This window comes from Delphinapterus leucas, chromosome 6 (assembly GCF_059928025.1).
Source record: "Delphinapterus leucas isolate spDelLeu-1000000601 "Yukka" chromosome 6, BTC_Dleu_Yukka2, whole genome shotgun sequence".
NCBI lineage: Eukaryota > Metazoa > Chordata > Mammalia > Artiodactyla > Monodontidae > Delphinapterus > Delphinapterus leucas.
The window spans coordinates 15,034,865-15,152,218 of NC_143134.1; the positions used below are offsets into that span (position 1 = coordinate 15,034,865).

The following is a 117,354-nucleotide window of genomic DNA, read 5'->3' on the forward strand; positions in this document are numbered from 1 at the left end:
GTTGTCTGGGGTCAAGGGTGAAAGTAGGGATGAATTACAAAGGGGCACAAGGAAACTTTGGGGGGATGGAAGTATGTTCCCCGACCAGGGATGGAACCTGTGCCCCCTGCATTGGAAGTGTGGAGTCTTAAGCACTGGACCTCCAGGGAAGTCCCAATGTAGGCATGTGTTGAAACTCGTCAGCCTTATGGGTGATATGGAAAGCGTTTAGTGGTCTGGATAGAAGATCAAACCAGCCACAACATTCCCTTAACCCAAAGCCTAATCCAGAGCGAGGCCCTAACTCTCTTCATTTCTTTGAAGGCTGACAGGTGAGGAGGCTGCCAAAGAAAAGTGAAGCTAGCAGAGATGGGTTCATGAGGTTGAAGGAAAGAAGCCGTCTCCACCACGTAAAAGTGCAGAGTGAAGCAGCAAGTGCTGATGTAGAAGCTGTAGAACTCAAGAGATCCAGCTCAGATAATTCACGAAGGTGGCTGTGTAACAAGGAAGACCCTTTGTATTCTATTACAAGTTAATCCCTAAAAGGATGTTTCCCAGAAGCTTAAATGATACATAATGGCCCATCTCTGGGAACCCTGCCCCCCAGGTAGTGAGCATTCAGCTAAAATACCTGTGTTCAGCTCACAGGAAACATCCTGACCAAGCCCACCTGTGAATGGCTGCAGGAAGGAAGAAATTAACCTATCCCCGCGGAGGCTGACTGAATCAGGACTTTACTCCCACCCCTTTCAGTATAAAAGAAGTCTGAATTCTAACTAGGGGAAGATGGCTCCTTGGGACACGAGTCTACCATCTTCTGAAGCCAGCCAGGAGCCTTGCTGCTGGTGGCCCGCAGGCCCCAGATTGGGGGATATTCTGGTAAGGCCCGGGCAGCTGCTGGGACCGCTTGTCCTGAGACTCTTTCCTTGAAAATTCCCTGAAGCAGCACTGGCTGCCCCTTGGCAAATGGAGCAGGGAATTGACATCTGGGAGCTGACAGGCTCAATACAGTAGGGTAAGTCACTCTGGTGTACAGCCAGAATTTTTATTTCCTCTGTTTTGGGCTTTTTTTTTTCTCCAGAATAAGCCAATTTGCTTTGTATTTGAGTGGGGTACCCTGTTGGAGAGAGGAATTAGTTGCTAGCCTTGTACCTGATCTGTGAACCAGTTCGTTTGTTTCTTTGGATGCTACTAGCATTTGTGTGTGCCATTTGTGATTTGTTTGTCTGGTATTTCTGTCTTTAAAAATTGGGGAATGTTTCAACTAACCCTAAAGAAAGTCCTCTGGGGTGCGTTTTGGTTAAGTGGTCTGATGACAGTTACGAACCCATGACTGACAGGAAGATATTTTATTGCAACAATGTGTGACTACAGTACCTGTTAGGGTCTCCAGGAGTGGCCTAGGCAGGGTTATCTTGGGACCCTGTGCACCATGTACTGTCACCCTTGCTGTGTTAATTACATCGTTTGTGGTCTCCTGTATCATTGGCCTGGCCAAGGAGTCGCATTGCATGGGGGTTGGGTTGATGGTTCTTGTGATATGTAAAACCCCGAGACAAAACTTGAGGGTTTATTTAGGGTTTTCTGTTTGTTCTTTGGGTTTCTCATTTCATTTTGTTTTGGTACCATTTCTCCATTTACAGACTGATGTCAAATTGAGGAAAAGAACCAAAAAAACCTGTCTGCTCTTGTCCAAAAGTGGGACATTCCCAGGGAAAAGAGAAAGTTTCCACTTGGTTCCTAAAATCACCAAAAGGCCCATCCCAGAATTCAGCCCAGTTGGTTGATGCCAAGGCAAAAAGGCATCCTTTTAATGAATGGTTAGAGATGATCAATTGCTATTTATGGTTTCACGGTGGCCTTCGAGTGGCTCTATAGCTGTTCTGTGAAGACGTGAGGAAGAATGATGAAATCCTCTATGAGAAAGCATCTGTGCTCTTATATCAGGGTGGGAAAATGTCAGACAGTTGTCACCATACGGTAAAAGAAACCCAAGGGGAAATCTGTCATACAGGAAGAAAAGAAAGGGAACAAGGTTTAGGATATGGTGCCCCAACCTCTGGCCAGGCTGGCTGTCCCAGCTGCTCTAGCTGTTATGCCAATATACCCACCCCTCCCACTGCCTCTCGTTCCCATCCAGCCCCAATTCCCGACACTGGGGCTCAGGAAGCTGTGGTACTGGCTCCCCCTCCTTGTAGAGATCGATTAGAAAATCCTGTGTTAGTTCCTGGGACACAGGGACCTGGCCTGGTATCGTGATCTAAGACCCAATAGGGCACCCAGCGTGGGCCAGGAGCCGCTCCCAGGGCAGGGCGGTTTCCCTTCCGTCATTGTCCTATAGGGGCCTAAATGCAGTGTGAGCTTGGAATCCATAACAGCTACACTAGAGAACAGATTTTCAGTGTAGACGAAATGCCTTATATTGGAAGAAGGTGCCACCTAGGAATTTCATAGCTAGAGAGAAGTCAATGCCTGGCTTCAAAGATTCTAAGGACAGGCAGACTCTCTTGTTAGACTCATGCAGCTGGTGACTTTAAGCTGAAACCAATGCTCATATACCATTCCCAAATTCCTACGACCCTTAAGAATTATGCTAAATCTACTCTGCCTGTGCTCTATAAATGGAACAACAAAGCCTGGGAGACAGCACATCTGTTTACAACATGGTTTACTGACTATTTTAAGCTCATGTTGAGACCTACTGTTCAGAATAAAAGATTCCTTTCAAAATATTACTGCTCATTGACAATGCACCTGGTCACCCACCATCTGACGGAGACGGACAGTAACATTAATGTTGTTTTTATGCCTGTTAACACAATGCCTGCAGACTATGGATTGAGGAGTCTTTTTGACTTTCAAGTCTTACTATTTAAGAAATACGTTTCATAAGGCTATAGCTGCCATAGATAAGAGATTCCTCTGATGGAACTGGGCAAAGTCCATTGAAAACCTTCTGGAAAGGATTCACCATTCTAGATGCCATTAAGAACATCCATGATTCATGGGAAGAGGTCCAAATATCAACATGAACAGGAGTGTGGAAGAAGCTGAGTCCAGCCTTCATGGATGACTTGGAGGGGTTCGAGACTTCAGTGGAGAAAGTCACTGCAGATGTGGTGGAAAATGTAGGAGAACTAGAATTAGAAGTGCAGCCTAAGGATGTGACTAAATTGCTACAATCTCATGATAAACCTTGAATGGGCGAGGATTTGCTTTTTTTTTAAATTAATTTATTTTTGGCTGAGTTGGGTCTTTGTTGCTGTGCGCATGGGCTTTCTCCAGTTGCAGCGAGTAGGGGCTACTCTTCATTGTGGTGCGCGGGCTTCTCATTGCAGTGGCTTCTCTTGTTGGAGAGCACAGGCTGTAGGCGCACGGGCTTCAGTAGTTGTGGCACGTGGACTCAGTAGTTATAGCTCGCGGGGTCTAGAGCACAGGCTCAGTAGTTGTGGCTCATGGGCTTAGCTGCTCTGCGGCATGTGGGATCTTCCTGGACCGGGGATCGAAGCCGTGTCCCCTGCATTGGGAGGTGGATTCTCAACCACTGCGCCACCCGGGAAGCCCCGAGGATTTGCTTCTTATGGATGAGCAAAGAAAGTGTTTTCTTGAGATGGAATCTGTGAAGATTGTTGAAACAACAACAAAGGATTTAGGATATGACATCAACTTAGTTGATAAAGCAGTGGCAGGGTTTGAGAGGATTGACTCCAATTTTGAACGAAGTCCTACTTTGGGTAAAATGCTATCAAACAGCATTGCCTGCTACAGAGAAATCATTCATGAAAGGAAGAGGCAATGGATGAGGCACACTTCACTGTGGTCTTATTTTAGGCAATTGTCACGGCCACCCCAGCCTTGAGCAGCCACCACCCTGATCAGTCAGCAGCATCCACATTGAGGTGAGACCCTCCACCAGCAAAAAGATTGTGATTTGCTGAAGGCTCAGATGAAGGTTAGCATTTTTTTAGCAAGAAAGTATTTTTTAGTTAGGGTATGTACATTGTTTTATTTTATTATTATTATTTTCTCTTCTGCCTGAGCCGCATGGCTTGTGGGATCTTGGTTCCCCAACCAGGGCTTGAACTCAGGGCCCCGGCAGTGAGAGCGCAGAGTCCTCACCACTGGACCGCCAGGGAACTCCCTGTACATTGTTTTACACTTAATGCTGTTGCACGCATAACAGACTGCAGTATAGCATAAACATAACTTTTATATGCACCGGGATACAAATTCATGTGACTCTCTTTATGGCAGTATTCGCTCTATTGTGGTGGCCAGGAACCAAACCCACAGTACCCTGAAGTATGCCTGTACTAGTTTTGGTGTGATCGGTTGCTCATACTGTAGTTAGTGTTGGGCAGAAGCACTAAACCTGAGACCCAGGGCTGAGTTTCAGTTCCTGCTCTTCCCTTGGTTCTGTGTCACTCTACACTTGGAGCCTGGTTATCGTCCTAGTCAATTCAGAATCAATAACAAGGATACCGTAGATTGGGTAGCTTACCCAACATTTACTTCTCACATTTCTGGAGGCTGGAAACCCAAGACCAAGGTGCCAGCAGATCCAGTGTCTGGGTGAGAGCTGCCTTGTCACTGTGTCCTCACGTGCTGGAGACAGGGTTCTGATCTTTCTCCTGTGAGGACACTCAACCCATCATGGGGGCCCCAATCTCATAATTTTATATAAACTTAATTATCTCCCAAAGACCCCACGACCTAATACCATCCAACGGGGGTAAGGACTTCAACATATGAATTTGGGGGGTGGAGGGAGGAACATAAGAGTTGTCTTTTAAAAAATAGCATGAAAATACTACTTGCCTCACAAGTTTGTTTAAAGGGTCAAGCGTGTACAGAGCACCCAGTGCCGGGCAAGGCCCAGAGAAGAGTCAATAAATAAATACCAGTGTCTTCTCTGACCACACTTTTCCCACCCCATTGTCCCACTTGACAATGGACCATCCCCTCCGTCAAATGGACTTGGAGTGCCTGCCCGCAGGGTTGCTGCAGGAATCATATGGGAGTGTGTTTGGAGAGGCTTTGTAAACCAAAGCAGCACGTGAGGGCTGTCATTAGCGGGTCAGGACCTGTCTCAGGACAGTGTGCGCTGTGGGTTCCTCTAGGGAGGCTCAAATCGGGGCGCCCCAGGAGTCACTGCACTCACGTGGACGGATAGAGAGCAGCGGAGAGACTTGTCCACACTGCTGACCTCAGGCCCACACATTACCTATGGCCAAAGAGTTGGGGCTTTATAAAGCTCAGACTCCAAGGTAGAGAAAGGCATGTGACTCCACAGTCAGGAGACGCTGAGGTCACTGCATGGGCCAAAGATACAGAGAGGAAGCAAAAATGCCAAAAATAAAAGACCCTTCCTAAGCACTTCCGAAGAAAGCAGCAGAGTTTCGCTGTGCTGTGAGGTTTGCACCCTGCCCTGAGCCGTCCAGGGGCTCTGCCCTCGGGTCTTCCTGAAATGCGAGCCGGGCTGGGCAGGCTCAGGTCCGGTAAGCACGCAACCCTCTGAAATCATGTCCTGGCAGCAGGCAAGGAAATACGCAAACAGGGAGGGAAAGAGGAAAGAAAACAACCATGACTTGGTCAAATCATGCCACAGGTCCCTGTGTGCAGAGTTTGGCTCTCTGAAAATTTTGTCTCAAAATCTTATTTTCCTTTTTCCCCACCTGTATTCCTTTATTCCCAAATACCTGGACAAAGCCATAAATGAATACATTTGAAAAGCAGGCTATACAGCAACGAAACTGAGTGCAGAACAGCTATATAAATCCATATGAACCAGCGTTAGGCGTATAACATTGAACCAAAAAATTTGTCACAAAACTAGGATGTACACCATTCTAATAAACCTCAAAATAAATAGGACTGAACAATTACCATTTACAGATTCATAATTCACAGCAATACTATTTTTAAAAAGGTAAAATAGTGATAGAAGTTCAACTTTGAATATTTATTACCTCTGGGAGGGAGGGGGTAGATAGGGAAAAAGTATACAGGTGATGGCACTTTCATGGCTAACACTTATTCCTGGGTGGGTAGTGGGGTCACAAACTCACGTCATTATCGTGTTCCATCACCTACGTGTTTCACATACTCTCTTAAAATCTGGATTCCTTCTATGCGATTTTCCTATAATATTTTCCACAGAAGTGAATATAAACATATTAAAGAATTTTGAAAAATTAAAAGGGAGAAAATCTTCCACAGTCCTACTATTTCAGCTTTCCCTCTGCAATGGGTCTCCTTTTTACCCGGTCATAATCACACTGTACATAATTCTGCTTTCTGTTCTTAATTTGGAAAACTGTTTATAATAGTACCTGAAAATCTTCAAAATCATCCTTCTTCATGGCCACATAGTGGAATATCTATACTTAATGAAAATTCCAAGAATATCAATGACTTCTGTATAGTATACATAAACTTAAAAGAAAATAATTATGCTGTTGTATGAGTCTCCTAGGGTTGCCATATCAAATTACCACAAACTGGACTGAAAACAGTAGAAATTTATTCATTCACAGTTCTGGAGATCAGAAGTCCAAAATCAAGGTGTCAGCGGGTCCATGCTCCCGTCAAAGGATCTAGGAAAGAATCCTTCCTTGTTTCTCTCGTAGCTTCTGGTGATTCCTGGCAGTCTTGGATTCCTCAGCTTGTAGCTGGTCACTCTCATCTCCTCCTCTGTCTTCTTATCTTCATATCCCCTTCTTCTCAGTGTGTCTCTGTGTATCCTCCTCTTCTTTTTTTTTTTTTTCCTGGCTGTGTGGTGCGGCTTGTGGGATCTTAGTTCCCCGACCAGGGATCGAACCCAGGCCCACAGCAGTGAAAGCACCGAGTCCTAACCACTGGACCACCAGGGAATCCCCTTCCTCTTCTTATAAAGACACCAGTCATTGGATTTGGGGGGGCCAACCCTAATCCAGTAGGATCTCAACCTAATTACATCTGCAAAGACCCTCCTTCCAAATAAGGTCACACTCTGAGGTTCTGGAAGGACATGAATTTTGGGAGATACTATTTGACCCACTCCGGCTGCCTTCTTCAAAACTCTGAAATGCCAAACACTGGCTTTTAAACAAGGTGTCAATGGGCTGCCACAAGCCAACGAACCCAAGTGCGCTGGCTGTGGCCTCTTAATCATATCGTAGAAAGTTGGCACCAGAAGAGACCTTGGAAATCTGTCCAAACTTCTCATTTCATCAATGAGGAATTTGAGAGTCAGTAGAGAGGTGATTCATCCCAGGAGACTCCAGTTTCCAGGTATAGTCAAGGAGTCTGCCTCAGGCCATTGTTAACTGGGCCCAGAATAAACTCCAGCCTCCATCTCAAAGAGCTATTTCAGGATTGTGTTATTTACCTACTGCCAAGTAACATTAGCACACCATTCCTTAAAACACATCTACTATCGCACAGCTGCTGTGGGTCAGGAATCTGGACACAGCTTTGCTGTCTGCTGCTCAGGGTCTCTCACAAGGCTGTAGTTGGCCAAGGTTGAGGTCTTGTCTGAAGGCTCAGCTCAGGGAGGATCCACTTCCAAACTCACTTCTGTGGTTGTCAGCAGGATTCAGTTCCTCTGGGGCTGTTGGACTGATGAGGGCCTTAGATCCTAGCTGGCTTCTGGCTGGAAGCCACCCTCAGTTTCTTGACTTAAGCAATAGAAATTAATTTTTTCACAGTTCTGGAGCCTGGAACTCTGAGATCAAGGTGTCAGAAATGTTGGTTTCTTCTGAGGCCTCTCTCCTTGGCTTACGGATGGTCACTAAATTAGGTTCCTGAACCCAATTCTAATTAGGGGGGGCGGTGGTCCCCCATACCAACAAACAATCCTCAGACACCACCAGGGTATCTTACAATTCAACTCATTTCTAACATGTCTACCCAGAGATAGCATCAGATCCCACAGGTTAAGGATTCAGTCCTACAAGACTGCCCCTCTCCCCCACTTCAGACACAGTTAATTTGCTAGAGCAGCTCACAGAACTCAGAGAAACATTTTACTTACTAGAGGACTGGCTTATTGCAAAAGAATGTGACTCAAGAACAGCCAGGTGGAAGAGATGCACAGGGCAAGGTATATGGCAAGAGATGGGGCACTTCCATGCCCTCTCCAGGCACACGGCTCTCCCTGAATTTCCTCGTGTGCACCAACCCAGAAGCTTTCCAAACTCCATCCCTTTGGGTTTTTTGGATACTTCATTACATAGGCATGGTTGATTAAATCATTGGTGCCGGCAACTGATCCAACCTCCAGCCCCACCCACCTCCCCAGGGGTTGGGGGCAAGACTGAAAGTTCCAACCCTCTAGTCACTTGGTTGGTCTCCCTGGCAACCAGCCCCCATCCTTAGGTGGGATCCAAAAGTCACCTCATTCACATTTATCACTCTCAACCCTTAGGAAGTTCCGAGGGTTTGGGGAGCTGTGAGTCAGGAACTGTGGACAGAGACCAAATATATATGAGGAATATATTTTGGTAATCTGGGTGACCAAATATGTAGTTTTTATATATCACAGTATCACAGTCTCCTTTTCACCGTGTGCTCATGTGGTCTTTTCCCCTCTGTGTCCTCTGCCTGGTCTCCACATTTTTTCTTCTTATAAGGACAGCAGTGAGATTGGATGAGGGCCCACCCTAAAGGCCTCATTCTAACTCAGTCACCCCTTTGAAGACCTTATCTCCAAATATGGTCACACTCTGAGATATGGGGGCTTCAACAGATGAATTTGGGAAGGGGCACAATTCAGCCCATAGCGGGGACCTGGCCTCATTTCGCAGCCCTTACCACCCCCTGGCTCTCACCAGAACCCCGGCCCCAGCGTCAGCCTGACAGGATGGCTGGACCAGCAGCCCTGGAGCTCAGGGAAGACCCTTCCCCTGGGGGAGAGTCCAGCGTACTCTGGAGGTCAGCCCCAGCGCCCGGGGCCTGCAGGGGACACCTCTGGACAGCTGTTTATCCTCACCCACAAATTCCCACTCACTCATAGGGGCCGCTCCCCTCACACCCCGGCCCTCCCTGAACTGCTGCTGAACGCGGCCCCCAGCTCCGTGCGGCTCGCTGGCCCACCAGGGACCCTCACCCCCCCCCCCCGCAGGTCTGTGCAGCAAGCGATTGTGTAGAGCTCCTTGGAATGCATTCTTCATGGGATTCCCCAAGGACACACCCTCCTGGTCTCCCTTCTCTTTACCACCAAGAACTAGATCACTGCTTGAGGACTAGTAAGGGCACCACTGCATCCAGACTGACTCATCCCTTTTTTTTTTTGCGGTACGCGGGCCTCTCACTGCTGTGGCCTCTCCCGTTGCGGAGCACAGGCTCCGGACGCGCAGGCTCAGTGGCCATGGCTCACGGGCCCAGCCGCTCCGTGGCATGTGGGATCTTCCCGGACCGGGGCACGAACCCGTGTCCCCTGCATCGGCAGGCGGACTCTCAACCACTGCGCCACCAGGGAAGCCCCCCTTTTTTTTGTCATTCCTTTTTTTGACTGCACTGCATGGCATGTGGGATCTTAGCTCCCCAATCAGGGATTGAACCCACGCCCCCTGTGTTGGAAGCACAGAGCCTTAACCACTGGACCACCAGGGAAGTCCCCAGACGGGCTCATCCCTGAGATCAAATGTTCCAGCCTTGCTGTGAGGACAAAAATGTGTTCATCAAGAAATTATGATATATATATGTAACTGAATCACTTTGCTGTACACCTGAAACCACGACATTGCAAGTGAAGTATACTTCAACTTTAAAAAATGGTTAGAATTTTTTTTAATTAAAAAATAAAAAGAAATTATGAACAACAAGGTCCTACTATATAGCACAGGGAACTATATTCAGTAAGCTATGATAAACCATAATGGAAAAGAATCTGAAAAATAATGTATATACATGTATAACTGAATCACTTCACTGTACAGCAGAAATTAACACAACATTGTAAATCAACTATACTTCAATAAAATAAATTTAAGAAAAAAAAAAAAGGACGTTATGGAACCAAAGCAGGGAGGATGGTGCCATCATTAGAGGAAAATCCTGCAGGTCCCATAGGTGCTGCCTGGCCAGATAGCCTTCAGAACTGCCTTCTGCTGACCGAAAGAATGTCTCCATCACTCTAATGACAGTTTTCTTTCTCTGTGTGGGCGATGAGAACTACTCACTTCTATGGCCAGAATCTTCCAGAACTGAGCAGAAGTTATCCCTTTCTTTAAGGCTTACATGCTCTATTTCTCCCAACTCCTCACCACCCTCTTAGTTTCTCCCCAACACTGAGGCCAAGTATTAGTTACCACTTCGTCATAATCCCTGAATTGTTTTTTCTTCTAATAGAGAAATAGCTCTCTGAGCCAGACTCTTCTCAAAAACGGGAAAAGGACCTCAGAGCCGCCAACTCAGGGAATCCTCTGACATGACAAAGACAGTGTATGAAATGCAGAAGGGGGCTCACGACGTGGTTGTGTACCTTTGTGCATTCACCTCCTCGTGTCTGTGAATGGCTCCCCCCAGGGTCGTGCAGTGAACCATTTGCACAGCTGTTCAGTGTATCCTGGAGAAAAGATAAGATACAGCAAGAAGGATACAGATGTGGCCAGCGGACGATGGCCCCCAAATGGGGCTGGGAAAGTGCACTAAGGCTGAGAAAGGAGCCCTTTCAGCTTTACTAGGATAGAGAAGTGGAATGAGGAGGCCTTGGGCTGGCAAAGCACAGAAGGAAGTGAAGGCCTTTAACTCCTTCCTCCTTTCATTTTCACCAAAGCGTGTGAAGCTCAGAGGGGAGGGGCAAAGCAAGCATCAGGGGGCCTCTGATGTGCAAGGTTAGCGATGGGCACCTTGCCCTTGTTCGTGCAGGGGCTGGCGCCGCGGAGGACTCCGGACTCGGGAGTGAGCCCAGCACAACTGGCCTCCCTGGGTGAGGCCTCACCTCCACACTTTCTGTCACAGTGAGAAGCAAGTTTCTGGACAGTAAGAGACAGAGACCAAATGGCTTTGTGTTCCCTTTATTTCCTGACCTCCCGACTCTCCCTGGGCCATAGGGTGAACCTTGATGGGCGCCCAGGACCTGCAGCGAAACTCAGGGGCAGCACACCAGAGAGTGGCTTGGAGCCCCTCTGTCCTTCCCCTGGGGCAGGAAGGGGACCCACAGAGATGCGCTGCCGTAATTCTGCTGCATCTGTAATACTGAAGGGCAAGTGTCCTGGGTTTGAACTGTCCAACAGAAACAATAAAATGCCAGTGAACTTTGTAGACCCAGAGGGGCTCCTGCAAGAGATCCTGCCGGCAGGAGGCAAGGCGTTCCCCCTTCTCTGCCTGGCACGTTTGCTGGGAAAGGGGAACGCAAACCGTGTGAGGGTCCAGACTAGACAGGGGTCCAGCTTAGCTCCGTCTGCCCCCGGAGGAGAGAAGCTTATTGCACAGTGAGTGCCGTGGCCTGGAGCCGGGGGGGTGAGCGGCCAGGGGGCTCCCGGGGCAAGTCCACGGACTTATTCAGAGGAGGGGCTGGGATGAGCACCACGTGCAGGGACAGAAACGGGGTCCTGGAAAGGGACAGAGGTGAGCAGGGCACCGTCCCTCCCTCCCAGGGCTCCCAGTGTACTTACCCCTAATGACCACAAGCCATTAGCTCCAGTAGCTCAGGAGGGTGAGGTCCTTCCCGCCACGGGATCAATAAATGCTTCAGGGAAGAGGTGCGTTTATTCTTAGCCTGGAACTCAGGTGGAAATAAAGAGGGGGAGACCATTGGAAGCAGAGGGCGCTGCGAAGACAAATTCCAAGTTCCAAAGGCACGACAGGGAAAGAGCATATGTAGAAATTCTTCCAAACAGGAGCCGTGCTGGGTCTACCATCACCCCAGCCCTTCCCCTGCTGAGTCCTCTCCCCCAGGCCCCTGGCAACACCCAGCCCTCCTCAGGATGTGCCTGCCTCGTCCCTGGGCCCAAAGCTTTGTTCCTGCTGTTCCCTGCCTGGAGGGATCTGGGGCCTCTGCTCCCCAAGGCCCCTCCTCCTGTTCAGACTCTACTGTCTTTCAAAGTCTAACTCCGAGGTCACTTTGGTAAAGCTGTCCCAGATTCTCTCAGTCAGAACCCTCGTCCTGCTTTCCTTCTCCCCCTCCTTTGCTGGACACGGACGTGTGTGTGTGTGTGTGTGTGTGTGTGTGTGTGTGTGTGTGTGGTGTGTGTGGTGTGTGACGTGTGTGTTTGCGGTGTGTGTGTACAAGTGTGTATTTGTGTGTGTTGAAGTACAGTTCATCTGGCTCCCTGGTAAAATGCCACCAGCCGGTTGGGCTGCGCTCTGGGGCCCCCCTGCTTTCTGCCCGCCACCTTCTCCCGGCCCCTGGCTCTAGGAGAGCCCTTGGTGGCGCTGGTTACTGCTCCCGACTGATTTGCTGAATCGCAGCCAAATGAGCAGATTCCATGTCCCGGCTTTAGTGCTGACTGGCTCTGGGTCCTTGGAGAGGTTACCTCACTGTTCTGCCTCAGTTTCCTAATCTGTTAAAAGATCTTACAGGGTCGATGTAAAGACTCAATGACATTGTGCACTGAAAGTGCACGTAGACTCTTATTATCTTTCTTTTGTCCTTGTCTCGCTGCTTGCAGGATCTTAGTTCTCTGATCAGGGATTGAACCTAGGCCCTTAGCAGTGAAAGTACGGAGTCCTAACCACTGGATTGCCGGGGAATTCCCTACTATTATCATTTATATTTACTTGTTATGTATGTATAACATATATTTTAAAATCTGTCTTTGCGAATTCCAAAGTCCCTTTCCCCTGGAACCCAGAGATAAGAGTTTGCTTCAAGGACTGCTGTTGAGCAGAAGAGGCTGGCCTGTCCTTGGGCTCACAGTGACCTGGGAGTGTTCTAGAAAGACAAAGCCATACCTATCATCCTCTTTGCAGCTCAAACCACAGGTCAGGCTTTTAGAAATCCATAAAATATTTAAGGCAAGGCCTTTGTTACACCATAGCTGGTCAACATTACTATAAATAAATGAACATTATCATTCATGACAATAAAGGGGATGAGAGACAGGTGACTTGATTGTGTAGCCCTAACCCAACCCTAATACAGAGAAGGGAGAAAGTCAAGTGATTTAATGAAGAGTCTGGACATTAGGAATTTGAGAAAAAAGACTCTTTTGCCTTTAGAGAAACCATCCATTGGGCTTCCCTGGTGGCGCAGTGGTTGAGAGTCCGCCTGCCAATGCAGGCGGACACGGGTTCGTGCCCCGGTCCGGGAGGATCCCGCGTGCCGCGGAGCAGCTGGGCCCGTGAGCCATGGCTGCTGAGCCTGCGTGTCCAGAGCCTGTGCTCCACAACGGGATAGGCCACAACAGTGAGAGGCCCACGTACCGCAAAAAAAAAAAAAAAAAAAAAAAAAAAATAGAGAAACCATCCATGAGCGCACTGCTTGTGGAGAAAATGGCCCTTGGGTCTTGGTGGTGAGGGCTGTCCCCCATCCCACCCCAGGCACTGCACTGCTCTGGGTTGGATCCATTCTGGAGGCCATGCTTTCAGGGAGATAGTGGTAAATGGTAAGAAACCCGACCAGAATGAGGTCAGGTCTGGGAACCGAATCCCAAGAGCATGAGCTGATGGAATCGAGGCCATTTGGCCCAAATCAAAGGATGTGGCGGCCTCATCTGGGCAGAAAGTGATACTTGAACCTGGGTGGGCGGGGCAAGTAGGACAGAGATCTAACTCTGTATTCAGATGTCAGGGAGACCTGGTGAGGTAGCAAGCATCCTAGCACCCTCACTGTTCAGGCAGAAGGCCAGTGACCACCAGCCAGGGTTCAAGTTACCTATAGAAAGTACTACTGCCTTGTAACCTTTGGCAGTGGATGTATGGGCTGTTGTAAACAGTCTCCCTCTGGGAGAACAGAGAGCCTGTCGAGACCCTCTCTGTATTCCCAACATCCAGGACGGTACCTGGCACGTACAAGGCCCTCAATCACGTTGAGGTGCCTTTCAATTTTAAGATTACTTAGACTCTTTCAAGGACAATAAAAGTAAATAATAATGCTACTGGACTTCCCTGGTGGTCCAACGGTTAGGACTCCACGCTTCCACTGCAGGGGGCATGGGTTCGATCCCTGGTTGGGGATCCCGCATGCCATGCAATGTGGCCAAAAAAAAAAAAAAATGCTACTAAGAGAGACCTCACCAAAAAGGCTCCACTAATGTGGATGTAGAAATATCCTCTAAACACCCTTTCTTCATTTATGCAGCAAACACCCCATCACAAAAGGCACAAGAGGTCGGTTGTAACCACCAGCATGTTTTTGACCTGGGAGTAACACATTTTCCACATATTCAGAACCAGCGACAATTTCTCTACTAGTAAGACTAGCCCAAGGGAAGTCCCTGAGGGTAGACTGTAAAGCAATGCTGAGCAGGCTTTTCATGTTTCCTCTCTTCTTGCCATTAATTAGTTTTTACTGTTAAGCTCTGTGAAAAATACTACTATCACCCCCTGCATAATTATCAAAAGCACAAAAACATTCCAGATTTAGGAGCAGGGAGAAAGAGGCTGGGGAAAGAAATAGCAGGGTCTCATAATAATGAGGATCTGTGGAGGCCACTACTTGGCTAGAAGATTTCCCTGGTGTTATGGGCTGAATCGTGTGTTCCCCCCGCCACCCAATATTCATATGTTGAAGCCCTAATCCCCAGGGCTTTTTTAAAAATTTATTTATTTTTGGCTGTGTTGGGTCTTCGTTTCTGTGCGAGGGCTTTCTCTAGTTGCGGCGAGCAGGGGCCACTCTTCATCGCGGTGCGCGGGCCTTTCACTGTTGTGGCCTCTCCCGTTGCGGAGCACAGGCTCCAGATGCGCAGGCTCAGCAGTTGTGGCTCACGGGCCCAGTTGCTCCGCGGCATGTGGGATCCTCCCAGACCAGGGCTCGAACCCGTGTCCCCTGCATCGGCAGGCAGACTCTCAACCACTGCGCCACCAGGGAAGCCCTCCCCAGTACTTCTGAATGTGACTGTGTTTGGAGATAGAGCCCTTAAAGATATGATTAACTTAAAATGAAGCCAGGCCTAATCCAACCTGACCTGTGTACTTATAAGAAGGTGAAATTGGAACACAGAGAGACACCAGTGGTGCTCAAGCACAGAGGAGGGACCACCACAGGGCTGAGAGAGACAGCGGCCATCTGCAAGTCCAGGATGGAGGCCTCAGAAGAAACCAACCCTGCTGACGCCTTGATCTCAGACCTCCAGCCTCCAGAACTGTGAGAACGCAAATTTCTGTTGTTGAAGCCCCCGAGTCTGTGGTTCTCTGTTGCAGTAGGCTGAGCAGACGAATGTACCTGGGATACTCCCTTTCACCCTCATAACCACTCTGATTATTTTGCAGAAGAAATCGAGGCTCACAGACATCAGTTAACCTGTCCCAGTTCTCACAGTGAGTGAGTGGCAGAGCCTGGATCTGGTGTCAGGTTTGTGGGTGGCAAAACTCACATTCTGGGCTTCCCTGGTGGCGCAGTGGTTAAGAATCTGCCTGCCAATGCAGGGGACACGGGTTCGAGCCCTGGTCCGGGAAGATCCCACATGCCGTAGAGCAACTAAGCCTGTGCGCCACAACTACTGAGCCCGCGAGCCACAACTACTGAAGCCCGCGTGCCTAGAGCCCGTGCTCCGCAACAAGAGAAGCCACCACAGTGAGAAGCCCACGCACCACAACAAAGAGTAGCCCCTGCTCGCTGCAACTAGAGAAAGCCTGCGCCCAGCAACGAAGACCCAATGCAGCCACAAAAAAAAAAAGAAAAAGAAAAGTGAACCCTAATATAAACCGTGGACTCTGAGCAATAATGATGTTCAAATGTAGATTCATCACTTGTAGCAAATGTACCATCTGGTGGGGGATGGTGGTAGCGGGGGAAGCTGTATGCTTGCCAGGGGCAGGGAATATATGGGAAATCTCTGTACCTTCCCATCAATTTTGCTGTGAACCTCAACAGGCTCTACAAAACTGTCTATTAAAAAAACAACTGAGGAGTTCCCTGGCGGTCCAGTGGTTAGGACTTGGCGCTCTCACTGCCGTGGCCCCGGGTTCAATCCCTGGTCCGGAAACTAAGATCCTGCAAGCCCTGTGGCACAGCCAAAAATAAAAAATACATTTAAAAAACCTGAAGAAATCTTCAGGGCAACCTTGGTAGGTGTGTCTGGAACATGTTCCCTTGCCTGGGAGGGCTTCTGCAGCATGAGTGCCTCACTCGTGCCACCTACGAAGGAGCTGCACCTCCACGCCCCTCCCAGTGTTGGGCTCCCCTGGGGCACCTGGAACCCGGGAGGCCAGCACAACGTGGAGTCTCCATGTGCGCACAACCCCACAGCAGTCCTGCCCTGACCCACTTCGTTCAGCTGAGAAAGATTGGGATTTGCAAAAGGAACTTGCCTGGAGAAATGAAATTAAAAAGAGAGAGCACAGCTGAACCCAGAACTCCAACCGATACAGGAAGGATCTTGAGCTAGGCCAGGTTGGGACAGATGAGACCTTGTGGGGTGGATGAATGTCAGCAAGGACCCCGACATCAGAGAAGCGGGGAGGCAGCTGTACGTGAGGCAGGGAAGGAGAGAGGAGAAGTCGGGGCGACATGAAATCCAGCACGGTGGGGTCGGCAAAGAACATCTTATGGAAGGAGATGCCTCGGGTTCTGGATGGCTTTCTGCAAGGTACAGCTCTCTTCCACCTCATGGCCTCCAGCTGCCCATCCTTGCGGTCTGTTCCTAAATCTCCAGGAGGGTTTACTAAACTCACCAGATTCAGTGTGAGCTTCAGAAATGGAACAAGGGTGGTGGATCTTCCCTGGCGGTCCAGTGGTTAAGACCTCGTGCTTCCCCTGCAGGGGGTGAGGGTTTGATCCCTGGTCAGGTCACTAAGATCCCCCGTGCCTCACGGTGTGGCCAAAATAAATACATAAATACATAAATAAAATAATAAAGAAGTTGAACAAGGGTGGAGTTTTACATCTTCAGAAAGCAAGCACGCCCTCCTCCCGCAGTATCCTCCTTCACCTGGAGATTTGCAACATCTAGGGACACCTTTAACATCCAAAGACCGTCAAAATGGAAGTTTTCCATTCATTTTACCTGAATCTAAAGGGAGGGGAGGTCCCAGGTGAAAACCTAAAGTGCAAGAAAATAGCAAAGCGTAAAAAGGAGCAAGGATATTTTTGCTAACAGAGCATAGATATTTTTGCCTTGATTAACTCAGGCTTGTCTCAGACACACAGACCCTAGTTCCCCTCCTGCCCCTGGGCTTGAGCTGATGTGCCTGTTCATGGCAACGGCTGGCTGCAGGCTCGAGCTCAGCCTGTCCTCCTGCCCTTAGCTTCCTGATGGACCTCTGGCCCAGCGCTACCAGCAGATTGCTGACAGCTAGAAGCCGGCCTCCTACAGGTCACATTCACTCTGCTGGCACGAGGCACCGTTCTTTTTTTTTTTTAAACTTTATTTTTGGCTGCGTTGGGTCTTTGTTGCTGTGCACAGGCTTTCTCTAGTTGTGACGAGCGGGGGCTGCTCTTCGTTGCGGTGCGCGGGCTTCTTATTGCGGTGGCTTCTCTTGTTGTGGAGCACGGGCTCTAGGCATGTGGGCTTCAGTAGTTGTGGCACACGGGCTTCAGTAGTTGTGGCACACGGGCTCAGTAGTTGTGGCACGCGGGCTCAGTAGTTGTGGCACACAGGCTCAGTAGTTGTGGCACACAGGCTTAGTTGCTCTGCGGCATGTGGGATCTTCCCGGACCAGGGCTCGAACCCGTGTCTGCTGCATTGGCAGGTGGATTCTTAACCACTGCGCCACCAGGGAAGCCCAGGAGGCACCATTCTTTTATGGGTTCACGAGCCTGTTACCCCAGCCACGAGCATGTGTGAAGCTCCTGCTCCAGGACTGAAGGCCACTCCTGGCTGAACGGAAGGCAGAAAACTGACTGGGATTCAGGCTGTACCCTGGCCCCAGTGGATGCTCAAGCCCTTCTCAGCTCTTGTTGCAAATTCACCAACTTCCCCCACCTACGCCCTGATGACTAATCCACTACTCCCCTTCACACACACGCAAATTAGATGACTAACAATCAGAAGATACTTTATTCATCCAGTCACAGACCAATGCCAATTAGAGGAGGTTTTCTCACCTCCACAGAACCCAACATAAATAGACTAAATAGATGAGGATGGGAGCTCACACAGGCAGACATCTGGAGAAAACAAAGGATTTCGTATCTCACCATGCATTTCTTTTCTTTTTTTTTTCTGAATTTTTTTGGCTGTGCTGTGCAGCATGTGGGATCTTAGCTCCCTGACCAGGGATCGAACCCGTGCCCCCTGCAGTGGGAGCATGGAGTCTTAACCACTGGACCGCCAGGGAAGTCTCCTCACCATGGACTTCTAAAATCTAAAGACATCCTCAAGCAAAAGAAGAATTCATGAGAAATAAAAGATCTTCTCTGAAGATTAGTTGATTTTTGAAAAGTACTTATTGGCCATCTACAGCAAACAAGCCTTCTGAAATCGATAGAGAAATTACACCATCCGTCCATGATGACCTCACTGGTCTCTAAAATGAGCCAGAGCAATGACTATGCATTTAAATGGGAACAGTTTACTCTTTACCTTCCCTTAGCAAAAAGAATCTCATACTCAGAAACGATTTCTGCTGGTGTACGGTAATAAAACTTTTCTCCCATTTGAGCCCCAAATGATGGAGAACTCCGAATTGGGGTACTTCCCTATTGTCACTCTTCCTGATGACTTTGCTGATTGTATGTTCTCTATTCACTGCTGACGGCATGGAGCTGCTTTTTCACAGAGAGCTAAGTCAACAGATCTGTCTCTAGGGGAAACTTAGTACCTAGGACAGAAACAAGTCTGACACATTCCAGGAGACCCCCAAGTATGGGACCCAAAGCAGACTCGTCAATTCTCTGTAACTCAGACCCCTTTGCGAGCTCCTAGGCAGCCTTGGAGTGGGTCCAAGGGGACACATTTTGCTAAAGGTGGTGCCGGTGACCTGAGAAGAAGAGACAGGAAACACATGGGCTGAGTCAGGAGACTTAAGTGCACGTGACTTTGGCAAATGGCCCAGCCTCTCCTGGGTTTTCTCATCTGGAAGAAGCCTACCTCAGAGGGCGGCTAAGAGGCTCCAAGTGGGAAAGATTATGAGGGTGAGACTGCTTTGCAAACTGTAAAGAGCTATATGAGTACAAACATACTCACATGTGTGGTCAGCACTCTTGATCTGGAGTGTGTTTCCTGTGCTGGGCGCTTGGTGCCTTACATGTATTAACTCCCTGCCATGGACTGAATCGTGTCCCCCCAGATTTCACATGTTGAAGCCCTAACCCCCAGTGAGATGGTATTTGGAGATGGGGTCTTTGGGAATTAGCTAGGTTTAGTTGAGGTCCTGAGAGTGCCCTTATCAGAAGAGACTCCAGAGAGCTTGCTTCCTCTCTCACTCTACTTTTAATTAAAAAAAGAAAAGAACCCCCATTGCTTCAAATCCTTGCCAACATTTGGTATTGTCCATGTTTTAAGACCAGAACTTTCTATATATCTCGCTCTGGCCATTAGAAAGTGGGAGGAGCTTTGTAAACTTGAAGAGTGTATTTGTGGGTGTTACCAAACCAAACTTGGTTCCGCTCACCCAGATGTGCAGCAAAGCCAATATATTGACACCGGGTTGTGGTGAAGGAAAGTACAGCATTTATTGCAGGGCCAAGCAAGGGGAATGGACAGCTCACGCTCAAAAGACCTGGACTCCCCACTGGCTTTTAGGGAAGGGTTTTTAAAGACAAAGTGAGAGGGAGGGTCTGGGGTACATGATCAACTCATGGACATCCTTCTAATTAGTTGGTGAGGTGGTAACAAGGTGATCTCAGTTATCAGTTTTCTGGCTCCAGCCAGTCTGGCGTCTAAGTGCTTTGCTGCTGGTGGTCCGAATGTAGTTAACATCTTCCGCCTGATGGGGGGTTTTTGTCTGTGCAAAACAACTCAAGGATATGGTTCAGGATATTATCTATAGTCCTTGAGGAGGAACTAAAGGTCCTTGACTCTGTTTTATGGCTAAACTATTATTATTTTGTCTTGTTTCACTGTTTTCCTTTGTTTCTGCATTTTTAAATTTCTCTGATTAAATCTGCTCTTTGGAACTTGAGGAAGACCTAGGAAGTTAAAGGTTTTTTACAAACAAGAGGTGGGGAACATGGGGGGAGTTTGTCACCAGGAAGGCCCCATAGTGTCCTGCTCGGTTTCATGGGCACTGTGGTTGGCGCACTACACAGAATCTAACTTAAATTATCCCCTCATAACAACCTGTTTAGAGGCTGGGAAAAGTGAAGAAACTTTGGAACTAGAAATCAAACCCAGGTTTTTCTGGGTCTGTTTTTTTTTTTTTTTTCTACCCTGGCTAGGACCAGTGGGAAAAAAGTGTTGAGAAGGGAGATTGTAAGCAGATAGGGTAGGGGGTCCTGGAGAAAGGGATCCAGGAATGGTTTTCTTGATACAAGAGAACCCATTTTGGCCTAAGCCCTTTTGTGATCTAAGCCTGGCCACAATGCTTGCCCTTGAGTAGGTCTCAGTAATTAATGATTTTAAGGGAACAAAGGAACGCAGGAACAGAGAAAAGGCAGTCAAATAGTGCAGTGATAAAGCAGAGTCCTAGTTTCTCCTCAAGGGGTATACATAATAATATATCCTTTTTAAAAATTTATTTCTTGTGGCTGAATGGCATGTGGGATCTTAGTTCCCTGACCAGGGAAGTCCCACCAATATATCTTAGAGTTCTGCGGGAAAAAGGCCCCTACCCAGGTGGAGGACAGAATGATGACGTTGACCCTCCCGACTTCAGTCAGCTAAGACTTGGACTCTGTCGACCTTAGCCCCAATTCTGTGCTAATGGTCCTCTGCTCAAGCCCCTTCATTAATATGTATGTACCCTTAGCTTAAACCTTCCCAAGTTTTGCTGTTTGGGGAGATACTGCTTTGGGAAAGATCCCCAGTGTTCTCCTTCCTTGCTGCAAGTAATATACATCCTTCTCCTGATCTTTGACTTGGTTGTGTCTATTGGCTCAACATCCACCAAGAGGTGAACCCAGCTTTCAGGGAACAAGATCTCTGTGCAGGAGACTATTGTCAACTCTTCCCATTGGTCAGAGCCCTCCAGGAAGCTCAGAAGATTCTGGTTCATGGTAGAATCCAGTGCTTCTGGCCCTGTAGGCTTGAGTGAACTGGGGGCAGGGCATAATGGGGGAAAGAAATCCTCCTTCGAATACTTCCTTCCTTCCACCTGCTAGAGGTCTCAGGAGATCACACTCTCAGGCTCATAAAAGGCCTAAAGTAAGAATTAGGGGCCCAAGGAGACCTTCAAAAGGTCTTATCTGTGGGACTTCCCTGGTTGTCCAGTGGCTAAGACTCTGCGCTCCCAATGCAAGGGGCCTGGGTTCTATCCCCGGTCAGGGAACTAGATCCCACATGCATGCTGCAACTAAGGAGCTGGTGAGCCACAACTAAGGAGCCCGCCTGCTGCAACTAAGATCCCACACAACCAAATAAATAAATATTTTTAAAAAAAGAAGATAGAGAGAGGATTCGCTCTTATCAGTTGTCACTCTGTTGGGTTAACACCTGGGAGGAAGAACTAGCTGATGCCCAAACCGTCAGACTCCACTGTCAGCTACTAAAGAGCCCAGTAAATATCGACAGACCATCCATTAAAAATCTCTCCACCACCAGCCTAACTCCTCTGGATTTAGAAGCTGGCAGAAAGAGGTCAGAGGAAAATGAATTTACAAGTGTTTACAAAAGAGGGAGAAACAGATCAGGTATTTCTTCAGAAAAGGGACTTTTTAAAGGACAGCCAGAAAAAGTGGGGGGAGGATTGTTTCTACTTTAGCCTTTTCCAGTACTTCCTTAAAGTCTTTTAAAATTTTTTTTGTAATAGTTTTATTGAGATATAACTGACATACCAAAATATTTACTCATTTAAAAGTGTACAATGTTTTTTTTTTTACTGTGCTCATAGGGTACATATATATCCATCACCACAATCAATTTTAGAGCACTTTTATTACTCAAGAAATCCCATACCTTTTAGCTCTCACCTCCCAAATCTCCCATCTCCCTGTCTGCCCCCCCATCCTGAGACAATCACTAATCTACTTTCAATCTCTATAGATATGCCTCTTCTGGACATTTCATATAAATGGGATCATATAATATGTGGTCTTTGTGACTGGCTTCTTTCACTTAGCATAAATGTTTTCAAGGCTTATCCATGCCGTAGTATGTACCGATATTTCATTCCTTTTTATAAATGAGTACCATTCCGTTATATGGGCATATGGCGTATTGTGTATCAATTTATCAGTGGATGGGCACTGGGTTGTTCTACCCTTTGTTTATTGTGAATAACGCTGCAATGAACATCTGAATCCAAGTTTTTGTGAGGATATGTTTTTATCTCTTTTGGTTGTATACCTAGGCCTCTTTTCCAGAAGCTCAACAGGCAAACATCTTCTGTGCATACAGGCCAAGGCCCTTCTGTACATTCTGAGAGCTATTCCCTGGTCCCAAACCTGGCAAGTTAAGCCAAAATTCTATTAAACCTTCAAAGTCCATTTCATTCATTTATGAATTCACTCAATGAACAAGTGTTCGTTCTCTACTAGGTGCCAAGCACGCTACTATGTGCTGGGGATGCAGAGGGAACAACACAGGCAAAATCCTGGTCCTCTTGGAGCTTAAGAACCAGTGAGAGCAAAGAGGGAAGTAACATAGATCCTGTGGCATGTTGCTTCCTCCATGAAGCACTCCTGGATCTCCCAGGAATGGTTCAATTCTACTCTAGTAGTACCTGCTTATTTTTCTTTTGCTCTATTTCAAAAGGGATTTCTATCTCTATAACGGCACCCATCCAAAATCCCGCAAAATTGAGAGAATGCATGGAAAGCACTTGGCACTCCTCTTGTCATGCTATAAAGAGAGAGGGAGAGAGAGAGATTTATCGTGATCATGGGCGTGTCCTCCTACTTGTGCCTCTTATGAGCACTCTTATGGAATTCAAGAATGACTGATGTCATATGAAGGTGACTTGGCAAAACACTGACTTGCAGTCTGGAGTCCAAGGCTGGAGCCTCTTGATCCCCTGCTTACAACTGCTATTGTAAGTTCCTTGGATATTCCACACACTTGAGGATGCAGCAACCATGTGTGGACTGAGTCTTTTTTCCTTCCACTCTTACCCCTAACTGGGACCAAACAGGTGTGACCACATGTGTCCGGAGAGCTCTCTGAAGGGCCCTGGCATGCACAGGGACTGTGTCACAGCTCATGGCCAGGCATCTGCAGGACACAGCAGACATCCAGGGCCTCCTGGAGTTGGCCAGATCTACAGCTTTCTTACTACAGGAGCACCAGGATAAAATAGCAGACTTTTCTGAGCCCGTTGAATAATACTGGGATCATACCAACCTCGCAAGATTGTCATGCGTGTTAGAAACATCCAGGGGACTTCCCTGGTGGCGCAGTGGTTAAGAATCCGCCTGCCAATGTAGTGGACACAGGTTCTAGCCCTGGTCCGGGAAGATCCCACATGCCACGGAGCAACTAAGCCCGTGCGCCACAACTACTGAGCCTGCGCTCTAGAGCCCGTGAGCCACAACTACTGAGCCCACGCGCCTAGAGCCCGTGCTCCACAACATGAGAAGCCCCCGCAATGAGAAACCCTCACACCGCAATGAAGAGTAGCCCCCGCTCGCAGCAACCAGAGAAAGCCCGCGCGCAGCAACGAAGACCCAACACAGCCCCCAAATAAATAAATAAATAAATTTATTTTAAAAAGACATCCGGGGAATCATGGAACCAAGTGGGACTTGAGCCCCTCCATCAGCCTCCATAGGAACCCCCACCCCCAAGTAAACTTCAGGTACAACAGTGTGCTTGCTGTGTACGTCCTCTTCAGGACCGGCCTCCTGACAACCACTCTTCCAAACAGATTTTTGCCTCTCAGGTGCCTCTCTATAGAAATCCTGATGCAGCTCCTGAAATTAGTACTCGGTGGTAATTAACTACTACCTTTTTTTTTTCTTACATAGCTGGACGATCTGATAGGCACAGTCTCAGAATAGTAAAGCTAACAGCCTTTTAAGGCTTTTCTGGGAAGCCTGCTGTCTCGATACCCCCATCTCTGGCAGTTGTTTCTGGATCAACGAAATAAGAAACAGCTGTCCCCTCCCTCAAGTAGGAATCCAGGCTTTGGCTTTGATGCGCTGCGTCTCGGCCGGGTGGGCCCCGGGGAATCTCTCCAGGCAGGGTGAGGCCCCGAGGGCCGCCTCCAGCCCCCTTCCGCTCCGCACGGGTCCCAGCGCGCAGGGTGGAAGCCGGCGGCGCTCAGAACCCCTTTTCCCAGGCGGCTGGAGGCCCGGGAGCCGGGCGGGCGCGGCGGCGGGGCGCCGGCGGTCACGTGGTGAGTCAGCCGGGCGCGGGGCGGGGCGGGGCGCCGGCGGTCACGTGAGGAGTCAGTCGAGCGCGGGGCGGGGCCGGGCGCTCTACTTAGCACGGGGGCGACCCTGAGGAGCTACAGCTGCTGCTCAGGCACCGGCACCATCACCAGCGCCGGCCAGGGCGGTCTCAGGCTGCAGGCCCAGGCCCTCTGCGGCGGCAGCGGAGCGCGGTGAGTGAGTGAGTGCGTGCGGGCGGGTCGGGGGGATGGGGAGACCGGCGTCCCTGGCCGGCGGAAAGGGGGACCCTCGGGCAGTCGTAGCCGGGCGAGCCGGGGCGGCACGGCGTCCTCCCGGATGTCGTTTTGGTGAGAAAAGCAAAACTCAATCCCAGCGCGGGTAGCCGGTGCTCCTCCCCCATTCCCACTCCGGCTGGGAGGCTCGTGTTCCCCCCTCCTAGCCCCCAGTCCCCGAGTCGTGTTCTGACCCCAGGCCGGGTCAACCAGACCCCACGGTCCGCCGTCTTCAGGGCCGGGGAGGGCCGGGCGGTGGGATCCGAGGGAGGAGCCTGTGAGGAAGAGCTTGGCCCGGGCCCCGCTGACTTCGGCGGCAGCTCGGCTCCTCAGCCCCTTTTGAGCTAATGGGCCTCAGTTTCCTCGGCAAATTGCTGGGATGATAATATTTACCTGCATCAGTTTTAGGTGTATTCTTTTTCTAAAAGGTTTGCCCGGGCAGTTTCTTGCACACAATCACACCCAAGTCCGGGGACCCCCAGAGGACAGAAATTGGGAAACAGGAACCTGGAACTGGGTGGAGGAAGGTGGGACCCACAGGAAGAGTTAAATCCACAGATGGGAGGAGAAACTAAGCAGAGGGGGGGGACAGGAGGCTGTAGGACCCGGGGTGCCAGCCCCGGGAGTGTCGGGGGAGGGAGAGGCCGGGCCCACCCCTGGATTGCTAAGGAAGGGAGCCGGTCTGGGCCCAGGGTGCTGCGGGAGAGGCGAAGGCAGGGCAGAGCCCCGGGGGCATCGCCTGTCCCTCAGCTGATGACCGTGGAGGCCTCGGAGAGGGAGCGTTGTGGGGTGACCGAGTTTGGGGATCCGCCGGCTGTCCAGGTAGATGTGAATTGGATTTGTCTTCTTCGTGGGCCTCGGTCATCCCCTTCCCCTGGCACTGAGGAAGCCAGTAGGCTGGCACGGGGAGAAGGACAGTAGCTCAGGCTCCACATTCCCTCCCCCTGACCCAGGAGAGAATCGTACCCAGTGGGGGGAGGAGGGGTTCAAAGGGAGGCCTAGAATCTTTGGTTACCTTTGGAAAAACCGACCCTCAGGTGCCTCACTAGAGGCGGATGCAGCTGAGGTGCGTTCATCTAATTGAATCTATAGATGCAGGGTGATATGAGGAAGAGCCTTAGCAGGGCGTCTGCTTTGGTAAAGGCTACTTTCCTTTTCTTTCATAACATCCTTAACTTGCTGGAGGATTGTTTTCTGTTGGCACTGGGGATGGTGACTTAGCGCCTTTGAGCTTCGTAGAGAAAGGGGCTGTGCTGCCCCCAACCTGTGTGGCTTTCCCAACGAGTTGAAGGCACCCTGGAGAATGGATTCACTCAAACCTTTGGGGGCATTTTTGTCCCAGAGCTGGGGTGCAGCCAAGTGGAAGGGTGCTGATCCCTTATCTGGGGGCTTCCCAGGCCCAGGGGAAGGCGACTTGGGCCAGACACAGCCCTGACTCCACTTGAGCTCCCCTGCTGCTGGGTCTGGACAGCCTGTTTCTGAACTGGCCAGGCAGTGAGCGTGGAAGCCCTTTAGCCCCAGGAAGCACCTTCCTGTGTGCTGCCGATTCAGCAGCCTGGGCTGCGGCCCTCCTTGTAGATGGGCTCTTTCTTTCCCCAGCTGCCGGCCCTGGGAGTTGGAGTAGGATGTGGTATACGTTTTAGGGCTAAGATACCTTGTTTTACCATTGGCAGCTGGATTGGGAAGTGAAGGAAGAGTGCTTTCAGGTGAGCCTTGGGTTGTCTCTTGGGTGGTTTTCTTAAATGTGGTGATGAGTTGGGGTTGTATTGAATATCCCTGTGCTCGGGAGAGAAGAACTGAAACGTATGAGGGTGAGGACCCACAGTGTCTGCCGCCTGTTTTGGGCAGTTTAGCATAAGGAAAGCATTGGAAATACGTGAGGCTGAACTATATGAAATGGTAGTTTTTGTACATCAAGGAGGATTGCAGTCAGGCACTTGGATATGGTTCAGCCTCACCTGTAGAGGTGGTCAGGATTGACGGTAAATTGACGAATCTAGTTGAAGCACACGCAGGTGTGTGTTGGACTCACTGGGTTTTGGGAGGCTGTTGGCATTCCACCCCTCGTTCCGTGTCTTCATCTTTCTTGGTTCACGCTCAGCGCACACTCCAGAGCTGCCTAAGCAAGGGTGCCTGGGAGATGACTCCCGAGTTCCTCCATGCCTGGTATGTTCACATCCCAACCTAGTTTAGGTAGGAGGGGGATCTAGGGATCAAACACCATTAAACATTTAGACTTCAGTCCCGTTTTAAAGCACAGGCCTCATCCCCACCTGCTTTCTGCAGCACCCACAGCTTCTTAGGTGAGTGTGTGTGTGTGTGTGTGTGTGTGTGTGTGTGTGTGTGTGTGTGTGGTCTTAGAGTCAGTGCCTTCCCTGCTGGTCATGGCCCCCGTGGGCAGGCAGCAGCTTCCAGCTTCTTCACTCTGCAAATCTGTTACTGGTGTCTGAGGGACCTTGTAACTCCTAACTGCTCTTCTCTTTATGATTCTCCTGCCTGGTTGGGTTTTTTTTCTCCTTGTTCTTTTAATACTTTGTATCAATTTGTGAATAATGTTATTGAAATGAACATACTTTAATTATACTGCATGTGTCCTTTTTCCACTTGTGTCTGTGAGATTGATTTACGTTAATACATAGCAGGTCCAGTTCATTCATCTTAAATGCACGGTGTATTTATTTCCTGAGGGACAGTTAGTTTTGCTTTTTCACTGTTCTCAGCGCTGCAGTATCCTTGTCTCTGTCAGACACTTGCAAGAGTCTCTCTAGGGCAGAAGCAGCGGAAGTCAGTAAGTTGCTGGGTCCTAAGGTGTGTGCACCTTCCATTTTTCTAGATACTGACAGTGCTGTCCAATGAGGTTTTACCAACATATATTTCCAGTGGCCTTGAAGGTTTTTGTCTCTCATATTTACCAACACCAGACATTATCGGACTTTAATTTCTGCCAGTCTGGTGCGTTTGAAATGCTGTCCTTGTTTTGATTTGCATGACTGGGAAGTCAAATTTAATTCTTTGCTCTAGGAAATCATTGATGAGGTTTTTCTATTTTTGTTGTTGATCAGTGATAGTTTGTGGGTTTTAATGTGTTTGTCCACAGCAAGAACTTAAGAAGGCTTCTTTTGATCCTAACCTAGGTATCTGGACTTGTCTGCAATTAGATAATATTTTCTGATTTTTTAACTTTGAGGATGCATGTGGATTTTGGGTACTGGAAGTCTGACTCTTCCACTTCACAGGTGAGAATACTGAGGCATCTGCAAGTTTGTGACGTGACAGGTGTCACCCAGATAATTGTGGAGGAATCTCTACAATTCGATCTCTTGGCAGTTCTGTCCCTACCCAGGTACACCATCCAGAGCTTGCCTTGGGTCTTTTCTTAAGCTTCAGTTCCCCTCACCTGGGAAACAAAAACCTTAATCAAGACCAGAGGCCCTTTTCCATCACTACCATCTTATGAATGCTGGGTGCTGGGAAGGATGGTGCCTGCAGTCTTGACTGTATACCTGTCTCTATGGGGCAAATCACTCACTTAGTCTGGTCATCAAGATAACCTAGAGTTACCAGCACAGATGCGGCAAGGAGGATGGGACAGATACCATCTAGATAGTGAACTGATCCAGTATAGAGCAGTGTGAAACTAGCTACTCTGCCGAGAGACCCAGCGGGGCTGAGCTTCTCCGTGACCCCCTGACCTGCTGACCTGGACTGGGGCAGGATGTGCTCACTGGAACAAACCAGTCACATGGCCTCTGGGCTTGCGCAAGACCTGGGAAGGCGATGCCGCCCAAGGGGTTCAGCCGCTTCAGGGTACAGGTCTTGTCACACATCAGCTGGGAGCCATCAGCCCCCCCTTCTCCAAATACTTAGCCCTGCAGGTATTTGGGGGGTACTTTGTTCTGGTGGTCAAGATAGCAGGATAAACCATCATCTGAGTAGGGGGATCATGATTTTTCTTCCACACTGGGATACAGCTGAGAATAGAAAGAATTACCCTGGGATGGCAGGAGTTAACCGGCCTGTGCACAGGGAGCTGTATGTTTGCGCTGCTGGTTCTGGTGCGTGAGGGATTGTTTTCTGTTGGCAGTAGGGCTGTCCACACCCAGCCAGGCTGCAGGGAAGACGTCTCCTTCCATCTCCCAGCAGCCTGGCGAGGGGAATGTATCTTCCCAGGGCCCCAGGGGAGGAAACCCAGACCAAGCCGGAGAGGCGAGGCCTTTCTGTTGCTTGTTCTTGTGTCTGCCAATCCCCCCCACCAGTGCCCAGCCAGCAGGGAGATGTACTCTAGCCTGGGATTGAATTAGGGAGCTGCTGTGTTCCCGCAGGCTGGAGAGGCATGGCACACTAATCTCATTTGAATCTCCAAGGATTTCTGGAAGCTTTTATGAAGTAGCCCCAAGGTCCTTCAGAATCCAGGCAGCACGCCCGTTTTAGAAGCTGAGACACGGGGATGAAGCACCTCTTCAGCATCTCACTAAGTCAGGGTCAGAGTCGGGGAGCAATCCAGCAAGCAAAAGCCTCCAGAACTTTCCAGAACTTTGCCCAAATGGTCATGTTTCTCAAAACTACAAAATGTTTTGACTGATGAGGGCCTTCTTGGGGGGTCCATGGTTTTAGGCCTAGGAGAGTAATTTTTAAGTGTGCAGGTTATGAGCTGCTGTGACTGACCTTAAGCAGTGTCCATTTGTGGGCAGTGTAGCCGCGCGGTTTCCAGGCACCATGGGAGAGCAGCTCGAGGAGGCCTCCCTGCTGAGCCTGGTGGGAATTAGTCACTTATTTCAGGCAGACCACTGGCAGACGGGGAGCAGGGGAGTCCCTGTGAGTGTCTGAAAGGGTTCATGTGGCGGAGGCCGGTGGGGCCTTCTCACAGCTTCTGGAGCCTGCAGTGACGCGCTGGGTGCCTTTTCTGGGCCACACAGTGCTTGCTTGGGCGCATTCAGCTGCGGGGAGCTGGGCTCAAGGGGCTGGAGAGCCAGCGGTGCCTGGCCATCTGTCTCCTTAAAGCTGTGAGGATGAAGACTGGCAGCTGTTTTTGTTTGGTTTTGGTTTTGATTTAAAGATTATAAGCCAGAAAGCAGCTTCACATGTTTCCATTAGGAACCAAGACGTAAAACAGAAAGACCACGTCGAGGCTGTGCTTCAGACTCAAGGAGAGGTCCTGGGTGTCCTTCGGGTCGATCAGGGCATATCTGAGGTCAAGGCGCTTGTACCGCTCCAACATGGAGGTGTAAGTGGGCGGCTGACATGGAGGGGAAGCGCAGGCCTGCCTGCTTCTGTGTGGGTGCGCTGAAATGGCCCAGGCTCCCGGAGCCAGTGCTGCGGTGACGGCAAGGGGCAAGAGCAGCCTTTGTGGAAGAGAAAGAAACACAAGCTGTAGCAAGGTCCCACTGAACTTTCACAACCCTCCAGCCCTTTCACCTCCCCCCCTCCCCACCTAGAGCCACTTTGCTGACATGAAAGAAACAACCTTAATTTGTGGCTATTGGAAGAATGTAGGCACTCAGTTCTTTAGAGCCAACAGTGAAAGGGGTCAGCAGTATTTAAGCGGCAGCAGTGGGTAAGGGAGAGCAGAGGACCTGATGAAAGACTATGACTGAACATGGATCCATCTTCTTCTGGATTAGTCAGAAGATTGCAGCTGGCTGATTTGGAAATTTCAGGTACATGTCCTGTCTCCTTAGATCAGATTTAGAAACCAGTCTACAGAGGATTCTTAACTACGTAAGAAGGCTGTTTTAAAAATCAAGCTTGCCATATGATTATCTCAAAACATGCAGAGAAAGCTTTGGACAAAATTCAACACCCATTTATGATAAAAGCCCTGCAGAAGTAGGCATAGGGGGAACTTTCTTCAACATAAAAAAGGACATAAATGACAAACCCACAGCCAGTATCGTCCACAATGGTGAAAAAATGAAACCATTTGCACTAAGATCAAGAACAAGACAAGGTTGGCCACTCCCACCAATCTTTTTTTTAATATGGCATTTTTTTTACATCTTTATTGGCGTGTAATTGCTTAACAATGATGTGTTAGTTTCTGCTTTGTAACAAAGTGAATCAGTTATACATATACATATGTTAGCATATCTCTTCCCTCTTGAGTCTCCCTCCCTCCCACCCTCTCTGTCCCACCCCTCGAGGCGGTCACCAAGTACCGAGCTGATCTCCCTGTGCCATGCGGCTGCTTCCCACTAGCTATCTACCTTACGTTTGGTAGTGTATATATGTGCATGCCTCTCTCTCACTTTGTCACCGCTTACCCTTCCCCCTCCCCATATCTAAGTCCATTCTCTAGGAGGTCTGTGTCTTTACTCCCGTCTTACCCCTGGGTTCTTCATGACATTTTTTTTTTCTTAAATTCCATATATATGTGTCAGCATACGGTATTTGTCTCTCTCTTTCTGACTTAGTTCACTCTGTATGACGGACTCTAGGTCTATCCACGTCATTACAAACGGCTCAGTTTCGTTTCTTTTTATGCCTGAGTAATATTCCATTGTGTAGATGTGCCACATCTTCTTTATCCATTCATCCGGTGATGGACACTTAGGTTGTTTCCATCTGCGGGCTATTGTAAGTAGAGCTGCAGTGAACATTTCGGTACGTGACTCTTTTCGAATTACGGTTTTCTCAGGGTATATGCCCAGTAGTGGCATTGCTGGGTCATAGGGTAGTTCTGTTTGTAGTTTTTAAAGGAACCTCCATACTGTTCTCCACGGTGGCTGTATCAATTTACATTCCCACCAGCAGTGCAAGAGGGTTCCCTTCTCTCCCCACCCTCTCCAGCATTTATTGTTTCTAGATTTTTTGATGATGGCCATTCTGACTGGTGTGAGATGATATCTCATTGTAGTTTTGGTTTGCATTTCTCTAATGATTAATGATGTTGAGCAGTCTTTGGTGTGTTTGTTGGCAGTCTGTATGTCTTCTTTGGAGAAATGTCTATTTAGGCCTTCTGCCCATTTTTGGATTGGGTTGTTTGGTTTTTTGTTATTGAGCTGCATGAGCTGCTCATACGTTTTGGAGGTTAATCCTTTGTCGGTTGCTTCATTTGCAAATATTTTCTCCCATTCTGAGGGTTGTCTTTGGGTCTTGTTTATGGTTTCCTTTGCTGTGCAAAAGCTTTGAAGTTTCATTCGGTCCCATTTGTTTGTTATTGTTTTTATTTCCATTTCTCTAGGAGGTGGGTCAAAAAGGATCTTGCTGTGATTTATGTCATAGAGTGTTCTGCCTATGTTTTCCTCTAAGAGTTTGATAGTTTCTGGCCTTACATTTAGGCCTGTAATCCATTTTGCGCTCATTTATGTGTATGGTGTTAGGGAGTGATCTAATCTCAGACTTTCACATGTACCTGTCCAGTTTTCCCGGCACCACTTACTGAAGAGGCTGTCCTTTCTCCACTGTACATTCCTGCCTCCTTTATTAAAAGTAAGGTGACCATATGTGCGTGGGTTTATGTCTGGGCTTTCTATCCTGTTCCTTTGATCTGCCTTTCTGTTTTTGTGCCAGTACCATACTGTCGTGATTACTGTAGCTTTGTAGTGTAGTGTGAAGTCAGGGAGCCTGATTCCTCCAGCTCCGTTTTTCATTCTCAAGACCGCTTTGGCTATTCGGGGTCTTTTGTGTTTCCATACAAATTGTGAAATATTTTGTTCTAGTTCTGCGAAAAATGCCGGTGGTAGTTTGATAGGGATTGCCTTGAAGCTGTAGATTGCTTTGGGTAGTAGAGTCATTTTCACAATGTTGATTCTTCCAATCCAAGAACATGGTATAGCTCTCCATCTATTTGTATCATCTTTAATTTCTTTCATCAGTGTCTTATAATTTTCTGCCTACAGGTCTTTCGTCTCCTCAGATAGGTTTATTCTTAGATATTTTATTCTTTTTGTTGCAATGGTAAATGGGAGTGTTTCCTTGATTTCACTGTCAGAGTTTTCATCATTAGTGTATAGGAATGCCAGAGGTTTCTGTGCGTTAATTTTGTATCCTGCCAGTTCACCAAATTCATTGATCAGCTCTAGTAGTTTTCTGGTAGCATCTTCAGTGTTCTCTATGTATAGTATCATGTCATCTGCAGAAAGTGACAGCTCTACTTCTCCTTTTCCGATTTGGATTCCTTTTATTTCCTTTTCTTCTCTGATTGCTGTGGCGAAAACTTCCAAAACTGTGTTGAATAAGAGTGGTGAGAGTGGGCAAAGTTGTCTTGTTCCTGATCTTAGCGGAAATGCTTTCAGTTCTTCACCATTGAGGACGATGTTGGCTGTGGGTTTGTCATATATGGCCTTTATTACGTTGAGGAGAGTTGCCTCTATGCCTACTTTCTGCAGGGTTTTTTTCATAAATGGGTGTTGAATTTTGTCGAAAGGTTTCTGTGCCTCTATTGAGATGATCATATGGTTTTCTTCCTTCATTCTGTTAATATGGTGTATCACATTGGTTGATTTGTGTATATTGAAGAATCCTTGCATTCCTGGAATAAACCCCACTTGGTCATGGTGTATGATCCTTTTAATGTGCTGTTGGATTCTGTTTGCTAGTATTTTGTTGAGGACTTTTGCATCTGTGTTCATCAGTGATATTGGCCTGTAGTTTCCTTTCCTTGTGACATCCTTGTCTGGTTGTGGCATCAAGGTGATGGCGGCCTCGTAGAATGAGTTTGGGCGTCTTCCTCCCTCTGCTATATTTTAGAAGAGTTTGAGAAGGATAGGTGTTAGCTGCTTTCTAAATGTGTTATTTTTCATCTTTATTGGAGTATAATTGCTTTACAATGGTGTGTTAGTTTCTGCTTTGTAACAAAGTGAATCAGTTATACATATACATATGTTAGCATATCTCTTCCCTCTTGAGTCTCCCTCCCTCCCACCCTCTCTGTCCCACCCCTCGAGGCGGTCACCAAGTACCGAGCTGATCTCCCTGTGCCATGAGGCTGCTTCCCACTAGCTATCTACCTTACGTTTGGTAGTGTATATATGTGCATGCCTCTCTCTCACTTTGTCACAGCTTACCCTTCCCCCTCCCCATATCTAAGTCCATTCTCTAGGAGGTCTGTGTCTTTACTCCCGTCTTACCCCTGGGTTCTTCATGACATTTTTTTTTTCTTAAATTCCATATATATGTGTCAGCATACGGTATTTGTCTCTCTCTTTCTGACTTAGTTCACTCTGTATGACGGACTCTAGGTCTATCCACGTCATTACAAACGGCTCAGTTTCGTTTCTTTTTATGCCTGAGTAATATTCCATTGTGTAGATGTGCCACATCTTCTTTATCCATTCATCCGGTGATGGACACTTAGGTTGTTTCCATCTGCGGGCTATTGTAAGTAGAGCTGCAGTGAACATTTCGGTACGTGACTCTTTTCGAATTACGGTTTTCTCAGGGTATATGCCCAGTAGTGGCATTGCTGGGTCATAGGGTAGTTCTGTTTGTAGTTTTTAAAGGAACCTCCATACTGTTCTCCACGGTGGCTGTATCAATTTACATTCCCACCAGCAGTGCAAGAGGGTTCCCTTCTCTCCCCACCCTCTCCAGCATTTATTGTTCTAGATTTTTTGATGATGGCCATTCTGACTGGTGTGAGATGATATCTCATTGTAGTTTTGGTTTGCATTTCTCTAATGATTAATGATGTTGAGCAGTCTTTGGTGTGTTTGTTGGCAGTCTGTATGTCTTCTTTGGAGAAATGTCTATTTAGGCCTTCTGCCCATTTTTGGATTGGGTTGTTTGGTTTTTTGTTATTGAGCTGCATGAGCTGCTCATACGTTTTGGAGGTTAATCCTTTGTCGGTTGCTTCATTTGCAAATATTTTCTCCCATTCTGAGGGTTGTCTTTGGGTCTTGTTTATGGTTTCCTTTGCTGTGCAAAAGCTTTGAAGTTTCATTCGGTCCCATTTGTTTGTTATTGTTTTTATTTCCATTTCTCTAGGAGGTGGGTCAAAAAGGATCTTGCTGTGATTTATGTCATAGAGTGTTCTGCCTATGTTTTCCTCTAAGAGTTTGATAGTTTCTGGCCTTACATTTAGGCCTGTAATCCATTTTGCGCTCATTTTTGTGTATGGTGTTAGGGAGTGATCTAATCTCAGACTTTTACATGTACCTGTCCAGTTTTCCCGGCACCACTTACTGAAGAGGCTGTCCTTTCTCCACTGTACATTCCTGCCTCCTTTATTAAAAGTAAGGTGACCATATGTGCGTGGGTTTATGTCTGGGCTTTCTATCCTGTTCCTTTGATCTGCCTTTCTGTTTTTGTGCCAGTACCATACTGTCGTGATTACTGTAGCTTTGTAGTGTAGTGTGAAGTCAGGGAGCCTGATTCCTCCAGCTCCGTTTTTCGTTCTCAAGACCGCTTTGGCTATTCGGGGTCTTTTGTGTTTCCATACAAATTGTGAAATATTTTGTTCTAGTTCTGCGAAAAATGCCGGTGGTAGTTTGATAGGGATTGCATTGAAGCTGTAGATTGCTTTGGGTAGTAGAGTCATTTTCACAATGTTGATTCTTCCAATCCAAGAACATGGTATAGCTCTCCATCTATTTGTATCATCTTTAATTTCTTTCATCAGTGTCTTATAATTTTCTGCCTACAGGTCTTTCGTCTCCTCAGGTAGGTTTATTCTTAGATATTTTATTCTTTTTGTTGCAATGGTAAATGGGAGTGTTTCCTTGATTTCACTGTCAGAGTTTTCATCATTAGTGTATAGGAATGCCAGAGGTTTCTGTGCGTTAATTTTGTATCCTGCTACTTCACCAAATTCATTGATCAGCTCTAGTAGTTTTCTGGTAGCATCTTTAGGGTTCTCTATGTATAGTATCATGTCATCTGCAGAAAGTGACAGCTCTACTTCTCCTTTTCCGATTTGGATTCCTTTTATTTCCTTTTCTTCTCTGATTGCTGTGGCGAAAACTTCCAAAACTGTGTTGAATAAGAGTGGTGAGAGTGGGCAAAGTTGTCTTGTTCCTGATCTTAGCGGAAATGGTTTCAGTTCTTCACCATTGAGGACGATGTTGGCTGTGGGTTTGTCATATATGGCCTTTATTACGTTGAGGAGAGTTCCCTCTATGCCTACTTTCTGCAGGGTTTTTTTCATAAATGGGTGTTGAATTTTGTCGAAAGGTTTCTGTGCCTCTATTGAGATGATCATATGGTTTTCTTCCTTCATTCTGTTAATATGGTGTATCACATTGGTTGATTTGCGTATATTGAAGAATCCTTGCATTCCTGGAATAAACCCCACTTGGTCATGGTGTATGATCCTTTTAATGTGCTGTTGGATTCTGTTTGCTAGTATTTTGTTGAGGACTTTTGCATCTGTGTTCATCAGTGATATTGGCCTGTAGTTTCCTTTCTTTGTGACATCCTTGTCTGGTTGTGGTATCAAGGTGATGGTGGCCTTGTAGAATGAGTTTGGGCGTCTTCCTCCCTCTGCTATATTTTCGAAGAGTTTGAGAAGGATAGGTGTTAGCTGCTTTCTAAATGTGTTATTTTTCATCTTTATTGGAGTATAATTGCTTTACAATGGTGTGTTAGTTTCTGCTTTGTAACAAAGTGAATCAGTTATACATATACATATGTTAGCATATCTCTTCCCTCTTGCGTCTCCCTCCCTCCCACCCTCCCTGTCCCACCCCTCGAGGCGGTCACCAAGTACCGAGCTGATCTCCCTGTGCCATGCGGCTGCTTCCCACTAGCTATCTACCTTACGTTTGGTAGTGTATATATGTGCATGCCTCTCTCTCACTTTGTCACAGCTTACCCTTCCCCCTCCCCATATCTAAGTCCATTCTCTAGGAGGTCTGTGTCTTTACTCCCGTCTTACCCCTGGGTTCTTCATGACATTTTTTTTTTCTTAAATTCCATATATATGTGTCAGCATACGGTATTTGTCTCTCTCTTTCTGACTTAGTTCACTCTGTATGACGGACTCTAGGTCTATCCACGTCATTACAAATGGCTCAGTTTCGTTTCTTTTTATGCCTGAGTAATATTCCATTGTGTAGATGTGCCACATCTTCTTTATCCATTCATCCGGTGATGGACACTTAGGTTGTTTCCATCTGCGGGCTATTGTAAGTAGAGCTGCAGTGAACATTTCGGTACGTGACTCTTTTCGAATTACGGTTTTCTCAGGGTATATGCCCAGTAGTGGCATTGCTGGGTCATAGGGTAGTTCTGTTTGTAGTTTTTAAAGGAACCTCCATACTGTTCTCCACGGTGGCTGTATCAATTTACATTCCCACCAGCAGTGCAAGAGGGTTCCCTTCTCTCCCCACCCTCTCCAGCATTTATTGTTTCTAGATTTTTTGATGATGGCCATTCTGACTGGTGTGAGATGATATCTCATTGTAGTTTTGGTTTGCATTTCTCTAATGATTAATGATGTTGAGCAGTCTTTGGTGTGTTTGTTGGCAGTCTGTATGTCTTCTTTGGAGAAATGTCTATTTAGGCCTTCTGCCCATTTTTGGATGGGGTTGTTTGTTTTTTTGTTATTGAGCTGCATGAGCTGCTCATACGTTTTGGAGGTTAATCCTTTGTCGGTTGCTTCATTTGCAAATATTTTCTCCCATTCTGAGGGTTGTCTTTGGGTCTTGTTTATGGTTTCCTTTGCTGTGCAAAAGCTTTGAAGTTTCATTCGGTCCCATTTGTTTATTATTGTTTTTATTTCCATTTCTCTAGGAGGTGGGTCAAAAAGGATCTTGCTGTGATTTATGTCATAGAGTGTTCTGCCTATGTTTTCCTCTAAGAGTTTGATAGTTTCTGGCCTTACATTTAGGCCGTTAATCCATTTTGCGCTCATTTTTGTGTATGGTGTTAGGGAGTGATCTAATCTCAGACTTTTACATGTACCTGTCCAGTTTTCCCGGCACCACTTACTGAAGAGGCTGTCCTTTCTCCACTGTACATTCCTGCCTCCTTAATTAAAAGTAAGGTGACCATATGTGCGTGGGTTTATGTCTGGGCTTTCTATGCTGTTCCTTTGATCTGTCTTTCTGTTTTTGTGCCAGTACCATACTGTCGTGATTACTGTAGCTTTGTAGTGTAGTGTGAAGTCAGGGAGCCTGATTCCTCCAGCTCCGTTTTTCGTTCTCAAGACCGCTTTGGCTATTCGGGGTCTTTTGTGTTTCCATACAAATTGTGAAATATTTTGTTCTAGTTCTGCGAAAAATGCCGGTGGTAGTTTGATAGGGATTGCATTGAAGCTGTAGATTGCTTTGGGTAGTAGAGTCATTTTCACCATGTTGATTCTTCCAATCCAAGAACATGGTATAGCTCTCCATCTATTTGTATCATCTTTAATTTCTTTCATCAGTGTCGTATAATTTTCTGCCTACAGGTCTTTCGTCTCCTCAGGTAGGTTTATTCCTAGATATTTTATTCTTTTTGTTGCAATGGTAAATGGGAGTGTTTCCTTGATTTCACTGGCAGAGTTTTCATCATTAGTGTATAGGAATGCCAGAGGTTTTTGTGCGTTAATTTTGTATCCTGCTACTTCACCAAATTCATTGATCAGCTCTAGTAGTTTTCTGGTAGCATCTTTAGGGTTCTCTATGTATAGTATCATGTCATCTGCAGAAAGTGACAGCTCTACTTCTCCTTTTCGGATTTGGATTCCTTTTATTTCCTTTTCTTCTCTGATTGCTGTCGCGAAAACTTCCAAAACTGTGTTGAATAAGAGTGGTGAGAGTGGGCAAAGTTGTCTTGTTCCTGATCTTAGCGGAAATGGTTTCAGTTCTTCACCATTGAGGACGATGTTGGCTGTGGGTTTGTCATATATGGCCTTTATTACGTTGAGGAGAGTTCCCTCTATGCCTACTTTCTGCAGGGTTTTTTTCATAAATGGGTGTTGAATTTTGTCGAAAGCTTTCTGTGCCTCTATTGAGATGATCATATGGTTTTCTTCCTTCATTCTGTTAATATGCTGTATCACATTGGTTCATTTGCGTATATTGAAGAATCCTTGCATTCCTGGAATAAACCCCACTTGGTCATGGTGTATGATCCTTTTAATGTGCTGTTGGATTCTGTTTGCTAGTATGTTGTTGAGGACTTTTGCATCTGTGTTCATCAGCGATATTGGCCTGTAGTTTCCTTTCTTTGTGACATCCTTGTCTGGTTGTGGTATCAAGGTGGTGGTGGCCTCGTAGAATGAGTTTGGGCGTCTTCCTCCCTCTGCTATATTTTGGAAGAGTTTGAGAGGGATAGGTGTTAGCTGCTTTCTAAATGTGTTATTTTTCATCTTTATTGGAGTATAATTGCTTTACAATGGTGTGTTAGTTTCTGCTTTGTAACAAAGTGAATCAGTTATACATATACATATGTTAGCATATCTCTTCCCTCTTGCGTCTCCCTCCCTCCCACCCTCCCTGTCCCACCCCTCGAGGCGGTCACCAAGTACCGAGCTGATCTCCGTGTGCCACGCGGCTGCTTCCCACTAGCTATCTACCTTACGTTTGGTAGTGTATATATGTGCATGCCTCTCTCTCACTTTGTCACAGCTTACCCTTCCCCCTCCCCATATCTAAGTCCATTCTCTAGGAGGTCTGTGTCTTTACTCCCGTCTTACCCCTGGGTTCTTCATGACATTTTTTTTTTCTTAAATTCCATATATATGTGTCAGCATACGGTATTTGTCTCTCTCTTTCTGACTTAGTTCACTCTGTATGACGGACTCTAGGTCTATCCACGTCATTACAAATGGCTCAGTTTCGTTTCTTTTTATGCCTGAGTAATATTCCATTGTGTAGATGTGCCACATCTTCTTTATCCATTCATCCGGTGATGGACACTTAGGTTGTTTCCATCTGCGGGCTATTGTAAGTAGAGCTGCAGTGAACATTTCGGTACGTGACTCTTTTCGAATTACGGTTTTCTCAGGGTATATGCCCAGTAGTGGCATTGCTGGGTCATAGGGTAGTTCTGTTTGTAGTTTTTAAAGGAACCTCCATACTGTTCTCCACGGTGGCTGTATCAATTTACATTCCCACCAGCAGTGCAAGAGGGTTCCCTTCTCTCCCCACCCTCTCCAGCATTTATTGTTTCTAGATTTTTTGATGATGGCCATTCTGACTGGTGTGAGATGATATCTCATTGTAGTTTTGGTTTGCATTTCTCTAATGATTAATGATGTTGAGCAGTCTTTGGTGTGTTTGTTGGCAGTCTGTATGTCTTCTTTGGAGAAATGTCTATTTAGGCCTTCTGCCCATTTTTGGATGGGGTTGTTTGTTTTTTTGTTATTGAGCTGCATGAGCTGCTCATACGTTTTGGAGGTTAATCCTTTGTCGGTTGCTTCATTTGCAAATATTTTCTCCCATTCTGAGGGTTGTCTTTGGGTCTTGTTTATGGTTTCCTTTGCTGTGCAAAAGCTTTGAAGTTTCATTCGGTCCCATTTGTTTATTATTGTTTTTATTTCCATTTCTCTAGGAGGTGGGTCAAAAAGGATCTTGCTGTGATTTATGTCATAGAGTGTTCTGCCTATGTTTTCCTCTAAGAGTTTGATAGTTTCTGGCCTTACATTTAGGCCGTTAATCCATTTTGCGCTCATTTTTGTGTATGGTGTTAGGGAGTGATCTAATCTCAGACTTTTACATGTACCTGTCCAGTTTTCCCGGCACCACTTACTGAAGAGGCTGTCCTTTCTCCACTGTACATTCCTGCCTCCTTTATTAAAAGTAAGGTGACCATATGTGCGTGGGTTTATGTCTGGGCTTTCTATCCTGTTCCTTTGATCTGTCTTTCTGTTTTTGTGCCAGTACCATACTGTCATGATTACTGTAGCTTTGTAGTGTAGTGTGAAGTCAGGGAGCCTGATTCCTCCAGCTCCGTTTTTCGTTCTCAAGACCGCTTTGGCTATTCGGGGTCTTTTGTGTTTCCATACAAATTGTGAAATATTTTGTTCTAGTTCTGCGAAAAATGCCGGTGGTAGTTTGATAGGGATTGCATTGAAGCTGTAGATTGCTTTGGGTAGTAGAGTCATTTTCACCATGTTGATTCTTCCAATCCAAGAACATGGTATAGCTCTCCATCTATTTGTATCATCTTTAATTTCTTTCATCAGTGTCTTATAATTTTCTGCCTACAGGTCTTTCGTCTCCTCAGGTAGGTTTATTCCTAGATATTTTATTCTTTTTGTTGCAATGGTAAATGGGAGTGTTTCCTTGATTTCACTGTCAGAGTTTTCATCATTAGTGTATAGGAATGCCAGAGGTTTCTGTGCGTTAATTTTGTATCCTGCTACTTCACCAAATTCATTGATCAGCTCTAGTAGTTTTCTGGTAGCATCTTTAGGGTTCTCTATGTATAGTATCATGTCATCTGCAGAAAGTGACAGCTCTACTTCTCCTTTTCGGATTTGGATTCCTTTTATTTCCTTTTCTTCTCTGATTGCTGTCGCGAAAACTTCCAAAACTGTGTTGAATAAGAGTGGTGAGAGTGGGCAAAGTTGTCTTGTTCCTGATCTTAGCGGAAATGGTTTCAGTTCTTCACCATTGAGGACGATGTTGGCTGTCGGTTTGTCATATATGGCCTTTATTACGTTGAGGAGAGTTCCCTCTATGCCTACTTTCTGCAGGGTTTTTTTCATAAATGGGTGTTGAATTTTGTCGAAAGGTTTCTGTGCCTCTATTGAGATGATCATATGGTTTTCTTCCTTCATTCTGTTAATATGCTGTATCACATTGGTTCATTTGCGTATATTGAAGAATCCTTGCATTCCTGGAATAAACCCCACTTGGTCATGGTGTATGATCCTTTTAATGTGCTGTTGGATTCTGTTTGCTAGTATGTTGTTGAGGACTTTTGCATCTGTGTTCATCAGCGATATTGGCCTGTAGTTTCCTTTCTTTGTGACATCCTTGTCTGGTTGTGGTATCAAGGTGGTGGTGGCCTCGTAGAATGAGTTTGGGCGTCTTCCTCCCTCTGCTATATTTTGGAAGAGTTTGAGACGGATAGGTGTTAGCTGCTTTCTAAATGTGTTATTTTTCATCTTTATTGGAGTATAATTGCTTTACAATGGTGTGTTAGTTTCTGCTTTGTAACAAAGTGAATCAGTTATACATATACATATGTTAGCATATCTCTTCCCTCTTGCGTCTCCCTCCCTCCCACCCTCCCTGTCCCACCCCTCGAGGCGGTCACCAAGTACCGAGCTGATCTCCGTGTGCCATGCGGCTGCTTCCCACTAGCTATCTACCTTACGTTTGGTAGTGTATATATGTGCATGCCTCTCTCTCACTTTGTCACAGCTTACCCTTCCCCCTCCCCATATCTAAGTCCATTCTCTAGGAGGTCTGTGTCTTTACTCCCGTCTTACCCCTGGGTTCTTCATGACATTTTTTTTTCTTAAATTCCATATATATGTGTCAGCATACGGTATTTGTCTCTCTCTTTCTGACTTAGTTCACTCTGTATGACGGACTCTAGGTCTATCCACGTCATTACAAATGGCTCAGTTTCGTTTCTTTTTATGCCTGAGTAATATTCCATTGTGTAGATGTGCCACATCTTCTTTATCCATTCATCCGGTGATGGACACTTAGGTTGTTTCCATCTGCGGGCTATTGTAAGTAGAGCTGCAGTGAACATTTCGGTACGTGACTCTTTTCGAATTACGGTTTTCTCAGGGTATATGCCCAGTAGTGGCATTGCTGGGTCATAGGGTAGTTCTGTTTGTAGTTTTTAAAGGAACCTCCATACTGTTCTCCACGGTGGCTGTATCAATTTACATTCCCACCAGCAGTGCAAGAGGGTTCCCTTCTCTCCCCACCCTCTCCAGCATTTATTGTTTCTAGATTTTTTGATGATGGCCATTCTGACTGGTGTGAGATGATATCTCATTGTAGTTTTGGTTTGCATTTCTCTAATGATTAATGATGTTGAGCAGTCTTTGGTGTGTTTGTTGGCAGTCTGTATGTCTTCTTTGGAGAAATGTCTATTTAGGCCTTCTGCCCATTTTTGGATGGGGTTGTTTGTTTTTTTGTTATTGAGCTGCATGAGCTGCTCATACGTTTTGGAGGTTAATCCTTTGTCGGTTGCTTCATTTGCAAATATTTTCTCCCATTCTGAGGGTTGTCTTTGGGTCTTGTTTATGGTTTCCTTTGCTGTGCAAAAGCTTTGAAGTTTCATTCGGTCCCATTTGTTTATTATTGTTTTTATTTCCATTTCTCTAGGAGGTGGGTCAAAAAGGATCTTGCTGTGATTTATGTCATAGAGTGTTCTGCCTATGTTTTCCTCTAAGAGTTTGATAGTTTCTGGCCTTACATTTAGGCCGTTAATCCATTTTGCGCTCATTTTTGTGTATGGTGTTAGGGAGTGATCTAATCTCAGACTTTTACATGTACCTGTCCAGTTTTCCCGGCACCACTTACTGAAGAGGCTGTCCTTTCTCCACTGTACATTCCTGCCTCCTTTATTAAAAGTAAGGTGACCATATGTGCGTGGGTTTATGTCTGGGCTTTCTATCCTGTTCCTTTGATCTGTCTTTCTGTTTTTGTGCCAGTACCATACTGTCGTGATTACTGTAGCTTTGTAGTGTAGTGTGAAGTCAGGGAGCCTGATTCCTCCAGCTCCATTTTTCGTTCTCAAGACCGCTTTGGCTATTCGGGGTCTTTTGTGTTTCCATACAAATTGTGAAATATTTTGTTCTAGTTCTGCGAAAAATGCCGGTGGTAGTTTGATAGGGATTGCATTGAAGCTGTAGATTGCTTTGGGTAGTAGAGTCATTTTCACAATGTTGATTCTTCCAATCCAAGAACATGGTATAGCTCTCCATCTATTTGTATCATCTTTAATTTCTTTCATCAGTGTCTTATAATTTTCTGCCTACAGGTCTTTCGTCTCCTCAGGTAGGTTTATTCCTAGATATTTTATTCTTTTTCTTGCAATGGTAAATGGGAGTGTTTCCTTGATTTCACTGGCAGAGTTTTCATCATTAGTGTATAGGAATGCCAGAGGTTTCTGTGCGTTAATTTTGTATCCTGCTACTTCACCAAATTCATTGATCAGCTCTAGTAGTTTTCTGGTAGCATCTTTAGGGTTCTCTATGTATAGTATCATGTCATCTGCAGAAAGTGACAGCTCTACTTTTCCTTTTCGGATTTGGATTCCTTTTATTTCCTTTTCTTCTCTGATTGCTGTCGCGAAAACTTCCAAAACTGTATTGAATAAGAGTGGTGAGAGTGGGCAAAGTTGTCTTGTTCCTGATCTTAGCGGAAATGGTTTCAGTTCTTCACCATTGAGGACGATGTTGGCTGTGGGTTTGTGATATATGGCCTTTATTACGTTGAGGAGAGTTCCCTCTATGCCTACTTTCTGCAGGGTGTTTTTCATAAATGGGTGTTGAATTTTGTCGAAAGCTTTCTGTGCCTCTATTGAGATGATCATATGGTTTTCTTCCTTCATTCTGTTAATATGCTGTATCACATTGGTTCATTTGCGTATATTGAAGAATCCTTGCATTCCTGGAATAAACCCCACTTGGTCATGGTGTATGATCCTTTTAATGTGCTGTTGGATTCTGTTTGCTAGTATTTTGTTGAGGACTTTTGCATCTGTGTTCATCAGTGATATTGGCCTGTAGTTTCCTGTCTTTGTGACATCCTTGTCTGGTTGTGGTATCAAGGTGATGGTGGCCTTGTAGAATGAGTTTGGGCGTCTTCCTCCCTCTGCTATATTTTGGAAGAGTTTGAGAAGGATAGGTGTTAGCTGCTTTCTAAATGTGTTATTTTTCATCTTTATTGGAGTATAATTGCTTTACAATGGTGTATTAGTTTCTGCTTTGTAACAAAGTGAATCAGTTATACATATACATATGTTAGCATATCTCTTCCCTCTTGCGTCTCCCTCCCTCCCACCCTCCCTGTCCCACCCCTCGAGGCGGTCACCAAGTACCGAGCTGATCTCCGTGTGCCACGCGGCTGCTTCCCACTAGCTATCTACCTTACGTTTGGTAGTGTATATATGTGCATGCCTCTCTCTCACTTTGTCACAGCTTACCCTTCCCCCTCCCCATATCTAAGTCCATTCTCTAGGAGGTCTGTGTCTTTACTCCCGTCTTACCCCTGGGTTCTTCATGACATTTTTTTTTTCTTAAATTCCATATATATGTGTCAGCATACGGTATTTGTCTCTCTCTTTCTGACTTAGTTCACTCTGTATGACGGACTCTAGGTCTATCCACGTCATTACAAATGGCTCAGTTTCGTTTCTTTTTATGCCTGAGTAATATTCCATTGTGTAGATGTGCCACATCTTCTTTATCCATTCATCCGGTGATGGACACTTAGGTTGTTTCCATCTGCGGGCTATTGTAAGTAGAGCTGCAGTGAACATTTCGGTACGTGACTCTTTTCGAATTACGGTTTTCTCAGGGTATATGCCCAGTAGTGGCATTGCTGGGTCATAGGGTAGTTCTGTTTGTAGTTTTTAAAGGAACCTCCATACTGTTCTCCACGGTGGCTGTATCAATTTACATTCCCACCAGCAGTGCAAGAGGGTTCCCTTCTCTCCCCACCCTCTCCAGCATTTATTGTTTCTAGATTTTTTGATGATGGCCATTCTGACTGGTGTGAGATGATATCTCATTGTAGTTTTGGTTTGCATTTCTCTAATGATTAATGATGTTGAGCAGTCTTTGGTGTGTTTGTTGGCAGTCTGTATGTCTTCTTTGGAGAAATGTCTATTTAGGCCTTCTGCCCATTTTTGGATGGGGTTGTTTGTTTTTTTGTTATTGAGCTGCATGAGCTGCTCATACGTTTTGGAGGTTAATCCTTTGTCGGTTGCTTCATTTGCAAATATTTTCTCCCATTCTGAGGGTTGTCTTTGGGTCTTGTTTATGGTTTCCTTTGCTGTGCAAAAGCTTTGAAGTTTCATTCGGTCCCATTTGTTTATTATTGTTTTTATTTCCATTTCTCTAGGAGGTGGGTCAAAAAGGATCTTGCTGTGATTTATGTCATAGAGTGTTCTGCCTATGTTTTCCTCTAAGAGTTTGATAGTTTCTGGCCTTACATTTAGGCCGTTAATCCATTTTGCGCTCATTTTTGTGTATGGTGTTAGGGAGTGATCTAATCTCAGACTTTTACATGTACCTGTCCAGTTTTCCCGGCACCACTTACTGAAGAGGCTGTCCTTTCTCCACTGTACATTCCTGCCTCCTTTATTAAAAGTAAGGTGACCATATGTGCGTGGGTTTATGTCTGGGCTTTCTATCCTGTTCCTTTGATCTGTCTTTCTGTTTTTGTGCCAGTACCATACTGTCATGATTACTGTAGCTTTGTAGTGTAGTGTGAAGTCAGGGAGCCTGATTCCTCCAGCTCCGTTTTTCGTTCTCAAGACCGCTTTGGCTATTCGGGGTCTTTTGTGTTTCCATACAAATTGTGAAATATTTTGTTCTAGTTCTGCGAAAAATGCCGGTGGTAGTTTGATAGGGATTGCATTGAAGCTGTAGATTGCTTTGGGTAGTAGAGTCATTTTCACCATGTTGATTCTTCCAATCCAAGAACATGGTATAGCTCTCCATCTATTTGTATCATCTTTAATTTCTTTCATCAGTGTCTTATAATTTTCTGCCTACAGGTCTTTCGTCTCCTCAGGTAGGTTTATTCCTAGATATTTTATTCTTTTTGTTGCAATGGTAAATGGGAGTGTTTCCTTGATTTCACTGGCAGAGTTTTCATCATTAGTGTATAGGAATGCCAGAGGTTTCTGTGCGTTAATTTTGTATCCTGCTACTTCACCAAATTCATTGATCAGCTCTAGTAGTTTTCTGGTAGCATCTTTAGGGTTCTCTATGTATAGTATCATGTCATCTGCAGAAAGTGACAGCTCTACTTCTCCTTTTCGGATTTGGATTCCTTTTATTTCCTTTTCTTCTCTGATTGCTGTCGCGAAAACTCCAAAACTGTGTTGAATAAGAGTGGTGAGAGTGGGCAAAGTTGTCTTGTTCCTGATCTTAGCGGAAATGGTTTCAGTTCTTCACCATTGAGGACGATGTTGGCTGTGGGTTTGTCATATATGGCCTTTATTACGTTGAGGAGAGTTCCCTCTATGCCTACTTTCTGCAGGGTTTTTTTCATAAATGGGTGTTGAATTTTGTCGAAAGGTTTCTGTGCCTCTATTGAGATGATCATATGGTTTTCTTCCTTCATTCTGTTAATATGCTGTATCACATTGGTTCATTTGCGTATATTGAAGAATCCTTGCATTCCTGGAATAAACCCCACTTGGTCATGGTGTATGATCCTTTTAATGTGCTGTTGGATTCTGTTTGCTAGTATGTTGTTGAGGACTTTTGCATCTGTGTTCATCAGCGATATTGGCCTGTAGTTTCCTTTCTTTGTGACATCCTTGTCTGGTTGTGGTATCAAGGTGGTGGTGGCCTCGTAGAATGAGTTTGGGCGTCTTCCTCCCTCTGCTATATTTTGGAAGAGTTTGAGACGGATAGGTGTTAGCTGCTTTCTAAATGTGTTATTTTTCATCTTTATTGGAGTATAATTGCTTTACAATGGTGTGTTAGTTTCTGCTTTGTAACAAAGTGAATCAGTTATACATATACATATGTTAGCATATCTCTTCCCTCTTGCGTCTCCCTCCCTCCCACCCTCCCTGTCCCACCCCTCGAGGCGGTCACCAAGTACCGAGCTGATCTCCCTGTGCCATGCGGCTGCTTCCCACTAGCTATCTACCTTACGTTTGGTAGTGTATATATGTGCATGCCTCTCTCTCACTTTGTCACAGCTTACCCTTCCCCCTCCCCATATCTAAGTCCATTCTCTAGGAGGTCTGTGTCTTTACTCCCGTCTTACCCCTGGGTTCTTCATGACATTTTTTTTTTCTTAAATTCCATATATATGTGTCAGCATACGGTATTTGTCTCTCTCTTTCTGACTTAGTTCACTCTGTATGACGGACTCTAGGTCTATCCACGTCATTACAAATGGCTCAGTTTCGTTTCTTTTTATGCCTGAGTAATATTCCATTGTGTAGATGTGCCACATCTTCTTTATCCATTCATCCGGTGATGGACACTTAGGTTGTTTCCATCTGCGGGCTATTGTAAGTAGAGCTGCAGTGAACATTTCGGTACGTGACTCTTTTCGAATTACGGTTTTCTCAGGGTATATGCCCAGTAGTGGCATTGCTGGGTCATAGGGTAGTTCTGTTTGTAGTTTTTAAAGGAACCTCCATACTGTTCTCCACGGTGGCTGTATCAATTTACATTCCCACCAGCAGTGCAAGAGGGTTCCCTTCTCTCCCCACCCTCTCCAGCATTTATTGTTTCTAGATTTTTTGATGATGGCCATTCTGACTGGTGTGAGATGATATCTCATTGTAGTTTTGGTTTGCATTTCTCTAATGATTAATGATGTTGAGCAGTCTTTGGTGTGTTTGTTGGCAGTCTGTATGTCTTCTTTGGAGAAATGTCTATTTAGGCCTTCTGCCCATTTTTGGATGGGGTTGTTTGTTTTTTTGTTATTGAGCTGCATGAGCTGCTCATACGTTTTGGAGGTTAATCCTTTGTCGGTTGCTTCATTTGCAAATATTTTCTCCCATTCTGAGGGTTGTCTTTGGGTCTTGTTTATGGTTTCCTTTGCTGTGCAAAAGCTTTGAAGTTTCATTCGGTCCCATTTGTTTATTATTGTTTTTATTTCCATTTCTCTAGGAGGTGGGTCAAAAAGGATCTTGCTGTGATTTATGTCATAGAGTGTTCTGCCTATGTTTTCCTCTAAGAGTTTGATAGTTTCTGGCCTTACATTTAGGCCGTTAATCCATTTTGCGCTCATTTTTGTGTATGGTGTTAGGGAGTGATCTAATCTCAGACTTTTACATGTACCTGTCCAGTTTTCCCGGCACCACTTACTGAAGAGGCTGTCCTTTCTCCACTGTACATTCCTGCCTCCTTTATTAAAAGTAAGGTGACCATATGTGCGTGGGTTTATGTCTGGGCTTTCTATCCTGTTCCTTTGATCTGTCTTTCTGTTTTTGTGCCAGTACCATACTGTCGTGATTACTGTAGCTTTGTAGTGTAGTGTGAAGTCAGGGAGCCTGATTCCTCCAGCTCCATTTTTCGTTCTCAAGACCGCTTTGGCTATTCGGGGTCTTTTGTGTTTCCATACAAATTGTGAAATATTTTGTTCTAGTTCTGCGAAAAATGCCGGTGGTAGTTTGATAGGGATTGCATTGAAGCTGTAGATTGCTTTGGGTAGTAGAGTCATTTTCACAATGTTGATTCTTCCAATCCAAGAACATGGTATAGCTCTCCATCTATTTGTATCATCTTTAATTTCTTTCATCAGTGTCTTATAATTTTCTGCCTACAGGTCTTTCGTCTCCTCAGGTAGGTTTATTCCTAGATATTTTATTCTTTTTCTTGCAATGGTAAATGGGAGTGTTTCCTTGATTTCACTGGCAGAGTTTTCATCATTAGTGTATAGGAATGCCAGAGGTTTCTGTGCGTTAATTTTGTATCCTGCTACTTCACCAAATTCATTGATCAGCTCTAGTAGTTTTCTGGTAGCATCTTTAGGGTTCTCTATGTATAGTATCATGTCATCTGCAGAAAGTGACAGCTCTACTTTTCCTTTTCGGATTTGGATTCCTTTTATTTCCTTTTCTTCTCTGATTGCTGTCGCGAAAACTTCCAAAACTGTATTGAATAAGAGTGGTGAGAGTGGGCAAAGTTGTCTTGTTCCTGATCTTAGCGGAAATGGTTTCAGTTCTTCACCATTGAGGACGATGTTGGCTGTGGGTTTGTGATATATGGCCTTTATTACGTTGAGGAGAGTTCCCTCTATGCCTACTTTCTGCAGGGTGTTTTTCATAAATGGGTGTTGAATTTTGTCGAAAGCTTTCTGTGCCTCTATTGAGATGATCATATGGTTTTCTTCCTTCATTCTGTTAATATGCTGTATCACATTGGTTCATTTGCGTATATTGAAGAATCCTTGCATTCCTGGAATAAACCCCACTTGGTCATGGTGTATGATCCTTTTAATGTGCTGTTGGATTCTGTTTGCTAGTATTTTGTTGAGGACTTTTGCATCTGTGTTCATCAGTGATATTGGCCTGTAGTTTCCTTTCTTTGTGACATCCTTGTCTGGTTGTGGTATCAAGGTGATGGTGGCCTTGTAGAATGAGTTTGGGCGTCTTCCTCCCTCTGCTATATTTTGGAAGAGTTTGAGAAGGATAGGTGTTAGCTGCTTTCTAAATGTGTTATTTTTCATCTTTATTGGAGTATAATTGCTTTACAATGGTGTATTAGTTTCTGCTTTGTAACAAAGTGAATCAGTTATACATATACATATGTTAGCATATCTCTTCCCTCTTGCGTCTCCCTCCCTCCCACCCTCCCTGTCCCACCCCTCGAGGCGGTCACCAAGTACCGAGCTGATCTCCGTGTGCCACGCGGCTGCTTCCCACTAGCTATCTACCTTACGTTTGGTAGTGTATATATGTGCATGCCTCTCTCTCACTTTGTCACAGCTTACCCTTCCCCCTCCCCATATCTAAGTCCATTCTCTAGGAGGTCTGTGTCTTTACTCCCGTCTTACCCCTGGGTTCTTCATGACATTTTTTTTTTCTTAAATTCCATATATATGTGTCAGCATACGGTATTTGTCTCTCTCTTTCTGACTTAGTTCACTCTGTATGACGGACTCTAGGTCTATCCACGTCATTACAAATGGCTCAGTTTCGTTTCTTTTTATGCCTGAGTAATATTCCATTGTGTAGATGTGCCACATCTTCTTTATCCATTCATCCGGTGATGGACACTTAGGTTGTTTCCATCTGCGGGCTATTGTAAGTAGAGCTGCAGTGAACATTTCGGTACGTGACTCTTTTCGAATTACGGTTTTCTCAGGGTATATGCCCAGTAGTGGCATTGCTGGGTCATAGGGTAGTTCTGTTTGTAGTTTTTAAAGGAACCTCCATACTGTTCTCCACGGTGGCTGTATCAATTTACATTCCCACCAGCAGTGCAAGAGGGTTCCCTTCTCTCCCCACCCTCTCCAGCATTTATTGTTTCTAGATTTTTTGATGATGGCCATTCTGACTGGTGTGAGATGATATCTCATTGTAGTTTTGGTTTGCATTTCTCTAATGATTAATGATGTTGAGCAGTCTTTGGTGTGTTTGTTGGCAGTCTGTATGTCTTCTTTGGAGAAATGTCTATTTAGGCCTTCTGCCCATTTTTGGATGGGGTTGTTTGTTTTTTTGTTATTGAGCTGCATGAGCTGCTCATACGTTTTGGAGGTTAATCCTTTGTCGGTTGCTTCATTTGCAAATATTTTCTCCCATTCTGAGGGTTGTCTTTGGGTCTTGTTTATGGTTTCCTTTGCTGTGCAAAAGCTTTGAAGTTTCATTCGGTCCCATTTGTTTATTATTGTTTTTATTTCCATTTCTCTAGGAGGTGGGTCAAAAAGGATCTTGCTGTGATTTATGTCATAGAGTGTTCTGCCTATGTTTTCCTCTAAGAGTTTGATAGTTTCTGGCCTTACATTTAGGCCGTTAATCCATTTTGCGCTCATTTTTGTGTATGGTGTTAGGGAGTGATCTAATCTCAGACTTTTACATGTACCTGTCCAGTTTTCCCGGCACCACTTACTGAAGAGGCTGTCCTTTCTCCACTGTACATTCCTGCCTCCTTTATTAAAAGTAAGGTGACCATATGTGCGTGGGTTTATGTCTGGGCTTTCTATCCTGTTCCTTTGATCTGTCTTTCTGTTTTTGTGCCAGTACCATACTGTCATGATTACTGTAGCTTTGTAGTGTAGTGTGAAGTCAGGGAGCCTGATTCCTCCAGCTCCGTTTTTCGTTCTCAAGACCGCTTTGGCTATTCGGGGTCTTTTGTGTTTCCATACAAATTGTGAAATATTTTGTTCTAGTTCTGCGAAAAATGCCGGTGGTAGTTTGATAGGGATTGCATTGAAGCTGTAGATTGCTTTGGGTAGTAGAGTCATTTTCACCATGTTGATTCTTCCAATCCAAGAACATGGTATAGCTCTCCATCTATTTGTATCATCTTTAATTTCTTTCATCAGTGTCTTATAATTTTCTGCCTACAGGTCTTTCGTCTCCTCAGGTAGGTTTATTCCTAGATATTTTATTCTTTTTGTTGCAATGGTAAATGGGAGTGTTTCCTTGATTTCACTGTCAGAGTTTTCATCATTAGTGTATAGGAATGCCAGAGGTTTCTGTGCGTTAATTTTGTATCCTGCTACTTCACCAAATTCATTGATCAGCTCTAGTAGTTTTCTGGTAGCATCTTTAGGGTTCTCTATGTATAGTATCATGTCATCTGCAGAAAGTGACAGCTCTACTTCTCCTTTTCGGATTTGGATTCCTTTTATTTCCTTTTCTTCTCTGATTGCTGTCGCGAAAACTCCAAAACTGTGTTGAATAAGAGTGGTGAGAGTGGGCAAAGTTGTCTTGTTCCTGATCTTAGCGGAAATGGTTTCAGTTCTTCACCATTGAGGACGATGTTGGCTGTCGGTTTGTCATATATGGCCTTTATTACGTTGAGGAGAGTTCCCTCTATGCCTACTTTCTGCAGGGTTTTTTTCATAAATGGGTGTTGAATTTTGTCGAAAGGTTTCTGTGCCTCTATTGAGATGATCATATGGTTTTCTTCCTTCATTCTGTTAATATGCTGTATCACATTGGTTCATTTGCGTATATTGAAGAATCCTTGCATTCCTGGAATAAACCCCACTTGGTCATGGTGTATGATCCTTTTAATGTGCTGTTGGATTCTGTTTGCTAGTATGTTGTTGAGGACTTTTGCATCTGTGTTCATCAGCGATATTGGCCTGTAGTTTCCTTTCTTTGTGACATCCTTGTCTGGTTGTGGTATCAAGGTGGTGGTGGCCTCGTAGAATGAGTTTGGGCGTCTTCCTCCCTCTGCTATATTTTGGAAGAGTTTGAGACGGATAGGTGTTAGCTGCTTTCTAAATGTGTTATTTTTCATCTTTATTGGAGTATAATTGCTTTACAATGGTGTGTTAGTTTCTGCTTTGTAACAAAGTGAATCAGTTATACATATACATATGTTAGCATATCTCTTCCCTCTTGCGTCTCCCTCCCTCCCACCCTCCCTGTCCCACCCCTCGAGGCGGTCACCAAGTACCGAGCTGATCTCCGTGTGCCATGCGGCTGCTTCCCACTAGCTATCTACCTTACGTTTGGTAGTGTATATATGTGCATGCCTCTCTCTCACTTTGTCACAGCTTACCCTTCCCCCTCCCCATATCTAAGTCCATTCTCTAGGAGGTCTGTGTCTTTACTCCCGTCTTACCCCTGGGTTCTTCATGACATTTTTTTTTCTTAAATTCCATATATATGTGTCAGCATACGGTATTTGTCTCTCTCTTTCTGACTTAGTTCACTCTGTATGACGGACTCTAGGTCTATCCACGTCATTACAAATGGCTCAGTTTCGTTTCTTTTTATGCCTGAGTAATATTCCATTGTGTAGATGTGCCACATCTTCTTTATCCATTCATCCGGTGATGGACACTTAGGTTGTTTCCATCTGCGGGCTATTGTAAGTAGAGCTGCAGTGAACATTTCGGTACGTGACTCTTTTCGAATTACGGTTTTCTCAGGGTATATGCCCAGTAGTGGCATTGCTGGGTCATAGGGTAGTTCTGTTTGTAGTTTTTAAAGGAACCTCCATACTGTTCTCCACGGTGGCTGTATCAATTTACATTCCCACCAGCAGTGCAAGAGGGTTCCCTTCTCTCCCCACCCTCTCCAGCATTTATTGTTTCTAGATTTTTTGATGATGGCCATTCTGACTGGTGTGAGATGATATCTCATTGTAGTTTTGGTTTGCATTTCTCTAATGATTAATGATGTTGAGCAGTCTTTGGTGTGTTTGTTGGCAGTCTGTATGTCTTCTTTGGAGAAATGTCTATTTAGGCCTTCTGCCCATTTTTGGATGGGGTTGTTTGTTTTTTTGTTATTGAGCTGCATGAGCTGCTCATACGTTTTGGAGGTTAATCCTTTGTCGGTTGCTTCATTTGCAAATATTTTCTCCCATTCTGAGGGTTGTCTTTGGGTCTTGTTTATGGTTTCCTTTGCTGTGCAAAAGCTTTGAAGTTTCATTCGGTCCCATTTGTTTATTATTGTTTTTATTTCCATTTCTCTAGGAGGTGGGTCAAAAAGGATCTTGCTGTGATTTATGTCATAGAGTGTTCTGCCTATGTTTTCCTCTAAGAGTTTGATAGTTTCTGGCCTTACATTTAGGCCGTTAATCCATTTTGCGCTCATTTTTGTGTATGGTGTTAGGGAGTGATCTAATCTCAGACTTTTACATGTACCTGTCCAGTTTTCCCGGCACCACTTACTGAAGAGGCTGTCCTTTCTCCACTGTACATTCCTGCCTCCTTTATTAAAAGTAAGGTGACCATATGTGCGTGGGTTTATGTCTGGGCTTTCTATCCTGTTCCTTTGATCTGTCTTTCTGTTTTTGTGCCAGTACCATACTGTCGTGATTACTGTAGCTTTGTAGTGTAGTGTGAAGTCAGGGAGCCTGATTCCTCCAGCTCCATTTTTCGTTCTCAAGACCGCTTTGGCTATTCGGGGTCTTTTGTGTTTCCATACAAATTGTGAAATATTTTGTTCTAGTTCTGCGAAAAATGCCGGTGGTAGTTTGATAGGGATTGCATTGAAGCTGTAGATTGCTTTGGGTAGTAGAGTCATTTTCACCATGTTGATTCTTCCAATCCAAGAACATGGTATAGCTCTCCATCTATTTGTATCATCTTTAATTTCTTTCATCAGTGTCTTATAATTTTCTGCCTACAGGTCTTTCGTCTCCTCAGGTAGGTTTATTCCTAGATATTTTATTCTTTTTGTTGCAATGGTAAATGGGAGTGTTTCCTTGATTTCACTGGCAGAGTTTTCATCATTAGTGTATAGGAATGCCAGAGGTTTCTGTGCGTTAATTTTGTATCCTGCTACTTCACCAAATTCATTGATCAGCTCTAGTAGTTTTCTGGTAGCATCTTTAGGGTTCTCTATGTATAGTATCATGTCATCTGCAGAAAGTGACAGCTCTACTTTTCCTTTTCGGATTTGGATTCCTTTTATTTCCTTTTCTTCTCTGATTGCTGTCGCGAAAACTTCCAAAACTGTATTGAATAAGAGTGGTGAGAGTGGGCAAAGTTGTCTTGTTCCTGATCTTAGCGGAAATGGTTTCAGTTCTTCACCATTGAGGACGATGTTGGCTGTGGGTTTGTGATATATGGCCTTTATTACGTTGAGGAGAGTTCCCTCTATGCCTACTTTCTGCAGGGTTTTTTTCATAAATGGGTGTTGAATTTTGTCGAAAGCTTTCTGTGCCTCTATTGAGATGATCATATGGTTTTCTTCCTTCATTCTGTTAATATGCTGTATCACATTGGTTCATTTGCGTATATTGAAGAATCCTTGCATTCTTGGAATAAACCCCACTTGGTCATGGTGTATGATCCTTTTAATGTGCTGTTGGATTCTGTTTGCTAGTATTTTGTTGAGGACTTTTGCATCTGTGTTCATCAGTGATATTGGCCTGTAGTTTCCTGTCTTTGTGACATCCTTGTCTGGTTGTGGTATCAAGGTGATGGTGGCCTTGTAGAATGAGTTTGGGCGTCTTCCTCCCTCTGCTATATTTTGGAAGAGTTTGAGAAGGATAGGTGTTAGCTGCTTTCTAAATGTGTTATTTTTCATCTTTATTGGAGTATAATTGCTTTACAATGGTGTATTAGTTTCTGCTTTGTAACAAAGTGAATCAGTTATACATATACATATGTTAGCATATCTCTTCCCTCTTGCGTCTCCCTCCCTCCCACCCTCCCTGTCCCACCCCTCGAGGCGGTCACCAAGTACCGAGCTGATCTCCGTGTGCCACGCGGCTGCTTCCCACTAGCTATCTACCTTACGTTTGGTAGTGTATATATGTGCATGCCTCTCTCTCACTTTGTCACAGCTTACCCTTCCCCCTCCCCATATCTAAGTCCATTCTCTAGGAGGTCTGTGTCTTTACTCCCGTCTTACCCCTGGGTTCTTCATGACATTTTTTTTTTCTTAAATTCCATATATATGTGTCAGCATACGGTATTTGTCTCTCTCTTTCTGACTTAGTTCACTCTGTATGACGGACTCTAGGTCTATCCACGTCATTACAAATGGCTCAGTTTCGTTTCTTTTTATGCCTGAGTAATATTCCATTGTGTAGATGTGCCACATCTTCTTTATCCATTCATCCGGTGATGGACACTTAGGTTGTTTCCATCTGCGGGCTATTGTAAGTAGAGCTGCAGTGAACATTTCGGTACGTGACTCTTTTCGAATTACGGTTTTCTCAGGGTATATGCCCAGTAGTGGCATTGCTGGGTCATAGGGTAGTTCTGTTTGTAGTTTTTAAAGGAACCTCCATACTGTTCTCCACGGTGGCTGTATCAATTTACATTCCCACCAGCAGTGCAAGAGGGTTCCCTTCTCTCCCCACCCTCTCCAGCATTTATTGTTTCTAGATTTTTTGATGATGGCCATTCTGACTGGTGTGAGATGATATCTCATTGTAGTTTTGGTTTGCATTTCTCTAATGATTAATGATGTTGAGCAGTCTTTGGTGTGTTTGTTGGCAGTCTGTATGTCTTCTTTGGAGAAATGTCTATTTAGGCCTTCTGCCCATTTTTGGATGGGGTTGTTTGTTTTTTTGTTATTGAGCTGCATGAGCTGCTCATACGTTTTGGAGGTTAATCCTTTGTCGGTTGCTTCATTTGCAAATATTTTCTCCCATTCTGAGGGTTGTCTTTGGGTCTTGTTTATGGTTTCCTTTGCTGTGCAAAAGCTTTGAAGTTTCATTCGGTCCCATTTGTTTATTATTGTTTTTATTTCCATTTCTCTAGGAGGTGGGTCAAAAAGGATCTTGCTGTGATTTATGTCATAGAGTGTTCTGCCTATGTTTTCCTCTAAGAGTTTGATAGTTTCTGGCCTTACATTTAGGCCGTTAATCCATTTTGCGCTCATTTTTGTGTATGGTGTTAGGGAGTGATCTAATCTCAGACTTTTACATGTACCTGTCCAGTTTTCCCGGCACCACTTACTGAAGAGGCTGTCCTTTCTCCACTGTACATTCCTGCCTCCTTTATTAAAAGTAAGGTGACCATATGTGCGTGGGTTTATGTCTGGGCTTTCTATCCTGTTCCTTTGATCTGTCTTTCTGTTTTTGTGCCAGTACCATACTGTCATGATTACTGTAGCTTTGTAGTGTAGTGTGAAGTCAGGGAGCCTGATTCCTCCAGCTCCGTTTTTCGTTCTCAAGACCGCTTTGGCTATTCGGGGTCTTTTGTGTTTCCATACAAATTGTGAAATATTTTGTTCTAGTTCTGCGAAAAATGCCGGTGGTAGTTTGATAGGGATTGCATTGAAGCTGTAGATTGCTTTGGGTAGTAGAGTCATTTTCACCATGTTGATTCTTCCAATCCAAGAACATGGTATAGCTCTCCATCTATTTGTATCATCTTTAATTTCTTTCATCAGTGTCTTATAATTTTCTGCCTACAGGTCTTTCGTCTCCTCAGGTAGGTTTATTCCTAGATATTTTATTCTTTTTGTTGCAATGGTAAATGGGAGTGTTTCCTTGATTTCACTGGCAGAGTTTTCATCATTAGTGTATAGGAATGCCAGAGGTTTCTGTGCGTTAATTTTGTATCCTGCTACTTCACCAAATTCATTGATCAGCTCTAGTAGTTTTCTGGTAGCATCTTTAGGGTTCTCTATGTATAGTATCATGTCATCTGCAGAAAGTGACAGCTCTACTTCTCCTTTTCGGATTTGGATTCCTTTTATTTCCTTTTCTTCTCTGATTGCTGTCGCGAAAACTCCAAAACTGTGTTGAATAAGAGTGGTGAGAGTGGGCAAAGTTGTCTTGTTCCTGATCTTAGCGGAAATGGTTTCAGTTCTTCACCATTGAGGACGATGTTGGCTGTGGGTTTGTCATATATGGCCTTTATTACGTTGAGGAGAGTTCCCTCTATGCCTACTTTCTGCAGGGTTTTTTTCATAAATGGGTGTTGAATTTTGTCGAAAGGTTTCTGTGCCTCTATTGAGATGATCATATGGTTTTCTTCCTTCATTCTGTTAATATGCTGTATCACATTGGTTCATTTGCGTATATTGAAGAATCCTTGCATTCCTGGAATAAACCCCACTTGGTCATGGTGTATGATCCTTTTAATGTGCTGTTGGATTCTGTTTGCTAGTATGTTGTTGAGGACTTTTGCATCTGTGTTCATCAGCGATATTGGCCTGTAGTTTCCTTTCTTTGTGACATCCTTGTCTGGTTGTGGTATCAAGGTGGTGGTGGCCTCGTAGAATGAGTTTGGGCGTCTTCCTCCCTCTGCTATATTTTGGAAGAGTTTGAGACGGATAGGTGTTAGCTGCTTTCTAAATGTGTTATTTTTCATCTTTATTGGAGTATAATTGCTTTACAATGGTGTATTAGTTTCTGCTTTGTAACAAAGTGAATCAGTTATACATATACATATGTTAGCATATCTCTTCCCTCTTGCGTCTCCCTCCCTCCCACCCTCCCTGTCCCACCCCTCGAGGCGGTCACCAAGTACCGAGCTGATCTCCCTGTGCCATGCGGCTGCTTCCCACTAGCTATCTACCTTACGTTTGGTAGTGTATATATGTGCATGCCTCTCTCTCACTTTGTCACAGCTTACCCTTCCCCCTCCCCATATCTAAGTCCATTCTCTAGGAGGTCTGTGTCTTTACTCCCGTCTTACCCCTGGGTTCTTCATGACATTTTTTTTTTCTTAAATTCCATATATATGTGTCAGCATACGGTATTTGTCTCTCTCTTTCTGACTTAGTTCACTCTGTATGACGGACTCTAGGTCTATCCACGTCATTACAAATGGCTCAGTTTCGTTTCTTTTTATGCCTGAGTAATATTCCATTGTGTAGATGTGCCACATCTTCTTTATCCATTCATCCGGTGATGGACACTTAGGTTGTTTCCATCTGCGGGCTATTGTAAGTAGAGCTGCAGTGAACATTTCGGTACGTGACTCTTTTCGAATTACGGTTTTCTCAGGGTATATGCCCAGTAGTGGCATTGCTGGGTCATAGGGTAGTTCTGTTTGTAGTTTTTAAAGGAACCTCCATACTGTTCTCCACGGTGGCTGTATCAATTTACATTCCCACCAGCAGTGCAAGAGGGTTCCCTTCTCTCCCCACCCTCTCCAGCATTTATTGTTTCTAGATTTTTTGATGATGGCCATTCTGACTGGTGTGAGATGATATCTCATTGTAGTTTTGGTTTGCATTTCTCTAATGATTAATGATGTTGAGCAGTCTTTGGTGTGTTTGTTGGCAGTCTGTATGTCTTCTTTGGAGAAATGTCTATTTAGGCCTTCTGCCCATTTTTGGATGGGGTTGTTTGTTTTTTTGTTATTGAGCTGCATGAGCTGCTCATACGTTTTGGAGGTTAATCCTTTGTCGGTTGCTTCATTTGCAAATATTTTCTCCCATTCTGAGGGTTGTCTTTGGGTCTTGTTTATGGTTTCCTTTGCTGTGCAAAAGCTTTGAAGTTTCATTCGGTCCCATTTGTTTATTATTGTTTTTATTTCCATTTCTCTAGGAGGTGGGTCAAAAAGGATCTTGCTGTGATTTATGTCATAGAGTGTTCTGCCTATGTTTTCCTCTAAGAGTTTGATAGTTTCTGGCCTTACATTTAGGCCGTTAATCCATTTTGCGCTCATTTTTGTGTATGGTGTTAGGGAGTGATCTAATCTCAGACTTTTACATGTACCTGTCCAGTTTTCCCGGCACCACTTACTGAAGAGGCTGTCCTTTCTCCACTGTACATTCCTGCCTCCTTTATTAAAAGTAAGGTGACCATATGTGCGTGGGTTTATGTCTGGGCTTTCTATCCTGTTCCTTTGATCTGTCTTTCTGTTTTTGTGCCAGTACCATACTGTCGTGATTACTGTAGCTTTGTAGTGTAGTGTGAAGTCAGGGAGCCTGATTCCTCCAGCTCCATTTTTCGTTCTCAAGACCGCTTTGGCTATTCGGGGTCTTTTGTGTTTCCATACAAATTGTGAAATATTTTGTTCTAGTTCTGCGAAAAATGCCGGTGGTAGTTTGATAGGGATTGCATTGAAGCTGTAGATTGCTTTGGGTAGTAGAGTCATTTTCACAATGTTGATTCTTCCAATCCAAGAACATGGTATAGCTCTCCATCTATTTGTATCATCTTTAATTTCTTTCATCAGTGTCTTATAATTTTCTGCCTACAGGTCTTTCGTCTCCTCAGGTAGGTTTATTCCTAGATATTTTATTCTTTTTGTTGCAATGGTAAATGGGAGTGTTTCCTTGATTTCACTGGCAGAGTTTTCATCATTAGTGTATAGGAATGCCAGAGGTTTCTGTGCGTTAATTTTGTATCCTGCTACTTCACCAAATTCATTGATCAGCTCTAGTAGTTTTCTGGTAGCATCTTTAGGGTTCTCTATGTATAGTATCATGTCATCTGCAGAAAGTGACAGCTCTACTTTTCCTTTTCGGATTTGGATTCCTTTTATTTCCTTTTCTTCTCTGATTGCTGTCGCGAAAACTTCCAAAACTGTATTGAATAAGAGTGGTGAGAGTGGGCAAAGTTGTCTTGTTCCTGATCTTAGCGGAAATGGTTTCAGTTCTTCACCATTGAGGACGATGTTGGCTGTGGGTTTGTGATATATGGCCTTTATTACGTTGAGGAGAGTTCCCTCTATGCCTACTTTCTGCAGGGTTTTTTTCATAAATGGGTGTTGAATTTTGTCGAAAGCTTTCTGTGCCTCTATTGAGATGATCATATGGTTTTCTTCCTTCATTCTGTTAATATGCTGTATCACATTGGTTCATTTGCGTATATTGAAGAATCCTTGCATTCCTGGAATAAACCCCACTTGGTCATGGTGTATGATCCTTTTAATGTGCTGTTGGATTCTGTTTGCTAGTATTTTGTTGAGGACTTTTGCATCTGTGTTCATCAGTGATATTGGCCTGTAGTTTCCTGTCTTTGTGACATCCTTGTCTGGTTGTGGTATCAAGGTGATGGTGGCCTTGTAGAATGAGTTTGGGCGTCTTCCTCCCTCTGCTATATTTTGGAAGAGTTTGAGAAGGATAGGTGTTAGCTGCTTTCTAAATGTGTTATTTTTCATCTTTATTGGAGTATAATTGCTTTACAATGGTGTATTAGTTTCTGCTTTGTAACAAAGTGAATCAGTTATACATATACATATGTTAGCATATCTCTTCCCTCTTGCGTCTCCCTCCCTCCCACCCTCCCTGTCCCACCCCTCGAGGCGGTCACCAAGTACCGAGCTGATCTCCGTGTGCCACGCGGCTGCTTCCCACTAGCTATCTACCTTACGTTTGGTAGTGTATATATGTGCATGCCTCTCTCTCACTTTGTCACAGCTTACCCTTCCCCCTCCCCATATCTAAGTCCATTCTCTAGGAGGTCTGTGTCTTTACTCCCGTCTTACCCCTGGGTTCTTCATGACATTTTTTTTTTCTTAAATTCCATATATATGTGTCAGCATACGGTATTTGTCTCTCTCTTTCTGACTTAGTTCACTCTGTATGACGGACTCTAGGTCTATCCACGTCATTACAAATGGCTCAGTTTCGTTTCTTTTTATGCCTGAGTAATATTCCATTGTGTAGATGTGCCACATCTTCTTTATCCATTCATCCGGTGATGGACACTTAGGTTGTTTCCATCTGCGGGCTATTGTAAGTAGAGCTGCAGTGAACATTTCGGTACGTGACTCTTTTCGAATTACGGTTTTCTCAGGGTATATGCCCAGTAGTGGCATTGCTGGGTCATAGGGTAGTTCTGTTTGTAGTTTTTAAAGGAACCTCCATACTGTTCTCCACGGTGGCTGTATCAATTTACATTCCCACCAGCAGTGCAAGAGGGTTCCCTTCTCTCCCCACCCTCTCCAGCATTTATTGTTTCTAGATTTTTTGATGATGGCCATTCTGACTGGTGTGAGATGATATCTCATTGTAGTTTTGGTTTGCATTTCTCTAATGATTAATGATGTTGAGCAGTCTTTGGTGTGTTTGTTGGCAGTCTGTATGTCTTCTTTGGAGAAATGTCTATTTAGGCCTTCTGCCCATTTTTGGATGGGGTTGTTTGTTTTTTTGTTATTGAGCTGCATGAGCTGCTCATACGTTTTGGAGGTTAATCCTTTGTCGGTTGCTTCATTTGCAAATATTTTCTCCCATTCTGAGGGTTGTCTTTGGGTCTTGTTTATGGTTTCCTTTGCTGTGCAAAAGCTTTGAAGTTTCATTCGGTCCCATTTGTTTATTATTGTTTTTATTTCCATTTCTCTAGGAGGTGGGTCAAAAAGGATCTTGCTGTGATTTATGTCATAGAGTGTTCTGCCTATGTTTTCCTCTAAGAGTTTGATAGTTTCTGGCCTTACATTTAGGCCGTTAATCCATTTTGCGCTCATTTTTGTGTATGGTGTTAGGGAGTGATCTAATCTCAGACTTTTACATGTACCTGTCCAGTTTTCCCGGCACCACTTACTGAAGAGGCTGTCCTTTCTCCACTGTACATTCCTGCCTCCTTTATTAAAAGTAAGGTGACCATATGTGCGTGGGTTTATGTCTGGGCTTTCTATCCTGTTCCTTTGATCTGTCTTTCTGTTTTTGTGCCAGTACCATACTGTCATGATTACTGTAGCTTTGTAGTGTAGTGTGAAGTCAGGGAGCCTGATTCCTCCAGCTCCGTTTTTCGTTCTCAAGACCGCTTTGGCTATTCGGGGTCTTTTGTGTTTCCATACAAATTGTGAAATATTTTGTTCTAGTTCTGCGAAAAATGCCGGTGGTAGTTTGATAGGGATTGCATTGAAGCTGTAGATTGCTTTGGGTAGTAGAGTCATTTTCACCATGTTGATTCTTCCAATCCAAGAACATGGTATAGCTCTCCATCTATTTGTATCATCTTTAATTTCTTTCATCAGTGTCTTATAATTTTCTGCCTACAGGTCTTTCGTCTCCTCAGGTAGGTTTATTCCTAGATATTTTATTCTTTTTGTTGCAATGGTAAATGGGAGTGTTTCCTTGATTTCACTGGCAGAGTTTTCATCATTAGTGTATAGGAATGCCAGAGGTTTCTGTGCGTTAATTTTGTATCCTGCTACTTCACCAAATTCATTGATCAGCTCTAGTAGTTTTCTGGTAGCATCTTTAGGGTTCTCTATGTATAGTATCATGTCATCTGCAGAAAGTGACAGCTCTACTTCTCCTTTTCGGATTTGGATTCCTTTTATTTCCTTTTCTTCTCTGATTGCTGTCGCGAAAACTCCAAAACTGTGTTGAATAAGAGTGGTGAGAGTGGGCAAAGTTGTCTTGTTCCTGATCTTAGCGGAAATGGTTTCAGTTCTTCACCATTGAGGACGATGTTGGCTGTGGGTTTGTCATATATGGCCTTTATTACGTTGAGGAGAGTTCCCTCTATGCCTACTTTCTGCAGGGTTTTTTTCATAAATGGGTGTTGAATTTTGTCGAAAGGTTTCTGTGCCTCTATTGAGATGATCATATGGTTTTCTTCCTTCATTCTGTTAATATGCTGTATCACATTGGTTCATTTGCGTATATTGAAGAATCCTTGCATTCCTGGAATAAACCCCACTTGGTCATGGTGTATGATCCTTTTAATGTGCTGTTGGATTCTGTTTGCTAGTATGTTGTTGAGGACTTTTGCATCTGTGTTCATCAGCGATATTGGCCTGTAGTTTCCTTTCTTTGTGACATCCTTGTCTGGTTGTGGTATCAAGGTGGTGGTGGCCTCGTAGAATGAGTTTGGGCGTCTTCCTCCCTCTGCTATATTTTGGAAGAGTTTGAGACGGATAGGTGTTAGCTGCTTTCTAAATGTGTTATTTTTCATCTTTATTGGAGTATAATTGCTTTACAATGGTGTATTAGTTTCTGCTTTGTAACAAAGTGAATCAGTTATACATATACATATGTTAGCATATCTCTTCCCTCTTGCGTCTCCCTCCCTCCCACCCTCCCTGTCCCACCCCTCGAGGCGGTCACCAAGTACCGAGCTGATCTCCCTGTGCCATGCGGCTGCTTCCCACTAGCTATCTACCTTACGTTTGGTAGTGTATATATGTGCATGCCTCTCTCTCACTTTGTCACAGCTTACCCTTCCCCCTCCCCATATCTAAGTCCATTCTCTAGGAGGTCTGTGTCTTTACTCCCGTCTTACCCCTGGGTTCTTCATGACATTTTTTTTTTCTTAAATTCCATATATATGTGTCAGCATACGGTATTTGTCTCTCTCTTTCTGACTTAGTTCACTCTGTATGACGGACTCTAGGTCTATCCACGTCATTACAAATGGCTCAGTTTCGTTTCTTTTTATGCCTGAGTAATATTCCATTGTGTAGATGTGCCACATCTTCTTTATCCATTCATCCGGTGATGGACACTTAGGTTGTTTCCATCTGCGGGCTATTGTAAGTAGAGCTGCAGTGAACATTTCGGTACGTGACTCTTTTCGAATTACGGTTTTCTCAGGGTATATGCCCAGTAGTGGCATTGCTGGGTCATAGGGTAGTTCTGTTTGTAGTTTTTAAAGGAACCTCCATACTGTTCTCCACGGTGGCTGTATCAATTTACATTCCCACCAGCAGTGCAAGAGGGTTCCCTTCTCTCCCCACCCTCTCCAGCATTTATTGTTTCTAGATTTTTTGATGATGGCCATTCTGACTGGTGTGAGATGATATCTCATTGTAGTTTTGGTTTGCATTTCTCTAATGATTAATGATGTTGAGCAGTCTTTGGTGTGTTTGTTGGCAGTCTGTATGTCTTCTTTGGAGAAATGTCTATTTAGGCCTTCTGCCCATTTTTGGATGGGGTTGTTTGTTTTTTTGTTATTGAGCTGCATGAGCTGCTCATACGTTTTGGAGGTTAATCCTTTGTCGGTTGCTTCATTTGCAAATATTTTCTCCCATTCTGAGGGTTGTCTTTGGGTCTTGTTTATGGTTTCCTTTGCTGTGCAAAAGCTTTGAAGTTTCATTCGGTCCCATTTGTTTATTATTGTTTTTATTTCCATTTCTCTAGGAGGTGGGTCAAAAAGGATCTTGCTGTGATTTATGTCATAGAGTGTTCTGCCTATGTTTTCCTCTAAGAGTTTGATAGTTTCTGGCCTTACATTTAGGCCGTTAATCCATTTTGCGCTCATTTTTGTGTATGGTGTTAGGGAGTGATCTAATCTCAGACTTTTACATGTACCTGTCCAGTTTTCCCGGCACCACTTACTGAAGAGGCTGTCCTTTCTCCACTGTACATTCCTGCCTCCTTTATTAAAAGTAAGGTGACCATATGTGCGTGGGTTTATGTCTGGGCTTTCTATCCTGTTCCTTTGATCTGCCTTTCTGTTTTTGTGCCAGTACCATACTGTCATGATTACTGTAGCTTTGTAGTGTAGTGTGAAGTCAGGGAGCCTGATTCCTCCAGCTCCGTTTTTCGTTCTCAAGACTGCTTTGGCTATTCGGGGTCTTTTGTGTTTCCATACAAATTGTGAAATATTTTGTTCTAGTTCTGCGAAAAATGCCGGTGGTAGTTTGATAGGGATTGCATTGAAGCTGTAGATTGCTTTGGGTAGTAGAGTCATTTTCACCATGTTGATTCTTCCAATCCAAGAACATGGTATAGCTCTCCATCTATTTGTATCATCTTTAATTTCTTTCATCAGTGTCTTATAATTTTCTGCCTACAGGTCTTTCGTCTCCTCAGGTAGGTTTATTCCTAGATATTTTATTCTTTTTGTTGCAATGGTAAATGGGAGTGTTTCCTTGATTTCACTGGCAGAGTTTTCATCATTAGTGTATAGGAATGCCAGAGGTTTCTGTGCGTTAATTTTGTATCCTGCTACTTCACCAAATTCATTGATCAGCTCTAGTAGTTTTCTGGTAGCATCTTTAGGGTTCTCTATGTATAGTATCATGTCATCTGCAGAAAGTGACAGCTCTACTTCTCCTTTTCGGATTTGGATTCCTTTTATTTCCTTTTCTTCTCTGATTGCTGTCGCGAAAACTCCAAAACTGTGTTGAATAAGAGTGGTGAGAGTGGGCAAAGTTGTCTTGTTCCTGATCTTAGCGGAAATGGTTTCAGTTCTTCACCATTGAGGACGATGTTGGCTGTGGGTTTGTCATATATGGCCTTTATTACGTTGAGGAGAGTTCCCTCTATGCCTACTTTCTGCAGGGTTTTTTTCATAAATGGGTGTTGAATTTTGTCGAAAGGTTTCTGTGCCTCTATTGAGATGATCATATGGTTTTCTTCCTTCATTCTGTTAATATGCTGTATCACATTGGTTCATTTGCGTATATTGAAGAATCCTTGCATTCCTGGAATAAACCCCACTTGGTCATGGTGTATGATCCTTTTAATGTGCTGTTGGATTCTGTTTGCTAGTATGTTGTTGAGGACTTTTGCATCTGTGTTCATCAGCGATATTGGCCTGTAGTTTCCTTTCTTTGTGACATCCTTGTCTGGTTGTGGTATCAAGGTGGTGGTGGCCTCGTAGAATGAGTTTGGGCGTCTTCCTCCCTCTGCTATATTTTGGAAGAGTTTGAGAAGGATAGGTGTTAGCTGCTTTCTAAATGTGTTATTTTTCATCTTTATTGGAGTATAATTGCTTTACAATGGTGTATTAGTTTCTGCTTTGTAACAAAGTGAATCAGTTATACATATACATATGTTAGCATATCTCTTCCCTCTTGCGTCTCCCTCCCTCCCACCCTCCCTGTCCCACCCCTCGAGGCGGTCACCAAGTACCGAGCTGATCTCCCTGTGCCATGCGGCTGCTTCCCACTAGCTATCTACCTTACGTTTGGTAGTGTATATATGTGCATGCCTCTCTCTCACTTTGTCACAGCTTACCCTTCCCCCTCCCCATATCTAAGTCCATTCTCTAGGAGGTCTGTGTCTTTACTCCCGTCTTACCCCTGGGTTCTTCATGACATTTTTTTTTTCTTAAATTCCATATATATGTGTCAGCATACGGTATTTGTCTCTCTCTTTCTGACTTAGTTCACTCTGTATGACGGACTCTAGGTCTATCCACGTCATTACAAATGGCTCAGTTTCGTTTCTTTTTATGCCTGAGTAATATTCCATTGTGTAGATGTGCCACATCTTCTTTATCCATTCATCCGGTGATGGACACTTAGGTTGTTTCCATCTGCGGGCTATTGTAAGTAGAGCTGCAGTGAACATTTCGGTACGTGACTCTTTTCGAATTACGGTTTTCTCAGGGTATATGCCCAGTAGTGGCATTGCTGGGTCATAGGGTAGTTCTGTTTGTAGTTTTTAAAGGAACCTCCATACTGTTCTCCACGGTGGCTGTATCAATTTACATTCCCACCAGCAGTGCAAGAGGGTTCCCTTCTCTCCCCACCCTCTCCAGCATTTATTGTTTCTAGATTTTTTGATGATGGCCATTCTGACTGGTGTGAGATGATATCTCATTGTAGTTTTGGTTTGCATTTCTCTAATGATTAATGATGTTGAGCAGTCTTTGGTGTGTTTGTTGGCAGTCTGTATGTCTTCTTTGGAGAAATGTCTATTTAGGCCTTCTGCCCATTTTTGGATGGGGTTGTTTGTTTTTTTGTTATTGAGCTGCATGAGCTGCTCATACGTTTTGGAGGTTAATCCTTTGTCGGTTGCTTCATTTGCAAATATTTTCTCCCATTCTGAGGGTTGTCTTTGGGTCTTGTTTATGGTTTCCTTTGCTGTGCAAAAGCTTTGAAGTTTCATTCGGTCCCATTTGTTTATTATTGTTTTTATTTCCATTTCTCTAGGAGGTGGGTCAAAAAGGATCTTGCTGTGATTTATGTCATAGAGTGTTCTGCCTATGTTTTCCTCTAAGAGTTTGATAGTTTCTGGCCTTACATTTAGGCCGTTAATCCATTTTGCGCTCATTTTTGTGTATGGTGTTAGGGAGTGATCTAATCTCAGACTTTTACATGTACCTGTCCAGTTTTCCCGGCACCACTTACTGAAGAGGCTGTCCTTTCTCCACTGTACATTCCTGCCTCCTTTATTAAAAGTAAGGTGACCATATGTGCGTGGGTTTATGTCTGGGCTTTCTATCCTGTTCCTTTGATCTGTCTTTCTGTTTTTGTGCCAGTACCATACTGTCGTGATTACTGTAGCTTTGTAGTGTAGTGTGAAGTCAGGGAGCCTGATTCCTCCAGCTCCATTTTTCGTTCTCAAGACCGCTTTGGCTATTCGGGGTCTTTTGTGTTTCCATACAAATTGTGAAATATTTTGTTCTAGTTCTGCGAAAAATGCCGGTGGTAGTTTGATAGGGATTGCATTGAAGCTGTAGATTGCTTTGGGTAGTAGAGTCATTTTCACAATGTTGATTCTTCCAATCCAAGAACATGGTATAGCTCTCCATCTATTTGTATCATCTTTAATTTCTTTCATCAGTGTCTTATAATTTTCTGCCTACAGGTCTTTCGTCTCCTCAGGTAGGTTTATTCCTAGATATTTTATTCTTTTTCTTGCAATGGTAAATGGGAGTGTTTCCTTGATTTCACTGGCAGAGTTTTCATCATTAGTGTATAGGAATGCCAGAGGTTTCTGTGCGTTAATTTTGTATCCTGCTACTTCACCAAATTCATTGATCAGCTCTAGTAGTTTTCTGGTAGCATCTTTAGGGTTCTCTATGTATAGTATCATGTCATCTGCAGAAAGTGACAGCTCTACTTTTCCTTTTCGGATTTGGATTCCTTTTATTTCCTTTTCTTCTCTGATTGCTGTCGCGAAAACTTCCAAAACTGTATTGAATAAGAGTGGTGAGAGTGGGCAAAGTTGTCTTGTTCCTGATCTTAGCGGAAATGGTTTCAGTTCTTCACCATTGAGGACGATGTTGGCTGTGGGTTTGTGATATATGGCCTTTATTACGTTGAGGAGAGTTCCCTCTATGCCTACTTTCTGCAGGGTGTTTTTCATAAATGGGTGTTGAATTTTGTCGAAAGCTTTCTGTGCCTCTATTGAGATGATCATATGGTTTTCTTCCTTCATTCTGTTAATATGGTGTATCACATTGGTTGATTTGCGTATATTGAAGAATCCTTGCATTCCTGGAATAAACCCCACTTGGTCATGGTGTATGATCCTTTTAATGTGCTGTTGGATTCTGTTTGCTAGTATTTTGTTGAGGACTTTTGCATCTGTGTTCATCAGTGATATTGGCCTGTAGTTTCCTTTCTTTGTGACATCCTTGTCTGGTTGTGGTATCAAGGTGATGGTGGCCTCGTAGAATGAGCTTGGGCGTCTTCCTCCCTCTGCTATATTTTGGAAGAGTTTGAGCCGGATAGGTGTTAGCTGCTTTCTAAATGTGTTATTTTTCATCTTTTTTGGAGTATCATTGCTTTACAATGGTGTGTTAGTTTCTGCTTTGTAACAAAGTGAATCAGTTATACATATACATATGTTAGCATATCTCTTCCCTCTTGCGTCTCCCTCCCTCCCACCCTCCCTGTCCCACCCCTCGAGGCGGTCACCAAGTACCGAGCTGATCTCCGTGTGCCATGTGGCTGCTTCCCACTAGCTATCTACCTTACGTTTGGTAGTGTATATATGTGCATGCCTCTCTCTCACTTTGTCACAGCTTACCCTTCCCCCTCCCCATATCTAAGTCCATTCTCTAGGAGGTCTGTGTCTTTACTCCCGTCTTACCCCTGGGTTCTTCATGACATTTTTTTTTTCTTAAATTCCATATATATGTGTCAGCATACGGTATTTGTCTCTCTCTTTCTGACTTAGTTCACTCTGTATGACGGACTCTAGGTCTATCCACGTCATTACAAACGGCTGAGTTTCGTTTCTTTTTATGCCTGAGTAATATTCCATTGTGTAAATGTGCCACATCTTCTTTATCCATTCATCCGGTGATGGACACTTAGGTTGTTTCCATCTGCGGGCTATTGTAAGTAGAGCTGCAGTGAACATTTCGGCACGTGACTCTTTTCGAATTACGGTTTTCTCAGGGTATATGCCCAGTAGTGGCATTGCTGGGTCATAGGGTAGTTCTGTTTGTAGTTTTTAAAGGAACCTCCATACTGTTCTCCACGGTGGCTGTATCAATTTACATTCCCACCAGCAGTGCAAGAGGGTTCCCTTCTCTCCCCACCCTCTCCAGCATTTATTGTTTCTAGATTTTTTGATGATGGCCATTCTGACTGGTGTGAGATGATATCTCATTGTAGTTTTGGTTTGCATTTCTCTAATGATTAATGATGTTGAGCAGTCTTTGGTGTGTTTGTTGGCAGTCTGTATGTCTTCTTTGGAGAAATGTCTATTTAGGCCTTCTGCCCATTTTTGGATTGGGTTGTTTGGTTTTTTGTTATTGAGCTGCATGAGCTGCTCATACGTTTTGGAGGTTAATCCTTTGTCGGTTGCTTCATTTGCAAATATTTTCTCCCATTCTGAGGGTTGTCTTTGGGTCTTGTTTATGGTTTCCTTTGCTGTGCAAAAGCTTTGAAGTTTCATTCGGTCCCATTTGTTTGTTATTGTTTTTATTTCCATTTCTCTAGGAGGTGGGTCAAAAAGGATCTTGCTGTGATTTATGTCATAGAGTGTTCTGCCTATGTTTTCCTCTAAGAGTTTGATAGTTTCTGGCCTTACATTTAGACCTTTAATCCATTTTGCGCTCATTTTTGTGTATGGTGTTAGGGAGTGATCTAATCTCAGACTTTTACATGTACCTGTCCAGTTTTCCCGGCACCACTTACTGAAGAGGCTGTCCTTTCTCCACTGTACATTCCTGCCTCCTTTATTAAAAGTAAGGTGACCATATGTGCGTGGGTTTATGTCTGGGCTTTCTATCCTGTTCCTTTGATCTGCCTTTCTGTTTTTGTGCCAGTACCATACTGTCGTGATTACTGTAGCTTTGTAGTGTAGTGTGAAGTCAGGGAGCCTGATTCCTCCAGCTCCGTTTTTCGTTCTCAAGACCGCTTTGGCTATTCGGGGTCTTTTGTGTTTCCATACAAATTGTGAAATATTTTGTTCTAGTTCTGCGAAAAATGCCGGTGGTAGTTTGATAGGGATTGCATTGAAGCTGTAGATTGCTTTGGGTAGTAGAGTCATTTTGACAATGTTGATTCTTCCAATCCAAGAACATGGTATAGCTCTCCATCTATTTGTATCATCTTTAATTTCTTTCATCAGTGTCTTATAATTTTCTGCCTACAGGTCTTTCGTCTCCTCAGGTAGGTTTATTCTTAGATATTTTATTCTTTTTGTTGCAATGGTAACTGGGAGTGTTTCCTTGATTTCACTGTCAGAGTTTTCATCATTAGTGTATAGGAATGCCAGAGGTTTCTGTGCGTTAATTTTGTATCCTGCTACTTCACCAAATTCATTGATCAGCTCTAGTAGTTTTCTGGCAGCATCTTTAGGGTTCTCTATGTATAGTATCATGTCATCTGCAGAAAGTGACAGCTCTACTTCTCCTTTTCCGATTTGGATTCCTTTTATTTCCTTTTCTTCTCTGATTGCTGTCGCGAAAACTTCCAAAACTGTGTTGAATAAGAGTGGTGAGAGTGGGCAAAGTTGTCTTGTTCCTGATCTTAGCGGAAATGCTTTCAGTTCTTCACCATTGAGGACGATGTTGGCTGTGGGTTTGTCATATATGGCCTTTATTACGTTGAGGAGAGTTGCCTCTATGCCTACTTTCTGCAGGGTGTTTTTCATAAATGGGTGTTGAATTTTGTCGAAAGCTTTCTGTGCCTCTATTGAGATGATCATATGGTTTTCTTCCTTCATTCTGTTAATATGCTGTATCACATTGGTTCATTTGCGTATATTGAAGAATCCTTGCATTCCTGGAATAAACCCCACTTGGTCATGGTGTATGATCCTTTTAATGTGCTGTTGGATTCTGTTTGCTAGTATTTTGTTGAGGACTTTTGCATCTGTGTTCATCAGTGATATTGGCCTGTAGTTTCCTTTCTTTGTGACATCCTTGTCTGGTTGTGGTATCAAGGTGATGGTGGCCTTGTAGAATGAGTTTGGGCGTCTTCCTCCCTCTGCTATATTTTGGAAGAGTTTGAGAAGGATAGGTGTTAGCTGCTTTCTAAATGTGTTATTTTTCATCTTTATTGGAGTATAATTGCTTTACAATGGTGTATTAGTTTCTGCTTTGTAACAAAGTGAATCAGTTATACATATACATATGTTAGCATATCTCTTCCCTCTTGCGTCTCCCTCCCTCCCACCCTCCCTGTCCCACCCCTCGAGGCGGTCACCAAGTACCGAGCTGATCTCCGTGTGCCACGCGGCTGCTTCCCACTAGCTATCTACCTTACGTTTGGTAGTGTATATATGTGCATGCCTCTCTCTCACTTTGTCACAGCTTACCCTTCCCCCTCCCCATATCTAAGTCCATTCTCTAGGAGGTCTGTGTCTTTACTCCCGTCTTACCTCTGGGTTCTTCATGACATTTTTTTTTTCTTAAATTCCATATATATGTGTCAGCATACGGTATTTGTCTCTCTCTTTCTGACTTAGTTCACTCTGTATGACGGACTCTAGGTCTATCCACGTCATTACAAATGGCTCAGTTTCGTTTCTTTTTATGCCTGAGTAATATTCCATTGTGTAGATGTGCCACATCTTCTTTATCCATTCATCCGGTGATGGACACTTAGGTTGTTTCCATCTGCGGGCTATTGTAAGTAGAGCTGCAGTGAACATTTCGGTACGTGACTCTTTTCGAATTACGGTTTTCTCAGGGTATATGCCCAGTAGTGGCATTGCTGGGTCATAGGGTAGTTCTGTTTGTAGTTTTTAAAGGAACCTCCATACTGTTCTCCACGGTGGCTGTATCAATTTACATTCCCACCAGCAGTGCAAGAGGGTTCCCTTCTCTCCCCACCCTCTCCAGCATTTATTGTTTCTAGATTTTTTGATGATGGCCATTCTGACTGGTGTGAGATGATATCTCATTGTAGTTTTGGTTTGCATTTCTCTAATGATTAATGATGTTGAGCAGTCTTTGGTGTGTTTGTTGGCAGTCTGTATGTCTTCTTTGGAGAAATGTCTATTTAGGCCTTCTGCCCATTTTTGGATGGGGTTGTTTGTTTTTTTGTTATTGAGCTGCATGAGCTGCTCATACGTTTTGGAGGTTAATCCTTTGTCGGTTGCTTCATTTGCAAATATTTTCTCCCATTCTGAGGGTTGTCTTTGGGTCTTGTTTATGGTTTCCTTTGCTGTGCAAAAGCTTTGAAGTTTCATTCGGTCCCATTTGTTTATTATTGTTTTTATTTCCATTTCTCTAGGAGGTGGGTCAAAAAGGATCTTGCTGTGATTTATGTCATAGAGTGTTCTGCCTATGTTTTCCTCTAAGAGTTTGATAGTTTCTGGCCTTACATTTAGGCCGTTAATCCATTTTGCGCTCATTTTTGTGTATGGTGTTAGGGAGTGATCTAATCTCAGACTTTTACATGTACCTGTCCAGTTTTCCCGGCACCACTTACTGAAGAGGCTGTCCTTTCTCCACTGTACATTCCTGCCTCCTTTATTAAAAGTAAGGTGACCATATGTGCGTGGGTTTATGTCTGGGCTTTCTATCCTGTTCCTTTGATCTGTCTTTCTGTTTTTGTGCCAGTACCATACTGTCATGATTACTGTAGCTTTGTAGTGTAGTGTGAAGTCAGGGAGCCTGATTCCTCCAGCTCCGTTTTTCGTTCTCAAGACCGCTTTGGCTATTCGGGGTCTTTTGTGTTTCCATACAAATTGTGAAATATTTTGTTCTAGTTCTGCGAAAAATGCCGGTGGTAGTTTGATAGGGATTGCATTGAAGCTGTAGATTGCTTTGGGTAGTAGAGTCATTTTCACCATGTTGATTCTTCCAATCCAAGAACATGGTATAGCTCTCCATCTATTTGTATCATCTTTAATTTCTTTCATCAGTGTCTTATAATTTTCTGCCTACAGGTCTTTCGTCTCCTCAGGTAGGTTTATTCCTAGATATTTTATTCTTTTTGTTGCAATGGTAAATGGGAGTGTTTCCTTGATTTCACTGTCAGAGTTTTCATCATTAGTGTATAGGAATGCCAGAGGTTTCTGTGCGTTAATTTTGTATCCTGCTACTTCACCAAATTCATTGATCAGCTCTACTAGTTTTCTGGTAGCATCTTTAGGGTTCTCTATGTATAGTATCATGTCATCTGCAGAAAGTGACAGCTCTACTTCTCCTTTTCGGATTTGGATTCCTTTTATTTCCTTTTCTTCTCTGATTGCTGTCGCGAAAACTCCAAAACTGTGTTGAATAAGAGTGGTGAGAGTGGGCAAAGTTGTCTTGTTCCTGATCTTAGCGGAAATGGTTTCAGTTCTTCACCATTGAGGACGATGTTGGCTGTCGGTTTGTCATATATGGCCTTTATTACGTTGAGGAGAGTTCCCTCTATGCCTACTTTCTGCAGGGTTTTTTTCATAAATGGGTGTTGAATTTTGTCGAAAGGTTTCTGTGCCTCTATTGAGATGATCATATGGTTTTCTTCCTTCATTCTGTTAATATGCTGTATCACATTGGTTCATTTGCGTATATTGAAGAATCCTGGCATTCCTGGAATAAACCCCACTTGGTCATGGTGTATGATCCTTTTAATGTGCTGTTGGATTCTGTTTGCTAGTATGTTGTTGAGGACTTTTGCATCTGTGTTCATCAGCGATATTGGCCTGTAGTTTCCTTTCTTTGTGACATCCTTGTCTGGTTGTGGTATCAAGGTGGTGGTGGCCTCGTAGAATGAGTTTGGGCGTCTTCCTCCCTCTGCTATATTTTGGAAGAGTTTGAGACGGATAGGTGTTAGCTGCTTTCTAAATGTGTTATTTTTCATCTTTATTGGAGTATAATTGCTTTACAATGGTGTGTTAGTTTCTGCTTTGTAACAAAGTGAATCAGTTATACATATACATATGTTAGCATATCTCTTCCCTCTTGCGTCTCCCTCCCTCCCACCCTCCCTGTCCCACCCCTCGAGGCGGTCACCAAGTACCGAGCTGATCTCCGTGTGCCATGCGGCTGCTTCCCACTAGCTATCTACCTTACGTTTGGTAGTGTATATATGTGCATGCCTCTCTCTCACTTTGTCACAGCTTACCCTTCCCCCTCCCCATATCTAAGTCCATTCTCTAGGAGGTCTGTGTCTTTACTCCCGTCTTACCCCTGGGTTCTTCATGACATTTTTTTTTCTTAAATTCCATATATATGTGTCAGCATACGGTATTTGTCTCTCTCTTTCTGACTTAGTTCACTCTGTATGACGGACTCTAGGTCTATCCACGTCATTACAAATGGCTCAGTTTCGTTTCTTTTTATGCCTGAGTAATATTCCATTGTGTAGATGTGCCACATCTTCTTTATCCATTCATCCGGTGATGGACACTTAGGTTGTTTCCATCTGCGGGCTATTGTAAGTAGAGCTGCAGTGAACATTTCGGTACGTGACTCTTTTCGAATTACGGTTTTCTCAGGGTATATGCCCAGTAGTGGCATTGCTGGGTCATAGGGTAGTTCTGTTTGTAGTTTTTAAAGGAACCTCCATACTGTTCTCCACGGTGGCTGTATCAATTTACATTCCCACCAGCAGTGCAAGAGGGTTCCCTTCTCTCCCCACCCTCTCCAGCATTTATTGTTTCTAGATTTTTTGATGATGGCCATTCTGACTGGTGTGAGATGATATCTCATTGTAGTTTTGGTTTGCATTTCTCTAATGATTAATGATGTTGAGCAGTCTTTGGTGTGTTTGTTGGCAGTCTGTATGTCTTCTTTGGAGAAATGTCTATTTAGGCCTTCTGCCCATTTTTGGATGGGGTTGTTTGTTTTTTTGTTATTGAGCTGCATGAGCTGCTCATACGTTTTGGAGGTTAATCCTTTGTCGGTTGCTTCATTTGCAAATATTTTCTCCCATTCTGAGGGTTGTCTTTGGGTCTTGTTTATGGTTTCCTTTGCTGTGCAAAAGCTTTGAAGTTTCATTCGGTCCCATTTGTTTATTATTGTTTTTATTTCCATTTCTCTAGGAGGTGGGTCAAAAAGGATCTTGCTGTGATTTATGTCATAGAGTGTTCTGCCTATGTTTTCCTCTAAGAGTTTGATAGTTTCTGGCCTTACATTTAGGCCGTTAATCCATTTTGCGCTCATTTTTGTGTATGGTGTTAGGGAGTGATCTAATCTCAGACTTTTACATGTACCTGTCCAGTTTTCCCGGCACCACTTACTGAAGAGGCTGTCCTTTCTCCACTGTACATTCCTGCCTCCTTTATTAAAAGTAAGGTGACCATATGTGCGTGGGTTTATGTCTGGGCTTTCTATCCTGTTCCTTTGATCTGTCTTTCTGTTTTTGTGCCAGTACCATACTGTCGTGATTACTGTAGCTTTGTAGTGTAGTGTGAAGTCAGGGAGCCTGATTCCTCCAGCTCCATTTTTCGTTCTCAAGACCGCTTTGGCTATTCGGGGTCTTTTGTGTTTCCATACAAATTGTGAAATATTTTGTTCTAGTTCTGCGAAAAATGCCGGTGGTAGTTTGATAGGGATTGCATTGAAGCTGTAGATTGCTTTGGGTAGTAGAGTCATTTTCACAATGTTGATTCTTCCAATCCAAGAACATGGTATAGCTCTCCATCTATTTGTATCATCTTTAATTTCTTTCATCAGTGTCTTATAATTTTCTGCCTACAGGTCTTTCGTCTCCTCAGGTAGGTTTATTCCTAGATATTTTATTCTTTTTGTTGCAATGGTAAATGGGAGTGTTTCCTTGATTTCACTGGCAGAGTTTTCATCATTAGTGTATAGGAATGCCAGAGGTTTCTGTGCGTTAATTTTGTATCCTGCTACTTCACCAAATTCATTGATCAGCTCTAGTAGTTTTCTGGTAGCATCTTTAGGGTTCTCTATGTATAGTATCATGTCATCTGCAGAAAGTGACAGCTCTACTTTTCCTTTTCGGATTTGGATTCCTTTTATTTCCTTTTCTTCTCTGATTGCTGTCGCGAAAACTCCAAAACTGTGTTGAATAAGAGTGGTGAGAGTGGGCAAAGTTGTCTTGTTCCTGATCTTAGCGGAAATGGTTTCAGTTCTTCACCATTGAGGACGATGTTGGCTGTGGGTTTGTGATATATGGCCTTTATTACGTTGAGGAGAGTTCCCTCTATGCCTACTTTCTGCAGGGTTTTTTTCATAAATGGGTGTTGAATTTTGTCGAAAGCTTTCTGTGCCTCTATTGAGATGATCATATGGTTTTCTTCCTTCATTCTGTTAATATGCTGTATCACATTGGTTCATTTGCGTATATTGAAGAATCCTTGCATTCTTGGAATAAACCCCACTTGGTCATGGTGTATGATCCTTTTAATGTGCTGTTGGATTCTGTTTGCTAGTATTTTGTTGAGGACTTTTGCATCTGTGTTCATCAGTGATATTGGCCTGTAGTTTCCTGTCTTTGTGACATCCTTGTCTGGTTGTGGTATCAAGGTGATGGTGGCCTTGTAGAATGAGTTTGGGCGTCTTCCTCCCTCTGGTATATTTTGGAAGAGTTTGAGAAGGATAGGTGTTAGCTGCTTTCTAAATGTGTTATTTTTCATCTTTATTGGAGTATAATTGCTTTACAATGGTGTATTAGTTTCTGCTTTGTAACAAAGTGAATCAGTTATACATATACATATGTTAGCATATCTCTTCCCTCTTGCGTCTCCCTCCCTCCCACCCTCCCTGTCCCACCCCTCGAGGCGGTCACCAAGTACCGAGCTGATCTCCGTGTGCCACGCGGCTGCTTCCCACTAGCTATCTACCTTACGTTTGGTAGTGTATATATGTGCATGCCTCTCTCTCACTTTGTCACAGCTTACCCTTCCCCCTCCCCATATCTAAGTCCATTCTCTAGGAGGTCTGTGTCTTTACTCCCGTCTTACCCCTGGGTTCTTCATGACATTTTTTTTTTCTTAAATTCCATATATATGTGTCAGCATACGGTATTTGTCTCTCTCTTTCTGACTTAGTTCACTCTGTATGACGGACTCTAGGTCTATCCACGTCATTACAAATGGCTCAGTTTCGTTTCTTTTTATGCCTGAGTAATATTCCATTGTGTAGATGTGCCACATCTTCTTTATCCATTCATCCGGTGATGGACACTTAGGTTGTTTCCATCTGCGGGCTATTGTAAGTAGAGCTGCAGTGAACATTTCGGTACGTGACTCTTTTCGAATTACGGTTTTCTCAGGGTATATGCCCAGTAGTGGCATTGCTGGGTCATAGGGTAGTTCTGTTTGTAGTTTTTAAAGGAACCTCCATACTGTTCTCCACGGTGGCTGTATCAATTTACATTCCCACCAGCAGTGCAAGAGGGTTCCCTTCTCTCCCCACCCTCTCCAGCATTTATTGTTTCTAGATTTTTTGATGATGGCCATTCTGACTGGTGTGAGATGATATCTCATTGTAGTTTTGGTTTGCATTTCTCTAATGATTAATGATGTTGAGCAGTCTTTGGTGTGTTTGTTGGCAGTCTGTATGTCTTCTTTGGAGAAATGTCTATTTAGGCCTTCTGCCCATTTTTGGATGGGGTTGTTTGTTTTTTTGTTATTGAGCTGCATGAGCTGCTCATACGTTTTGGAGGTTAATCCTTTGTCGGTTGCTTCATTTGCAAATATTTTCTCCCATTCTGAGGGTTGTCTTTGGGTCTTGTTTATGGTTTCCTTTGCTGTGCAAAAGCTTTGAAGTTTCATTCGGTCCCATTTGTTTATTATTGTTTTTATTTCCATTTCTCTAGGAGGTGGGTCAAAAAGGATCTTGCTGTGATTTATGTCATAGAGTGTTCTGCCTATGTTTTCCTCTAAGAGTTTGATAGTTTCTGGCCTTACATTTAGGCCGTTAATCCATTTTGCGCTCATTTTTGTGTATGGTGTTAGGGAGTGATCTAATCTCAGACTTTTACATGTACCTGTCCAGTTTTCCCGGCACCACTTACTGAAGAGGCTGTCCTTTCTCCACTGTACATTCCTGCCTCCTTTATTAAAAGTAAGGTGACCATATGTGCGTGGGTTTATGTCTGGGCTTTCTATCCTGTTCCTTTGATCTGTCTTTCTGTTTTTGTGCCAGTACCATACTGTCATGATTACTGTAGCTTTGTAGTGTAGTGTGAAGTCAGGGAGCCTGATTCCTCCAGCTCCGTTTTTCGTTCTCAAGACCGCTTTGGCTATTCGGGGTCTTTTGTGTTTCCATACAAATTGTGAAATATTTTGTTCTAGTTCTGCGAAAAATGCCGGTGGTAGTTTGATAGGGATTGCATTGAAGCTGTAGATTGCTTTGGGTAGTAGAGTCATTTTCACCATGTTGATTCTTCCAATCCAAGAACATGGTATAGCTCTCCATCTATTTGTATCATCTTTAATTTCTTTCATCAGTGTCTTATAATTTTCTGCCTACAGGTCTTTCGTCTCCTCAGGTAGGTTTATTCCTAGATATTTTATTCTTTTTGTTGCAATGGTAAATGGGAGTGTTTCCTTGATTTCACTGTCAGAGTTTTCATCATTAGTGTATAGGAATGCCAGAGGTTTCTGTGCGTTAATTTTGTATCCTGCTACTTCACCAAATTCATTGATCAGCTCTACTAGTTTTCTGGTAGCATCTTTAGGGTTCTCTATGTATAGTATCATGTCATCTGCAGAAAGTGACAGCTCTACTTCTCCTTTTCGGATTTGGATTCCTTTTATTTCCTTTTCTTCTCTGATTGCTGTCGCGAAAACTCCAAAACTGTGTTGAATAAGAGTGGTGAGAGTGGGCAAAGTTGTCTTGTTCCTGATCTTAGCGGAAATGGTTTCAGTTCTTCACCATTGAGGACGATGTTGGCTGTCGGTTTGTCATATATGGCCTTTATTACGTTGAGGAGAGTTCCCTCTATGCCTACTTTCTGCAGGGTTTTTTTCATAAATGGGTGTTGAATTTTGTCGAAAGGTTTCTGTGCCTCTATTGAGATGATCATATGGTTTTCTTCCTTCATTCTGTTAATATGCTGTATCACATTGGTTCATTTGCGTATATTGAAGAATCCTGGCATTCCTGGAATAAACCCCACTTGGTCATGGTGTATGATCCTTTTAATGTGCTGTTGGATTCTGTTTGCTAGTATGTTGTTGAGGACTTTTGCATCTGTGTTCATCAGCGATATTGGCCTGTAGTTTCCTTTCTTTGTGACATCCTTGTCTGGTTGTGGTATCAAGGTGGTGGTGGCCTCGTAGAATGAGTTTGGGCGTCTTCCTCCCTCTGCTATATTTTGGAAGAGTTTGAGACGGATAGGTGTTAGCTGCTTTCTAAATGTGTTATTTTTCATCTTTATTGGAGTATAATTGCTTTACAATGGTGTGTTAGTTTCTGCTTTGTAACAAAGTGAATCAGTTATACATATACATATGTTAGCATATCTCTTCCCTCTTGCGTCTCCCTCCCTCCCACCCTCCCTGTCCCACCCCTCGAGGCGGTCACCAAGTACCGAGCTGATCTCCGTGTGCCATGCGGCTGCTTCCCACTAGCTATCTACCTTACGTTTGGTAGTGTATATATGTGCATGCCTCTCTCTCACTTTGTCACAGCTTACCCTTCCCCCTCCCCATATCTAAGTCCATTCTCTAGGAGGTCTGTGTCTTTACTCCCGTCTTACCCCTGGGTTCTTCATGACATTTTTTTTTCTTAAATTCCATATATATGTGTCAGCATACGGTATTTGTCTCTCTCTTTCTGACTTAGTTCACTCTGTATGACGGACTCTAGGTCTATCCACGTCATTACAAATGGCTCAGTTTCGTTTCTTTTTATGCCTGAGTAATATTCCATTGTGTAGATGTGCCACATCTTCTTTATCCATTCATCCGGTGATGGACACTTAGGTTGTTTCCATCTGCGGGCTATTGTAAGTAGAGCTGCAGTGAACATTTCGGTACGTGACTCTTTTCGAATTACGGTTTTCTCAGGGTATATGCCCAGTAGTGGCATTGCTGGGTCATAGGGTAGTTCTGTTTGTAGTTTTTAAAGGAACCTCCATACTGTTCTCCACGGTGGCTGTATCAATTTACATTCCCACCAGCAGTGCAAGAGGGTTCCCTTCTCTCCCCACCCTCTCCAGCATTTATTGTTTCTAGATTTTTTGATGATGGCCATTCTGACTGGTGTGAGATGATATCTCATTGTAGTTTTGGTTTGCATTTCTCTAATGATTAATGATGTTGAGCAGTCTTTGGTGTGTTTGTTGGCAGTCTGTATGTCTTCTTTGGAGAAATGTCTATTTAGGCCTTCTGCCCATTTTTGGATGGGGTTGTTTGTTTTTTTGTTATTGAGCTGCATGAGCTGCTCATACGTTTTGGAGGTTAATCCTTTGTCGGTTGCTTCATTTGCAAATATTTTCTCCCATTCTGAGGGTTGTCTTTGGGTCTTGTTTATGGTTTCCTTTGCTGTGCAAAAGCTTTGAAGTTTCATTCGGTCCCATTTGTTTATTATTGTTTTTATTTCCATTTCTCTAGGAGGTGGGTCAAAAAGGATCTTGCTGTGATTTATGTCATAGAGTGTTCTGCCTATGTTTTCCTCTAAGAGTTTGATAGTTTCTGGCCTTACATTTAGGCCGTTAATCCATTTTGCGCTCATTTTTGTGTATGGTGTTAGGGAGTGATCTAATCTCAGACTTTTACATGTACCTGTCCAGTTTTCCCGGCACCACTTACTGAAGAGGCTGTCCTTTCTCCACTGTACATTCCTGCCTCCTTTATTAAAAGTAAGGTGACCATATGTGCGTGGGTTTATGTCTGGGCTTTCTATCCTGTTCCTTTGATCTGTCTTTCTGTTTTTGTGCCAGTACCATACTGTCGTGATTACTGTAGCTTTGTAGTGTAGTGTGAAGTCAGGGAGCCTGATTCCTCCAGCTCCATTTTTCGTTCTCAAGACCGCTTTGGCTATTCGGGGTCTTTTGTGTTTCCATACAAATTGTGAAATATTTTGTTCTAGTTCTGCGAAAAATGCCGGTGGTAGTTTGATAGGGATTGCATTGAAGCTGTAGATTGCTTTGGGTAGTAGAGTCATTTTCACAATGTTGATTCTTCCAATCCAAGAACATGGTATAGCTCTCCATCTATTTGTATCATCTTTAATTTCTTTCATCAGTGTCTTATAATTTTCTGCCTACAGGTCTTTCGTCTCCTCAGGTAGGTTTATTCCTAGATATTTTATTCTTTTTGTTGCAATGGTAAATGGGAGTGTTTCCTTGATTTCACTGGCAGAGTTTTCATCATTAGTGTATAGGAATGCCAGAGGTTTCTGTGCGTTAATTTTGTATCCTGCTACTTCACCAAATTCATTGATCAGCTCTAGTAGTTTTCTGGTAGCATCTTTAGGGTTCTCTATGTATAGTATCATGTCATCTGCAGAAAGTGACAGCTCTACTTTTCCTTTTCGGATTTGGATTCCTTTTATTTCCTTTTCTTCTCTGATTGCTGTCGCGAAAACTCCAAAACTGTGTTGAATAAGAGTGGTGAGAGTGGGCAAAGTTGTCTTGTTCCTGATCTTAGCGGAAATGGTTTCAGTTCTTCACCATTGAGGACGATGTTGGCTGTGGGTTTGTGATATATGGCCTTTATTACGTTGAGGAGAGTTCCCTCTATGCCTACTTTCTGCAGGGTTTTTTTCATAAATGGGTGTTGAATTTTGTCGAAAGCTTTCTGTGCCTCTATTGAGATGATCATATGGTTTTCTTCCTTCATTCTGTTAATATGCTGTATCACATTGGTTCATTTGCGTATATTGAAGAATCCTTGCATTCTTGGAATAAACCCCACTTGGTCATGGTGTATGATCCTTTTAATGTGCTGTTGGATTCTGTTTGCTAGTATTTTGTTGAGGACTTTTGCATCTGTGTTCATCAGTGATATTGGCCTGTAGTTTCCTGTCTTTGTGACATCCTTGTCTGGTTGTGGTATCAAGGTGATGGTGGCCTTGTAGAATGAGTTTGGGCGTCTTCCTCCCTCTGGTATATTTTGGAAGAGTTTGAGAAGGATAGGTGTTAGCTGCTTTCTAAATGTGTTATTTTTCATCTTTATTGGAGTATAATTGCTTTACAATGGTGTATTAGTTTCTGCTTTGTAACAAAGTGAATCAGTTATACATATACATATGTTAGCATATCTCTTCCCTCTTGCGTCTCCCTCCCTCCCACCCTCCCTGTCCCACCCCTCGAGGCGGTCACCAAGTACCGAGCTGATCTCCGTGTGCCACGCGGCTGCTTCCCACTAGCTATCTACCTTACGTTTGGTAGTGTATATATGTGCATGCCTCTCTCTCACTTTGTCACAGCTTACCCTTCCCCCTCCCCATATCTAAGTCCATTCTCTAGGAGGTCTGTGTCTTTACTCCCGTCTTACCCCTGGGTTCTTCATGACATTTTTTTTTTCTTAAATTCCATATATATGTGTCAGCATACGGTATTTGTCTCTCTCTTTCTGACTTAGTTCACTCTGTATGACGGACTCTAGGTCTATCCACGTCATTACAAATGGCTCAGTTTCGTTTCTTTTTATGCCTGAGTAATATTCCATTGTGTAGATGTGCCACATCTTCTTTATCCATTCATCCGGTGATGGACACTTAGGTTGTTTCCATCTGCGGGCTATTGTAAGTAGAGCTGCAGTGAACATTTCGGTACGTGACTCTTTTCGAATTACGGTTTTCTCAGGGTATATGCCCAGTAGTGGCATTGCTGGGTCATAGGGTAGTTCTGTTTGTAGTTTTTAAAGGAACCTCCATACTGTTCTCCACGGTGGCTGTATCAATTTACATTCCCACCAGCAGTGCAAGAGGGTTCCCTTCTCTCCCCACCCTCTCCAGCATTTATTGTTTCTAGATTTTTTGATGATGGCCATTCTGACTGGTGTGAGATGATATCTCATTGTAGTTTTGGTTTGCATTTCTCTAATGATTAATGATGTTGAGCAGTCTTTGGTGTGTTTGTTGGCAGTCTGTATGTCTTCTTTGGAGAAATGTCTATTTAGGCCTTCTGCCCATTTTTGGATGGGGTTGTTTGTTTTTTTGTTATTGAGCTGCATGAGCTGCTCATACGTTTTGGAGGTTAATCCTTTGTCGGTTGCTTCATTTGCAAATATTTTCTCCCATTCTGAGGGTTGTCTTTGGGTCTTGTTTATGGTTTCCTTTGCTGTGCAAAAGCTTTGAAGTTTCATTCGGTCCCATTTGTTTATTATTGTTTTTATTTCCATTTCTCTAGGAGGTGGGTCAAAAAGGATCTTGCTGTGATTTATGTCATAGAGTGTTCTGCCTATGTTTTCCTCTAAGAGTTTGATAGTTTCTGGCCTTACATTTAGGCCGTTAATCCATTTTGCGCTCATTTTTGTGTATGGTGTTAGGGAGTGATCTAATCTCAGACTTTTACATGTACCTGTCCAGTTTTCCCGGCACCACTTACTGAAGAGGCTGTCCTTTCTCCACTGTACATTCCTGCCTCCTTTATTAAAAGTAAGGTGACCATATGTGCGTGGGTTTATGTCTGGGCTTTCTATCCTGTTCCTTTGATCTGTCTTTCTGTTTTTGTGCCAGTACCATACTGTCATGATTACTGTAGCTTTGTAGTGTAGTGTGAAGTCAGGGAGCCTGATTCCTCCAGCTCCGTTTTTCGTTCTCAAGACCGCTTTGGCTATTCGGGGTCTTTTGTGTTTCCATACAAATTGTGAAATATTTTGTTCTAGTTCTGCGAAAAATGCCGGTGGTAGTTTGATAGGGATTGCATTGAAGCTGTAGATTGCTTTGGGTAGTAGAGTCATTTTCACCATGTTGATTCTTCCAATCCAAGAACATGGTATAGCTCTCCATCTATTTGTATCATCTTTAATTTCTTTCATCAGTGTCTTATAATTTTCTGCCTACAGGTCTTTCGTCTCCTCAGGTAGGTTTATTCCTAGATATTTTATTCTTTTTGTTGCAATGGTAAATGGGAGTGTTTCCTTGATTTCACTGGCAGAGTTTTCATCATTAGTGTATAGGAATGCCAGAGGTTTCTGTGCGTTAATTTTGTATCCTGCTACTTCACCAAATTCATTGATCAGCTCTACTAGTTTTCTGGTAGCATCTTTAGGGTTCTCTATGTATAGTATCATGTCATCTGCAGAAAGTGACAGCTCTACTTTTCCTTTTCGGATTTGGATTCCTTTTATTTCCTTTTCTTCTCTGATTGCTGTCGCGAAAACTTCCAAAACTGTGTTGAATAAGAGTGGTGAGAGTGGGCAAAGTTGTCTTGTTCCTGATCTTAGCGGAAATGGTTTCAGTTCTTCACCATTGAGGACGATGTTGGCTGTGGGTTTGTCATATATGGCCTTTATTACGTTGAGGAGAGTTCCCTCTATGCCTACTTTCTGCAGGGTTTTTTTCATAAATGGGTGTTGAATTTTGTCGAAAGCTTTCTGTGCCTCTATTGAGATGATCATATGGTTTTCTTCCTTCATTCTGTTAATATGGTGTATCACATTGGTTGATTTGCGTATATTGAAGAATCCTTGCATTCCTGGAATAAACCCCACTTGGTCATGGTGTATGATCCTTTTAATGTGCTGTTGGATTCTGTTTGCTAGTATTTTGTTGAGGACTTTTGCATCTGTGTTCATCAGCGATATTGGCCTGTAGTTTCCTTTCTTTGTGACATCCTTGTCTGGTTGTGGTATCAAGGTGATGGTGGCCTCGTAGAATGAGTTTGGGCGTCTTCCTCCCTCTGCTATATTTTGGAAGAGTTTGAGACGGATAGGTGTTAGCTGCTTTCTAAATGTGTTATTTTTCATCTTTATTGGAGTATAATTGCTTTACAATGGTGTGTTAGTTTCTGCTTTGTAACAAAGTGAATCAGTTATACATATACATATGTTAGCATATCTCTTCCCTCTTGCGTCTCCCTCCCTCCCACCCTCCCTGTCCCACCCCTCGAGGCGGTCACCAAGTACCGAGCTGATCTCCGTGTGCCATGCGGCTGCTTCCCACTAGCTATCTACCTTACGTTTGGTAGTGTATATATGTGCATGCCTCTCTCTCACTTTGTCACAGCTTACCCTTCCCCCTCCCCATATCTAAGTCCATTCTCTAGGAGGTCTGTGTCTTTACTCCCGTCTTACCCCTGGGTTCTTCATGACATTTTTTTTTTCTTAAATTCCATATATATGTGTCAGCATACGGTATTTGTCTCTCTCTTTCTGACTTAGTTCACTCTGTATGACAGACTCTAGGTCTATCCACGTCATTACAAATGGCTCAGTTTCGTTTCTTTTTATGCCTGAGTAATATTCCATTGTGTAGATGTGCCACATCTTCTTTATCCATTCATCCGGTGATGGACACTTAGGTTGTTTCCATCTGCGGGCTATTGTAAGTAGAGCTGCAGTGAACATTTCGGTACGTGACTCTTTTCGAATTACGGTTTTCTCAGGGTATATGCCTAGTAGTGGCATTGCTGGGTCATAGGGTAGTTCTGTTTGTAGTTTTTAAAGGAACCTCCATACTGTTCTCCACGGTGGCTGTATCAATTTACATTCCCACCAGCAGTGCAAGAGGGTTCCCTTCTCTCCCCACCCTCTCCAGCATTTATTGTTTCTAGATTTTTTGATGATGGCCATTCTGACTGGTGTGAGATGATATCTCATTGTAGTTTTGGTTTGCATTTCTCTAATGATTAATGATGTTGAGCAGTCTTTGGTGTGTTTGTTGGCAGTCTGTATGTCTTCTTTGGAGAAATGTCTATTTAGGCCTTCTGCCCATTTTTGGATGGGGTTGTTTGTTTTTTTGTTATTGAGCTGCATGAGCTGCTCATACGTTTTGGAGGTTAATCCTTTGTCGGTTGCTTCATTTGCAAATATTTTCTCCCATTCTGAGGGTTGTCTTTGGGTCTTGTTTATGGTTTCCTTTGCTGTGCAAAAGCTTTGAAGTTTCATTCGGTCCCATTTGTTTATTATTGTTTTTATTTCCATTTCTCTAGGAGGTGGGTCAAAAAGGATCTTGCTGTGATTTATGTCATAGAGTGTTCTGCCTATGTTTTCCTCTAAGAGTTTGATAGTTTCTGGCCTTACATTTAGGCCGTTAATCCATTTTGCGCTCATTTTTGTGCATGGTGTTAGGGAGTGATCTAATCTCAGACTTTTACATGTACCTGTCCAGTTTTCCCGGCACCACTTACTGAAGAGGCTGTCCTTTCTCCACTGTACATTCCTGCCTCCTTTATTAAAAGTAAGGTGACCATATGTGCGTGGGTTTATGTCTGGGCTTTCTATCCTGTTCCTTTGATCTGTCTTTCTGTTTTTGTGCCAGTACCATACTGTCGTGATTACTGTAGCTTTGTAGTGTAGTGTGAAGTCAGGGAGCCTGATTCCTCCAGCTCCGTTTTTCGTTCTCAAGACCGCTTTGGCTATTCGGGGTCTTTTGTGTTTCCATACAAATTGTGAAATATTTTGTTCTAGTTCTGCGAAAAATGCCGGTGGTAGTTTGATAGGGATTGCATTGAAGCTGTAGATTGCTTTGGGTAGTAGAGTCATTTTCACCATGTTGATTCTTCCAATCCAAGAACATGGTATAGCTCTCCGTCTATTTGTATCATCTTTAATTTCTTTCATCAGTGTCTTATAATTTTCTGCCTACAGGTCTTTCGTCTCCTCAGGTAGGTTTATTCCTAGATATTTTATTCTTTTTGTTGCAATGGTAAATGGGAGTGTTTCCTTGATTTCACTGTCAGAGTTTTCATCATTAGTGTATAGGAATGCCAGAGGTTTCTGTGCGTTAATTTTGTATCCTGCTACTTCACCAAATTCATTGATCAGCTCTAGTAGTTTTCTGGTAGCATCTTTAGGGTTCTCTATGTATAGTATCATGTCATCTGCAGAAAGTGACAGCTCTACTTCTCCTTTTCGGATTTGGATTCCTTTTATTTCCTTTTCTTCTCTGATTGCTGTCGCGAAAACTTCCAAAACTGTGTTGAATAAGAGTGGTGAGAGTGGGCAAAGTTGTCTTGTTCCTGATCTTAGCGGAAATGCTTTCAGTTCTTCACCATTGAGGACGATGTTGGCTGTGGGTTTGTCATATATGGCCTTTATTACGTTGAGGAGAGTTCCCTCTATGCCTACTTTCTGCAGGGTTTTTTTCATAAATGGGTGTTGAATTTTGTTGAAAGCTTTCTGTGCCTCTATTGAGATGATCATATGGTTTTCTTCCTTCATTCTGTTAATATGCTGTATCACATTGGTTGATTTGCGTATATTGAAGAATCCTTGCATTCCTGGAATAAACCCCACTTGGTCATGGTGTATGATCCTTTTAATGTGCTGTTGGATTCTGTTTGCTAGTATTTTGTTGAGGACTTTTGCATCTGTGTTCATCAGCGATATTGGCCTGTAGTTTCCTGTCTTTGTGACATCCTTGTCTGGTTGTGGTATCAAGGTGATGGTGGCCTTGTAGAATGAGTTTGGGCGTCTTCCTCCCTCTGCTATATTTTGGAAGAGTTTGAGAAGGATAGGTGTTAGCTGCTTTCTAAATGTGTTATTTTTCATCTTTATTGGAGTATAATTGCTTTACAATGGTGTATTAGTTTCTGCTTTGTAACAAAGTGAATCAGTTATACATATACATATGTTACCATATCTCTTCCGTCTTGCGTCTCCCTCCCTCCCACCCTCCCTGTCCCACCCCTCGAGGCGGTCACCAAGTACCGAGCTGATCTCCGTGTGCCATGCGGCTGCTTCCCACTAGCTATCTACCTTACGTTTGGTAGTGTATATATGTGCATGCCTCTCTCTCACTTTGTCACAGCTTACCCTTCCCCCTCCCCATATCTAAGTCCATTCTCTAGGAGGTCTGTGTCTTTACTCCCGTCTTACCCCTGGGTTCTTCATGACATTTTTTTTTTCTTAAATTCCATATATATGTGTCAGCATACGGTATTTGTCTCTCTCTTTCTGACTTAGTTCACTCTGTATGACGGACTCTAGGTCTATCCACGTCATTACAAACGGCTCAGTTTCGTTTCTTTTTATGCCTGAGTAATATTCCATTGTGTAGATGTGCCACATCTTCTTTATCCATTCATCCGGTGATGGACACTTAGGTTGTTTCCATCTGCGGGCTATTGTAAGTAGAGCTGCAGTGAACATTTCGGTACGTGACTCTTTTCGAATTACGGTTTTCTCAGGGTATATGCCCAGTAGTGGCATTGCTGGGTCATAGGGTAGTTCTGTTTGTAGTTTTTAAAGGAACCTCCATACTGTTCTCCACGGTGGCTGTATCAATTTACATTCCCACCAGCAGTGCAAGAGGGTTCCCTTCTCTCCCCACCCTCTCCAGCATTTATTGTTTCTAGATTTTTTGATGATGGCCATTCTGACTGGTGTGAGATGATATCTCATTGTAGTTTTGGTTTGCATTTCTCTAATGATTAATGATGTTGAGCAGTCTTTGGTGTGTTTGTTGGCAGTCTGTATGTCTTCTTTGGAGAAATGTCTATTTAGGCCTTCTGCCCATTTTTGGATGGGGTTGTTTGTTTTTTTGTTATTGAGCTGCATGAGCTGCTCATACGTTTTGGAGGTTAATCCTTTGTCGGTTGCTTCATTTGCAAATATTTTCTCCCATTCTGAGGGTTGTCTTTGGGTCTTGTTTATGGTTTCCTTTGCTGTGCAAAAGCTTTGAAGTTTCATTCGGTCCCATTTGTTTATTATTGTTTTTATTTCCATTTCTCTAGGAGGTGGGTCAAAAAGGATCTTGCTGTGATTTATGTCATAGAGTGTTCTGCCTATGTTTTCCTCTAAGAGTTTGATAGTTTCTGGCCTTACATTTAGGCCGTTAATCCATTTTGCGCTCATTTTTGTGCATGGTGTTAGGGAGTGATCTAATCTCAGACTTTTACATGTACCTGTCCAGTTTTCCCGGCACCACTTACTGAAGAGGCTGTCCTTTCTCCACTGTACATTCCTGCCTCCTTTATTAAAAGTAAGGTGACCATATGTGCGTGGGTTTATGTCTGGGCTTTCTATCCTGTTCCTTTGATCTGTCTTTCTGTTTTTGTGCCAGTACCATACTGTCGTGATTACTGTAGCTTTGTAGTGTAGTGTGAAGTCAGGGAGCCTGATTCCTCCAGCTCCGTTTTTCGTTCTCAAGACCGCTTTGGCTATTCGGGGTCTTTTGTGTTTCCATACAAATTGTGAAATATTTTGTTCTAGTTCTGCGAAAAATGCCGGTGGTAGTTTGATAGGGATTGCATTGAAGCTGTAGATTGCTTTGGGTAGTAGAGTCATTTTCACCATGTTGATTCTTCCAATCCAAGAACATGGTATAGCTCTCCGTCTATTTGTATCATCTTTAATTTCTTTCATCAGTGTCTTATAATTTTCTGCCTACAGGTCTTTCGTCTCCTCAGGTAGGTTTATTCCTAGATATTTTATTCTTTTTGTTGCAATGGTAAATGGGAGTGTTTCCTTGATTTCACTGTCAGAGTTTTCATCATTAGTGTATAGGAATGCCAGAGGTTTCTGTGCGTTAATTTTGTATCCTGCTACTTCACCAAATTCATTGATCAGCTCTAGTAGTTTTCTGGTAGCATCTTTAGGGTTCTCTATGTATAGTATCATGTCATCTGCAGAAAGTGACAGCTCTACTTCTCCTTTTCGGATTTGGATTCCTTTTATTTCCTTTTCTTCTCTGATTGCTGTCGCGAAAACTTCCAAAACTGTGTTGAATAAGAGTGGTGAGAGTGGGCAAAGTTGTCTTGTTCCTGATCTTAGCGGAAATGGTTTCAGTTCTTCACCATTGAGGACGATGTTGGCTGTGGGTTTGTCATATATGGCCTTTATTACGTTGAGGAGAGTTCCCTCTATGCCTACTTTCTGCAGGGTTTTTTTCATAAATGGGTGTTGAATTTTGTTGAAAGCTTTCTGTGCCTCTATTGAGATGATCATATGGTTTTCTTCCTTCATTCTGTTAATATGCTGTATCACATTGGTTGATTTGCGTATATTGAAGAATCCTTGCATTCCTGGAATAAACCCCACTTGGTCATGGTGTATGATCCTTTTAATGTGCTGTTGGATTCTGTTTGCTAGTATTTTGTTGAGGACTTTTGCATCTGTGTTCATCAGCGATATTGGCCTGTAGTTTCCTGTCTTTGTGACATCCTTGTCTGGTTGTGGTATCAAGGTGATGGTGGCCTTGTAGAATGAGTTTGGGCGTCTTCCTCCCTCTGCTATATTTTGGAAGAGTTTGAGAAGGATAGGTGTTAGCTGCTTTCTAAATGTGTTATTTTTCATCTTTATTGGAGTATAATTGCTTTACAATGGTGTATTAGTTTCTGCTTTGTAACAAAGTGAATCAGTTATACATATACATATGTTACCATATCTCTTCCGTCTTGCGTCTCCCTCCCTCCCACCCTCCCTGTCCCACCCCTCGAGGCGGTCACCAAGTACCGAGCTGATCTCCGTGTGCCATGCGGCTGCTTCCCACTAGCTATCTACCTTACGTTTGGTAGTGTATATATGTGCATGCCTCTCTCTCACTTTGTCACAGCTTACCCTTCCCCCTCCCCATATCTAAGTCCATTCTCTAGGAGGTCTGTGTCTTTACTCCCGTCTTACCCCTGGGTTCTTCATGACATTTTTTTTTTCTTAAATTCCATATATATGTGTCAGCATACGGTATTTGTCTCTCTCTTTCTGACTTAGTTCACTCTGTATGACGGACTCTAGGTCTATCCACGTCATTACAAACGGCTCAGTTTCGTTTCTTTTTATGCCTGAGTAATATTCCATTGTGTAGATGTGCCACATCTTCTTTATCCATTCATCCGGTGATGGACACTTAGGTTGTTTCCATCTGCGGGCTATTGTAAGTAGAGCTGCAGTGAACATTTCGGTACGTGACTCTTTTCGAATTACGGTTTTCTCAGGGTATATGCCCAGTAGTGGCATTGCTGGGTCATAGGGTAGTTCTGTTTGTAGTTTTTAAAGGAACCTCCATACTGTTCTCCACGGTGGCTGTATCAATTTACATTCCCACCAGCAGTGCAAGAGGGTTCCCTTCTCTCCCCACCCTCTCCAGCATTTATTGTTTCTAGATTTTTTGATGATGGCCATTCTGACTGGTGTGAGATGATATCTCATTGTAGTTTTGGTTTGCATTTCTCTAATGATTAATGATGTTGAGCAGTCTTTGGTGTGTTTGTTGGCAGTCTGTATGTCTTCTTTGGAGAAATGTCTATTTAGGCCTTCTGCCCATTTTTGGATGGGGTTGTTTGTTTTTTTGTTATTGAGCTGCATGAGCTGCTCATACGTTTTGGAGGTTAATCCTTTGTCGGTTGCTTCATTTGCAAATATTTTCTCCCATTCTGAGGGTTGTCTTTGGGTCTTGTTTATGGTTTCCTTTGCTGTGCAAAAGCTTTGAAGTTTCATTCGGTCCCATTTGTTTATTATTGTTTTTATTTCCATTTCTCTAGGAGGTGGGTCAAAAAGGATCTTGCTGTGATTTATGTCATAGAGTGTTCTGCCTATGTTTTCCTCTAAGAGTTTGATAGTTTCTGGCCTTACATTTAGGCCGTTAATCCATTTTGCGCTCATTTTTGTGTATGGTGTTAGGGAGTGATCTAATCTCAGACTTTTACATGTACCTGTCCAGTTTTCCCGGCACCACTTACTGAAGAGGCTGTCCTTTCTCCACTGTACATTCCTGCCTCCTTTATTAAAAGTAAGGTGACCATATGTGCGTGGGTTTATGTCTGGGCTTTCTATCCTGTTCCTTTGATCTGCCTTTCTGTTTTTGTGCCAGTACCATACTGTCGTGATTACTGTAGCTTTGTAGTGTAGTGTGAAGTCAGGGAGCCTGATTCCTCCAGCTCCGTTTTTCGTTCTCAAGACCGCTTTGGTTATTCGGGGTCTTTTGTGTTTCCATACAAATTGTGAAATATTTTGTTCTAGTTCTGCAAAAAATGCCGGTGGTAGTTTGATAGGGATTGCATTGAAGCTGTAGATTGCTTTGGGTAGTAGAGTCATTTTCACAATGTTGATTCTTCCAATCCAAGAACATGGTATAGCTCTCCATCTATTTGTATCATCTTTAATTTCTTTCATCAGTGTCTTATAATTTTCTGCCTACAGGTCTTTCGTCTCCTCAGGTAGGTTTATTCCTAGATATTTTATTCTTTTTGTTGCAATGGTAAATGGGAGTGTTTCCTTGATTTCACTGTCAGAGTTTTCATCATTAGTGTATAGGAATGCCAGAGGTTTCTGTGTGTTAATTTTGTATCCTGCTACTTCACCAAATTCATTGATCAGCTCTAGTAGTTTTCTGGTAGCATCTTTAGGGTTCTCTATGTATAGTATCATGTCATCTGCAGAAAGCGACAGCTCTACTTCTCCTTTTCCGATTTGGATTCCTTTTATTTCCTTTTCTTCTCTGATTGCTGTGGCGAAAACTTCCAAAACTGTGTTGAATAAGAGTGGTGAGAGTGGGCAAAGTTGTCTTGTTCCTGATCTTAGCAGAAATGGTTTCAGTTCTTCACCATTGAGGACGATGTTGGCTGTGGGTTTGTCATATATGGCCTTTATTACGTTGAGGAGAGTTCCCTCTATGCCTACTTTCTGCAGGGTTTTTTTCATAAATGGGTGTTGAATTTTGTCGAAAGGTTTCTGTGCCTCTATTGAGATGATCATATGGTTTTTTTCCTTCATTCTGTTAATATGGTGTATCACATTGGTTGATTTGCGTATATTGAAGAATCCTTGCATTCCTGGAATAAACCCCACTTGGTCATGGTGTATGATCCTTTTAATGTGCTGTTGGATTCTGTTTGCTAGTATTTTGTTGAGGACTTTTGCATCTGTGTTCATCAGTGATATTGGCCTGTAGTTTCCTTTCTTTGTGACATCCTTGTCTGGTTGTGGTATCAAGGTGATGGTGGCCTCGTAGAATGAGTTTGGGCGTCTTCCTCCCTCTGCTATATTTTCGAAGAGTTTGAGAAGGATAGGTGTTAGCTCTTCTCTGAATGTTTGATAGAATTCGCCTTTGAAGCACTTTGGTCCTGGACTTTTTTCTGTTGTAAGAGTTTTAATCACAGTTTCAATTTCAGTGCTTGTGATTGCTCTGTTCATATTTTCTATTTCTTCCTGATTCAGTCTTGGCAGGTTGTGCATTTCTAAGAATTTGTCCATGTTTTCCACTTTGTCCATTTTATTGGTATAGAGTTGCTTGTAGTAATCTCTCTTGATATTTTGTATTTCTGCAGTGTCAGCTTTCACTTCTCCTTTTTCATTTCAAATTCTATTGATTTGAGTCTTGTCCCTTTTTTTCTTGATGAATCTGGCTAATGGTTTATCTATTTTGTTTATCTTCTCAAAGAGCTAGCTTTTAGTTTTATTGATCTTTGCTGTCATTTCCTTCATTTGTTTTTTATATATTTCTGTTCTGATTTTTATGACTTCTTTCGTTCTGCTAACCTTGGGGGTTTTTTGTTCTTCCTTCTCTAATTGCTTTATGTACAAGTTTAGGTTGTTTATTCGAAATGTTTCCTGTTTTTTAAGGTGGGCTTGTATTGCTATAAACTTCTGTCGTAGAACTGCTTTTGCTGCATTCCATAGGTTTTGGGTCGTCATGTCCCCTTTGTCATTTGTTTCTAGGTATTTTTAAATTTCCTCTTTGATTTCTTCAGTGATCACTTCGTTATTATGTAGTGTATTGTTTAGCCTCCATTTATTTGTATTTTCTATACATCTTTTCCTGTAATTGATATCTAGTCTCATAGCGTTGTGTTCGGAAAAGATACTTGATACAATTTCAATTTTCTTAAATTTACCAAGGCTTGATTTGTGACCCAAGATATGATCTATCCTGGAGAATGTTCCATGAGCACTTGAGAAAAATGTGTATTCTGTTGTTTTTGGATGGAATGTCCTGTAAATATCAATTAAGTCCATCTTATTTAACGTATCTTATAAAGCTTGTGTTTCCTTATTTACTTTCCTCTTGAATGATCTGTCCATTGGTGAAAGTGGGGTGTTAAAGTCCCCTACTATGAATGTGTTACTGTCAATTTCCCTTTTTATGGCTGTTAGTATTTGCCTTATGTATTGAGGTGCTCCTATGTTGGGGGCATAAATATTTACAATTGTTATGTCTTCTTCTTGGCTCGATCCGTTGATCATTATGTAGTGTCCTTCTTTGTCTCTTCTAATAGTCTTTATTTTAAAGTCTATTTTGTCTGATATGAGAATTGCTACTCCAGCTTTCTTTTGGTTTCTATTTGCATGGAATATCTTTTTTCATCCCCTTACTTTGAGTCTGTATGTGTCTCTGGGTCTGAAGTGGGTCTCTTGTAGACAGCATATATAAGGGTCTTGTTTTTGTATCCATTCAGCCAATCTGTGTCTTTTGGTGGGAGCATTTAGTCCATTTACATTTAAGGTAATTATCGATATGTATGTTCCTATTCGCATTTTCTAAATTGGGGTTCGTTATTGTAGGTCTTTTCCTTCTCTTGTGTTTCTTGCCTAGAGAAGTTCCTTTAGCATTTGTTGTAAAGCTGGTTTGGCAGTGCTGATCTCTCTCAGCTTTTGCTTGTCTGTAAAGGTTTTAATTTCTCCATCAAATCTGAGTGAGATCCTTGTTGGGTAGAGTAATCTTGGTTGCAGCTTTTTGTCCTTCATCACTTTAAATATGTCCTGCCAGTTCCTTGTGGCTTGCAGCGTTTCTGCTGAAAGATCAGCTGTTAACCTTATGGGGATTGCCTTGTGTGTTATTTGTTGTTTTTCCTTTGCTGCTTTTAATATGTTTTCTTTGTATTTAATTTTTGACAGTTTGATTAATATGTGTCTTAGTGTATTTCTCCTTGAATTTATCCTGTATGGGACTCTCTGTGCTTCCTGGACTTGATTAACTATTTCCTTTCCCATATTAGGGAAGTCTTCCACTATAATCTCTCCAGATATTTTCTCAGTCCCTTTCTTTTTCTCTTCTTTTTCTGGAACCCCTATAATTCGAATGTTAGTGCGTTTAATGTTGTCCCAGAGGTCTCTGAGACTGTCCTCAGTTCTTTTCATTCTTTTTTCTTTATTGTGCTCTGCAGTAGTTATTTCTACTATTTTGTCTTCCATGTCACTTATCCGTTTTTCTGCCTCAGTTATTCTGCTATTGATCCCATCTAGAGTATTTTTAATTTCAGTTACTGTGTTGTTCATCGTTGCTTGTTTCATCTTTAGCTCTTCTAGTTCCTTGTTAAGTGTTTCTTGCATTTTGTCTATTCTATTTCCAAGATTTTGGATCATCTTTATTATCATTATTTTGAATTCTTTTTCAGATAGACTGCCTATTTCCTCTTCATTTGTTAGGTCTTGTGGGTTTTTATGTTGCTACTTCATCTGCTGTATGTTTTTCTGTCTTCTCATTTTGCTTATCTTACTGTGTTTGGGGTCTCGTTTTTGCGGGCTGCAGGTTTGTCGTTCCTGTTGTTTTTGGTGTCTGTCCCCAGTGGCTAAGGTTGGTTCAGTGGGTTGTGTAGGCTTCCTGGTGGAGGGTACTAGTGCCTGTGTTCTGGTGGATGAGGCTGGATCTTGTCTTTCTGGTGGGCAGGTCCACGTATGGTGGTGTGTTTGGGGGTGTCTGTGGACTTATTACGATTTTAGGCAGCCTCTCTGCTAATGTGTGGGGTTGTGTTCCTGTTTTGCTAGTTGTTTGGCATAGGGTGTCCAGCACTGTAGCTTGCTGGTCGTTGAGTGAAGCTGGGTGCTGGCGTTGAGATGGAGATCTCTGGGAGATTTTTTCCATTTCATATTATGTGGAGCTGGGAGGTCTCTTGTGGACCAGTGTCCTGAAGTTGGCTCTCCCACCTCAGAGGCACAGCACTAACTCCTGGCTGCAGCACCAAGAGCCTTTCATCCACACGGCTCAGAATAAAAGGGAGAAAAAGTAGGAAAACAGAATTAGTAGAAGTAGAAAGAAAGGAAGGAAGGAAAGGAGGGAGGGAGGAAGGAAGGAAGGAGGGAAGGAAGCAAAAAAGAAAGAAGATAAAGTAAAATGTAATAAAGTAAAATACAATAAAGTTATTAAAAGAATAGTTATTAAGAAAAAAATTTAAAACAAAGAGAAAACAGATGTATAGAACCCTAGCAAATGGTGGAAGCAAAGCTATACAGACAAAATCTCACACAGAAGCATACACATACACACTCACAAAAAGAGGAAAAGGGGAAAAAGTCATAAATCTTGCTCTCAAAGTCCACCTCCTCAATTTGGGATGATTCGTTGTCTATTCAGGTATTCCACAGATGCAGGTACATCAAGTTGATTGTGGAGCTTTAATCTGCTGCTCCTGAGGCTGCTGGGAGAGATTTCCCTTTCTATTCTTTGTTCTCACAGCTCCCAGGGGCTCAGCTTTGGATGTGGCCCCGCCTCTGCGTGTAGGTCGCCGGAGGGCGTCTGTTCTTCGCTCAGACAGGACGGGGTTAAAGGAGCCGCTGATTTGGGGCCTCTGGCTCACTCAGGTCTGGGGCAGGGAGGGGTACGGTTGCTGGGTGAGCCTGCGGTGGCAGAGGCCGGAGTGATGTTGCACCAGCCTGAGGCCCGCTGTGCATTCTCCCTGGGAAGTTGTCTCTGGATCCCGGGACCCTGGCAGTGGCGGGCTGCACAGGCTCCCGGGAGGGGAGGTGTGGAGAGTGACCTGTGCTCGCACACAGGCTTCTTGGTGGCGGCAGCAGCAGCCTTAGCGTCTCCTGCCCGTCTCTGGGGTCCGCGCTTTTAGCCGCGGCTCGCACCCGTCTGTGGAGCTCCTTTAAGCGGCGCCCTTAATCCCCTCTCCTCGCGGAAACAAAGAGGGAAGAAAAAGTCTCCTGCCTCTTCAGCAGCTCCAGACGTTTTCCCGGACTCCGTTCCGGCTGGCCGTGGTGCACTAGCCCCTTCAGGCTGTGTTCACGCCGCCAACCGCAGTCCTCTCCTTGCGCTCCGTCCAAAGCCAAGCCTCAGCTTGCAGCCCCGCCCGCCACGGTGGGTGAGCAGACAAGCCTCTCGGCCTGGTGAGTGCCGGTCGGCACAGATCCTCTGTGTGGGAATCTCCCCGCGTTGCCCTCCGCACCCCTGTTGCTGCGCTCTCCTCCGCGGCTCCGAAGCTCCCCCCTCCACCACCCGTAGTCTCCACCTGTGAAGGAGCTTCCTAGTGTGTGGAAACCTTTCCTCCTTCACAGCTCCCTCCCACTGGTGCAGGTCCCGTCCAGGTCCCGTCCCTATTCTTTTGTCTCTGTTTTTTATTTTTTCTTTTGCCCTACCCAGGTACGTGGGGAGTTTCTTGCCTTTTGGGAGGTCTGAGGTCTTCTGCCAGCACTCAGTAGGTGTTCTGTAGGAGTTGTTCCACGTGTAGATGTATTTCTGGTGTATCTGTGGGAAGGAAGGTAGTCTCCGCATCTTACTCTTCCGCCATCTTCTCCTCCCTCACCATTCTTATTCAACATAGTTTTGGAAGTTTTAGCCACAGCAATCAGAGAAGAAAAGGAAATAAAAGGAATCCAAATCAGAAAAGTAGTAAAGTTGTCACTGTCTGCAGATGACATGATACTATACATAGAGAATCCTAAAGATGCTACCAGAAAACTACTAGAGCTAATCAATGAATTTGGTAATGCACAGAAATGTCTGGCATTCCTATACAATAATGATGAAAAATCTGAAAGTAAAATCAAGAAAACACTCCCATTTACCATTGCAACAAAAAGAATAAAATATCTAGGAATAAATCTACCTAAGGAGACAAAAGACATGTATGCAGGAAGTTATAAGAAACTGATGAAAGAAATTAAAGATGATACAAATAGATGGAGAGCTATACCATGTTCTTGGATTGGAAGAATCAACATTGTGAAAATGACTCTACTACCCAAAGCAATCTACAGCTTCAATGCAATCCCTATCAAACTACCACTGGCATTTTTCGCAGAACTAGAACAAAATATTTCACAATTTGTATGGAAACACAAAAGACCCCGAATAGCCAAAGCGGTCTTGAGAACGAAAAACGGAGCTGGAGGAATCAGGCTCCCTGACTTCACACTACACTACAAAGCTACAGTAATCACGACAGTATGGTACTGGTACAAAAACAGAAAGGCAGATCAAAGGAACAGGATAGAAAGCCCAGACATAAACCCACGCACATATGATCACTTTATCTTTGATAAAGGAGGCAGGAATGTACAGTGGAGGAAGGACAGCCTCTTCAATAAGTGCTGCTGGGTAAACTGGACAGGTACATGTAAAAGTATGAGATTAGATCACTCCCTAACACCATACACAAAAATAAGCTCAAAATGGATTAAAGACCTAAATGTAAGGCCAGAAACTATCAAACCCTTAGAGGAAAACATAGGCAGAACACTCTATGACATAAATCACAGCAAGATCCTTTTTGACCCACCTCCTAGAAAAATAGAAATAAAAACAAAAATAAAGAAATGGGACCTAATGAAACTTCACAGCTTTTGCACAGCAAAGGAAACCATGAACAAGACCAAAAGACAACCCTCAGAATGGGAGAAAATAGTTGCAAATGAAGCAGCTGACAAAGGATTAATCTCCAAAATGTATAAGCAGCTCATGCAGCTCAATAACAAAAAACGAAACAACCCCATCCAAAAATGGGCAGAAGACCTAAATAGACATTTCTCCAAAGAAGATGTACAGACTGCCAACAAACACATGAAAGACTGCTCAACATCATTAATCATTAGAGAAATGCAAATCAAAACTACAATGAGATATCTCACACCAGTCAGAATGGCCATCATCAAAAAATCTAGAAACAATAAATGCTGGAGAGGGTGTGGAGAAAAGGGAACCCTCTTGCACTGCTGGTGGGAATGTGAATTGGTACAGCCACCGTGGAGAACAGTATGGAGGTTCCTTAAAAAACTACAAATAGAACTACCCTATGACCCAGCAATCCCACTACTGGGCACATACCCTGAGAAAACCATAATTCAAAAAGAGTCATGTATCAAAATGTCCATTGCAGCTCTGTTTACAGTAGCACAGAGATGGAAGCAACCTAAGTGTCCATCAACAGATGAATGGATAAAGAAGATGTGGCACATATATACAATGGAATATTACTCAGGCATAAAAAGAAACGAAATTGAGTTATTTGTAATGAGGTAGATAGACCTAGAGTCTGTCATACAGAGTGAAGTAAGTCAGAAAGAGAAAGACAAATAACGTATGCTAACACATATATATGGAATTTAAAAAAAATGTCACAAAGAACCTAGGGGTGAGACAGGAATAAAGATACAGATCTACTAGAGAATGGACTTGAAGATATGGGGAAGGGGAAGGGTAAGCTGGGACAGAGTGAGAGAGTGGCATGGACATATATACACTACCAAACGTAAGGTAGATAGCTAGTGGGAAGCAGCCGCATAGCACAGGGAGATCAGCTCTGTGCTTTGCGACCGCCTGGAGGGGTGGGATAGGGAGGGTGGGAGGGAGGGAGACGCAAGAGGGAAGAGATATGGGAACATATGTGTATGTATAAGTGATTCACTTTGTTATAAGGCAGAAACTAGCAAAGTATTGTAAAGCAATTATACTGTAATAGAGATGTAAAAAAAAAAAAAAAGCTTGGCTGTGTGTCCCTGGGATGTCAGGGCGCCTGTGTTCATTTCTCTCCTTCCTGAGCTCCAAGGCCCATGGTGGTCCCAGGACTGGATTCAGCGTGGTGTGGGGAGCAGCTCTGTTCTTACGGGAGGCTCACAGCGTCACCTGGACGCAGGCCCTAGTTTGTCCAGGACAACATTCTGCGGAGCTCGAGCGGAATGTGCTTTCATATAAACAGTCAAGTGCTCTAAGCATTTGGAGCGGAGAGAAGTGACAGAGCCCCCCCACCCTTTTTTTTTTTTTTTTTTTTGCTCTCACTGTTGTGGTCTCTCCCGTTGCGGAGCACAGGCTCTGGACACGCAGGCTCAGCTGCCATGGCTCACGGGCCCCGCCGCTCCACGGCATGTGGGATCCTCCCGGACTGGGGCACGAAGCCGTGTCCCCTGCATCGGCAGGCGGACTCTCAACCACTGTGCCACCAGGGAAGCCCGAGAGCCCCTTTTTTAAAGCCAGAGAGTAGCTTGGAAAAGGGCCAGAGGGTGTAATAGAGCCCAAGGTCTTCCCAGGAAGTAAGCTGACTGAGGGCTGCAAGTCACATCTGCCCACAGCCGCCCTTCCTCCCGTCCCCACCCTGATGGGGATCTGGTGACTTGCAGGTGTCCTAATCCTGTTTGGGGCCCTTTTCCCTCACAGTAAGGACTTTCTGTCCTTTCTCTCTGGTTTTTAAGGGGGGAAGAACCGCCACAGAATTGAGAAAAGGGAAGTGTTTGTTCAAAAGAGGGGAAGTGGAAGCTGCTGGTGTTTCATGCTGAGGCCACGAGTGGGATGGTGACTGGCTTTGTAACAGCACAGCCCATGCTTTAAACCATTTGTACTTAGTTTGTCCTGTTTCAGGATGCATGTGGATGGGGACAGAAAGCAAGAGGTGGTGTCCACTGGAATGCAGGGGTATCTGTCTGTCCCCACAGGAGGAGAAATCTGATTCCGTATTCTCTGGGATCTCAGCAACCCCCGGACCCTTAGAAGGAGAGGTCCGCTTGGAGATTGATTGGAGTTAAAATCTCAGTTTTAATTGGGGCTCTTTGTGACGTGGAGGTATTTTGGGCGGGTTTGAGTGAACTGGACTTGTCTGGCACGGACTGCAAGTGGGGAGAGGAGAGGAGACAGGGAGGAGGAGAAGGGTGGGGTCTCTGCTGCCTTCTGACTGGCAGGCACCCTCCTTTCCCTCTGAACTTCCACCCGGGGACACGAGTGCCCACCAGCCCCATTTCACAGGTGGTGAGACTGAGGCTCAGTGAAGGCGGGTACACAGTTGGGAAGTAAGCGGAATCCAGGCCCACTGTCATCCTCTCCAGCGGCTCCCGCGGCTGTTGACCACTTGAACTCCAGCCCAGATGCTCTCCTGTGATGCTGTGGCCCTGGCGGGCGGGCGGGCTGCGGCTGCAGGGAAGGCCCCATGACCAGACTGGAGTGGTGGTTCATACTGCACCCTGACCCCAGGCTCACGGGCCCGGTTCTCACTGAAGCCAGGGATGAGCAGGGAGAACAGTTGACAGGAGCCGTGGAGCAGGAAAGGAGGGTGGGCCGTGGGGCAGTTGTCAGCACGGCAACTGAGAACCAAATGGGAGCTGCCCACGTTCCCCGCCCCCGCGAAACCAGAGAATCCTTTCGTCTTTTTTTTGGCTGTGCCATGCAGCTTGCGGGATACCAGTTCCCGGACCAGGGGTGGCCAGGGATCGAACCCAGGCCCTCGGCAGTGAAAGCGCCAAGAGCTAACCACTGGACCGCCAGGGAATTCTAGAAACCAGAGATCTGTGCAGTCCGGTTGCGTGGAGGGGCCCCACGCTCCACGTGAGCGGCCGGCTAAGCCCGCAGGGGGCCCTGGGGACGCTCCTGTTTGACGCACGGGGAGTGTTCTGCGCGGATGGCCTCTGATTTCCTGAGGACCCTGCCACGTTCCTGACAGCTGGACAGGTAGTGGTGAGAGCCTAGGGTGGCGACCCTCCCAGGTGCGATTCTGACGTGCCCGTCAGCCAGGCCTCCCCCTGCCTGGTGGGTCCGGACGCCCCCTTGTGGGGAGCACACTTCCCATCTTGGGGCAGTGTTAAGATGCCGGGGCTAAGTCAGGGTGTCGATATAAAGGAACCCTCTGCTTTGCGTCTCTGCCCAGAAGACTTTTAAAAGAGGCCCCAGACAGCTCTGTCGCCCCTCCTGCCACACGCGGATATGGCAAGACGTTTCCTAACAGTTTGGAGGCTCCTGACACAGGGTCACGTGAGCATCAGCTTCCCCATGAGTCACTGAAAATGGGAGGGTTAAGCATTCTGAGCAGGAAGTCACTGGGGAGAGGGCACCTGATCGGAAACAGAGCATTTGGGGGCTCATCAGAACAAGTGTTCTTTCAGGTGGGTGGCTCCGGGTCTTTGGTAGCACCAGCTATTATTTTTCCTTTAAAAAACCCACAAATATAACATACTCATTTTAAAAAAATATATATATATATATGTAACATGCTCATTTTAAAAATAAGCCGGCTATATAGTGAAAATCAGCAGTTTCTTGGGACTTGTGTATGTTTTTCTCAATGTTTTGCACGAATGACAGGGATAAACATGTACGTTGAGCCCTTGATGGGCTCACACTTGCCATGACTCACCTGCTGCTTTGCTCCCCTTCACTTACTGTCTGTTTTGGTCTTTTTTATCAGTACAGTGTGATTCACTTCAACTAGTTCATTTCTTAATGGCTGCTTTTGTATTCTATTATTTAAGCATTTACCACAGCTGTTACAGTTAATGTTATTAGATGCTTTCTTTCCGGTCTTTTGCGAACACCAAGAATGTTTAGTGAACACCCGTATACCGGTGTCTTTCGTCTTGAGGCTTGTGGGATACATTTCTAAATGTCAAACTGCTGAGTCAAAGGGCATGCAGTTAGACTTGCTAGAGTTTGGGTCATACCTACCGCTGGGTATTCACCAGCGTTAGCGTCTGTTTTCTCTACACGTCTAACCCCAGCTGAAAACTTTCCAACCCTGCCGCCACCTTTGCCAGTCGGGAAGATACATAGCTCTTTGCTGAGCATCTTATAGTATCTGTTGGCCTTCTATAGTTTTTTCTGTACATTTACTGTATATGTCCTCTGGCCATTTTTCTATTATGCTTTTTCTATTCTGATTTTTTGAGTCCTTTGCATATTAGGGAAACAGAGCCCTAAGTATTTGTAAGGACTGGTTTTTGTCCATTTGTCACTTTATATTTTGTTTTTTCTAGAAGAGAGGCTTTATTTTCATGCAATCATTTTCCCCTTTAAGATTCTGTTTTATGTCAATCTTAGGCATTCCTCACGCCAATGTTACATTTTTAAAAGTGCCCTTATTTTCTTCATACAACTTCTGTTTTTATTCAAGATCTTTGTTTCATGTAGCACTTTTTGTATAGTAAAGACTTGAGGGTAAAGATTGAATCTTTTGGGTTTTTTTCCCAAAATGCACAGCCAGTTGTGCAGGCACCATCCACCAAGATGTGCTATTTCCTCCCTCGTAGGATGTGCTTCCAAATGGCCTGTTTAGTTGATGCAGCTCTTCCTGGGCTGGCGTCACCCAGGGTTTATCATACGTTTCCCACCCCAGACCTTCAGGCCTTCATCACTCTTCTTTTCCAGAACCGTCTGGCTATCTTCACACGTGGATTCTTCCAAGTGAATTGTTGCTTAAGCAACAATTAAGTTAGGTTTTCCCTTGAATATAATTCACTGTGTGGAAGGCAGCATGTTCAGTGCTGTCACCTACGTCATCTTCATGTACCCCTCACAAAAACCTGTGACCTGAGGAGGTGACCCAGTGACCCTGCTGTTCCAGCCCCTGAGGTCAGGGACAGGAGGTCCCAGCACGCGTGCACATACACACACACACACACACATACTCTCTCTCTCACTCACTCACTCGCTTACTGAGTGGGCATCTCACAAGGCCCTGCAGTGCCGTGGCGCCCAGGTCACATTTCTTGCTCTCATCAGAGCTTCTTGCCTAAGAGTGTGCCTCAGAGGCTGAGCTGGAAGTTGGCAGTCTCCTGACCTGCCCGCCAATCCAAGAGCTAAGGCCTTGGTGGTGATAGGATGGCTTCCCTTCTCGGGAGCCCCGTCTCTGAAAGTGGAAGCAGAGCCCTTGGCTGACTGGAAAAGCCACGGACAGTTCCGGGAGACCTGTGCCACCAGCCAAACCAGCTGTTTTTCCCAGCTCTCGAGACAGCACACGCGGGGCTGGAGGTGGGCTTGTGTTTGCTTGTTTGGTGTCCAGGATGTGGCTCATGAGATTTATCTTCTCTCGCGTTTTTCTTATCCCACTGGTCTTCCACTTGAGACATGATCACGGGGAAAGGCTGTTTATTCCTTGGGAGCACAAACTTGGGAGAAGTCACAAACTTTGTTCCAGGAACCCATGGAGAGGCAGGTTGACCATAGTGGGGAGGGCACTGGATTCGACTTTGCCTGAAGATCCGGGTTTGTCCATTTGTTTGGGATGGACTTGTTGAAACTGCTTGTCGCCTGGGCCCTGGGGTGGGTTCTGACAGATAGCAGAGCGGCCTCGGCCCCGACCTCCCAGCTCACAAGATAGTGGATCCACAGACCATGCAGTGACCAGCATCATTTCAGACTGTGAGCCCTGCCCTGGCCCTGCAGCAGCTCTAGAGACCGGGTGACGTGGTGTCCTGCCAGCATCCAAGGGGGCCTCACGCACACAGCACAGCCCTTTCTTGGCTTTCTCTCTCGTGCCTGCTCCCAGCCACCTGGAGGAGAAGCACACAGTCTGTCTTAGCCATTCAGGCCATTACAACAGAATGCTACAGATGGTGGATTCCAAACAAACTTATTGCTCACAGTTCTGGAGACTGGGAGCGCCAGATCAGAGGCCAGCATCGGCCAGTGAGGACCCCCTGCCTGGTCAGACTTCCCCTGTGTCCTCACATGGAAGAAGGGGGGCCAGGGAGCTCTGTAGGAGCTCTTTCATAATAAGGGCACTAATCCCATTCATGAGGGCTCCACCCTCATGACCTCATCATTCCCCAAAGGCCCCACATCCTAACACCATCACCTTGGGGGGTAGGATTTCAACTTGAATTTGGGGGCGTGGGACACAAACATGAGTCCATTTCACGGTCCTGCATGCTATGGGCAGGGGCTGGGACTTTTGAGACAAGGCCTGAGAGCACATGGTCACCGAGGCTTGAAGGCTGTCTGCTGACACCTCAGTTCCAGAAGAGGAAACTGAGGAGCACAAGGGGGCAGGTGGTAGAGCCAGGACGGAATGGGATCCCTTTGACCACTGGGTTGTTTGTGGCCCCAGAACAGTGCTACCTGAGGTGACACCTTGTGTGTGTCAAGCACTTGAACTGAGGGAAGAAGCATCCTGATGTCTTGTGTCCTTTCCTTTCCAGGTTAATCTAGGATCCAGTTTCCAAAATGTGGCGGCTCCTGGCCACACTCAGCCTGGTGGTGCTGACCAGTGCCTGGAGCGATGTGCATTTCCCGCCTCTGTCGGATGAGCTGGTCAACTTCGTTAACAAGCAGAACACTACGTGGAAGGTGGGCTGGGGGCCCCTTCTGTGTACTCTGACTCCCGAGGGAGGGGCTGCAGCTGTGGCCCGCGGGACAGTGTGTCCTAGACAGTTGATCTGATTCATAGACCTGGCCACTGAGGCCCACGCGCACCGCCCTGTCCCCTTCCCTGGTGTATGTGTTGTCTGTGTGTGAGAGTGTGTGAAGGTGCATGGGGGAAAACCAGCTCTGGAAGAGTTCACCACCGGGTAGACACTGTAACCCCACCGTGGTAGGTGTCACAGCCCATCAGTACCACCAACTCCGTGGTTCTCCCCAGCCCTGAGGCCCGAGGCTACAGGAACAGAGGGATGAGGGATAAGCCGTGTTCAGGGCATTGGAGGCTCTCTGGTGACGTCAGCAAATGGTACAGCTTGGGGGAGATCCCCACTGGTCTGAGAGCTGCCCACTGCCCGTGCGGTCACTCTGGGCCGCTCCCCGCCTGCTTTGCAGATGCCTGTCTTAATCCATTCAGACTGCTGTAACAAAAGCACAGAGGTCAGTGCCTGTAAACCGGAATGTGTTGCTTGCAGTTCTGGAGGCTGGAGGTCCAAGATCAGGGTGTTGGCACGGTCGGGTTCTGGTGGGGGGCCCTCTTCCGGGTTGCAAGTGGCTGACCTCTTGTGCCCTCACTTAGCCTGAGGGGTAAGCTAGCTCTCTGGAGTCTCCTTATAAAAGGGCATGATCCCATTCATGGGGGCTCCACCCTCATGACCTAAGCACCTCCAAAGGCCCCACTTCTTAACACCATCACATTGGGGTTAGGTTGCAACATGAATTTGGGGGGGGGGGACACACATTTGTTCTGTAGCAGTGCCCCAACCCCCTTGCTCTGCGGAGGTGGAGGGGCCCCCGGCCTTGTCAGGGCTTGTGTGGGTGGTGTGCGTGCTCCACCCCGTCTCTGGAAACATCCCCACCCCGCTGCCGCCCCGTGTTGGTGGGTGACTGCTATGGGTGCGGCTGTCTTCCAGGCTGGACACAACTTCTACAACGTGGACCTGAGCTACGTGAAGAAGCTGTGTGGCACCTTCCTGGGCGGGCCCAAGCTGCCCCAGAGGTGAGTGCCCACTACTGGGGAGGACGCACAGCTACACCAGCACCGCTGCCATGGGAGCAGAGATGCTTGGCACAGAGGGAAGGGGGAGGCAAGAAGGCTTCCCTGGCATCTGTAGGCCTCACTGCCCCCAGAGCTGCAAGGACTCTGCCTGAGGTACAGGGGCTAGCCACCGATGCCAGAGTTTACTACGGTGCTTCTCCAGGCGTCCCAGCCGCAGTGGGAAAGGCCCCAGGTCTGGGTCTCCAAGATCTGAATGGACCCAATCTTGAATTTAAGGAAAATCTAAGAAAAGCCATATGATCTGCCGTTAATGTTTTTGTGTTTTTTCTGGAAAAGTCTGCAGTTTCTATTTTCATGTAGATATTACTCTTGAAGGAAGTGTTAGAAAAACCTAACAGTGAGGATGGGATAGTTACGTTATGGGGACCATTACACAGTTGTGAAGGTATTTAAAAAATGATGAACCTGGGCAGATGTTTGATTCGGGGTCGGGTTGGGGAAGCAAGAGATACAGTTATCTGGACCCCGTGGCGAAAACTCTTCAAAAATATCCATAAAATGGGTGTAGAAAGAAACGTACAGAAGAGTAAGTTACGTGGAGCAGTAGAACCTATTTTGTTTTATAAATTCCAAGGGGGGGAATTCCCTGGTGGTCCGGTGGTTAGGACTCCACGCTCTCACTGCTGAGGGCCCGGGTTCGATCCCTGGTTGGGGAACTAAGATCCTGCAAGCTGCACGGCACAGCCCCCTCCAAAAAAATTGTTTAAATAAATAAAATTCCAAGGGGACACCCTTGCATACGCCCTCCTTTGCATGTCCTTGTGCCTGTCCCCTTCTAGGTGACGGCAGTCAGCTGGCCTTTGCGGGGATAGGAGAGTGGGTTCTAAGGTGACAGCTTGTGACGGAGACCTTCCTTTTTCCAGAGCTGCCTTTGCTGAGGGCATGATCCTGCCTGAAAGCTTCGACGCCCGGGAACAGTGGCCAAACTGCCCGACCATCAGAGAGATCAGAGACCAGGGTTCCTGCGGCTCCTGCTGGGTGAGTACCCTGCTGGCCGGGAGGGCTGGGGCCAGGGGACAGGCTGGGGTGGGAGAGACCAGGGGAGTTGAGGTTAGGCCAGCTGTGACGGGGCAAGTCACAGAAGGTTCCCGAGTCTCAGTCTCCACCAGTATAAAAACAAGAAGGATTCCTAAGGTTGTGAATCATTGCAGGACCAGGCGGAAGAATCAGTACGTGCAGAATGCCCTGTACAGGGTGTGTCCCACGTATGGGTTGTGAAGCAGTTTTTATTTCTGTTTGACACACTGTCCCAGGCCATCAGCAAATACCACTAACTTTGAAGAAGCATCCCATCTGTATCAATGGCTACCTTAATTGTGTTTGGGTAAAATACACGACATAAATTTAACCATCTTAATCATTAAACGTACCACCCAGTGGCATTGGGTCCATTCGGGTTGCTGTGCAGGTATGACCGCCTCTGTCCACAGAGCCCTTCATTGTGCAAAACTGAGACTCTGTCCCCACGAAACACTAACTCCCATTCCCCTCTCCCCAACCCTCAACAACCACTCTTCTGTCTCTTGTGGTTTTTTCTTTTTTTAAATCAGTGAATCAGTGTATTCCAGGGTAACTCGCAGGGTGGGATTGGGATGAGGGGTTGAGTGGGGACGGCAGTCCGGAAGCACGTGCAGTCGCATTCTGCACTGCTGAGGAGCCCCTGGGACATTTTTTTTTTTTTTTTTTTTGGCATGTACGCAGGCCTCTCACTGTTGTGGCCTCTCCCGTTGCGGAGCACAGGCTCCGGACGCGCAGGCTCAGCAGCCATGGCTCATGGGCCCAGCCGCTCCGCGGCATGTGGGATCTTCCCGGACCGGGGCACGAACCCGTGTCCCCTGCATCGGCAGGCAGACTCTCAACCACTGCGCCACCAGGGAAGCCCCTCCCTGGGACAGTTTTATAGCTCACCTGGGGTATGGGGGGTAGGTAGGTGCTTGGAGGGAAAGTACATTCTTAAGATTCATGAATGGGTAACTGGTCTGTTTCGTGGGTACCAGGAATATGTCAGTGAAGGTTTTCATCATTGTTTGGGGACTAACAGAACATAGAGGCTACCAGGTCCTAGTGATTATTAAAATCTAGTAAATACTAAAACCTTTGATGACACAGAAGTGACCGACTGCACCGTGCAGTCCTGGGTAGGGTCAGCAGAAGAATCGGAGGAACTGTAAGGGCCCAAGGGGGAATCGGTCACGCTAACAGCTCTGTGCTCCACCCCTGACTTTTTTTTTTTTTGTCTGTCACTATTTTAACTAGTCTGGGTACCTCATATGTAAGTAGAATCATACAGTACTCGTCCTTTGTACAAGCTATATTTTTATGTCAGAAACCAAAGACCGCATGTTTCAGCAGCGAACTGAATGCCCAGGTAGAGGTTTGGGGTGGACTGGTCTCTTGCTTTAATGCCCAGCTTGAGTACCAGGCCCCTCCGCTGCCGTGGAGAGGGACCAGCCACCAGGAAGGCACGGGGTGCCTGACGTCGCCCCCCGGGTGGAGGCTGGAGGGCCCGCAGTGCAGGATGGGGCTCAGTGTGCCGGTTCTTGCAGGCGTTCGGGGCTGTGGAAGCCATCTCTGACCGGCTCTGCATCCGCAGCAATGGACGCGTCAACGTGGAGGTGTCCGCCGAGGACATGCTGACCTGCTGTGGCGACGAGTGTGGGGATGGGTGAGTGGGAGCCGCCCAGCAGACCCGCGGGTGGGCGCTGGACGGGGGGCTCCCTGCGGGCGGGAGCGCCGCTCCCTCAGGCGGGAGCGCCGCTCCCTCAGGCGGGACGCCTCTGCTGAGACACGATGGGGACCCGGGGCATCGGGAACCAGGCCGGCCGCGCAGAGCTGGGTGTGGGCCATGGGGGCCAGACACAGCTTCTCCGCACAGGCGGCTTAGCTTCTGGGTTTTGTCGTGCTGGTTCTCTTCCTGCTTGAGGAAATGTAGTGCTCTCTGGGGCCTGTCTCGTTCTCTGTAATTAAGGGTGGTGGGCTCCCAGCTAAGCCACATTAGTAACCAGATCCCTGTCTTCTGCCAGCTCTGCCCTTGCTTCTGCAACAGTGGTTCTCAGATGTGGCTGAGGACTAGCAATACCTGGGAGTTTAAAAAAAAAAGCCCAGGTCTCACCCCACAGCAATGACATGGGAATCCCTGGCATTGGTGTTCTGTAAGAGCCCCAGGGGATTCTAACGTACTGCCCTTCGAGAACCGCTGTCTAGACAGAAGACAGAGCCTGGTGTGGACGTGATTATGAAAGTACTTCCTGTCTTCTGGGGGCGAGTCCCTGCAAGAAGTGGCTGTCGGGAGGATGAATGGGGCATTTGGGGTCTGGGAGAACTGTTGGGCCAGTTGCCAAAGGCAGTGGTGGTGCACTGGGCTGTGGTCTGGGAGCAGCGAGAACCACTCTCACCGTAAGTTTAACCAGTGGTTCTTTTCTCAGCTGTAATGGCGGCTTCCCCGCTGGAGCCTGGAACTTCTGGACGAAACAAGGCCTGGTGTCCGGGGGCCTCTATAACTCACATGTGGGTGAGTGTCTGCCCTCAGCCCCCATCTGGCCAGATGGATTTTATATGCAGGAATAATAGTGGTCTAATTTTCCCCTATAAAGTAGAGGTTAAGGGTTGAGGGCAGGAATGCTGGGCTGAAAATCCAGGTCGAAAGACAAGGCAGCCTTGTGTATGGCAGAGTTAGCAACAGGACAGCGTCAGTGCCGCAGACTTGAGGGTAACTTCTGTTCCTGCGAGCCATCGCCCCGATTCTTCCCTCTGGCTTCGAGGGGCCTCCTCCTGACACCCACCTTTGTCCTTGGCCCTCCAGGCTGCAGGCCCTACTCCATCCCCCCCTGCGAGCACCACGTGAACGGCTCCCGGCCCCCGTGCACGGGGGAGGGCGACACCCCCAAGTGCAGCAAGATCTGTGAGCCCGGCTACACCCCATCCTACAAAGAAGACAAGCACTTTGGTAAGCGGGGCGGTGCCCCCAGTGCGCCGGCCGGCGGAAGGCAAGGAGGCCAGGGAGGGAGGACCAGGGAGGGAGGACCAGGGCTTTGGGGTCTTAGGTCAGGAATACAGAATGAGCAGCACACTGCATTCTCTGCCCGCTTCCACCCTGAAGTCTGTGGGAATGGTGTCTTAGAACTCCAGCCTTGGAAGGAAGAGACCAAAGCCCTCATTTCATGGGGGAGTCCTTCTGGGTGCCGCCTGCCCTGCTTCCAGGGCCTCAGGCCCCGTGCGACCCTCTGTGGGAGGCGCCCTGCCCCACTTGGCCGGTCCCTTTGCAGGATGCAGTTCCTACAGCGTCTCCGGTAGCGAGAAGGAGATCATGGCGGAGATCTACAAAAACGGCCCAGTCGAGGGGGCCTTCTCCGTGTATTCGGACTTCCTGCTGTACAAGTCTGGTGGGTCTCGACCCCTGGTGGCAGCTGGCGGGGGGGGGGGGGGCTGGGTTCCCAGCTGGCAGGACCCCCTGGCCGCTCCTCGGCTGGCGGTAGAGCTCTCCACAGTGGAACGGCCGGCTCACATAGCTCCTTGGGGAGCCTTTCCATCCCCGCCTCCATTGCTTCCTCATCGCATTCACGTTGGCCCTGGCAGAGTCTAAGCGTCATGCCCAGCGCCCAGCGGATGAGGAAAGAGGGAGCACCTTGTTGTGGGGATTCAAACGGCCGGGGACAGGATGGTCCCCGCCTGAGAGCTTAGAACTCCCCCGCTCCAGACGAACAGTCTGTGCTGAGGGCTTCTGTCTCATTTTATACGCTGCTAGGTTGAAAACTCCAAAGCTCTCCAATCTTACAGAAAAAAAACCAAGGTGCCTGGCAAGAAAAGTTCTTAACACAGTCTCCACCAGTATTATATGAGAGGATGCATTTCCAATTTGACGAAGTGATTCACCAGTGAGGTGGTAGCCTGGGGGTCCTCAGAGCACCTTAGCCAGCATCTTTCTGGGTCATCAGCACTGCCAGCCCAGCCCCTCTCCCACAAAACCTCTGCAGGGTGTGCCCCAGAGCAGCAGTGAAACTAAGCCACGTGGAGTCACTGTATGTAACACAGTTAACTGTTGGTATTTTTATTAGAATTTACAACTTTAGTTTTAAAGGGAACCAACGAACACATTTGATTGGCCTCCATCTTAATATTTACCTCCTGTATTCGAGTGTGTTAGGCTTTCAAAAATAAGTAATTCCAAAATGTTGTGCGAACCCCTGGAGCCTTCTTGTGGAATGCCAGGGCCCGTCCTTTCCTCCGGCCCCGTCCGTCCTGCCCGGGGTGACCAGCCGAGCTGGAGGGGTGCTGTGGAAGATGGGGCGGCTGCCTGGTCTCGGTCTGACCGCTGTCTCCTTTCCCAGGGGTGTACCAGCACGTCACAGGAGAGATGATGGGAGGCCACGCCATCCGCATCCTGGGCTGGGGAGTGGAGAACGGCACCCCCTACTGGCTGGTCGGCAACTCCTGGAACACCGACTGGGGTGACAATGGTGAGCGCAGCCCCTTCCTGCTGAGAGCAGGGCCCCCTGAGCCAGGGCACAGCGGGCGTCCTGTCCTGTTCCGCCAGTTGCGCAGGTGCTGGGGAGCCGGGGGCAGCCTCTGATCGATCCCGGGAGGGTGTGTGCTCGGCCTGGGTCCCCACGACACCAGGTGCAGGGGCCGGATGCGGGGTGAACGGAAGCCGGCAGAGCACCTTGTGGGCCGGCTGGTGACAGCTTTGGGGCTGGTTTGTGACTTCTGTTTCCCCGTTTTTCAGGGGTGGGTCTGGATATGTCGGCAAAAGCCAAGCACTCTCTAAAGGCGTCTTCTGCTCTCTAGGCTTCTTTAAAATCCTCAGAGGAGAGGATCACTGTGGAATCGAATCAGAAATTGTGGCTGGAATCCCATGCACTCGTCAGTACTAGAAGATGTAACCTCCTGTGGGCCTGGCCGCTGGCCCTGGGGCACTTTTTTCCCTAAATACCGCCATTCAGACTGGGGATGAGATGCAGGGGTAGGAATGTCTTTTAGTTTTAGCCAGGGCCTGAAGGACTGGGTCAGGCCAAGCCCCATGTTTGCCATCGGCACTGTCTTCCAAGGAGACGCAGCCAAGGCCAGCCCAGCGGACGGGCTGCTGTCACGGCGCAAGCACGCCGCCTCTCCCGTAAACCAGCTGTGTAGTGCCTGCTGCCCCCGCCTCTGCGTCACCAGGGAGCAAGACAGACCGGAAGGGTTTGTAGTTTCCCAAAGGAGTGGAAAGCAGAGCTCTCCTAGCTAGATGGATTCCCACCCAAGCAGGCGGCTTTCTGGATCCGGAATAGGTTGAGAAGAGATAGATAGTGGGGCAGCCCTTTGGAGAAAGCCACGTTCTCCCAGGGCCCCTGCATCTGTTGAGGTCTGCAGCGCTGCTAACCCTCTCTGGTCTTGTCCTTGGCATGATTCTTAGGTTTTCTGTTGTGTGCTCCTTGGCTGATCAGGTGGATGAGAGTCTGCTGGTTGGGTTGGAAGAGCTGTACTAGTGGTACAGATTGTCTCCCTCAAACTCAGTGGTTGAGATTTCTCTTACCTGCTGCCCTCTGATACCACAGTCTGGGGAGAAGCCGGCTTTTACTGTTTTGAAATCACTGCTTCACCCTGTTAATATAACAAAGAAAGGAATGACTGCCAATAAAATGCCTCTTCTTCAATGTGAAGTCTGCGTTCTGGTGGCATCTCGAAGATTGTTTCTCACTGTCTGTAGACGTTTAGCTGCTGTCTCTCCTTCTCCTCCAGAAGGAATCGTGTTCCCATGGATCTGGGTGCCCTTGAACCTCTAACCAGGGATATCTTGCCTGGGTTGAGTGGAACAAAATAAATACCTAACTTTTTAACTTCACTGCTGCAGCCATACTGTCAAACCACAGCACCTCCTCTCTTCTTACTTTCCTGTCATTCTCATCAACCCTTTTCTATAAATCTACCACCCCACACTGCCCCAAGCCTCAATGAACTCTGTGCCTGCTTAATTAAAGAGGTAAGAACTCTTACCTCTTTTATTTTACCAACTGCACACCAGCAGTGACCTGAGGGTTCCTGCAGGCATGGTGTAACCAGTCCTACTGGAAGACCAGCTTCCCGGGTCGGGGCAGAGCCTGTGTGCAGTGTTATGAGCTCCTGTCTCTTGGGACGCTCGTTAAGATTGCTGCTTTGCATCATCCTAATTCCCCGTACACAATGGGAGGACCCCAGTTAGTTCTCCAGGGAACAGGAGACTGTTAGAATCTCCACCTCTACCCGCACCCCGGTCTGTCAACACCCCAAGTCATTTCCCTTCCACAACTGGGAGTGGAACCAGCTCTTCCCAGAAGCACAGGAGGTTTAACTTCTGATGTGCCCCAGAAATTAGGATCAGAACTACCTCAGATACGCTCTTGAACACGTGGTGAACATCATGGCAGGAAAAACTGGTGAAACTCATAGTACTTACAGAATGTTTAACAAGGGTTAAAGCTACAAATTCTTCACTGCAGTATCTGTACAATTTCAGCTAGGATACATTCATAAGCTCAGTGAAGTTCTAACATTTTCTACCCACTCCCAAACTGCGTAATTCTGTTTACTACTTTCTCCCATTCGCACCCCTTACCCACCTGCACCTCCATCCTCACCCGGACGCCAGCAGAGATGCACTAAGTGAACCGAACTGGACCTCGGGGCATCTTCGTGCTTGGCCTAAGGAGTCTTTGTTAGAAAACAGAAAGCAATGTTTACGATTGGGATTGAGGTCACTACTTCAGTAAACACACTACCCTACTACCACCACCTCATTGCCTCAGTTCAGTAGGTGGGAAGTTTTTCTTGGGTGCCTCCAAACAAGATGACAGAAGTGACAATACTTTTTCGTTCTTTACATGGAGAAGGGCGTATTTTTGTTCAGATTTAGAAGGGTGAGCAAAGGTAGTCCAACCTTTCCCGTTCCTTTAATAGGTAGCAGAAACTGTACTTTGGAGCCTCAGGAGTGGTCCATGGACCAACAGCATTGCCATCTCCGAGGTTCTTGCAAGAAATGCACAGTTTGGGGACAGACCTGAATCTGCATGTGTGGTTAACCCGGACTCCACTATGGGTTGAGGAACGCCTTAGAGCAGTGGCTCCCAAGCTGGTCTCCTGCCCAGCAACATGTGTGGCACCAGGGGACTTGTTAAAAACATAGGTTTAGGGGCACCTCCCCAGATCCACTGAGAAATCTAGCAATCTGGAACCTTCAAGCAGTTCACTGAAGTTTAAGAACCAGCCTTAGAGCTCTCTTTCCAAAACTAAGAATAACCTAGGGCTTCCCTGGTGGTTAAGAATCCGCCTGCCAATGCAGGGGACACAGGTTCAAGCCCTGGCCCGGGAAGATCCCACATGCCGCGGAACGGCTGGGCCCGTGAGCCACAACTGCTGAGCCTGCGCTCTACAGCCCGTGCCCTGCAACGAGAAGCCACCACAAAGAAGCCTACACGCAGCAACGAAGACCCAATGCAGCCAAAAATAAAAAGAATAACCTAGAATGCCTGTTAATTAACAAAGTCTAGCCACCCCTCCTCCTCCCCCTACACCTGCGGCCAAAGAGAAGGGGCTTAGTAGATAGAAGAGTGGGGCTTCCAGGTAGTTGTTTCCCAGGGCAGGGTGTGGGTGTGTGTGCAGGTCTCAGCTAGGGCTCCAGAGAAAGTTCCTCAAATGGGGTTAGGCTCTGTTAAGTTTCTTGATTTAAAGCCCTGGATTCAGATGGGTCAGATATTCCTCTGAGGAAAACTTAAAATCTCCCACTGTATGAGTCACGTAGACTATGCCAGGGATGTTGTACATTTAATTACTTACCTTAAAAGTGTGGAGTAGACGGTGGGGTTGCCAGATTCAGCAAGTAAAAATACACGATGCCAGGGCTTCCCTGGTGGCGCAGTGGTTGAGAGTCCGCCTGCCGATGCAGGGGACACGGGTTCGTGCCCTGGTCCGGGAGGGTCCCACATGCTGTGGAGTGGCTGGGCCCCTGAGCCATGGCCGCTGAGCCTGCGTGTCCGGAGCCTGTGCTCCGCAACGGGAGAGGCCACAGCAGTGAGAGGCCCGCGTACCGCAAAAAAAAAAAAAAAAAAAAATACAGGATGCCAAATCAGATTTGAATTTCAGAAGTCATTTTTTAGTATAAATATGTCCTGTGCAGTATTTGGGACATAATTATACTAAAAAACCATTTTATCCGAAATTCAAGTTTAACTGGGTATCCTGTATTATCTGGCAATTGCAGTAGAGAAAACATTTAGAAGGGAAATGTTCTTCCAAAGGAGTGGGCATGCGAGCTAAGACCTTTATAGCTTTACAGCTGGGAGGGACCTAAAAGATCATACAAACCACCAGAAGCTCAGAAAGCCCCACAGCTGAGCCAGGAGAGAAGCTTCCAACGCATCCACCTCAGACCAAGGCTCTTTCCACCGGGTTGTCCCGTGTCCTACGTGAACTGCAGCAGAATAGATTTCAACACACAAATCTTAACACTTACCTTGGAATCGCAAACCAAGTTTTGATGCTTAAATTACTCACTGCTGAGTCTGGCTTAGAGCTGGGCTCTTAAGTGGTAAGTGACTTTGGCTTCAATGTGGTGACTGGTACATCCAGGACTGAGTCTCAAATGAAACAAAACAGTTCACGGTCAGGCGGCAGCAGCGGCCCACAGGAGAAGAATCTGTGGGTACGTGTGTCACAGTGCAGACCCAACGTTAGTGCTGGAACATAGCTCCTTCAGTGACTAAGTCACACACAGAGAGCTGCAGCAAAAGAGGACTGACTACACACTAAGAGCACAGCTTCGGGAAAGTACTGTAACGCCCTGCAACAGGGATTCTCGGCCCGAGGGGCTTTTTCAAACACCCCCTCTGAGCTGAGACTCTCAGGGAGTCACTGGGTGGGCACAGCCCAAACCTTGGCGATGCTGGGGGGAAGAGGGAGGTGGACCACCGTGCTGGGGGAACTGGGCTAAGTGCCACTTGGCTTTCAAGCCAATCACCGGAAAACATCTGCCTTTCTTGAGAAACAAACAGAAAAAAACCCCAAAGCTGAAAATACCCTCCGAATGCAATAAAATTTCTGAATGCAGCTAAGAGAATGAGCTAGAAGTAGAGCAGGCTGGCGGAGGTGATGCCCTTGCTCCCTTCCCGGCAGGCACAGCGCAGGGTGGGGAGGCCGGGTCCCTGCTTCCCAGTGGCAGCAGTGGCCACCGTCCCTCAACCAGTAACTCCAGCCTGGAGTTCCGTACCTGCCACGCTCATCCAGGCTTCAAGTGAACTGC

At 45.0% G+C, this 117,354-nt stretch overlaps 1 protein-coding gene across 4 annotated transcripts; it reads left to right on the forward strand.

Moving 5' to 3' along the window:
• The first annotated feature begins 24,520 nt into the window (after positions 1-24,520).
• Positions 24,521-113,743, forward strand: CTSB (cathepsin B). Of its 4 annotated transcripts, none has more exons than XM_022594908.2 (10): positions 24,521-24,645; positions 105,829-105,976; positions 106,960-107,045; positions 107,969-108,083; positions 109,652-109,770; positions 110,531-110,616; positions 110,908-111,051; positions 111,371-111,487; positions 112,433-112,561; positions 112,890-113,743. In XM_022594908.2, the coding sequence occupies exons 2-10, from the start codon at positions 105,854-105,856 to the stop codon at positions 112,973-112,975; spliced, it is 1,005 nt and encodes a 334-aa protein (XP_022450616.1). In that variant the 5' UTR covers positions 24,521-24,645; positions 105,829-105,853; the 3' UTR covers positions 112,976-113,743. The 4 variants fall into 4 exon arrangements, with proteins under 4 accessions (XP_022450616.1, XP_022450617.1, XP_022450619.1 ...); XM_022594909.3 differs by having other exon boundaries at positions 112,828-112,914; XM_089912737.1 differs by lacking the exon at positions 24,521-24,645 and adding an exon at positions 102,774-102,798.
• Positions 113,744-117,354: the final 3,611 nt, after the last annotated feature.

Coding starts and splice junctions, on each gene's coding strand:
- CTSB (XM_022594908.2), top strand. CDS start 105,854: ATGTGGCGGCTCCTGGCCACACTCAGCCTGGTGGTGCTGACCAGTGCC. Junction 109,771..110,530: donor GGCGACGAGTGTGGGGATGG/GTGAGTGGGAGC, acceptor TTCTTTTCTCAG/CTGTAATGGCGGCTTCCCCG. Junction 112,562..112,889: donor CACCGACTGGGGTGACAATG/GTGAGCGCAGCC, acceptor TCTGCTCTCTAG/GCTTCTTTAAAATCCTCAGA.